Here is a 144,179-nt window from a genome sequence, read left to right on the forward strand (position 1 = left end):
ATATATATCCTACAAAAATCCATGAATTAGGAAAATCTTAGTTATTTTACAAAAGTGTTCATGTGAGATTCACTTAAAGAACGTGTTCTAGCCTCTAGTGAATTTTGAAATTGTTTACATGCCACATTTTAGGATCACACTTACTAAGCAATATTGGCTGCTATTCTTTCTAACATACAGTTTCATTCATTTATAAGCATACTTGCCATATAGAATCATTTCCAAATATGCATTGCCTATAGAGTTCTAGTACATTAAAAGCTAGAACAAAGCAGTGGTGCTCACTACTACAACCGACTCCTCCCACAACCCCTGACAGGGCAGTGAAGTGACTTGTGGGGAAAGAAAAAGAAAAGACTATCTCTAAGACAGACTCAAAAGCTCTAGATGGAGACTCCAAATCTAACAACGTAGCAGACCAGACAACCTGCAAGTCTCTGACGAATGTTAACTTCAATATAATCACACCCACTTAAATGGATTCCTAGAGAGTAAGAAGGTAAGGAAAATAATCTTCCAAGGCTAAGAAAAGAAATAAAAGCAGCTCAAGGGCACTCAAGTTTAAGCTACCATGAAGGAGAGTTGTGAGTATCTGTTTCAATAAATTAAGGTCATAAGGTTGTTTTTGTTTTTGCTTTTGTGAGACGGAGTTTCGCTCTTGTTGTCCGGGCTGAAGTACAATGGTGCGATCTTGGCTTATTGCAACCTCTGCCTCTGGGATTCAACCGATTCTCCTGCCTCAGCCTCCCAAGTAGCTGGGGTTACCAGCACACGCCACCACGGCCAGCTAATTTTTTTGTATTTTTAGTAGAAACTGGGTTTCACCAACAGGTGCTGGAGAGGATGTGGAGAAATAGGAACACTTTTACACTGTTGGTGGGACTGTAAACTAGTTCAACCGTTGTGGAAAACAGTGTGGCGATTCCTCAAGGATCTAGAACTAGAAATACCATTTGACCCAGCCATCCCATTACTGGGTGTATACCCAAAGGATTATAAATCATGCTGCTATAAAGACACATGCACACGTATGTTTATTGCAGCACTATTCACAATAGCAAAGACTTGGAATCAACCCAAATGTCTATCAGTGACAGACTGGATTAAGAAAATGTGGCACATATACACCATGGGATACTATGCAGCCATAAAAAAGGATGAGTTCATGTCCTTTATAGGGACATAGATGAAGCTGGAAACCATCATTCTCAGTAAACTATCACAAGGACAAAAAAATCAAACACTGCATGTTCACACAGAGCCAGGCCTTGCTAGTTCCTGCCTGGCCATCAGAGCAGGCTCCACACACCTAAGGCACTACTACTATGCTAACAAGTGTGCCCTACCCACCCATGTGGGAGTAGGTGACTTCAGCTGGGCCAAGCACACTACCTGGTCTCCGTGACTGGTCTGAGGGCCTGTGGCCTAAGCAAAAATATTCTCACCTGGAATTTTTTTTTTTTTTCCGATACAGTCACCCTGTGGAGACTCTGTCACCCTGGCTGGAGTGCAGTGGTGCAATCTAGGCTCACTGCAACCTCCACCTCCTGGGTTCAAGCAATTCTCCTGCCTCTACCTCCTGAGTAGCTGGGACTACAGGTGGGCGACACCGTGTCTGGCTAATTTTTTTGTATTTTTAGTAGAGACAGGGTGTCACCATGTTGGCCAAGCTGGTCTCGAACTCCTGACTTCAGGTGAGCTGCCCGCCTTGGCCTCCCAAAGTGTTGGGATTACAGGCATGAGTCACCGCGCCTGGCTTTTTTTTTTTTTTGGCACAGTTTCACTCTGTTGCCCAGGCTGGAGGGCAGTGGCACAGTCTCAGCCCACTGCAACATCTGCCTTCAGGGTTCAAGCGATCTCCTGCCTCAGCCTCTCAAGTATCTGGGACTACAGGTGCCTGCCACCACGCCCAGCTAATAGAGACAGGGTTTCACCTGGAATTTTCTAGCTGAATCCAGGATACCCTTTCCTCTTGTGAGCTATGATGCTAGAGGATCCAAGCCCAGTGTTGCCTAAGGCTAAGTGCCCTGATAGTGGAAAAAGCCCACATGAAGGAGGAGAAAGTGAAGCAAACAGGTAGAGAGGATCAAAACTCATGGATGGAAAGAGCACTTTGAAAACTTTGATTATCTTGTTCCAGTTGTCCTCAAGAAAGCTCTCCCCTACTCATCTCACTGTTGGTTCCATAAACCAATTCACTCCCCATTTTTGTTCAGGTTTGTTCAAGTTAACTTTCTGAAACTCAGAACAAAAGAGTCTAGACTAATGTTTTCTACTTTTTATGCAAAAAAGCCACAATCTTAAGTTTTCGTGTGTAAGATCATGGACTGATTTAATGCTGTTTTATTGAACTTTGCATTTGAAATGAAAATCTCACTATTTCCTTTTATCATTCTTAGTTGATGGTATATTGTTCTTTGCCTATCTTCTCATCATGAATATATAGTATCACAATTTACTACTGTAATAGACAGAACAAGTGATTTTGGAAATAAAAATGCTCAATCTCTGTGATCTGAGTGGGGCTGAGGAGTGGGGACAGATCTCCATTTTGCCCTGTTCCTCCAGAAGCGGGAGGTGGGGACTGCGTCCTGAAGTCGGCAGCCCAGTGTTTTTATTTTTTATTTTTTAATTTTTTGAGACAGAGTTTCACTCTTGTTGCCCAGGCTGAAGTGCAATGGCTCAATCGTGGCTCACTGCAACCTCCACCTCCCAGGTTCAAGAGATTCTCCTGCCTCAGCCTCCCAAGTAGCTGGGTTACAGGCATGTGCCACCATGCCCGTGGCAGCCCATTGTTTAGGATTGCCCCATAAGGGTGTTCAGATGCACGAATGACATGCAGTGCCTACGTTTGGATGTAGGGCTGGAAAAAGCTGAACTGATCTGTATATCAAGGAGACAGGAATTGGGGGCAAAGAGGCAAGAGAACAAAGGAGAAGATGGGAGGAGAAAGGAAGTCACAGGCACACTCTGGGAGATGAGCCACATTGTCCTATAACTGAAGCCACTTTTTCCTGCCAGTGCATTTAACCTCAGGCAACACTGGGCTTGGATCCTTATAACATCTCAGCTCACAAGAGGAAAGATTATCTTCTATCCTGGATTCAGTTAGACAATCCCAGATGATGATAATGGGATCCTGGCTTAGGCCACATGTCCACTCCCTCAGACCAGTCACTGAGGCCAGGTAGTGTGGTTGGCCCATCTTAAGTCACCTGCTCTGCGGGGCTGAGAAGAGCATACTTGCTAGCGTAGTAATGGTGCCACAGGTAGTGTGGAGCCTGCTCTGACAACCATAAAGCTTTTCGAAAACAGGAAAGCCAAATAAATATTCAATTAGATAAGTTACTTCCTGTCTGAAGATGTAATATAACTAGAGCAACCATTTAATTTATGACCCAAACCTGCGCCCTTTAAGAGTAAAAGGCGGCCGGGCGCGGTGGCTCAAGCCTGTAATCCCAGCACTTTGGGAGGCCGAGGCGGGCGGATCACAAGGTCAGGAGATCGAGACCACAGTGAAACCCCGTCTCTACTAAAAATACAAAAAATTAGCCGGGCGCGGTGGCGGGCGCCCGTAGTCCCAGCTACTCAGGAGGCTGAGGCAGGAGAATGGCGGGAACCCGGGAGGCGGAGCTTGCAGTGAGCCGAGATCGTGCCACTGCACTCCAGCCTGGGCAACAGCGTGAGACTCCGTCTCAAAAAAAAAAAAAAAAAAAGTAAAAGGCGACACTATTAATAATAATATCACGTATAAACCAGGGCTGTCCCAGGCAAGCCAGGCCTACGGTCCAATCAAGCATTACCTTCTTATTACTTTCATATCCAGTGAAGTGGGCCACACACAGATGCCTTGTAAAGCTTTTCAGAGGGAAATTTTTTACAAAAGAAATGAAAAGAAAAAAGTCTGCTTCAGGTTTTCAGTGGTGTGTGCTGGGCAGGAACAACTTTCACATGATTGCGACACTCCAGCCACTGTGTGGCTCCAGCAGGGAGGGGACGGGGTGCAGGTCACAGTGCCTAGGAGAGAGGCTGGGTGGGAACATGCAGCTCTCACCATGCTGGGTTTGGAATCAGCCGATCACCCGAATCTCAGCCAACAAATCGGCTCCACCACGTTCTACTCTTGCTGCACTTAATTGCTCTCCATTCATTAGATAGGAGGTATATGTAGTCTCACCCAGATAACATTGTTTTTTGTTTTTGTTTTTGTTTTTGAGACAGAGTTTCACTCTTGTTGCCCAGGCTGGAGTGCAGTGGCGCGACCTAGGTTCAGTGCAACCTCCACCTCTTGGGTTCAAGCGATTCTCCTGCCTCAGCCTCCTGAGTAGCTGGGATTGTAGGCTCACACCACGACGCCCGGCTAATTTTGGTATTTTTTTTTTAGTAGACACGGGTTTCACCATGTTGGCCAGGCTGGTCTCTAACTCCTGACCTGAAGTGATCTGCCTGCCTCAGCCTCCCAAAATGCCAGGATTACAGGCGTGAGCCACCATGCCTGGCCCCTTTAATTTTAAGATGTACCCTGCCTGTACTCCAGCACTTTGGGATGCCAAGGTGGGAGGATTGCTAGAGCGCAGGAGTTTGAGACCAGCCTGGGCAATGCAGTGAGACACTATCTCTAAAAAATAAAAATAAATTAAAATGTGCCCAGATGCCTTCTTCCCTGTGGCATCTCTGGCTAACTTCTATGGCTTCTCTCTTCACTTATCCAAGAAGGAAGAAGAAAATTTGGTGATGTTGCCAAACCCAGGTCTACCCAGGTGCCCACACAGCGTCCAGTGTGTTAGAATGTGGCGAGAGCATCACTTACGGCTGATGGGGAACATACCTCTAAACTTTAGTCTGTACAGAAGATACAAGGCAGAAAAAAAAAGGGCTCATCCTCACTCTCAAGCATGTGTGACAGAAAGAATCACGAGTTTCCATTCACAGACCCTAGTTTGAATCCTAGCTTCATCATTTACCACCAGCCTTGTAAATTAACCATCACATTAATTACCTTACCTGAATCTGTTTCTTAATCTTTTTTCATTTTTGATTTTTTAGCCACAGAGTCTCGCTCTGTCACCCAGGCTGGAGTGCAGTGGTACCATCATAGCTCACTGCAGCCTTGAACTCCTGGGCTTAAAATGATCCTCTCACCTCAGCCTCCAGAGTAGCTGGGTCTATAGGTGTACACCACCATGCCCAGCAAATTTTTTTAAATTTGTGTACAAGTGAAGTTTCACTGTGTTGCCCAGGCTGGTCTCAACCTCCTGGCCTCAAGATATTCTTCCTCCACTCTGTAGCCCAGGCTGGAGTGTAGTGGCATGATCTCCACTCACCACAACCTCCACCTCCTGGGCTCAAGCAATTCTCATGCCTCAGCTTCCACAGTAGCTGGGACTACAGATGCCCACTACATCCAGCTAATTTTTGTATTTTTAGTAGAGACGGGTTTCATCATGTTGGCCAGGCTGGTCTTGAACTCCTGTCCTCAAGTGATCCACCTACCTCGCCCTCCCAAAATGCTGGGATTATAGGTGTGAGCCGCTGTACCCAGCCTTATTTCTTCATCTTTTTTTTTTTTTCTTGAGACGGAGTCTCGCTCTGTCACCCAGCTGGAGTGTAGCAGCACAGTCTCCACTCACTGCAACCTCCATCTCCCGGGTTCAAATGATTCTCCTGCCTCAGCCTCTTGAGTAGCTAGGATTACAGGCGTGCACCACCACACGTGGCTAATTTTTCTATTTTTTGTAGAGACGGGGTTTCATCATGTTGCTCAGCCTGGTCTCAAACTGCTGGCCTCAAGTAATCCACCCACCTCAGCCTCCCAAAGTGCTGGGATTACAGGCGTGAGCCACTATGCCCAGACCCATTTCTTCATCTTTAAAATGGGGGTAACAGCACCTAACTCATAGGGATGTTATGAACGTTATATCAGTATATCAAACACCCACTGTGCCTTACCACATTCTCGTGGAACAACTATTTTACTCCAACTACTGTGTAATAACCAACTTCATGCAATATCATCTGACAGCCAAATAATTTGGAAGGACCAGTGAAAAATAAAAATGCAAAGCCACTTGTTCCAAAAATTATTAAGAATATCAAGCCAATAACATGAGTGCATTAAACCAAACCCAGACCTTGTGCGGTTGTACAGGTTACATTACCTTGGCACAGGTAACATGCCCTTGGCACAGGTGCTGTTGACAGCTCCTCCCCTCTGATGTACCAGTTATCTCTCATTTTCTGCCCCAGTGCTTCTCTGACACCATGGCGTTCATATATGTGCAATCTGGAAGCCTGGACGAATTACGATCCATGAGGCAACACTGGAGCAATAGAGGATGGGGGCCACAAGATAAATACCACCCTCCTGTGACACTCAGGTGGACAATGCCGAGACGCATTCTACATCCTGATGAGGAACCTTGAATCAGCTCCCTCTCTTTCCCTTACCTGCCCACAAGTTCTTGTCTCAGACTCTGCTCTCAGGCTTAGACAAAGGCATACTTTTGATAAAACACTTTGCATAGATCTGTTTTATCAAAGTCCTCCCTTTTTCTATCTGAGGTGCAATAAACAGTGATCAATAAAAGAGATGTGAGGATTAAATCTAATGAAGAAGAAGAAGAGGAGGAGGAGGAGGAAGGAAGGAAGGAAGGAAGGAAGGAAGGAAGGAAGGAAGGAAGGAAGGAAGGAAGGAAGGAGGGAGGGAGGGAGGGAGGGAGGGAGGGAGGGAGGGAGGGAGGGAGGGAGGAAGGAAGGAAGGAAGGAAGGAAGGAAGGAAGGAAGGAAGGAAGGAAGGAAGGAAGGAAGGAGAAGGGGAAGGGGAAGGAGGAGGAGGAGGAGGAGGAGAAAAGAGAAGTTTGTATACATTTTGCTTTTTCATGTCGGTTCACCCTTCTCCTCACCCACCCACCCTTCTCTGCCTCAGCATCATATACTCATATTTTTTAAACCCTATCTGATCACCCCTTGCTATGAGATTCTACAAATTCCATTTATTGAAGTCTTATTTCTTTCTGACATTCATTTGACCTTGATCCTGTAACCGTCTCACTGGAAGACAAAACATGATCATGATTCAGGCTCTGAATGGGGAAGGAGAGGAAAATTCTACCGAAAATACAATAAACTAATTTAAAGGAAGTAAAGTAAAGACCACTTTTAAAGTGGTCTCAAGGCCGGGTGTGGTGGCTCATGCCTGTAATCCCCACACTTTGGGAGGCTGAGGTAGGCAGATCACGAGGTCAGGAAATCGAAACAATCCTGGCCAACATAGTGAAACCCCATCTTAAAAAAAAAAATACAAAAAAATAGCCAGGCGTGGTGGCACGCACCTGTAGTCCCAGCTACTCCAGAGGCTGAGGCAGGAGAATCGCTTGAACCCAGGAGGTGGAGGCTGCACTGAGCCGAGATTGTGCCACTGTACTCCAGCCTGGACAACAGAGCAAGACTCTGTCTCCAAAAAAAATAATAAAATAAAATAAAATTATTAAGTGGTCCCAAAATACCACTTTAAAAGAAAAAAATGACAATTCGATTCTTGGCTAGCTAAAAATCACATTCTGATAACTATAAAAAATGTACATATTTCACTTGCTTTATATGTTATGTTACATATTGTACTTTACTCTCTCAAAATATTATCCTTTCTCTTGTCTCTTTTATTCATCAGCACAGTTACTCAGTAACTTCTCTAAGGAACCATATTAGAACAGGAAAACTGTATCGAACAGTACAGTGACCTTGCCTGACCAGCTTGACTCACCCAACAACGAGGGCTCTGCCACCTAACAGATGCTCACCATTTGGCAAATTTCATTAAAAGTTCAATAACCCAACAAGATCCAGACTGATTCTCTATAAGATTATAGGATTTTTCTATACTATTGGGTATTATACTATTAATACCACAAATACCAAAATATATCTCAATTTTCATCATCAATTCTGGAAGATAATATTTTGATATTTTATTACAAAAACATAATACACTGTAAATAGCCAGCACAGCAAAAGAGTATACTCTAGAAACCACTGACTACAATAGACTATCAATACATTAGTAAATCATACCTATAAATTTTACAAACAGTATTGATATTAGTTTGATTTTTTACAATGTACCTGCTAATACATTAGCAAATAATTCATTGCAGGAGATTAGAGTGCATAACATCCTCATTAAAAATACATTGATATAAACTTTTAAAAAACTATTATATCTATAACTTAAGCCATGGTTTCTTTTTTCACCAAAATTGTATCAGAGTATTTAGAGTAACTATAACTTAAATAAGTGTATTCTCACTTTTTTTATTCAACAAATATTTCTTGAAGCCTAGTTTGTACCTGGAGAAAAAATAATACACAAAAGAGAAATGGAGTCTAGCCCTGGGAATTTATAGTCCAGTAAGGCAGAGACAAGCAAGCAGACAGTTAGAATACAATGCAGAGCAGTGAGTGTCATGATGGGGAAGTCTGAGCTGTTCTGGTAGTGCTTAAGGAAGCCCTTAACCCATTCTTGAGAGGTCATGGAAGCTTCCAGAAGGAAGGGACAATTAATCTTGTAAAATTAACAATCTTGTAAAATTGAAGGGGCAATTACCTGTAAAATGAGGAGCAAGGGTTGACACAACAGAAGGAGAATGGCAGAGATGGTGAAGATTTATGGCAGGGAAACTGTACGTTCCAAAGCCTAGAAGTAAGAAACAAGGTACATTCTTTGAGGTCCTGCAATAGGTTTCCTATAGCCATATTATCCAAAGATTTAAAATGCTTTGTAGACTTCTATGTGAATAAAATTTACTTTACATAAATTAACTTAAAACTTCCTCTCATGCTGTGGCTGTTTTACTGATGGGGTGGTTGCACCTTTGATGCATAGATGCACTGATGCCACAGCTGCACTGATGCATTGATGCCATTGGTGCATGGATACTATTGATGCCTTGATGCATAGATACCATTTGTGCATTGATACATTGCTGCCATTGATGCAGTCCCTCAGGGATCTTCAGCCATTTGTCAGTAAGAGCAACTCTTTCCTTCCCTCTCTAACAACATAATCATAATTGGTTAACTGATGTTATTTAGATAGGTTCTGTGCTTTTGCCTATATAGACTATTTTGTTGTTGTTTTGAGCCAGAGTCTCCCACTGTGGCCAGGCTGGAGTGCAGTGGCATGATCTCAGCTCACTGCAACTTCTGCCTCCTGGGTTCAAGTGATTCTCCTGCCTCAGCCTCCTGAGTAGCTGGGATTACAGGCGCGCGCCTCCACACTCAGCTAATTTTTGTATTTTTAGTAGAGACAGGGTTTCACCCTGTTGGCCAGGATTGTCTCGATCTCCTGATCTCATAATCTGCCCGCCTCGGCCTCCCAAAGTGCTGGGATTACAGGCGTGAGCCACCGCGCCTGGTCACCTATACAGTATTAACTACAGTTAATATGCCCTATTAACTAGAGCCAGATATACTACTTCAGGAACATAAGTCATCAGATTTTAGAATTAGTCCATCCTGGGAAACATGGCAAAACCCAGTCTCTACAAAAAGTACAAAAATTACCCAGGCATGGTGGCATGTGCCAATAGTCCCAGCTACTCAAGAGGCTGAGGTGGGAGGACTGGTTGAGGCTAGGAGGTCGAGGTTGCAGGGAGCCACGACTGTGCCACTGCACTCCAGCCTGGATGACAGGGCAAGACCTGTCTTTAAAAAATGTAAATAAATAAATAAAGTTTTTGAGTTATTTATTCAGTGCCAAATTTATTTACTCCTGGGCATTTTCCCCTTCTTCTTCACTCATATGCTGTGGTATTTGTAGATAATAGTTTGAATAATTTTTTTATCAATACCTCTTGGACAATAATGAAAATTGATCTTTTGTCTCAATGTTGTGTATTACAGATAACACTGTAATACCAAATTTAATTTCTTCCTCGTATATGCTTTTATTATTTTCCGTTTCTGTGGTCTCATCAGAAACTCTCCCTGCTGCTCTCATTCTGTCAGTTTACTGTGGAAATCCATGACCGCAGAGGACTTGAAGAGGTAAACAGCTAATATTAGGACTCTCTAGATTATTTTCAAATAAGGAAGTATTTTTGCAAAGCCTAAACCACTCAGATCTATACACTACAAAAGGATGCCTTTTCAATTTTTATTTTATTTTATTTATTTATTTATTTTGAGACGGAGTCTCTGTCGCCCGGGCTGGAGTGCAGTGGCCAGATCTCAGCTCACTGCAAGCTCGGCCTCCCGGGTTCACGCCATTCTCCTGCCTCAGCCTCCCGTGTAGCTGGGACTAACAGGCGCCCACCACCACGCCCGGCTAGTTTTTTGTATTTTTTAGTACAGACGGGGTTTCACCGTGTTAGCCAGGATGGTCTCGATCTCCTGACCTCGTGATCTACCCGTCTCGGCCTCCCAAAGTGCTGGGATTACAGGCTTGAGCCACCGCGCCCAGCCTCAATTTTTATTTTATTTAACCTCTTTAAGCCTAGTCCCGTGGGGAGAGGAATGCCTACCTCACATGCCTAATAAATGAAGACTGCCTAGTGTTAATAAGCGGAAGGTCCCTCTTTGAGTTAGATGGTAAGGATATAACACAGAACAAAGCCGAAACCAAATATGCTCACTTTTACCGAAACAATATAAATTCCCAAAACTAAATGCAAATGTGGGTGTTTAAGAAACTAGCAGTTTCCAGGGGGAAAGGAGTTGATTTTTCCAGGTTGCTGCAGATTTCTTAGCCCTTCTGGGTTTCCATTTATTAAAACACAACTGAAGGCTTCTCCTGACATGGATCCACGGCAGCTTGGATCAGAAACGCATCTTACTGTAGTGTGTTGTTAGAAAGACTTCCTTCTGATGATTCCATAACTCCTCAGATGTAGTCAAGGAAGATTCTTCACCTCAACATATGTAAATATTCAAAACTGAGTTGCTACAATCACTCGCAATAGTGAGCAGCATGTCCTAGCCCAGTGCCGAGCACTTAGTGGGAATAGCTGGAAAAAAAAAAAAAATGTTAAGTTCATTCATGAAGAATTTCCCAAACACTGATAAAGAAAAGACCAACAAACTAGTAGAAAAATGGCCAAACATACTGACATACAGTTCACAGAAAAGGAAAGACAAAATGGCTCTGGAGCATGTGAAATGATGGTCAAAATTTCTCAACATAAGAGAAGTGCAATTTAAGGCCAGGCGTGATGGCTCACACCTGTAATCCCAGCACTTTGGGAGGCCAAGGCAAGTGGATCACCTGAGATCAGGAGTTCCAGACCAGCCTGGCCAACATAGTGAAACCCCTACAAAATTAGCCAGGCGTGGTGGCGGGGCCTATAGTCCCAGCTACTTGGGAGGCTGAAGCAGGAGAATTGCTTGAACCCAGGAGGCAGAGGTTGCAGTGAGCTGATACTGTGCCACTGCACTCCAGCCTGGGCAACAAGAGCAAAACTCAGTCTCAAAAAAAAAGTGCAACTTAAAACAACACTCAGTCATCATTTTTCAATTTCTGAAAAATGTTGATAGGTAACATTTAATAACACTCTGTTGGTAAGAATATGGGAAAATAAGCAGTATAATTGCTTATGGCAAGAACATAAGTTGATTCAACCTTTCTGAAGTACAGTTTTGCAATATATATCAGATAATCTACTCATAAACACAGAAAATTCCTTTTCTAGAAATTACATAGATATATTCAAACAAGTACAAAACAACACATGTACAAGATATGCACTGCAGCGTTACTTGTTATAGCAAAAGACTAGAAACAACCTATAAGCCTGTCAACAGGTGACGGGCTAAATAAATTATGATATATCCACTCAATGAAATATCCTATGCCGGCAGGGTGCTGGAGCTCATGCCTGTAGTCCCAGCACTTTGGGAGGCCAAGCCGGGCAGGAGTTCGAGACCAGCTTGGCCAACATGGCAAAACCCCGTCTCTACTAAAAAAATACAAAGAATTAGCTGGGCATGGCGGCAGGTACCTGTAATCCCAGCTACTCGGGAGGCTGAGGCAGGAGAATCGCTTGAACCCAGGTGGAGGAGGCTAAAGTGAGCCAAGATCGTGCCATTGCACTCCAGCCTAGGCACCAAAAGTCAAAAAGAAAAAAAGAAAAGAAAAGAAAAAAGAAAAGAAAGAGGAAGGAAAGAAGGAAGGAAGGGAGGAAGGGAGGAAGGGAGGAAGGGAGGAAGGAAGGAAGGAAGGAAGGAAGGAAGGAAGGAAGGAAGGAAGGAAGGAAGGAAGGAAGGAAGGGAGGGAGGGAGGGAGGGAGGGAGGGAGGGAGGGGAAAGAAAGATCCTACAGCCATTAAAATTAATGAGGATGCTTTTTTTGTAACAATATAAAATAATTTCAAATGTTAAGTTAAAAAAACACAAAGTATAAAACCATGTGAAGAGTATGCTACCATTTTTATGAAAAGAGAGGGGGGACTGTCTGCTTACATGTTTGTTGGCATATACATAAAGTAGTTCTGGAAGCATGTTTACAAAACTCATAGCATTGTTTCCTTACAAAGAGAGAAGACTGCTTGGCTGATGAATGGGATGGAAGGGAAATTTATAAGCCTTACTGTAATTTTGAATCGTGACTATATTTCATATGCAAAAAATAAATTTAAAAATTGAAAATAAAAGGACACTTGAACTCTGATCACTGATTCTATCTCAGCCTCTGTGATCTTGAATCACTGCATTTCTCTGTAGCTCATTTTTTCCCTTCAAAAAATAAGAAAGTTAGACTGGCAAATCTGTCCGTTTCCCTCTAATTTTAGAGTTTTAGTTAGGCATATGTAAGAAATCATGGCTTCAGGGAAAAAAATAGAATAATACTTTTACACATTGTATATATAAAGTTTAACGGTGGCTCTGGCCCATGTGATTCTATTTCTTCATAGTCGTGTAGCAAAAGCCTGGATTCAATGCAAGCAGGCCTACCCCTCCTTCTTACAAACACATGACATCAACATGGTCTTTATGAAAATTGGAGGTGTCTATGTAGAGCCTCTGTAACCACATGCCAAGCAAGCAGGTACTTGTAATTCTCCAACTCAGGACTCCTGAAGACAAGTAGTTCTCACTTTTTAACACAGTCCACTTAAGGAAAGTCAAAGACCCCAAGACCTTCTCATCCCACCCATTCTCGCTGTGGTAAGAATCTGCTTCACTCAATACAGAAACATTCTGGTTTATACCTGTGCATACACACAACTTAGTGGTTTAGAAGTTGCCACACACAGCTAAAAATCTACTTTCGATGAAAAGTAGGGCCAAGAATACAGTTGTTGCAAATATGCAACGCTCTACACTGTAACCAAACAACTCCCAACACTAACTTAAAACTACAAAGCAAAAGAGCAGCAACTAAAAATAATACCATACTCAAAAAACCGGAATGATTTAAGGATAAGAATTTCTCTTTGATATTGTAGGAATTGCATTTGTCTAAATGTGAACAAGGGCAATAAGAGTTTTGCAAACTTGTCAAAACTACATGATAGCCAGATGCTTTAGCCAAAAGATACTGAATTAGAATCCCTAGTTACCTGCTAATTTTCATTTATGAAACCAAATTTTAGTCAACTTTAATAACTCATTCAAAAGATTATTGGAACTAATTCTTACTTATAATCTGAAAATGAGAGTCTATGGAACATGTAGTTTGCCTCCATATCCCTCATTTGTAAGAGAATATTTATTCCTACATTTTAAAGATCAAATGATCAAACAAGTTGTAACAATATTTTAAAAACTGCAAAGGGATTGATATATTTCACAAATGTAAATCATTATTAGCATTTGTTATCATTATTAAATCCTGAGGTGGCTCAGGCTATAATAGTCATGCAGCATTGAGCTGCTACGGATAATAACCACTGAGTTGTTAAAGATTTCGAAGGATTCTGGTAAGACTGAGCGATTTTGGCAAATGTTAATTTCTTTTTTTTTTTTTTCACATAATAGAGACCAGGTTTCACCATGTTGGCCAGGCTGGTCTCAAAACTCCTGACCTCAGGTGATCCGCCAGCCTCCACCTCCCAAAGTGCTGGGATTACAGGCATGAGCCACCACACCTGGCTGACAAATGCTAATATTTAATTGAGTTATTGAAATTAAAGTTATTCTAAAACATTGTTTAGAAAGTTGTATATTGGGAATGAACCAATAGATGATTATATAATATGCATATATTTGATTCATATAGACAAATTTCCTAACAAGTATGTTTTGCCAGGGCACCCAATCTTTAGTTTCTAATAAGCAACTGTTGAGGAAGTGAAATGCACCAAATTTTCACATTCTGCATTTGGGAAATATGCCCTGGAGATATTTAATAACACACTCTGCTTTTTTGCAATGATTATGTTAGTATATACAAACTTACCTTCAGGATCTGTTTTAATTACAAATGTGTCATGCATAAAACATGTGGAATCATTTCAATATGTTCATTATCCTTTGCTTCATTCTTCAATTCACAAGGCAACTTTAATTGTAGTATATTCATCAACTCTTCTTTAGTCTTAAGATTTCCACAGATATTAGTTCAGCTTAAATTTATAGAAAATAGTCCTCTGGCAGGTTGCCCCTGATTGGGTTCCACATGAGAGGACAGTATTAATCAATGTACTGGAAAACATGTAAGCGCCAAAGCCATATTAAATCTAGGCTCCATCCCATAGGACCCTGATTATGGAAATAGATTCACATATTTTAGTGTTAATGTTTGCAACCACAATTCTTTCTCAAATGAAACCCGAAGCACTCATGCAGATTAGCACTGGTCTAACATTTTAAAACTTGGCTTTTAATCGAACTTCAGAGAAAATGATTGCAGCCTCACTGCGTACTTATTCTCCCTACTTTGCCAGGGTAACATGAAGCTTAATTAGTCCTCTGTTGAGGCTATTTGCTCCTCTGAAGTTTAAGTTTCTATGAAGGTTGAATCATTAAATAATTGCAGTGGAAACATTTTTTACAATTCTTTCCCCAAATCAAAAGTAATTTGAAAAAGCCCAAGGTACCTAACATTGTAGGGATTGAAATGTAATTAGTTGGTAGATATACTAGAATTTATTTGAGACAGTGGACCAGAAGTTGATGCTCAGAGGAGGAATCAAAATAAAAAGCCACCGTGAACGAAAGCAAAGAGGCAACTATGTAAAGAAAGTCAGAGAATTTCAGGAGGAAAAAAAAAAAAAAAAACAGCAAGAAGTCATTAAAAGTGGATGGCATCGTTAAACATCAAGGGCAGCTTAGGTGATTTTTTACAAGAGTTAGGTGCCCTGAGGAGAAAGGGCCTAATTGAACCAGCATTCAAGTGGCTGAAAGGAAAGCAATTTTGACCAGCCACCAAAAAGTAGATTTAAACCCAGACAAAAAAAATGGAGGGGAACTTTCTTTCCCAGTAAGTATATGGAGAGAGAAATACCTCTATCTTTATGCTAGAGCAATTGTTTTGTACCTTTTGCCCACCAAGACACATGTGGCAAATAATGTTTCCATTTAGACACACCCTTACAAGCACAAAAAACCTAGCATATTAGATAGGTGCAACTGTTCACCACATTTCATTTCTTTCTCTTCCACTCTAGAATTGTCACATGTGACTGTCATCTGTGTGGGATAGGCACTGTAATGGGTGGGAAAAGTCAATCATTAATTATTCAGAATGATTGAGACACCTCTAGTTGCTACCACTCCCGAGCAGAGGTAAGATAAACTAGAAAGGGCAACTGGAAATGCCTAGGGAAGGCCAGAGTGTCTGACTACTTGTCAATAAGCTCATGAGAGCCCCCGGGTTAAAATAATTAGCCATTCCCCAAAGGCTTTGTGGATCTCAGCCCTGTCACTCACTAACAACCTTCTAGACCAACAGCCAAGATTTCTCTATGAGCTCGCACAACCTTCTACTGTAACAGAAGAAATAGGGATAAACAAAATTCAATCCAAATTTTTAAAACTATAACCTACATATTTTAAATTTTGGACATCTAGTGAAATAATGTCAGCTCACCCCTCAATATATAACTTTCTAAGCAATGTTCTAAAAAAGGTAGATTGTGAAAACAAAAAGTTGACTAACAAGGGAACTTGCTTCTGATTTGGATCTTGTCAAAAATATGAAACTAAAAACCCACCACAGGGAATTGAAGCCTACAGAGAAAATCCAAAAAGTCTTTCTCATTTCACATCTTTTAGGAAGCTTATTTTGTACACATCTCTTATCTGAGATACTGTACTTATTGTCATTACCATTCAGACTGACATTCAATCACCTACTTCCTGTAAGTTTATTTAATTTTTCTGTTATATCTTCTCATTCCAATTAGATTATAAATTCCAGATGATCAGCATTGTATTCCTCTCAGCCTGAAGGCCATGTGGGGCACAAAGAAGGCGTGCTGGATGTTTGTTTGTGACCAAGTCCCACGCTGTTGCCCAGGCTGGAGTGCAGTGGCGTGATCATAGCTCACTGCAGCCTCGAGCTCCTAGGCTTGAGTGATCCTCCTGCCCAACCTCCTGAGTTGCTGGGACTATAGGCACACACCACAACACCTGGCTAATTTTTAAATTTTTTTGTAGAGAGGGGGCTCTTCCTATGTTGCCCAGGCTAATTTTGACCTTCTGGCCTCAAGCAATCTTCCCACATGGGCCTCCCAAAGTGCTGGGATTACGGGCATGAGCCATTGCACCCTGCCAGCATGCTGTTAAATGCTTGTATGATTAATTAAGTAAATTTAATTAATTTCTACATTTCTCTATTGTTTTCTTTCTAGCCATCATTTTCTGTGGATTTATTTAAACACTATTGCAATTAGAGTAAACAAATATATGTATGTGTATGTGTCTGTGTATATATAATACCTAAAGGCAACTGGTAGCTGTCATAAACTGGGAATTAAGAAAAATGTATCTGCCTTTGGCAGGGTGCAGTGGCTCACGTCTGTAATCCCAGCCCTTTAGGGGACCAAGGCAGTATATCACTTGAGGCAAGAGTTCAAGACCATGGCCAACATGGTGAAACCCCATCTCTACTAAAAATAAAAAAATTAGCTGGGTGTGGTGCTGGGTGCCTGTAATCCCAGCCACTAGGGAGGCTGAGGCACGAGAATCACTTGAGCCTTGGTGGCAGAATGTTGCAGTGAGCCTAGACAGTGCCACTGCACTAGAGCCTGGGTGACAGTGAGACTCCGTTTCAAAAGAAAAAAATAAATATATATATATATATATATACACACACACACACACATACACACACATATACATATCTGTCTTTAATCAGATACATCATCAAAAACTGAAATGAATATACTTTTAACCTTGGACAGAAACTGCTTTTAATATGGAAATGTTGGTGAACTCTTAGGGAAAATAGACTAAAATGTACATCTGAATCTAAGGAACATTTTTGTCCACAGATTAAACACATAATTACATAAGTTGAGTTTATTTTAGTATCATTCTAATGGTTTTCTTTTGCATCAGTTTTATTCCTGAAAGTTATCTTCTCCTTACTTCTAGTGTCACTTTTTTAAAGAAAGCTGTTACCAAGATAAATCTCAGAAAATACAAATCTAAGCAAGACAATTTAGGGTAACTTAGTTTATAGAGATTTGCATTTATAGCCACATTATTACGTTAAGAAATAAAGGTTGGCGTGCCCCATCATATGTTCCTGGCCAGTTTTGCAGAAAGTAACGTCAACCTAGAAAACAACATGAAAGCCAGCAACTGAGTTTCTAATGTTATGCTCACTATGGGGAACATTACATTGAGCAAAGGAGGCCAACAAATGCCATGTGTGAGCAACCTGAACTCCTCAAAGGAAAGAGGAAAAATGTTATGTTAGATCAGTGGTTCTCAACCCTTGTTGAAAGTAGAAACCTGAGAAGCTTAAAAAAAAAAAAAAAAAAAAAACAACAACAACAAAAAACCATTGCTTGTCTCCCATCCCTAGACATTCTATTTACTTTGTCTGGGAGAGTCACAGGCATTGCCGGGACAGTGGTGCACACTTAAAATACCAGCTACTCAGGAGGCTGAAACAGGAGGATCCCTTGAGCCCAAGAGTTGATAGATCAGCCTGGGCAACATATTGGGACATCCCTCTCAAAAAAAAAAAAAAAATTATTAGATGCATATAATGTACAGCCAGAGTTGAGAACCATTAGGCTAAATGATATAAAATTACAAATAAGCTTTCTAAAAAGACACATTTTCCCTCTTTATACTTCCAGGGCTAATTCAGGCAAAGTCTGAGCTACTCTTTAGTACAGCCCTCTTTATGTAGACTTAAAAGTTAACACATACATATACACAAGCCTCTAGGTTTCCCATGAAAACCATCTGTCAAAATTATACTAGCTAGAACCAACATGTTAAAAACTACAATTATAAAGAATGTTAATTCTTTGATTCTATTGAATTTCCACGGACTTTTTTGATCTCAAGTGATAAAAGCTAAATCATTCTAGCTGGAGTGAAAAGTGGAGGAATGGATTTAATCAGCAAATAGCTAGAAAGGACCAGAATAGGTCTCACATGAAGCACAATAGATCTAGGACCCAAATAAAGTCACCAAGACTTGGTTTCTTACTCTCATACTCCCTTGCACTAGTCCTTATCTCTGCTTCCCTCTAGACATGGATGTCATTCTTTCTGTCATGAGTACCCTACTCTGTGAGTTCCTACTCCAAGTGGTAGGAATCCCAGGTTCACATCTTTAAAATATGGCCTTTCCTGCTCCTTCAGGAGAAAAGTCCCAGATAATGCCTCTGCTGGCTCCAAGTTGGATCACAAGCCCATACTGAAAATCTCAAAAATATTACCTGCCTATAATATATCACTCAAAAATTAATTGAGTTTTAAAATGTTAATACGAGGACTGGGCACGGTGGCTCACGCCTGTTATTCCAACACTTTGGGAGGCCAAGGCGGTGGATCACTTGAGGTCAGGAGTTCAGGATCAGCCTAGCCAATATGGCAAAACTCCCTCTCTACCAAAAATACAAAAATTAGCCGGGTGTGGTGGCACATGCCTGTAATCCCAGCAACTCTGGAGGCTGAGGCATGAGAACTGCTTGAACCCGGGAGGCAGAGGTTGCAGTGAGCCGAGATCACACCACTGCACTCCAGACTGGGCAACAGGGCGAGACTCAAAAAAAAAAAACAAAAAACAAAATAAACTATTAATAGGAATAAACATAGAAAAGCAGCAAAGAGCGTAAACCACCACTTTGGAGAATTCTATATTTGTCTGGAACAAAATTCACCTAACAGGAAATACAGTAGTTGAATCATAAAAATAGTCAAAGGTCATATCAAGGTCAGACTTTTATTTAAAGGGATGAATTTTATTTTTATTCTGAGACCAAAGGGGGCCACAAAAGGATTTCAGGAAAAGAATGAGATGATCAGATTTGTTTTAGGAAGATTACTTTGGCATATGGGAATAGATTGAAGAGAATGCATTTTAAAAATAGACACAAGTTAGAAGGATATTACAGTTATCCACATGAAAAGAAATCTAAACTTGTACTAAGGCAATGGTTAAGACAAATAGAGACAAGAAATGGATTCGAGATTTTTAAGGATGTGGTATCTACAGTAACTAGATTGGGTATTAGATGCCCAGAAAGGAAGAGGATTCAGAATGACTCACTGTTTCCTGGCTTGGGAAACTTGGAGGATAGTCACACTGTTAACTAAGAATTCAGGAATAGAGGCAGGTTTGGAATGGATAGATGATAAATTCAGTTTAGTGTTAAAGTTGTCTATAGGATTGAAATGGAGGCCAACTCATACTGTAAAGCCAACTATAAGATCAACTTTAATTATAAAGTCAAATGTTAGATGATTAAGGCATAAATATATTAAAGTCACACTCAGGACAAAGATAGAACCAGAAAGGGGAGCTAGATGACATTTCTAATGAATGTGGAAGAGACAAATTAGTAAATAACCCCAACTACAATGGTATAAAGGACATTCTAGCCAGAGGGCATGAGCCTCCAGAAAGATCTAACATGAGGAGAAAACAAAGGTTTTGAAACAGAAGTAAGGACAAAATGAACGCTGACCTGACCCCTGTCCAGATCTGGTCATGGAGATTGGAGAGCAGCAGCAGTCACTTGGCCAGGATGTGAAGCGGGTGGGAGAACACTGGGTATCAGCAAGGGCAAACAAGCGCACTATGAAGTCTTCTGTTTTGACTCTCCAGCATCCAAACCCCCTTTCTACTGTGGGGGAAATCCCAGAGGAGGTGGGGGCAGGGCACACTTTTGGGAAGCCTTACAAAGAAGGCACTAGCACATGACTTAGGTTCTGCCATCTCCATGTCCCGCCCTGGACCTTGAGACAGTTGTGTAAGGGCACGGTGAACTTGAGAAATTTTTCACAGCACAAGCAGCAGTTCAACTGACGGTCCCATGACTCATTAGGACATGAGGCGTATTGTAACATTAAACATGCCATACCCAATATTGTTCGGTCTTCAGTAGGGCAAAGAAAGGACTTCCAATACTCACTTCCGCCCTAAAAGCACCACTTCCTGTCATGTGATATAGTCTATTGTCTGTTCTCATGTGATAATTTGGGGGAAGTGGGGAGAAGACAATTTGAAAACAGAGGTTAGTAGAATTTTTAATAATACAGTGTCATGGTAATTTTTAACTCTAAAATATTAATTTTTACATACATTTTATTATTAAACTACAGAACACAGATAGCCAAGGGCTCAGTGATGGCAGTGACAGAGGTGGTGACCCAACAGCAGGCCCCACAACAAACTGACCCTGTGCCGGGCCCGGGCCGTGATTCCAGCTGCAGCTGCACAGCCTCACTTGTCTCCTGCCCATCTTCCGACCCTGATTCTCAAGCCTTCTCATTATTGGGTTTCTTGGCAATCAATTCCTTTTATGTTTAAGTTAACCAAAGTTGGTTTCTGTCATTTTCAACTGAGAACTCTAATAGCTATAGATGAAAAGCACTTCCAGAGGAGGAATGGAGGGTGCCGTATGCTGGAGTCCCTGGCTGTTTTAAGAAACCCAACATTGTAGTATTTGGAGTTTCACAGAGTTTCTGTGGAAGAGAAAAATGATCTGATAAAATGAAAATGTAAGTACGTGTATGTCAGAATATACCATAACTACCACCCAGCCTGGATGCAGTGGCACGATCTCGGCTCACGGCAGCCTCCACCTCCCAGGTTCAAGCAATTCTCCTGCCTCAGCCTCCCCAGTAGCTGGGACTACAGGCAGGCTACCACACCCTGTTATCTTTTGTATTTTAGTAGAGGCGGGGTTTCACCATGTTGGCAGGCTGGTCTCCAACTCCTGACCTCAGGTGATCCACCCACCTTGGCCTCCCAAAGTGCTGGGATTACAGGTGTGAGCCATCGTGCCCGGTCCAGGAATACCTTCTTTCTCTGGCCACGATTTTGTGTCGGTTGTTTTGCTCCCAATGAAACAGAAATTATATAAGTGATCAAATTTGTCCAAAGACTTTAGTCTTTATATCCTACCAAATGCAGGGCCTAGTAGTTTCGCCTGTGCATTTCCTATACTTCCGCCTGAAAGGTGAGATTCTACAACCACCTACACGTCCCGGATTTGAGAGGCAGCGACACTCCCTCAGCAATGAGTTTCTTGGGTGAGTGATAGAGGGATGGTGCTTGACCTTGACAATTAAGCATCTGTATGTGTGACCAGACGGTCTCATGGAGGTAGGGCAGAGGTGGAAGTAGGGGTAGGAAGAGGAGAGTGTCCCCATCCCTTTAGCTGTTTCACTCAGCCAAGAAGTTAAGATTCCAACTGTAAGTCTACTTGTAATTTTCTCTTACCTTCCATGGGCTACTGAAGGAAACATATATAAAGCAAATAATCATGATTATGAAACGTAAGAGCTTTTAGCAGGAGATGAGTAGACCTTCCACATTTTCTCATGTTCCCACCTCTGGGAAGGGGCACAAAGGACCAAGTTTACATCACGTAAGCACTGCAGGTCATAGTCATCTCTAGGCATCCCATCTGCTTTCCATGAGAAGGAAACATTGTTTCCTGAGTGTCCAGTCCCACGCAGGAGATTTCCTCAAGGTCTATCTCCCTCATCTATATATAATCATTTTGCCTCTGCATCTGGCACTTCACATCTTGGTCTCAGCTTCACTTCCAGCAGCAGTAAACTTACATATGACTAATTATGAGAATTAATACATCGAACTCCAATGAGCTTGGTTTTGAACCTGTGGAATCCTTAGCCAGGATGAGCATCCCTGTTAATCTATAGAATGCATGCCTGTAGGAAGTCCAAAGCACACAGCAGAAGGCCTGGCAAAAATTTTGGACAATGAAGGGGATGGCTTGAGAAGGGCTTGCAGGCCTGAAGCCTTGCTGGAATAGCCTTGCCGGAAAGGACAGAGGCCTACAGAGACTGACACTTCAGGGGTGTGGAAGATGACAGGGCTAAGAGACAAAGTGAGATTATCTAGTCACAGCTGTGGCTGGAACACAGTCCAGGTGACTGTGCTGACACAGAGGAAAGTGTCGAGAGTTGCCCGGAACAGATTAGCCTTTGTCAGTGCAATCCAGTAAGAGCTCTCCAACCCGCAGAGGGCTGTCTGGGCTCTGACGGGAACATTGGCTTAAAGGTTTTATGCTTCAGCAAAATACAGGTGTTAGTGGACTGGGTTGCCAGGGGAGGGTGAGGCCTATATCAGAATGGAAGTAACCAACTTCCAGTGACCTTTTAAGGAGGCAGAGCAAAATGCCACCATGGCCATGCTGTCTGTCCTCACACTCAAACTCACACGACTCCTGTTGCACTTTTATCTTTTACACTTAAGTTTTCTATCATTTTGTTACTATTCTATACTCTGTAATCCAGCAATTATAAATTGTAAACCCAGGAGGCCAAGGACCATGTCTGTCTTGTTCCACACTACATCCCCTTGGACTACGTGCTAAGTAGATATATTTAAAATATTTGCTCAGCTACTGAAGAAACTAGATTGTTGACCCAAGTGCTACATACTTTATCATCATATCTTCCACTCTATCAAGATGCACTAAAAAGCTAAAAACTTCTAAAATATTCTCATGTCATATTTTGGTCCTTTTTCTTGGGTATGTACAAAACAATTATGTCATAGATTAAAAATTTAAAGTGGGCCAGGCGCGGTGGCTCACAGCTGTAATCCCAGCACTTTGGGAGGCCGAGGTAGGTGGATCATGAGGTCAGGAGTTCAAGACCAGCCTGACCAATATGGTGAAACCTCATCTCTATTAAAAATACAAAAATTAGCCAGGCGTGGTGGCACGCACCTGTAGTCCCAGCTACTCAGGAGGCTGAGGCAGGAGAATCGCTTGAACCCAGGAGGCAGAGATTGCAGTGAGTCGAGATCGTGCCACTGCACTCCAGCCTGAGTGACAGAGCAAGACCCCAGCTCAAAAAAAAAAAAAAATTTAAGTGAACTCCAACATTTGAAATTACAAGTAGAATACTGAGAATATAGTAAAAATAAAGTCTATCAATACGCAAAATCCCCTGGGTCTCAGTAAGGTGGAGACAAGCTTCAGATATGCATCCCTGTGGGCACTACATTTCTATCATGTGAATGCACTCTTCACTATATTTGTGCAGACATGGGATGGTATATGACTATCAGAACAATAGCAGTTGTATAATTTTTAACAAAATTGTCTTGGTACGGTTCGAGATCAGCCTGGGTAACATGGTGAGACTGATTCTCTACAAAAATACAGAAATTAGCCATGTGTGGTGTGTGGTGCCCTGCACCTGTAGCCCCAGCTACTTGGGAGACTGAGAGGTGGGAGGGTTCCTTAAGCCTGGGAGGTTGAGGCTGCAGTGAGCCATATCACCCCCAATGCACTCCCACTTGGGCAACAGAGCAAGACCCTGTCTCAAAAAAAAAAAAAAATCGTCTTGATATTTATAGTAGTAAGTTTTCTAAAACATTTATTTCCACAGGTATTCCATCATTAAACTATGGAACACTGAAAAAAATGACATGAAAAGCCTGAATGATATAAGAAATTCAGTAAAATCCTAATTAAAATAAATGTTGCATAATAGCAATTCTTACCAATATATGTCTTTTATAAAATGCTTATGAATACTTTAGAGAATCAGGGCACAGATTTATAGTCTTTAAACACTCCAGAAAATAATTATTTCTATGTGCAAAAGAATTGACAATGTTCTCTTAGTATTATAAGTTGTACCACTTTAGCAACTCTAAATTATTTGAAAACCATACATTTACAACTGAGCTAATATTATAGAATAGCTTGTGGAGTTATTAAAATCATTCACTTTCTCTAGTTAATAAATATGGAAGAAAATCATTCTACTTAAGAAAAGATTTCCCCCTATGAAGAAAGCATGAGTGTCTACTCTTTTAGGAACCAGCCTATCTTTAACTGTCTTCCAATCTTCCTTTTTTGTATTTTTTTTATTTTTTGAGATGGAGTCTCGCTCTGTCGCCAGGCTGGAGTGCAGTGGCGTGATCTCGGCTCACTGCAACCTCTGCCTCCCGAGTTCAAGTGACTCTCCTGCCTCAGCCTCCCGAGTAGCTGGGACTACAGGCACGCACTACCACATCTGACTAATTATTGTATTTTTATTAGAGACAGGGTTTCAGCATGTTGGCCAAGATGGTCTCGATCTCCTGATCTCATGATCCGCCTGCCTTGGCCTCCAAAAGTGCTGGGATTACAGGCGTGAGCCACCGTGTCCGGCCAACTGTCTTCCAATCTTTCTATTCCACTGACATGCCTGTTTCTTAGGAAAGTTATGAACATTATTGCAATATTACATCTTCTTAAATATTTCTACAGGTCTGAATCCTCTATTAATCCCCACCTTCTGGAAAACTCTTACTTCCATTTGGGAGAAAGGAGAAGAGGGTTTGAGACCTGTCACTGTGGGTAAAACGGTAGACAAGTCACTTAACCTCTCCGGGCCTCATTTGTAAAAGAGGGATGTATAATAATGTAAATAATGTCTGCCCCACAGAGTTGTGAGGACAAATAAGATACTGCATGTAGCAGTCCTTTGTAAACTGCACAACTTTACAAACACACTAATGCATTATGTCTGGCAACGAAAATTTCCACTCACTCCATCAAAAACCTCCCTTCCCTACATTAACCTTCAACTTTAATACAAACATTTCCAATCCAGCATGAAACACATCTTTCTCAAGCTCCTACCATGCATAAAGCAAGGTGCTAGGAGCTAAAGATCCAAAAGGGAAGAGTCAGGGAGGAGGCTGAAAACTGCATGAGCTCAGCTATCCCATTGTGTGTAACAGAATAGAACAACCTTGAGACATGTTGTGTATAAGCATAATCAAAATGCTTGACTTTGAGAGTTTTTTCTCTATGTTCTTTTACATAATAACTTTCAGAAATTTCAAGAGAGCAAACATATTTTCTGAAATTAAAAGCTTTTAGAGTACCAAGCTTACAATAGAACATGTGTCCTCAGAGACAATAAACCATCTGTCCTATCAATATGTTTAAAATCCTAGTGTGATATAATGCCAAATATAGTATATTTCTCAGTCTTAACATATGGAAAGGTTGACAGAGTCTCAAGGCCCTGATTCCTCCATGGACTGCCCACCTCCATCATAGGTCCAAGAGTGAGTTTTAGAACCTCATCTGTTGTAAGCTTGGACAGATCAAGTGTAATGCAAAGATCACTTTGTCTAGAGTTAGGCTTGGGCTGGACTGTCCATGTGTCCTCTGGGCCCTGCCATATTGCCTGCTGGGCTTTCCTAGGCACCCTCCCAAGTGAAAGAGGTACCCCTGGGCCCTTCTTTCCAGCCATTGGAGAGAAGAGACAAGAGGGGAACAGAAAGAAAGAGAAGGATAAAGAGAAAGGAAGAGATCCAAAAGTAAATGGCCACCCCCAAAAAGTAACATGTGAAGAAAAGCACTTTTAGCTTCTTCATACTTCCCCCTGAAACTTTCCCCTTTATGCCAGGCTCCACCCCATGGTCTGGATATATGGACCTGAGGATTTCATTCTAGATCAAGCTTCTTTTCTCCAGGAGGGAGGAAGGGGTAAGTATGAGTTCAGCTGGGCTCTTACTCCCGTGCCTTCTGCCATGAGAAAGTCATGTCCTATTCAAGGCTGTTCCTCTGGCCTGAGACACTGAATGAGAAGATGTACATAGTGTCTGAATCTGACCTGTGATCTGAAGCAGAACCATGCCAGCCAACCTGCAACTACAAACATATAGAGTGAGAAATAAATCATGTTAATGTAAACCACTGAGATTTTGAAGTGGTTTACTGTTACACAGTATAACGCAGCAAACACTACCGAATTAATCTCCCAAAATAAGGCATGCAACAACTGTGTTTGCCCTGTTACTCCTCAGCTGACACAATCGAGTCAATAACTTAATTGTAGCCTCTTCTGGCTTTCCATCTCCCAAAATCTTTTTAATGTCCCATAAAGCCGATTTGGACACCATTACTAATAGGTAAAAACCAATTTTACCTATTAGACGTTTACAGAACATTCCAACTAACAGCAGCAGAATACTATTTTTCTAAATACATATGAAATATTCACCAAAATAAACCATATGCTGGGTGATAAAATAAGTCTCAATGAATTTTAAAAGAGATTTAAATTTATGCTTGAAATTTAACCAAAATCTCAACTGTGGCCTTGGGCAGGTCATTTAATTTCTTGTTACCTCTGTAAAGCAGGCTAACAACATTGCTTCACAAATGTTACAAAGATTAAATTATTTCCTGAATAAAAGTTCTTAATCAGTGTGTGACACATGACAGCTGATAGTACTGACTTTGTCATTGTCATTATCCTTAACTTGCGTTAAAGACCTCCCAAACTCAGTCAAGAACTGCTTATCAGTAAATTCCAAAGAAAAGCCCTCACTGGAAGCCATTATCTTCAGCAAACCAGTGCAGGAACAGAAAAACAAACACCACATGTTCTCACTTATAAGTGGGAGCTGAACAATGAAAACACATGGACACAGGGAGGGGAACAACACACACTGGGACCTGCTATGGGAGGGAATGCAGGGGGAGAGAATTAGGGAAAAGAGCTAATGCATGCTGGGCTTCATACCTAGGTGATGGGTTAATAGGTACAGCAAACCACCATGGCACATGTTTACCTATGTGACAAACCTGGACATCCTGCACATGTACCCCAGAACTTAAAAAACTAAAATAAATATAAAAAACTAAAAAAAAAAAAAAAAGAAAGAATAGCCTTCAAATATATAGGCGTATAATCAATAATCCTGGTGATCTTAATCAAGTTGAAGACTGAAACACAGGAATTTTTTTTAATCTATCATCAATATTTTGGCCTCAAGACAATCAATTTCAATTCTCATATCAATGTAAAATTATTAATTTACATGTCATTGCAGATAATGCAAAAGCAAAGCTAATCCACTCAGGTGAATCAGAATCTCATTTTCAGCACTGAAGTTCCCTATGCTCATACGTCTGCTCCAATTTTTCAATTTAAAAGGTTTTCTTCAATTTAGAATATACTGTCTTTAAAGTTTCCATCAATCTAAGGCACTCAAAAAAGGAAAAGGTCATTGAGATGGTATGGCAAATGAGAAAGAACGAAGTGACGACAAAATGCAAGAGCTAAAGGACTCATAGAAAACAAGAAAATGAGGCTGGGCACGGTGGCTCACACCTGTAATCCCAGCACTTTGGGTGGCCAAGGCAGGCGGATCACCTGAGTTCGGGAGTTCGAGACCAGCCTTACCAACATGGAGAAACCTCATCTCTACTAAAAACACAAAATTAGCCAGGCATGGTGGTGCATGCCTGTAATCCAGCTACTCGGGAAGTTGAGGCAGGAGAATCGCTTGAACCTGGGAGGTGGAGGTTGTGGTGAGCTGAGATTGTGCCATTGCACTCCAGCCTGGGCTACAAGAGCGAAACTCCATCTCAAAACAAACAAACAAAAACAAGAAAACCTAGACTTAAACCTCACACCTCATACAAAAAAAATCAAAATTATTATGGACTTAAATACAAAACATGAAACGTTTTTATAAAATAGGAGAAAATATTCATGACCTAGGGATGGGCAAAGAGTTCTTAGACTTAACACCAAAAATATAATCAATAAAAGGAAAAATTTATGAATTGGACTTCATTGAAATTAAAATATTTATTCTGTGAATGGGTCGGGCACGGTGGTTCACGCCTGTGATCCCAGCACTGTGGGAGGCCGAGGCGGGCGGGTCACGACGTTGGGAGATGGAGACCATGCTGGCTAACATGGTGAAATCCCGTCTCTACTAAAAATAATAATACAAAAAATTAGCTGGGCGCGGTGGCGAGCGCCTGTAGTCCCAGCTACTCAGGAGTCTGAGGCAGGACAATGGCCTGAACCCGGGAGGCGGAGCTTGCAGTGAGCCGAGATCGCGCCACTGCACTCCAGCCTGGGCGACAGAGCCAGCCTCCGTCCCCCATGTGACTGTACAACCCTTCGCTGACACCTTGGAAAACCAAAGGGTCAGAGTGTTCAGCCACACAGAATATCCTTCCAAGAGATTAAAAGTGTTCCTAATAAATCTGCTCAATCAATACAGAGCACCTATAGGAAATTTAAGAGCACTGGCCCTCAGCCATCTCAGCAGAAGCCCAAAGAACAGAGGGATTATCTTGAAAAGATCTGTGGATTCGGCTCTAGTCTGATTATGTGAATCCCAATGAATTCCAAGCAAGATCCACAAGGTCCTTGAGAATTGCAGAACAGCAGAAAACTTGGCCTAAAAGGGACAGAAAGTACAAGACGAAAAGAAGGCTGTCAGATCCCCAAAACTCTACATACAGGAAGCAGGTTGAAAAAAGAACTCAGATGCAAGCACGTGCTGTCTTTCATAGAAAAGGAAGGATATCTCAGAGGATGGAACCAAACATCCAGAGGGTTGAACCAAGAGTTCAAAAGATAAAGCCAAGAGACCAAAGGGCAGAACTAAGAGTCATGGATTATTGCCAGGCCTTGAAATCTAATCAAGGAATTCTGCCTGGAGTTACCTGGCTGGATTTAAAAATTGCTTCAAACCAGTGAGGCTTTTTTCATCCATTTTCTCTTTTTTAATTGGTATGGCTGTAATTTTTATCCTATGCCTATCCTACTATTGTTATTTTAGGAATGTTGGGGGCAGGTACCACTTGCAAATGGAGAGGAATTTTTCCCAGGAGCTATACTTAATGGATTACACCAGAACCCTCTGTTCTCACCTAACTTAGGTGATTTAGATGATGATATTTGGGACTTTTGAGCTGATGAGATTCTGAATTTTGAACTGATGCTGTAATGGCAGGAATGATACCCTTGAGAACCTTGGGAAAACTGAATGTATTGCATGTGTGAGATGAACATGGATTACTGGCAGCCAGACATGAGGCAGTGGTAGGTAAAATTCTAAGAATGGCTCCCAGTGTCCTTCATGTTTGTATAATCCTCTCCCTGATAAATGTGTTTGGAACCTGTAAATATGATGAAATATCACTCCTGTGATTATGTTACATTATATTAGAAAAGAGCGATTATTCAGGTGGGCCCAATCTAATCACAAAACTCTAAAAGTAGAGAGTTTTCTCTAGATTGTTACATAAGGGGAAGTCAGAGAAATTCAAAGGATAAGGACTCGAGTAGTGCTATTGAGGCTGTGATGATGGAGAGCACCACGGGCAAGGACTGGACAGCAGCCTCTAGGAGCTGAGAGTGACTCCCAGTCAACAGCCAGAAGGAACTGGGCACCTCAGTCCTGCGACCACACAGAACTGAATTCTGCTATCAATGTGAATGAGCATGAAAACAGATTCTTCCCCAGAGCCTCCACTTAAGAGCCCAGCCCACCCAATGCCTTACCTTTGGCCTTGTGAGATCCTAAGAAGTAAAACTCAGCCCAGACTGCCCAGGACTTCTGACCTAAAAACTGTGAGCTACTAATGGGTGCTGTTTTAAGCCATTATGATTGTGGTAACTTGTTATATCAGCAGTAGAAGAGTACTACATGAATAGATTAAATGTGACACATCCATATAATTGAATAGTACTCAGCAATAAAGAGGGATGAATTACTGATACATGAAACAGAAGATCTCAAAATAATTATGCTAATTGTAAGTTAGGCCCCAAAAAACAGTGCATGCCATATAATTTCATCTATGTAAAATCCTAGAAAATGCACAAAACTCTAGTACAGAAAGCAGATCAGTAATTTCCTAGAGATGGGATGGGGAAGGGCAATTAGGGAGAGGTGGATTATAAAAGATCATCAGAAAATTTTGAGTGGTGATGTTTATTTTGTTTGTGATGGTGGTTTCACAAGGTATACACCTAAGTAAAAACTCAGTGAACTGTACATTTTAAATATGTGCAACTTCTTATATATCAATTATACCTCTGTAAAAATAATAAAAAATAAGCCTCCTAGATGACTGTAGAGAAGAAACCCAAATATCAGTTTCATTCAAAAAGTGGAGAATGCAGACAAGCAGGTTAAAAAAAAATCCTCACTTAATTTCATCCCTAGTTCTGTTATATTGACAAAATAAACTGTATGCATTAATACCTTCTAAATTTCCAGCAAACGATTTTTTTTTTTTGAGTTGGAGTCTCGCTCTGTTACCCAGACTGGAGTGCAGTGGCACAGTCTCTGCTCGCTGCAACCTCCGCCTCCCAGATTCAAGCAATCCTCCTGCCTCAGCCCCCCTAGTAGCTGGGATTACAGGCACGCACCACCATGCCCAGCTAATTTTTGTATTTTTTTTAGTAGAGACAGGGTTTCGCCATGTTGGCCGGGCTGGTCTCGAACTCCTGACCTCAGGTGATCCACCCACCTCGGCCTCCCAAAGTGCTGGGATTACAGGCGTGAGCCACCATGCCCAGCCAGGAAACAAATTTTTTACAGAACAAAATTCTTCCTTTGTAACTTTTCTGAACCAGCATATTTTAGCTGCCTACTGTCTAGTAACAACAATATGGCTACTACCTACAGTTAGGAAATAAACGAAAATTTAATCAGGACACAGTTCCCACTCTCCTTTTCTCATACTGCTTAACAATCTCTAAGTGATCTGCTTCTCTAAACTTCTGCATCGCTTTCCATCTGTTTCACAACTCTTAGTGTTTGACTGTATTCCATGGCTTGTTACTTGTTTCTTACAGGAACCTTGTATATTCAATTAAATTCTAAGATACTTGAAGGCCAAGAATCAGTTCATTCATTGATTAAATATTGGCAGTTCCAGGTATGTTGGTGTAGGGCAGGAAAATGTAATTTTCCCTCAAACTTTCTAAGTTCTTGGCTGGGACCCCGTAACGAAAGACAAAAAACAAACAGAAGCTTATTAACATGTATATATCATATACATGGGAGATACCCAGGGAATTAGTAATCCTCAAAGAGGTGGCTTAGAACCCTGGCTTATACAGCATCTGTATTAGCCCATTCTCACACTGCTAGGAAGAAATACCTGAGACTGGGAAATTTATAAAGAAAAGAGGTTTAATTGACTCATAGTTCCACATGGCTGGGGAGGCCTCTCAGTACAATCATGGTGGACAGCACCTCTTCACAGGGCAGCAGGAGAGAGAATGAGTACAAGCAGGGGAAATGCCAGGCTTATAAAACCATCAGATCGCATGAGACTCGCTCATTATCATGAGAACAGCACGGGAGATACCACCCTCATGATTCAATTACCTCCACCTGGTCCCACCCTTGACCTATGGGGATTATGGGGTTTACAATTCAAGGTGAGATTTGGATGAGGACACAGAGCCAAACCATATCAGCATCTTCAACAAAGAATAATACATTTTTAGACAAGTGAAAAGACAAAGGAAAAGGACCTTGAGACTCACAAGGCAGGAAACTTGAAAGGCAAATAAATGGGAAACTAATGGTAAAGGCAGAATGGTTAAATCTAGCTAATTTTAAAAAATGCAGTACCTCATATAGTTATCATTTTTATGGCAAAAGGATAAAAATGTACAATGTTATCTGTCAATTTAAAAAAGGAAAATTGTAAAAATAACCAGCTAGTTAGTAAAGTTTATCATAGAGATTCCTCTGTGCTGTCTCTGGGCTAAGGGTCTACAGTCTGGTGATTAACATTTGTCCTTCCTTGTAGAGAGGGAAGGGACACCCTTGTCAATTTTTGTCTTGCTTTTAGGCAAATGGGTGGTGGGGGGACAGAGAGATTTTCTTATATCTACTTCTTCTCAATTGCCTTTAGTTCAAAATAATCCTCACACCAAAGTGGCACATTTTGGGGTGCATATTCTGCTACTCTTTGTTGGAATAAAGAAAAAATAATAATTAGTCCTACCTCCAATAATTTATTAAGGGAGGAAAAAGGGAAGAAAGAAAGAAGGGAGGGATGGAGCAAGGGAGGGAGGGAGGGAAGAAGGGGGGAGAGGAGGGAGGAGAGGGAAATGAAGAGAGAGGTATAGATATAGATATCAATGATATAGATACAAATTTGTTCTACGTGTTCTAAAAGAAGCATGCAAAATGCTCACTTCGATAATAATTACCTCTGACTATAAAATAGGAGGTTTCACAGAGGTTACAGAGGTGAAAAATAATTTAGAAATGCTTTGGTACTTTTGCATATTTTCCATAAGCCTAAAACTAGTCCAAAATAAGGGTTTTTTTTTAAGTGGGTCATGAAATTAGAGGTGTTGCCAGGAAGACTGTAATTTTTTTTCAAATGAGCAAATACGGAATACCTGCTAGGTTATTAGGTCCTATGCTAATCACGTTCAGTTATTTCATTTCATCCTCAAAATAATTCTATAAGGCCCAAAGATTAGCCTTCTTATTCCTTAGAAAAAGGAAGTTCAAGATAATATAGTTTAATTGCTGAAAGTCACTCAGAAGCTAAATACATCAAGACTCAACATGTAGATCTAGCTGATCTTAAAGTCTAGCTAGTTTTTTCCTGGCAGAGAAAGTACCATGAGCAAAAGCAGAGGCCTCAATCAGGTAACAGCATATAGTCCAGTCTGATTAACATTCAGGGTACATGTGGACAGTGTTGGGAGAAGCAATTTAAAAGCAGGTGGGGAACCATGTTTTTCTTTAATGATATTGACTAAAAACAGTTTTAATACTGCAACCACTCTGTTTGCCTAACCCATCGTCCAAAAGTTTCCCATTGTCAGCTACCTGACAACCAGGCCAACATTTCATCTGAGAAAATAAATTAGTTTCCCTGATGCTCTCCACTACTAGGTATCAATGTGTTTGTATATGGCTCCAGGGACTTGGATGGATACTGAAAAATCTAAGAGGTCCCAGTCAAGTTCACAGAAGTCCCAGGAGGTCTAGGTTAACCCCCTAGGAATATTTAGGGGGAAAAAGTTGGTTGTGAAGTTATCATGGTAGTTCTGACTTACTTTCAACCTGGTGCAGACTGGTCAATAGAGCTGTGAATTTAATCAAGATCCCGTCTGGAGTTATGAGTTGGCCCATATATCCAAACACTGGTATCAGATCACCATAAATTATCTGCACTTGTACTTGCGTTACATATTCCCTTTTCTAACTACCCATACAGCCTCAAATCCAGTGGAATATTTTGCAGAAGAGCTTCCTTAAAATGTGAGCTTAAAATGGCTCATCTGATTGAGCTGTTAAAATACAATGGCATGGTTAAAATGCTTATGGCTTATGTCAAAGGGTTATGTCAGATTCTGAGTGATTCTGAGTTGACTGAGGCTGTCAGTTCAACCAATGTCACTAAAATCTCCAACAAAAAATACTATGTTAATAACACAAGAATGATGATGTGGTATATTGAGAAAGGTATGTTTGGGTGATTACATATGAACCATTCTACATTTGCCCCAGGCCATACAATGAACCTCTGATTAGTAGTTGATGGACCTACTATTAAGATCTGAAGTTCAGGCCGGGCACGGTGGCTCAAGCCTGTAATCCCAGCACTTTGGGAGGCCAAGACGGGCGGATCACGAGGTCAGGAGATCGAGACCATCCTGGCTAACACGGTGAAACCCCGTCTCTACTAAAAAATACAAAAAAAAAAAAAACTAGCCAGGCGAGATTGCGGGCGCCTGTAGTCCCAGCTACTCGGGAGGCTGAGGCAGGAGAATGGCGTAAACCCGGGAGGCGGAGCTTGCAGTGAGCTGAGATCCAGCCACTGCAGTCCAGCCTGGGCGACAGAGCGAGACTCCGTCTCAAAAAAAAAAAAAAAAAAAATCTGAAGTTCATTAGCAAACATGATGCAACAAAAAGTCCCTTAGTTTAGGAACCAGAATAGAATTCAAGTCTTGGTTATTAACCTTATGAGTAGCCTCTACGAACCTATTCCCTCATTATACCTATACCTTTGTAAGATTGTTTGGAAGATAAAGTGAAACAATTGAAGCAAAAGAACTCTAATAACCACAGAACAGTGCCAACAGTGCTGTGGTGCTTACCAAGGTATGGTAGGCCAATGGTGCAAGACATGAATCAAATGAGGTAAATCGGACAGCATCTTCAGGGAAGGGAAGGTCCTCTGAAGTGATTATAATCCTCTCAATCATATCAGGAGAAAAGCCAGCATCTGCCTGAAGCTGAATACATAAAAATGCTCAACAGATATGTGTCTCTTGGGTAGTAAGTCTGAGACGGTAAGATTTGGGAGCCAATGATTCTCTTGTGAGAATGAGTTTGCATCATAGTATTTAGAGGACTAGAACAGGACAAGGTAAAGAGAGCCTCCTGCAAGGACAGAGCAAAGGCAGAACTAAAGCTATACCCAGATCTAGATCCAGACCTATATCCCCAGTGTCATGGACTAGGCTTAAGGCCACTAGCCCATGGTGATGTTGGCCTCTCAAAGGTTGGCATTCAAGAGAAGAAACCTATCCCATTGGTGCCTTTCAGACCATCTGCAGAAATAGGCCTTCTTTACTTGGTCTGTGCCTTATCAACTGGAAAATTCCCTGGGTGGCACATAAAGATCAACTTCCTAACACCTGCAGCAAAGCGTAACACATCTATTTTGAACCAAATTTATGTGGCATGGGCCCCAAAGTCTCTGAACATGGAAGAAACATCGTCGCTAAAAGGCGACCTATTTAGCACCTGTGGAATTCAACAAAGAGCAATGTAGAGTAGCCACACAGCTTAGTCAGCATGGCAGGAGGCAATCAAAACACGAAGCCCAAAGCCACATGTGGCCCTTGTTTTAATTTGTTTCTCAGGCAGGACCACAATGGGAGAGGAGATTTCACAGCTACCTCATGTATGAAATCAGGTGCAGGTTACAAACAAGAAACAGAGTAAGAAAAAAAGGATGTTTACACAGAAAAACTGTATGGGCAGTTTAATATGCTCGGGCAAAGGGATGGAATTAACATTTAATTTCCAGTGTGTTCCCTGAATGACAGTCCAGACTGTGATAAGAACTTTTTGACCTGAAATTAAAAAAAAAAAGTGTCACATTTTTGGAGTGCTTAAAATATTCCAAGCACTATTACAAGTGCCTTGCATGTATTAACTCATTTAATCCTCATAACTCTATGAGGTAGTATTATTATTGCCTATATGCATGAATGGACACCAAGGCCTAAAGATTTAATTAACTTGCTCAAAGTCAAAAGTCAGTTGGGTTCAAACCTACACAAGTTGGCTTTAGATTACACTGACTGTGCCACACTGAACGTACTGATTTAGGTACAAAAAAGACCCTGTGTCTACAGCGGCCAAGAGAAAAGAAAAACTGGGTCATACTTTGACTAGAGGACACAAATAAAGGCTAAGGAAGAAAGGAGGACCAATGATAAAAAGGATCAAGTTTTTTAAAGAGAATCTGTTTCCAAGAGTAGTTGTGCTTTTGTGTGTTTTGTGTTGTGATTTTACTCTACTGGATCTCATGTAGAAGGGTGAAAGAGTGTCAGAGAAAGGCCAAGAATTCCAAGGATATGACGTTATGAGGCACAATTCCCCCAGTTTCTTGAGTGGTATTAGCAGTTAAGCACATAAAGGCAAAAGAGCTCGATGGGGAAAGCTAGAGTGTAATCCTATCACTTGAGAGATCCTTAGTCATTTGCTCTGTTTTCCATGTTTTTACATAAAATACAGCATGGGCTATGGAGTCAGGAAACTGCATCCTAGTTTCGAAACTTGTTGTGTGTTTACAGACAAAATAGTCCCCTGGGCTTCAGCTTTCTCAACTATTAAATGAAGGTTGTATCTATCTCTCAGGGTTATGCAAGGATTAAATGCAGTAAGTAAAAAGCATAGCACAGAGTAACATATACTACTCAACAAATGTTAGCTGCACCGCTTTGCCTAAGCATTATTACCGAGAGTCCTAAAAGACTTTAAGCCTATGAAAAGAATGTGATAGAAAAAAACCCCCACAAAATTCTTACAAGTTATAAAAATAATATAGGAAGCTCTGAATGAAAATGCTGTAAAATATGTAAGTCCAACAGGTCAGCTGGCTAAACCAACTGTAGTAATGAAGTCAAAGTTTGATGTTCATACTCCTTCATTTTTGTTCTCACAAGGTGTGTTATTGTTAAAATTTGCAGACTCATCCTTTGTTTAAAAAGGAGTCCAATAATTAAACTGGTGTTAAAACAAGGTCCAAAGGTTTTACAGCTTTGGAGCAGAGCTAAAACTATAGCTCTTGCAACGTGAATAACAGACTATTGAATTAAGACTCTCTCTTTTTCCTTTCAGTACCAGTATTTATGACGCAAAAATGAAAGTCCAAAAACTTGGTGAGGATAAAATGTTCCCACAAAGTATATAAAATCTATAAATACTAAAAGAAGCTGGAAAGAATTCAAATGAGATCGTGAGAAGTTTGCTTCACGTTTAATACCTTTTTCCTTCTAAATAACAAGTTAGAATAGCTCCATAAACACAAAATTAAGCCTCTGATACTACACTCAACGCTCAAAGGATGAACAAACTTCAAAAATAACATATTTTTCTTTGACAAAATCAGTAAAATTGGCAAGCTTGTCAAAGAATCATTTCAGTCTAACATTTTACTTAGTGGATAAATATTTGTCGACAATCTGTAAATAGTATAAATGCTTTTCTCAAAATGCTAAGTGAAAGAAGTCAGGCACAATAGATGACACATTGCAGGATGATTCCATTTATATGAAATTCTCAAACAGCAGAACTAATGATAGAAAGCAAACCACTGTTTGCTGGGGTCAAGGATAGGAGCAGGGGATTGACTGCAAAAGAAAAAATGAGACGTTTTCAGGGTGAAGAAAGTGTTCTGTATTACGATCACTGTGGCAGACACACAATTATATATATTGTTTTCAAAATTCACTGAATTCGACGCTGAAAATTGGAGAATTTTGTGAAAATTATACCTCAATTTTTTAAAATACGCATGAATCAATATGCATTTCAAAGAATAATTTCAGTCAAAATATTTTACTTGGTAGACAAATATTAATTTGTAGAAAATCTATAAATAATATTTTTTTCACAATCACAATGTTTACTTGCCGCCATGTTTATTATAAGGAATAGCTTTTCATTTTCTTCTAGAAAAGCAAAACCAAGAAGCGCTTAGAAAGTGACCTTGAATACAATTGAAAACCCTACAAAAATGCTGTATAAACTCAGAATACTAATGCAGTACTTGGCAGGTCTTTGAATATTTTTTCCAGGATGTAATAGTATACCGAGGTTGCAAATTCAGGTCATACAAGGGCCAAGTGGATGACATAAGTGAGCAGTACGGCGGCAGTGGTACTGTGGCAAAGTGGAGAGCACAGGGCTCCTTCCAAGTGAGCCACCACCACTAGGTCCTGCAGACTGATGCCAGGAAAGAAGAGAGGCCTCGGTGTAGCCAGAGTCTCTGATGTTTAAAAAAGAAGCAGAAATCTGAACTTTAATGTGAAATATCCCCATTTTTTTAGAATAATGGTTCTAAATGTTTTTTACAACACTACATGGGCCACACAAAACACATTCATAGATAGGATTATGACCTCTGGTCCACGGTGTATGTTTTCTGAACTTTTTCAATAGCATGGTCTTGCCATCTTTGTAGCTGCTTACCACTTAATTTGTATAGTCTAGAATAACATAGAATGTTAGTGCATCTCAAGTAAAATTCATCTCAAAATTGCATGAAGGCTAGTCACTTCTGGTCACTTACTGAAAAAAACAAGTCCTGTTAATATTCTAAGAATATGGGTTAGTAACAAAATTTTAAAAGTGAGTTAGAATGAAGGGAAAAGTGGTGAGGAAACAATGAAGAAACCACTACTTTAATCAAGATCATAGTCAGCTTCCAGACTCCAGAGCAATAAAATAATCCACATGCTGAAATTTGAGAACTTCATTGCCCCAACTAGTCCAACCTGGCTGTAAATTTCGAGCAAACAATTCCAAATATTCCCCATCTGGCTTGATGTAGTCTTTTAAAACCTCTGTTTAAAAAAGAGAAAAAACACAAAAATTATTATTGAGGAAGGAATCCATTTCCTTTTAGCAGTTAAGAGTAGAAAGGGAGAAATGTTTCATTTTGTTCTTAAAAGACAGCAAATTAATTTCAAGGATTTCATCACAGGCTTTACTATTTATAGTTAGCTATTTAAAATAAGTACCCTTGAGAATGGGAAAAATATCATCGGAACTTCCATAGTCCTAATTTACTGGTTTTCATTTGTCAATGAGAAATGAGGACCTTAACACCTACATAGGTGACTTTTCAGTTTTCCAATACTGCTGATATATCTCCTGAGTACTAACTTTATTTATTTATTTAATTTTTATTTTTTTGAGACAGAGTCTCACACTGTCACCCAGGCTGGAGTGCAATGGTGCAATCTCAGCTCACTGCAACCTCCACCTCCCCAGTTCAAGCAATTCTCCTATCTCAGCCTCCCAAGTAGCTGAGATTACAGGCACACGTCGCCACTCTTGGCTAATTTTTTGTATTTTAGTAGAGATGGGGTTTCACCGTGTTCCCCAGGCTGGTCTCGAACTCCTGAGCTCAGGCAATCCACTCACCTCGGCCTCCTAAAGTGCTAGGATTACAGGCGGGAGCCACCGCACCCAGCCAATTTATTTTTAATAAATATAATCCATACATGAAAAAGAGCTCTACAAAAATTCAAAAACAACCCATTTTTAAAAAATAAGATAAAATAAAACTCTCTCTGCAACATAAATTTCAATAAAATAATAATAAATGAAGAGCTGGATATAAACAGAAATACTGAGAACAAATAACTAACATTTAAATAACTAGCCCCCTCAGCAATAAGTTGGTAGCACTAAGAACATTTCTTCATTTTCAAATTATAGATCCTTCTTTACCTAAAATTTCATCATGGTATTTCCACAGTTAAGTATTCCTTGTATTATTCAATGTATTAATAACTACTGAACATTGTATTTTCTTGGGGAAAGAGCTGTAGGCTAAGGAGCTGTTGTCTACACTTAAGAGAGAAAAGAAGGACACAGAAACTTTTGAAAAGCACATGTTCACTCAATTGGATGACAAATACTTAAATCAATGTAATCTTGATCATGCTGCTGGTTAGCTATGCTAACCACCTAATACGAATTTGGTATAAAATTCAGATAAGAAAAATCACTAGAAAAGGTAAAATATGGTTCATAATTGCTACGTAAGATTGAGCTTGGAAGATATCTATCAAATTTCCTTTAGGAATGGTAAGGGTTCTTTAGGAATACTAAAGATAGGTAAGGTTTAAAAGAGAATATATTATTTTAGGTTTCATCATGTTCTTTAGTTGCTCCCCACAGCAAAACACTTGTTCATCTGTCAGAAAGTACTGGTCCTGTTTAGCAAAAATCAAAGAAGTAGTAAAAGGTTCACTGTCTATAATTCAAGTGAACTCAAATTTGGGCTTTCATGGGTTCTAGGAGATGCTGGCATGAAGGCTTCTAACCCTTTCATAAGTACATAAATTAAATGCTACTAACCTTGAAAGAGAAAGATTTCCCTAGAGTCTTAGAGGACAATAACCCTACATCACTTTTCCATTTTCTTCCCATGAATTTAATGCCTTACCAGCCTCAATTCCCTTTTAATGTGCTCTAAGGTTACAATGAAGAAAGGTTTTGTTTGTTTTTGTTTCATTTGTTCAGATTTTTGGTACGAAGAGGTTAGCAACACTATTTTAAAAATGTAAACTGGAGTCAGCCAGTCAAAAATGTTTCCTTTTTTGAGCACCCACTATAATCAGTTTTATAAAACTTAACAAAAGAAGGCCGGGCGTGGTGGCTCAAGCCTGTAATCCCAGCACTTTGGGAGGCCGAGACGGGCGGATCACGAGGTCAGGAGATCGAGACCATCCTGGCTAACATGGTGAAACCCCGTCTCTACTAAAAAATACAAAAAACTAGCCGGGCAAGGTGGCGGGCGCCTGTAGTCCCAGCTACTTGGGAGGCTGAGGCAGGGGAATGGCGTGAACCCAGGAGGCGGAGCTTGCAGTAAGCTGAGATCCGGCCACTGTACTCCAGCCTGGGCGACAGAGCGAGACTCCATCTCAAAAAAAAAACTTAACAAAAGAAGCAGAATATCCATGTTTTATGAGCATTTACAATCTAATAGAAAATGATGGTCAGGTACTTGGATGGAGTAGAAAAATATATACAACCTAAACCCATTTACTACCATCCTATTTTCTCTTTTTTTTTTTTTTTTTTTTTTTTTTTTTTTTGAGGCGGAGTCTCTGCCGCCCGGGCTGGAGTGCAGTGGCCGGATCTCAGCTCACTGCAAGCTCCGCCTCCCGGGTTCACGCCATTCTCCTGCCTCAGCCTCCCAAGTAGTTGGGACTACAGGCGCCCGCCACCTCGCCCGGCTAGTTTTTTGTATTTTTTAGTAGAGACGGGGTTTCACTGTGTTAACCAGGATGGTCTCGATCTCCTGACCTCGTGATCCGCCCGTCTCGGCCTCCCAAAGTGCTGGGATTACAGGCTTGAGCCACCGCGCCCGGCCCTATTTTCTCAATGTAATAAATTTTTGCATGGTTCTTCTCCTTTCTAGTTAAACCAGAATATTGTGTTTTTATAATGTTAACTACAATTATTTTATTTCAAAATAAGGTAGAAGAAATAAAGGCAAATTAATGAAAATGTATTATTCCGGTTTTTAAATATTAATTTAAAAATAAATGTGAATGTATAAATTTAAACATGAGTATGACACATAAACTTCGACAATTACATAACATCTGGAGTTAGTAAAACACACTTTAACCAATGGAGGGGATGCAATCCGTGCACAGCTAGTCATTTCCTTTTTGTTCTGAAAGCATGGGGCAGGAGTAAGAGAGAAGTGGCCCAAACATCAGTGCATATAATCCCGTCAACTAAACTTCACTCTTCAGATGGAAACTGTTAGTGTGTAAAGCAGTAAAAAGAAGTGGAAATTCCTCTAAGGTAAAACATGAAAGCTAAAATTTTGATTTAAATACTTCATTTCATGATTTTCCTACCTTAAATCTTCAAACAATATCACTTTATAATGTTAGGTTGTAAACCATAGCTATTGATAGCTTATCTTTCAATCTATCGGACAAAATTTCAAAACTTATGCAAATGTATCATTTTGAAATGCCATATGCTACCAATGTGGTCTCCTACATTTTGCAGCAGAAATAACCAATTAAACTTTAGAAAAAAAAATCGGGGTGTTTCTAGATACCAAAGAGAAAACATTTCATTTTATGAATTTGCATAAAACAGTTTAAGAACATTTAAATGTAAAAGTTGTAAGCATTATATACAGAATATATAACATCCCAAACTCCTAGAGTTATGATTTCAGGGTAAAATATACTGCAGAAATCTGAGAGATGCTTTCTGAAATATATAGAAAGGTGAACTATACTAAATATACATACAGTAACATGAACTCAAAAATAAAATATTACAATATTTCGTATCACTACTTAACCAAAACATAAGATTTTATATATATGGAGTTCTTCAGATGTTTCCTCCAGAATCTAACTTCTGTTTTTAAATGTTTTCAATCCTAAAAATGTGTTTGTGCTGCTCTCTACAGGGAATGAGGAAGAACTGCATCTCAAAGATACAAGCTGTAATGCTTTTAGGGCAAGACTCATTTTTATTCACTATTTTAAAACCTGTCTCCTGAGGCTCATCTTTAAATATAACTTTATTTTATTTTAAAGGAATTGATACATAGTTTACTATCATTTCAGAATGAGAAGTTTACGGTCTTAGCTTTTGAATTTTTAAAAGAAAAAAATAAGGCTTGAGATAAACACTAACTTAAGCTTTGTTACCAAATGATAAATAAAATTCAAATGAGAGGAATACATATACATATATAATCAGGTATTACTAGTGCCAAGTGTAATTTTTTTTCACAAGGAACAATGTAATCTCACTTTCCATTTGAGTTATATATTAAAGCATTAAAAGTCTATGACAGTCCAAAATGTTAGGCAATCGATTATTCACTGAGGATCCTTCTTAGTCAAAGAACAGATTATCAGGTAGACATCTGTATATGTCTCAAATGAAGTAATACTATAAACACCCTTCTAGAGGCTGGGCGCAGTGGCTCATGCCTGTAATCCCAGCACTTTGGGAGGCTGAGGCAGGTGAATCACTTGAGGTCAGGAGTTCGAGACCAGCGTGGTGAACATGGCGAAACCTCGTCTCTACTAAAAATACAAAAATCAGCCAGGCATAGTGGCACATGTCTGCAGGCCCAGCCACTCAGGAGGCTGAGGCAGGAGAATCACTTGAACCCAGGAGGCAGAGGCTGCAGTGACCCAAGATCAGGCCACTGTTTGTGACAGAGTGAGACTCTGTCTCAAAAAAAAAAAACATTAAAAGACGACCCTACTGCATAAGCCATTTAAGATAACAGAAATCCTAAGTGCTAGCAACAAAAATTCTCTGGGAATTTGTGTTCACTTTCTACACATCCCAGTTCATGAACTGCCTCATATTCTGCAAGGTAACATAAGCTCCCTGTAGCTTTCCTGAGTGGCAACTTATAGGAGTTTTGTAGTTGTTGTTGGTGGTAGAAATTACCAAACTAACAAAATATGTATTCCTAAAGAAATTCTTTGTGGTTTTTTTTTTGTTTCTTTGTTTCTTTTTTTTATTTTTATTTTTTTTTTATTATACTTTAAGTTCTAGGGTACATGTGCACAATGTGCAGGTTTGTTACATATGTATACATGTGCCATGTTGGTGTGCTGCACCCATTAACTCATCATTTACATTAGGTATATCTCCTAATGCTATCCCTCCTCCCTCCCCCGACCCCACAACAGGCCCCGGTGTGTGATGTTCCCCTTCCTGTGTCCGAGTGTTCTCACTGTTCAATTCCCACCTATGAGTGAGAAGATGTGGTGTTTGGTTTCCTGTCCTTGTGATAGTTTGCTGAGAATAATGGTTTCCAGCTTCATTCATGTCCCTACAAAGGACATGAACTCATCCTTTTTTATGGCTGCATAGTATCCCATGGTATATATGTGACACATTTTCTTAATCCAGTCTGTCATTGATGGACATTTGGGTTGGTTCCAAGTCTTTGCTATTGTGAATAGTGCTGCAATAAACAAATGTGTGCATGTGTCTTTATAACAGCATGATTTATAATCCTTTGGGTATATACCCAGTAATGGGATGCCTGGGTCAAGTGGTATTTCTAGTTCTAGATCCTTGAGGAATCACCACACTGTCTTCCACAATGGTTGAACTAGTTTAGAGTCCCACCAACAGTTTGAAAGTGTTCCTGTGTCTCCACATCCTCTCCAGCACCTGTTGCTTCCTGACTTTTTAACGATCGCCATTCTAACTGATGTGAGATGGTATCTCATTGTGGTTTTGATTTGCATTTCTTAGTGATGATGAGCATTTTTTCATGTGTCTGTTGGCTGCATAAATGTCTTCTTTTGAGAAGTATCTGTTCACATAAACTTTGAATATTAAATTCAGTATCTCTCAAGGACTTTACATTTTGATGTTTTTAAACTCCGACTTGAAAAATTTAGCATTCATTGAGCTTCTACCACATGCTACAGAACTTTCAATATAACTAATTCTCACAACTCTAGAAGACTAAATATCACTGTTCCCTCTTTAAATGAGGACTTTGATATAGAAAAATATCTGAGTGACTTGCCCAACTCGCAGAGCCAGGATTCAAACTCATGTTAGTCCATTTCTAAAGCCAAATTCCCCATTATTCCCTGCTGCTTAGTTTCATTGAATGATAAACATTATACTAAAGTATTAAGACTAGTGAGAATTTGCAGGCTGCAGCAATTACTGTCAATGTTCCAGAAAAGCAACACTACCTTTTAAAAAAAACGTAAAAGTGAGAGCCACTAACCAAATATCAAGGGACTTCTATCTCTCTGACTACTATTCTGAGTTCCTGGTTTTAGGACAAGCAAGAGATAGAGCCCCGGTAGTAAAATAAAGGGTCTATCTGAACTACATTCTCAGATGCCCATCAGCATTCATTGTGTCAGCCCAGTGATGGGAAGCAACTGATAGCAAGGGGAATCTGAAAAATGGTATAACTGGAAAAGCTGAGTAACACAAAACTAATCTATTCTCTATTTTATAGAGATAGAGAAATAGTTTTAGAATATTCATTAACCCACATCTGACTTAATTTCCGAATCTGTAGGCCATTTAAATACTAAATGTATTCTTTTTTTCAAATTTGACAAAAGTGGTAACAATTCTATTTTATAAAAACATACCAGCAAGCGGTGGCTTATGTGAGTGAAGAGTACAGGGCACGCTGACAATTAATTTGTGGTCTGGAATGGGGAGCACGTTTACATCTGCATTCCTAATTAAACAGAACAAGAAAGTAAACTATATTTTTTAAAACAATTTTTTATATAGAAGTCACAGCTGCATTGATTTTTGTTCTCTTTCTGTATCTGATTTTAAAACAAATTTTACAATCAATGAAAGAAATTAACAATTTAAGTATTGAGACATTCCTATCATTTCATTTTCCATAATAATGACAAGTACACACTAGATAAAATATAAAGTTTCCTGTGCCATACCACCCATTCTTTTCTACACTGGGCCATTTTCAGATTTTCAAAAACATAAAAATTTCAAAAAGTCAATGATTACTAAGATAATCATTTAAAGCGTAAAAATTAATACATGTATACAATTTTGAAAAATCGCCTTTCCTACCTCAATGGTAGAGCAGTTTTTTCTTGAACTCTCCCCAGTATAAGACCTTCATAAGGCTTTTTGTGTGGAGAATCTAATGGGAACACGAACTCTCCTGAATTGGTGATCTGATAGGAAGGAGCCAACAAAAGAGGGTTATTTTTTCCCATCACTATAGAGCTTCCACACACACACCAAAGAAATTAAACCTCCAGGCTAGTGCTGTTCAGTACAAATATTATGTGAGCCACATTTATCATTTTAAATTTTCTAACAGGAACACCTAAAGAAGTAAAAAAAATGCAATGAAATCAATTTTAATTACATATTTAATTCAATCTAACATACCTGAAATACTATCATTTCAATATGTAATCAATTCAGAAAACTTATTGAGATATGTTACATTCTTTCTTTTGTACTATGCCTGAAATCCAAAGTATAGTTTATACTTAACAGTACATTTCAGTTTGGATTAGCCACATTTCAAGTGCTGAAGTGTCACACGTGTTAGTGGCTATCATATTAGACATTGCTTCTATAAGAGATTTTTTAAAATATCATACAAATATTTCAAATATAACTTCATTATCATCTTGCACGTAAAACAATCTCTACTCTTAACTAAAATTGATTCCTAGAAACCACGACATCAGTAATTTATTAGTTCATGCAAATGAACTAATAAATGAATTACTAATGAATGAACTAATAAATGAATTAGCAATATGACTAAGTAGATCATAATACACAGCTCCCTTTAGTTATAGGAAATAGTATCATTAAACATTGTCAAAGCCAAAATTAGTAAGGATAGAAACTGGGTGGCTGATAGACAATACCTAGTCCAGAGACTGGCCCTGGGCATTATAAATTCAGAAATTCAGTTTCATCATTTCACCCTGGGATGATCATACTCTCAAAGATTCATTTAAGCTAATCAAACTCAAAAATAATTTAAAATATCAATTCATTAATTTACCATGGGAATATATATTTTCACTGTCAGAACACTGCTATCTGTGAAACCCTTTATCCTATATCAATGTACCTAAACAACCAAATCAGTAATCAGAAGTCTTTTATCTCCTCTAGGGCCAATCAGACACAGCATCTCCTACAAAAAGTGCTGTATAAATACTGGCACGTTGGGTAGCCTTTATATTCAATGCACATTACTCCTCCTATCATAACAATATGTATAATTACCTAATAAATGCTTCATATAACATAATAGATGATATTTATGTTTTGAATTATACCATCTCTTAGAACTGATTACTACTACAGATTAATAATCTTATTTTTATGTATTAACATTTTACTGGGTTTGATTTCAAAAGATGACCTCCTCCTGACTGTGGTCCCAGTTTCTGACTATAAAAGAACTATCATAATAGGCAAGATGGAATGGGGTAGTATACTCCTATCATGGTCCTATACCAAATTAACCAACACTAAGACCAAAGTACAGCATGAAAACAAAGATACAACTGTAAGTCTTTGTCAAGTCCCATAACATAGGTATAAATAAACAATATATACTTGTCCCTGCTTATCCACAGTTTCACTTTCCAGGGTTTCAGGTACTCATGGTCAACTGTAGCCCAGAGATAGGTAAATACAGTACAGTAAGATATTTATTTTGAAACAGAGAGAGACCACATTTATATAACATTTACAGTATATTGCTATAATATTCTATTTTATTATTAGTTATTATTGTTTATCTCTCTATTTATAAATAAACTTTCTCATAGGTATGTATTATAGAAAAAAAATCATATATGGGGTTCAGTACCATCTATGGTTTCAGGCATCCATTGGGGTCCTGGAATGTATCCCCCAAGGATAAGGAGGAACTACTGTACACAGCTTTTAGAAGATATTCCAGTAGATGAAAAAGTATACACAAAGCCATAAAAAGTACAACTCCACTGTGTTAAAAATGAATATGCTTGCAATATAAACATCAAACACTAAAATAATAGCTTGCCTTATCTTTTCAAAATTTAGGAAGGCTTTTATAGATCATCTAAATAGTCAATGTATCTTTAAAAGGAAGCCTGATGAACTCTAAATTGATGCCTTATTTTTCTGTATTTTTTTGGTAATCTTGTAGCATGCAGAGATATTAAAGATCATTCAACCAATTCTAGAGTTTGAATCATTTCTTTCAAAAATATGCACAGCAGCACAAAAGGCACTGAGGACATAAGTTAACAAGATTTAGAGCATAAAAGGTTCTTGGTTCTGGCATCTTCCCATCCCCTCTACAATGGGTTACTTTGCTATTCCTTGCCCTCATCCCCCACGAAATAAGAAAAAGAAATCACAAAGGGTGGTTGAAATTGTGAGTATATAAAGGGGAAGAAGAGGAAGGGTAAGACTATTTCTGTGTTTGGTGATATATAACCTTCCTAAGTTTTTGCTGTTTTTTAAACAAGACATAAACAGAGCTTTTAAAATTTTCATCCTGATATCTTCCTGACTGATTTCCCAAAGCCAGCAGTTTGAGGCCCCATTACAAAAAGACATACAAAAAAAAAATAGCCTTGAGAATAAAAATATAAAAGTGCTAAGCAGCAAAGCAAAAGTCTGATTTAGCCCACGTTGAAGGAGTAGAGCAGTGACATGTTGAGCATTACAAAGTAGATGCTACCTTTACGTGACTTCTATCAAGCTGTATTAACAAACAAGCTAACTTCTGAACTTACTTTTACCCAGTGCCACTCAGCAACTACCTCCACAGACCAAGAGGGATAAAGTTCTTCCTTTATAAAACGTAGGTGTTTCTGTCTATTGGTCACCCAAGTAACAAGAAGACAGTTTGGAGCAGCCAATTTAGGGATAGGTATTTGCTTTATTTGCAGGGGTGACAAATAACTGTACCTAAAAATAAACAGAAAAAAGGATGAGCAAAATTCACTACAAAAAAAGAAAAATAAGCAGGGAGAAGACATGCATAACACTGACTCCACAAATGCAAAGCTCTTACTGCTAGTTATTTGTGTAGCAAAATATAAAGCCACAGTGCCACCCAGTGGACCCATTATTACACACAAGTCAAAAATCACCTTTTTTTTTTTACTAGTTTAAAAACGTCAGACTGTATTTTTCTTTTTTTAGTCACTTCTAAATGCATTACATTTCAGTAATTTTACTATTTACAATACTTTTTCTCCAATTCAAAATTAAGCAAATATTGTTGTTTAGATCTCATAGTCTGTGTTACACAGGAGCCCCGTCACAGTGAGTCTTGAAACTAGTCTCTCAATAACCTAAGTCAAACCCTACAAGCCTTACCTGGCACCAAATCAGTGTTGCAAAATTGGTAATGCTAAAGCCAATCTATTCCAATGAAGCTTCTCCTAGCCCTAGAATCCTCAAACCCTGCACAAAATGCTGACTCCCTGTGTCATCTATCATCTCACCCATCCTCATCTCCATCCCACTGCATTTACAACCCCCAATCTATCATCTCGCTTTCTGCCTTCCCAGTCAATTCCACTGGGTTCTCTGAAGCCCTCATGTTTTCACTGTATAAAACAAAATCTATAATCTTGTACCTCCTGGCCATAGAGTATAATGTCTAGTTTGTCCTGCAAAAATACTACTTGCTCTACAATATTCAATCAAATGAATATGGCCCTTTCTCCAACATTCAGAGGGAGGGGAGAAGTCATTATTCTCCTGGCTCCCCCATTGCTGTTTCTAGGGTATAACTCATCCACCTTTGCAAAAAACCCTTTCTCTTTGAGAGGTATGCTATCCAGCTATGTTAGCCTCTACTGTTGCTTATTGAATCCATTTCATCCTCAACATATTCAATAAGGACTTAAGCTCTGAGATCCCTCTACCTCAACAACACAAAACTGGCCATTATTCTGAACAATTTCAAAGCACAATTCATATAATGTACATACTTCAACTATTTTTCACCTAAACAAATACAACTGCCTTCATCCCACTTCCATAATCCACTCCAATGCCATAACCTGGACCCTGTCATCACTCACACTTGCTCCCTCTCTGAAACCATAAACATCAATCTCTGGCAATAACTTCCTATGCCTCACCTACTCTTTAACCTTATCTAGCAGTTTATTCCTGACCACACTTACTCTTCGTGCCTGTGGACCACCAATCGCTTCACTGCCTTCTCACTAGCACTCTCAGTTCCCATCCTCCCTTTACCCTTCAACCTCACAGTTTCCGCAAACCTCCAATCTTAAATCAATATCACAGTTTTATTCAATTTGTTTGTACAGGGAAAATCAGGTGAAGAAAATGCAGACAAACTGGATATTAAAAGTTCATTAAATCCACTCTCAGGATCTCAAACTACTCAGCAATTCCTTTACTTATCCTTGGTCAAGTACCACAAACCCTCACCCCGTTCAGATCCCTTACCCAAACTCTCTCATACATCAGCACAACAAGGCCACCAACCTCCTTCAAATACCCAATCCTAACCCCTCTCCTTTATATACCTTTACTTATCTATTTCCATACATTTCCTCTTAAAGGAAATGGCATGATTTCACCTATTAAAGCTTATCCCTCCAGTTGTATTCTCTTATTCCCATATACTAGTATCTTGTAATACCAATTATCCTCTCCTTCTGTATTTTCAACTTCTCTAGTAGTTCTTTACCATCAACCTATGATTATCCTATCTCATTTGAAAAGAAGATGAGAAAAGGAGAACAGAGAAAAGGAGAAGAGAGAGTAAGGAGAGGAAAAGGTGCGGAGGGGAGGAGAGGAGAAAGAAGGGGACAGAGTATACAGAAGAGAAATTCCCTCAATTCTGTCTCCTTCCATCTACAACTAAGCTAATGACTTGCATGTAAATCCTTCTACTTTCTCTCCTTTATTTTATTCCTTAGTTGACTCCAATGAGACTTTTACCATTATGCCTACCCTGAAAAACGTAAATGACTTCCCAATGGCCAAATGCAACAAACATTGGAATCCAGCTCTAGCATGTGACAACTGTACGTCAGGAATAATCAATAAATACTTCTTAAAACAAATAGAGTAGGGCGTGGTAGCTCACGCCTGTAATCTTAACACTTTGGGAGGCTAAGGCAGGTGGATCACCTGAGATCAGAAGTTTGAGATTAGCCTGGCCAACATGGTGAAACCCCATCTCTACTAAAAAAAAGACAAAAATTAGCCGGGTGTGGTGGTGGACACCTGTAATCCCAGCTACTCAGGAGGCTAAGGCAGGAGAATCACCTGAACCCAGGAGGTGGAGGTTGCAATGAGCTGAGATCAAACCATTGCACTCCAGCCTGGGTGACAAGAGCGAAACTCTGTCTCAAAAAACAAAAAGAGCAAAAGAATTCAGATCTCAAGCACCCACGTTTCCTGCCATCTAAACAAGTACTCTTCATAATCAAAGTGATGAAAGAACTAATTTTGCTACAGTATGAAGAATGTCAGGTCAAACATCTGAAGTTACATGGTTTCAATAACTGCAGATTCCTTGATTGCCTTAATTTAACTGGGTTGATTTGTGTGGAGAAAGAGGCAATATTCATATCGCCTCTTCTAGCTCTAATTTCATGGAAATCACTGAGCAAATTCTAAAACATGCATATTAATGTGATGCAATGGAAAGTATGCAAAAAACAAAAAGAAAATGGTGAGAATGTAGAAAAACTAGACCCCTCATTGCTGGTGGGAATAAAAAATGCTGCAGGCACTGTAGAAAATAGTTTGATAGCTCCTCAAAAACTTAAAGATAGAATTACATGGTGCAGTAATTCTACTCCTAGGTACACATCCAAGAGAACTATTAATAAAAATGTATTGCCCAGAGTTAGCCAAACTGCAAAGTTTGAAGGCCCAGTCCTCAAGACACCTCACTTCAAAAACCAACTACAAGTTAAGGTAGTTTCCAAAGCAACCCACAGAATCAAAAATTTGCTAAACGAACAAAACTTACTGAAAGCTTTTATATTCAGTTACAATTTCTCAAGGGTAAGGATACAAATTAAAATCAGCCAAAGAAAGAGAGTTAAAAGATACTAAAGAAATATGACAACTGAACATGTATAATCCAGAATTTTATTTGCTACAAAGAACATTCCTGGGACAATCAGTGTAACCTGAAAAATATCTGTACATAATATTTATCAATGTTGATTACCTATTTTGATAATTACGTTATGTAAGACAATTATCTTTGTTTTTAGGAAATACATACTGAAATATTCAAGGGTACCTTTCCCTTTCTCTTAATCCATTCTCAAGTAACTCACAAAAAAATTATATAAAGATATAGATATCTACACACACAGAAAAGAGATACATGAATTCTTTGTATGATTCTTGCAACTTTAAAAGAAACAAATCTGGCCAGACATGATGGCTCACATGTGTAGTCTCAGCACTATGGGAGGCTGAGGCAGGAGGATCATTTGAGACTAGGAGTTCAAGACCAACCTGGGCAACATAGCAAGACACTGTCTTTACAAAAAAAATGTTTTAAATAGCCAAGTGTAGTAGCATGCACCTGCAGTCCCAACTACTCAGGAGGCTGAGGCAGCAGGCACATTTGAACCAGAAGTTTGAGGCTGTAGTGAGCTGTGACTGCATCACTGCATTCCAGCATGGGCAACAGAGTGAGGCCCTATCTCAAAAAAAAAAAAAAAAAAAAGAAGAAGAAGAAGAAAAAGAAAACAAAAGAAACAAATCCTACTGGCACAGTTCATAAGAAGCATAAGAAAGGTGAGGATCACTGTGGAGAAGAAGAAATTTCATATGAAGTTTAAGTCAAGGAAATTGGAATTTTTCAGTCTAGAAAACGGAAAAGTGAGAGAAAATGTAACTGAAGACATTTATTAAAATTGAAAGGAAAAGGCCAGGCGCGGTAGCTCATGCCTGTAATCCCAGTCACTTTGGGAGGCTGAGGCAGACAGGTCATGAGGTCAAGAGTTCGAGACCAGCCTGGCCAATATGGTGAAACCCCATATCTACTGAAAAAACAAAAATTAGCCAGGCATGGTGGTATGCGCCTGTAGTCCCAGCTACTCGGGAGGCTGACGCAGAAGAATGGCTTGAACTTAGGAGGTGGTGGTTCCAGTAAGCCGAGATTACACCACTGCACTCCAGCCTGGCGACAGAGTGAGACTCCATCTCAAAAAAAAAAAGAATTGAAAGGAAAAAAACGTTTAATGCTATTGAAAGGAAATATCATCTTAGTAACTAATTGAACATATCACCCTAAGATGTAACATAAACTAAAAAATTAAAAATAAAAACAAATTTAAGAATGAATTAGATAAATTCATTCATAACACATTATTAAGGAAAACTAGAAATATTTTGGCACATATTTCTAAACTTTAGAATTTGATACCAAAGAAGACAGATATGTTGTCCTTTGGTGTTAACAGAAACAGCCCTGAACTGCTTATGGTGATTAATAAATGCACTACTTTTGACATTGTTACACTTATATATAGTTACAGTTCAAGAGAATTAACTAGTTAAGGAAATTAAACTGTTAAAACTATTGAAAGCATTTTAGGAGTTTCAGATAACCTATATCATGAAGTAATACCAATAGTATATTAAACTATCACGTACAAAGCACTACAGGCTTTTTAGAAAGCATTTCTAACAGTTAATTCATTTCCACTTACCTATTACTTCTTTTAACTGATTTGTTCTGCCATGGCGGATCTATCACAATTACATCAAATGTTTTCCTATCTGAAAACAAAGATACAATTTCAGAAAATACCTTCTCTATGTGATCACTTTAAAAACTAAACATGTTCTTCAAAACTCAAGTGATTTAACTATGGAATATAATGGAATGCACTGAAAGGATCTGTATACATCGCATTTATTCAAACAGAGTAATTTATCATTAAATATTAGATGTTTCCCTTACCTCTAGCATTGTATCATAATTTTCACCTACTGCAATTTTTACAGAGACTACCTGCAGATGACCATAGCTCAGTAAGCTGAACCTAATGATCTGTGAATTACCTATGCATCTTGGCAGCCATATTAATATAGTCCTAAGAAATCTAGGTCATTTTTTTTACTTTTTATTTTAAAACAATTTCACCCTTTATAACTGACATATTGACCATAATAAAACTTCCCCAATTATTTACTAATGTACTTTTTCAGACTCAGGATCAAAGCCAGGATCAAACATTGCATTTAGCTGCCATCCCTCCTAACTCTACTCCAACCTGAAAAAGTTCCTCGGTCTTCATCTTTCATGATTTTGAAACTTTTAAATGCTACCAATTATTTTATAGGATATCCCTCAATCTGGGTCTAGTATTTTCTCATGATTAAATGTAGGTTATTTGTTTTTGGCAAGAGAACCACCAAAGTAATGCCTGCCATGCCCCTATCAGTGCAACATATCAGGAGGTAAAGGATGTTAAAAAGTCTTTGGTTAAAGTGTTATCTGCTGAGTTTCACCAGTTTTTCCCTTGTAATTAACAAGTATCTTGGGAGGAGATACTTTAAGACCATGAAAATAGCCTGTCTCATCTTTTCACCCACTATTTTGACATCCAATTTTTATGGTGTTTGTCAAATGGAAATTCTCTAGATCCATCATTCCTTTAATTTATTCATTGGAATCAATAATTCCAATTATGTAAGGAATAATTCCAATACTGTAAGGAAGAGCTGTCCCTTCTCCCCCTTTTATAAACATAGGTATGTTTTTATAAATGTGTGCAATCTCATAAGGAATCAAAAGAATGCAAATTAAAGAAGTGACATTTTGTAAGCTATTAGAGTAACAAAGATCAAAAAGAAGAGAAAAAATGTTCATGCATAGCATGGTTTTCTCATTAATTTGTTATCCTGTCATTTACTCTGAAGAATTTATGGCACTGCTACACGGATAACCACTCATGTGTAAGAAGGCTTGATAGCAATTAAAAGAAGCTTTTCATTAGTAAGTTGTGTTGTAGTTGCCGAATAACTTAAAATTTTGCTAAAAAAGTCCCAATAACAATAAACAGGAAATTCAATTCAATTTGACCAATCTACCTCAATTTGATCAATATACCTCAAAATGACCCTAAGAAGCAGGTATTATCAGGTCCATTTTATAGATTAGGAGACTAGGGCTCAGTTTTGTGAAATGAATACCCCTAAGACTCACAGTTAAATAAGTTTCAGGATCTAAAGCCAAATACAGGTCTGTGTGACTGTGGACTTCAATATGTAAATTTTTTAACTTTGTACAGGAAAATGTTTCAAGAAATTTTAGACAATGAGCTTGAACACTAGCTTAAAATGTATCCTTTATACAAGGCTAGGAATGATTCGGGAATCGATATTCATAACTGAAGCGTTTCTACTTTGCTATGAAGAAGTTAAAAAAAAGTGATTTGGTTAAACACAACTGCATACTGAATTCCTAAGTACAGAGAAATAACCATATTTGTTCTCTTCGAAATAAGCTTTTGACTCTTTATTCATAATAAAAATTTATTTTTTTAAAAAAAGGAAAAGTCAGCACCTTAAAATTAAACCTAAGAGAGAAATAACACGAGGAAAAGTGTTTACCCTATCCTCATAAATGCTGACCCATATTCAAATTTCAGACTAGCTCTTAACTTTCAGCCCACAGAAAAATTATATTTGTCTAACACCAAACAAGAATTACTTACAGTTCAGGAGTGGTTGCATACAAGAAATGTCAGATAAAAGAAAACTGCTTTTCGGTGGTAGCAGGTATTTTTGTCCCATTAAAGTAATCACTTTTGTAAAGCTAGAGTTGTTTTCAACAACTCGCAAAAATAAATCCTGTTCTGTAACAGATGTATCCTCTTCCACCAATTGCAATGTCTGATGTTCCATTTCATTCAGAGAAGGCAAATGCTTTGCCATTTCACATAATTCTGGCAAATTGCAGGTGTCAAGTGATAAAGTAATGGGCTTACTACACTTGTCCTGTTTTTCAAAAAGTGGATAAAGAAAACCACTTTTGAGACCTTCCTGGATCAATTGTAAAGATCCATCCAAAATCAGCTCCCTGATCTGAAAGAGAATTTTAAGTACATTAAAAGAACATTGACATTAAAAAAGAACATTGACTGCGCTTTGAATATCTGAGTTTATAAATTGAAATCAATATCCTTAACGCTTACAGTAAAATAATTCTGTATTACAATGAAAAGATAAGAATGTGTGAGCACACCTTTGAACTGCTGTTTTCCAACTGTAGAGTGAAACAACCCTCACAAATTCACTGACAACTAAATAACCAAACAATATATATAAGAAAATATATCCTCAAACATATATAAGGTAAATTTGATAATTTGAATGTTTCTAGAAGAAAATGGGATTTCTAATCTATAGGGATTGCATGAGGAAGTATCTGCTCTTCATTCCTTTGGGGGCAGAAATACATCTATCACATGCTAAATTACAAAAGGAGGTCTCAGGGCCGCCAACGTTTCAATAGAGGTTGAGTGGTAGTATATTACTCCTATATAAGAAAAAAAAAATAATAATAATCTATAGAGAGAAGTTTAAATCACACATTTAATCTTAGATTTTTCTGGCTATCTAATTTTAAAATAAACATATCTTTTCTTTCATAAAACATAGCTTGAATTATAAAGAAAAACATAACTTTGTAAAATAAACATATAACAAAGGTTTGTAAAAATACAACTAAAATAATTATAAAAAATAAAACCCAAGTTACCCTTCTGGACAAGAAGGAGTATCATGGATCAGATTTACCCTTTCAACTGAAATTACTTTTTTTAAAGGCACAAGATATGTTTGTTTGTTTGGTTGGTTGGTTTAAAAAAAAAAAAAAAAGGCTTTCAGACTTCGGATGCCATGCAGTGTAGAACAGTGGTCCCTACACAGCAAAAACAAAGGACTGCTCCAGCTTACTGCCTTCAGAAAGTTCCCAGGCACAGGGAAGACACATGCAGAGTCCAACAGTCTCTCTGAGTTGAGGAGATGGAGCTTGGAGTCTAGAAAGGCCAAGGAAGGTGTCAGAGAGGAGAGAGCACAGACAGAGCTCCTAAGAGCTGCAGGCGATCTGCCCAAAATTCCAGCCCACTCACGATCCACACATGCATGGGATGAAACTACCAAGCACCAAGGAAGGAAGAACCAGAAGAAATGACTAGAGGAAACAATGCCCAGGGCTCATCCAGGGCTGAGAATAGTTAGTGCTCCTCAACGTCAAAATGGAAAACCTCATAACAAACAGAACATCAGGCAGACAATTCACAAGGGTATTGCCTTGGCAATTCGAAGAAAAAAAAAAATAGCTCTAGACCAAAGTCTGCTCTGATCATAACTAAATAAATAAGCTCACAGAGAGTCTCAGAAAGATCACCCAGTTGCAAAGAAACGTTTTCTGAGAACAAAGCTGAAGAATATTTACAGGAATACAAAAATATGAACTACCCAAAAAGCTAAAGTAGAAATATCTTACAAAAAAATTAAAATTACCAGGAATGTAAAGAAGCAGAAAAATTTATTATAAACGGAAAAAAATCACCAAATGGAAACACATAGGAATGACACAGATGATAAAATTAGTAGAAAAGTTCAGGTAGGTTTACTTGCAATCCAAATAAATATATTGGGAATAAAAGTAGAAAAGGATATTAAAGTATTTATATTATATTCATATGTACAAAGATGTAAAGGAAAAAATGAGCATAGAAAGAAGTGACATAGAGACATAAAAAAAAGGACCAAATGTGTCCAAAATGAAGACAGAAAAACTGTTTGAGGAAATAATGGCTGAAAATTTCCAAATTTGCTGAAGAAGAAGAGGAGGAGGTGGCGGTAAGGGGAGGAGGAAGGAGAAAAGGAGGAGGAGGAATCTGCACTATGTAACATCCTAATCAAATTGCTAAAAGAAACAGTGATAAAGAGAAATGTTGCCAGAGACTTCCACTGGCTGGAATAACAAAGAGAAACAGTAACAAGAGCTTTCAAAACATTAGGTAAGGAAGGGCAGTAGCCCTAAGCGATGGGAAAGAAATCGATAGCCCCAGCAAATTGCCTGGAGAGAGCATCCAGGCCACAGAAAGGAAGAATCTGAGCAGAGTCTGGAAGAATCCCTCAGCTGAGGAGATGGAAATGAGAGTACAGTTACTAGTGTACAGGACAGACTATCAGAGAGGAAAGAGCTCCACAGAGAGAGAACTCGAGATCTGCAGGTAGGCACACTAGAGAAATTCACCTATGTACTGATCAGTACAAGGGTGTGAAGGAACTATCAGAAGCTGGGAAAAGGAGTACCCCAAAAATTTTAAAAATACTAACACGGTGAAACCCCGTCTCTCCTAAAAAATACAAAAAACTAGCCGGGCGAGGTGGCGGGCGCCTGTAGTCCCAGCTACTCGGGAGGCTGAGGCAGGAGAATGGCGGGAACCCGGGAGGCGGAGCTTGCAGTGAGCTGAGATCCGGCCACTGCACTCCAGCCTGGACGAGAGAGCCAGACTCCGTCTCAAAAAAAAAAAAAAAAAAAAAAAAAAAAATGTTTTTTAAAGTGTCTGATGCTCCCTAGGGCCAACAATAGTGCCCGTTTCTACCACTCAGATGGGAACACCTCATGATTCACAGGGCAATTGGGAGACAATTCATCCTGAATCTCTGAGCAGAGGCACTGACAGCTTTTGTTCCAGAAAAAATTTCCAAGGATATGTATACAACATGGAAGATGGAGTAGTGTCTCCCCAAGGCAGAGGACAGACTTGTATGCTGTCCAGGTGAATAAACTCTCCCTCTGGGGCAAAAAGTCGGACAGGTTTGTTCACAACCCACTTAAAAGACAAGAGTTCCTTAAGCTTGGGATCCCTTAGCTGTGAATCAAAGAATCGCTGCATGCATAGCAAACCAACTGCATGCACAGCATGCAACTAGGTTGACTGCCATCGTCCTCATGGGATATGGGGCGCAAAGGGAGCCTGTGAGCATAAAGCACATGCTGTGCCAGAAGCAATAAAGTCCTTTGTCCCCGACCTAGGAGTCTCCTATCTTCTGCTAGCATCCACGAAACTAAGGCAAGCTAACTTGTTAGCTTCCAAATAGGGTAAAATTTCAGACACTTCACAGTTCTTGACAGAGGTATTAGGTAATTAGATGGATCTTGCATCTGTATAGGGGCATAATTAGCCTTAAATACTATTCTAAACCAACCTTAAAAAGCTACCCAGCAAGTGAGAGATTAATTAATGCAAAAATCTCTAAAGACCCAGAAGTCCTGAAAAACACTATCAACTAACTTTATCTGACATTCATAGAACAATGCATTTAACACTGCATCTGACATTCATAGAACACTGCATCTAACAATTTTTGGAAAGAATATGTATAGACAATACATATTCTTCCCAAAAGCATATAATACAGGCACAAAGATAACTCATATGCTGGGCCATAAAACGAGGTTCGATAAATGTAAAAGGACTGAAATCCTAAAAGTATGCTCTATGCCCCATTGGATTTAAATTAGAAATCAAGAACAAGAAGACACTGAGATAAACTCATTATCTGGAAATGAAATGGAACAATTCTAAATAATTCATATAGGTCAAAGATGAAATAATAAGGATAATCAGAAAATACTTTTTATTGAATCAAAGTGAAAATACAAAATATCAAAATAGGTGGAAGGCAACCAAAGCAGTGATTTAGAGGAAAACTTACAGCTTCAAGTGCTTAAGTTAGAAAACAAAAAAATATATAAGTTAACTGACATATTCCACTTTAAGAAAATACCCAAGAAAATTAAAAATTAAAAAAGTTAGAAAAAGAAGAGCAGGCCGGGCGCGGTGGCTCAAGCCTGTAATCCCAGCACTCTGGGAGGCCGAGGCGGGCGGATCACGAGGTCAGGAGATCGAGACCATCCTGGCTAACACGGTGAAACCCCGTCTCTACTAAAAAAAATACAAAAAACTAGCCAGACGAGGTGGCGGGCGCCTGTAGTCCCAGCTATTCGGGAGGCTGAGGCAGGAGAATGGCGTAAACCCGGGAGGCGGAGCTTGCAGTGAGCTGAGATCCGGCCACTGCACTCCAGCCCGGGCGACAGAGCGAGACTCCGTCTCAAAAAAAAAAAAAAAAAAAGAAAGAAAAAGAAGAGCAAAGTAAACCAAAAGAAATAATTAAAAAACAGAAATCAATAAAATGGAAAACACAGAGATAGTAAGGAAAATTAACTAAATTAAAAGCTGGTTCTTTCAATATTTGTAAATCATATATCTGATACAGGGTTAATATCCAGAATATATAAAGAACTTCTAAAATTCAACAAGAAAAAAAACAAACAGCCCAACTGTAAAATGAACAAAGGATATGAACAGACATTTCTCTCAAGAAAATATACAAATGGCCAACAAGCACATAAAAAGATGCTCAACATTACTAACCATTAGGTAAATACAAATCAAAACCACAATGAAATACTACTCCACACCTACTAGAATAGCTATTCAGTGTTGGCAGGGATGTGGAGAAACTGGAGCCCTTGAGTATTGCTAGTAGGAATGTGAAATGATAGATCCACTGTGGAAGGCTGCGTGGTGGTTCCTCCAAAACTGAATCACAGAATTACGATAAAATCCAGCAATTCCACTTCTGGGTATATATCCAAAAGAATTAAAAGCAAGAACTGGAATAGATATCTGTACACCTATTTTCAGAGAAGCATTATTCACAATAGCCAAAGGGAGAAACTACCCAAAAGTCCATCAACAAATGGATAAACAAAATGTAATATTTACATAAAATGGAATATTTTTCAGCCTTAAAAAGGAAGGAAATTCTGATATATGCTACATGGACAAACCTTGAAGACACAGCGAAATCAGTCAGATGCAAAAGGACAAATATTATGTGATTTCACTTATATGAGGTGCAGGCAAATTCACAGAGACAGAAAGTAGAATACTAGCTACTAGGCAGCAAAGGAAGGGGGAGTGGGGAGTTACTATTTAATGTATAGTTTCAGTTTGGAATGATGAACACGTTCTGAAGATGGATGTGGTAATGATGGCATGACACTCTGAATGTACTTAGTACCACTAAATTGTACATCTAAAAATGGTTAAAACAGTAAATTTTGTATGTATATTTTACCTATTTAAAAAAAACACAGATTACCAATAAAAGCAATGAAAAAGTTATTATCACCACAGATCCTACAGACACTAAAAGCAAGCATAAGATAACACGACTTCATGCTAACAAATTTGACAACTAGGATGAAATGAGCACATTTCTGTTTTTTGTTTTTTATTTTTTTGAGAGGGAGTCTCTCTGTCAGCCAGGCTAGAATGGAGTGGCACTATCTCGGCTCACTGCAATCTCCGTCTCCCAGGTTCCAACAATTCTCCTCCCTCAGCCTCCCGAGTAGCTGGGATTATAGGAGCCCACCACTGCACCTGGCTAATTTTTTTATATTTTTAGTAGAGATGGGATTTCACCATGTTGTTCAGACTGGTCTCCAATTCCTAACATCAAGTGATCCGCCTGCCTTGGCCTCCCAAAGTGCTGCGATTACAGGCATGAACCACTATGTCTGGCCTGAAATGGACGCACTTCTTAGAAAATAAAACTTGTGAAAACTGACATCAACAGAAACAAAAAACCTGAAAATCCTGTTCTCTATTTAAAAACCTGATTTTGTTACTAAAAACCTTCCCGCATGACAATTAAAACACAACACATCAGAACTTCCAGAATGTTGCTAAAGCAGTGCCCAGAGAAAAAGCCTCCCCATTAAATTCTTCTATCAATAAAGAAAGAAAAAAGAAAAGAGAAAAAAAGGAAAGCTGCCAAAAAAGTATCCACCACAAAAAGCAACACACTGAGATGGTTACAAAGCGGGGTTCTATCAAACTTTATCAAACTTTTAAAGAATAAATTATCCCAATTCTTTTTCTATTGCTCCAGAAAATTGGAAAGTAAAAAGAAGGAAAACTCCTAGCTTTCAACACGAGAGGGCTAATAAGTTCTCCAGTGTGCAAACATCCTACATATTTACATATATAATTATATATAAGACCAAAGAAGTAAATATATCAGACCAATCTCTCTTATGACTGTCCCAAATAAAATATTAGCAAATAAAATCCAGTAGAGGCCGGGCACAGTGGCTCATGCCTGTAATCCTAGCACTTTGGGAGGCCGAGGTGGGTGGATCATGAGGCCAGCAGTTCCAGACCAGCCTGGTGCCCCACGGAAAAAAAAAAAAAAAATTAAGCTTAAAATATTTGTGTTCATTCTGTTTCTTCTCATTTCTTTAACTATCTGATCTCATTTATCGCTAAGTTCTAGAAACATATCCTTCACATTACTCATGCTCTCTTCTGCCACTATCTTAATATATGGTTTTATTATATTGTTTATATTAAATTGTTTTATTACATTGTCTATATGTTGTTTATATTATAGACAATAGGATTTTATAATATCTAAAATCTCTAAACTTAACCAATATAGCATAAGTTTACTTTGTTAAATATTTAAACTAATAGAAGTACATGAAGTTTCAATAAAAACTGGTTTAGGCTAGACACAGTCGCTCACTCCTGTAAAATCCTAGCACTTTGGGAGGCTGAGGCTGGCAGACTGCCTGAGCTCAGGAGTTCGAGACCAGCCTGGCCAACACAGTGAAACACCATCTCCACTAAAAATACAAAAAATTAGCAGGGCATGGTGGCACATGCCTATAATCCCAGCTACTCAGGAGGCCAAGGCATGAGATTGCTTGATCCCGGGAGGAGGAGGCTACAGTGAGCTGAGATTGCACCACGACCACTCCACCCCAGCCTGGGCAACAGAATGAGGCTGTCCCAAAAAAAAAAAAAAAAAAAAAACAGACAAAACTGGTTTAAACTGTTCATCACTATAAAATTAACAATAAATATATTAAGTGCCAAGCCTGATCAAAATGATTGCTTGATTTTGAAAAAAAATCCTTATTTATGTTGTTCATTTATTCTCTACTACTTCATATTAATCTTCCAATGTGATCAATGAACACTTTACACTTACCTTTGTATGGTATTCCATCGCATCCAATTCACCTTGATTGAAAACAACACATCTTTTACGCTTCTAAAGGGTAGATCAATTATAGAGGAAAAGTTATGGTGCCGTTAATATTTTGCTTTATCATTATAACATTATTTATGTCTTATATCTGTTTAATAATAATTAATAATAGTAATAATTGTCTACTGAGGTCAAAATCAATGCAAAGGGTATAGACTGAGGGGGTAAGTTTTCCCAAAGTAAACTAAAAACAACGACATAAACAAAATGGATTGTAAAATGTCACCTCAGCTTTATCTGCTATTAATAAGTAGTAGTTCCGGCCAGGCGCGGTGTCTCACACCTGTAATCCCAGCATTTTGGGAGGCCGAGGCGGGCGGATCACAAGGTCAGGAGATCAATACCATCCCAGCTAACATGGTGAAACCCCGTCTCTACTAAAAATACAAAAAAAAAATTAGCCAGGCGTGGTGTTAGGCGCCTGTAGTCCCAGCTACTTGGGAGGCTAAGGCAGGAGAATAGCGTGTGAGACTCCGTGTCAAAAAAAAAAGAACTAGTTCCACATGATAAAGTGTAGCATCAGCGCCCATGAAATACAAGGAAACTATGACACTGTATGAAGTTACTAGTGCTATCTATCACTTTATATATGGTATAATTATTCTCAATTTCCTTCATTTCTGAGGAGAGGAACTAGCCAGATGCTATCATCAAAAGAAATTCCAATGCACCTTATGACTGATCTGAGGGTTAGGTATGAATCAGATTTATATTAACACTGTTCTATATCTAACAATTCCATAGAAAAGAACACATAAGGCCATGTAATATAGAGTAAGGACTTTGTACTTTTTACTGCTGAAACCCCAGTGTTTACCTTGTGTCAAACTCTTAGCAAGCTAACAATAAATGTTGGTTGGCTACATAAATAAATTGAGTTAGTATTGTATAATTTGCTTTAGCATATCAGACAGTGTCATCAAGATTACATTTATTACATAGGCTCATCTATTCTTTTTCCATGTTATGAGAAATTTACCCAGCCTAAGAGATTAAACATTAAAAATTAATGCCCATACCCTGCAAACTATAAAGTCCTTTACAAAGGCTTGTTATTATCTGAATTACTTATATTACAACATACTATTTTACTAAGACCTCAGCCAACACTAAATATTTTCTTTTCTGTGCATGACACACAGTAGATGACCAATAAATATTTGATGGAAGAAAAAAGGGGGCTGGGCCTGGTGGCTCATGCCTATAATCTCAGCACTTTGGGAGGCCGAGGCAGGTGGATCACCAGAGATCAAGAGTTCAAGACCAGCCTGGCCAACAAGGTGTCTACTAAAAATACAAAAAATTGGCCAGGTATGGTGGTGGACGCATGTAATCCCAGCTACTCGGGAGGCTGAGAGAGGAGAATTGCTTGAACCTGGTAGGCAGAGGTTTCAGTGAACCAAGATCACACCACTGCACTCCAGCCTGGGAGCAAGACTCCATCTCAAAAAAAAAAGGGGGATCAACACATGAACACATAGAGGGGAACAACAGACACTGGGGCCTACTGGAGGGTGAAGGTCAGAGGATGGGAGGAGGGGAAGGATCAGGACAAATAACTAATGGGTACTAGGCTTAATACCTGGGTGATGAAATAATTTGTACAACAAACCCCCATGACACAAGTTTATCTATATAACAACCCTATACATGTACCTGTGAACTTAAAAGTTAAAAATTAAAATTAAAATTAAAAAAAGAAAAATATGCACAAAAGTCACAACATTAAAAAGTTCTACTTCAGAAAACGTATTTTCCTTATTACTTCCCTTATTCTAATTCTCAACAAACTTTCATATTTAATATCTTTCTTCTCCACCTATTTATAAGATCCATGAGGGAGGGATTATGTTTATCTTGTTTCATCACTCTGCATACAATGGCACATAGAAAGAGCTCAAATGTTTGGTCCGTGAGTAATGAATGTTAATCCTATCACTAAAAAAGAAAATGCACATGTACCCTAGAACATAAAGTATAATAATAAAAATTTAAAAAAAGAAAATCCTGATTATCATCTACCTAAAACGGACTTTGTAAAATCACCTCTAAACTCCTGAAAGATATAAAAAGTATTAAAGCATAATTAATTTGATCCTGTATGGCATTCTCAAAACTCTACTAAAAGACTACACCAGTGTGAATATACAAATACATACACTTTACAAACGGGTATATTTACCACAGGAGCTTTCTACTTGTATCACTAGAAACTTTTAAAACAATCACCCTTCTTACAAACTTTTATTACATTATCTCCAAGGGATAGCTCTCTAAAAACCTCCAAAAAACCACTTACGGCTTAGAAATTTTGCAGAAAAACTTTTTTTTTTAAAGCAAAAACAGTTGTGAACATATTCATTAATACAAATGCCTAATCAAGAAAAGGATTTTTTGGGAGTTTTTTGTTTGGTTTTTTTTTTTTTTTTTTTTTTTTCTGTCTGGGTTTATTTTCTTTGCTTAATTTACAGAGAATTCACTTCCCAGCCAACTTTGCTTATTTTTGAAATGCTATGCAATTTGGTCTTCTAAGAATAGTTGAAGCTAGAAAAAAGCTACAAATTATTTTGGATATGCTAAAGCCTTCTTGGGTTTTATTGATTCTTTTTCATACTTAATGAATCATCAGATATTTAAGACATTTAGATGATAAATCTCAATTATGTTTTCTGCAGAAAAATAAGTATTTCTTTAAACTTTCTACCTTCCCAATAATAGAAATGGAGATTTCTTTTTTAACACCATTCATCAGATCTTCCTTTTCATTACTTTGCTGGCATTTTTTGTGAACAGCTGGAGTTATATAAGGTTTGGTGACATCAAACAGTTCAGGTCGAAAAACAAATTTTTGTGTGAACATTTCATAATTTCCTCCATCATCATTCTCTGGCTTAGTGGTAGGGTCAGAAGCAATAAATGCAGCACAGGCTCCAGAAGAGGACACAGAATCCATTTGAAGAGACTCAAAGTGAACAGAAGTAGTGAACTCATTTTTACTGCAACAAGGTTCATGATGCTGATGAAGTTGATAGTTTATCTTATTGATAAAAGAAAGATGATCCAGTAACCACCCAGCTGACAACTGGTGAACCACAGACATTCCCTTCCTTTAAAAAAGCCTCTGGGAATTAGGAACTAGAAGTAAAATCCAACTTCCCAGATCAGCTTCTTAAATGTCTTGTATTTCAATAAACATACACTTCATATACACAGATGTGATGTACAAGTACATAAACCTGACATGCACATTGAAGAGAATTTAGCATTCATGATATGTTAATATATACAGAAATTCTAAGGAAAATTGCAATGTTTTAATATAAACTTTCTTTTTAACTTCAGAGTTGATAATTCAACATTTTCAGCCTAAATTTGGCCAAAAGGGGTTAAAACCTGATCTTATGTCTGGACTCTCAATGTGGTCCTCCTGTCTTTCTGGGCCCCCCACGACTTCTTGCTTTGGTCCTTGGGTCTAGCCACTATCCTCCAAGTCACGAAGTCACTGAATCCTTAAAAGGACAAAGTATCCTGTAAAAGCAAAGAACACTATATTAGCTACATGAATTCACCCGTTTTAATGAGATAAACCTATCTAGAGAGGGGCACAGAATTTCAGAAGGTGCTGTTAGCAGGTAATCCCTCGTTTTTTCAAACTACACTTGTCATAATAAGTCAGCTCATTCTCCAGTATCAGCTGCCCTGCTTAATCACTACTACCGATGGAGTAATAAGGTTAAAAGAAAAAATTGTTCTAGTCAGAGAAAATGCAATTTTAACAGCACATCAGAAGCATTAAACCCTACCAAAACTGCAAGGTTAAGAGTCTAGATCTGTAATAGGTTCTGAGCAATACCATTTGGGTAACTAGGTTTCTCAGAACCAACTTTTGTTCAAAAGATGGATTAGAATTCTAAATATTGCTTTCTAAATCCAGTGCGGTGGAGAACTTTAAGAGGGGACAGAATAATAAATAAATGAGTGACTAATGGCACTAATAATCATAGCATTTAGATTCAAATTTCTAACTCCATAAGTGATATTATGATGTACATTGGTATTCATCCACAGTTCCTGGCTCACAGCCCCTGCAGCCTTACCGAGTGCAGGGATGAAGGCTGAGTTGATCACCACTGACCAATGATGTAATTACTCATGTCTATACAATGAATCTGGGAGATGTGACACTATCTCGAGATATAAATAGTGTCAGAAATGAATTAGAGGGAAGAAAGGGCCAGCCTAAGAGTGACAGTGACACATGATGGCAGCCACCACAGGCTCAGGAGTAGGAGTAACTCTCAATTTCCAACTGTTGGAAGAACCTGAAGAAGGTTAGAAAGCGGTGGCCAGGCATGGTGGCTCACACCTGTAATCCCAGCACTTTGGGAGGCCGGGGCAGGCGGATGGCCTGAAGCTGGGAGTTTGAGACCAGCCTGGCCAACATGGTGAAACCCCGTCTCTACTAACAGTACAAAAATTAGCTAGGCGTGGTGGCATGCGCCTGTAATCCCAGCTACTCGGGAGGCTGAGGCATGAGAATCACTTGAACCCAGGAGAGAGAGGTTGCAGTGAGCCGAGATTGCACCACTGCACTCCAGCCAGGGCAACAAGAGTGAAACTACATCTCAAAAAAAAAAAAAAGAAAAAAGAAAGGAGTATGAGATGGCACAGTTAGCTAGAGTCTTGAAGATGATAAAGACATGACCCTTACCAAATGGACAGGGATGATAATTGGGCCTCCAAGAACAATTTACGAAAACGGAATATACAGCCTTAAAATAGAATGTGGACCTAAATACCCAGCAGCACTCCCCTCTGTAAGATGTGTAACAAAAATTAATATGGAATTAGCTGTTCTAAAGGAGTGGTGGACTCAAGAGCCATTTCAGTGCCAGCAAAATAGCAGAATTCACATAGCATCAAAGTTGTCTTACAAGAGGTTGGACACCTAATGACATCTAAAGAAAACATGAAACTCCCTCAGCAGCCTGAAAGACAGTGTTACAGCAATCAATCAAAAAGAAAAACCACAGTCCCTTTTCCCCACTCCCATTGAATTTAAGCAGTCTTCATTTTCAACAGTAAATTTTCTAGATACATCTTGTAGACCTCGAAGTACTAGAAAGGCTGCTCCTATTCAAAAGAAATGTATCTTAAGAATCTGTGAATGATACTTTTTTGTCCATTTGAAATATGTAAGTTGTGCTATAACAAATCATCCTGTCAAGCGACAGGATCAAGAAAGTATATTTAAATTGATCCCCTTCGTAACTGGTGAGGTACATCTAATTCGACTGTGGAAAGACATCACACAATCACCTTGCTGCTCTTACATGTCCTGGGGTCTCTGCCTTCTCCCCCTACCACTCTCCCTGCCTCCCACCCCCACCCCCTGCAACAGCCCTCTAGCCTGGGAGGCTCGCTAGAGTAGATGCCAAGTTCACAGCCTGTGGGACCACTGCTGAGTGTGTGGGCACTCAGTTTAAGTATTCAATGATGCTCCTTCCAAACCACTGTCCTGTCCCCACCTCTTCCACTCCCACCTTGGCCAAAGCACAGATCATAAGCCCTCCACTCTGCTCCCCTCTGAGACTGGCCTTCCATGAGGAATTCAGGGCTTTCCCCATATCTTCTCTTCCCCACCTTTATCAAGAGATGCTGCTCCCTCCCCGTCAAGTCTCTTTTTGCACTGTCACCACCCAACACTTCCTTGCTTTGACCAGAAGCCATAAGGTAAGGTTGGAAGCACGTTTATTCACTCTCCACCAGCCTAGGGAATGAATATTGGGTCCTCAGCCCTGCCACCTTCTGCTGTTATCATCAGGCTTTTAACTCAGGTTTTGATATGGTGAAAAGAAGAGTCACCAGGGTTATTCAGACACCCCGGCTCTCAGGGTCTTTGGTAGTTAAACCTGGGAAAAGGCCACATGAAGACAACTGTAGGCACACATGATCCCTCTGAATTGTTTTCTTTTCCTGCAATTGTGCTTGCTCTTAAAAATTGAAGTTTTAAACAGGGCTCTCATTTGATCATCCTTGCAATCTATTGGAGTCTAGCTTGAAATGTGACAACTGGAACCAAAAGAACCTTGAATTTGGTGCCTACTTTGGTTTTGGTGCTGCTGCTTCTCAAGATCCTCAGCAGGGATTAAGAACTTGGGGTGCACCGCAGGAGTATCAGGAAATTGTCAGGCTTGACTTCCTGGCAAATTGCTGCCAGTACCACTAAATGCTGAACTGTGGATGTATACCGAAATACAAGCAATTCTTTCTGTACTAAAGTTTTTTTAAATTTCATATTTGTGTAAAACCACCTTTTGAAGCAACAACTATCTAGTCTGAAAAGCAAACGATGTTTCCATTAATATTTTCTGGGGAAAACATTAGTGCTAAGGATTTAACAATCTGTAGGTAAAGTTTAAGCTAACAGTATTCCACAAGGAGACTTTCTATTATCGGACTGTTGTCTAATTTTAATACAATTTTTATATTAATATAATCCTTGGTTCCTCCCCATCCCCTTCATAGGCCACAGCTGAGGTCAAATGGTCCTGGAATGGCTACTGAAAGCTAGAAATTCAGAAGGGAAAATTGAAACTCAGAGCAGAAAGGCAACCTGCCCAAAAATAACAACGCTAGTTAATGGCACAATTGCTACCAGACCCAAGTATCCAGACTTCCTGGAGCTGTGAGATCTTTCATCACCACCACTCTCCAGGTACCAGGCAGTGCCTGTTTCTGGGTTCAAACTCACAGCAGTGAGGAAATCCTATTTTAGCAAAGTGATTTACTGTTACCGTTCTTAGTGTACCCCTCTCCTGCGTCTCTGCTTCACATCCACTCTCTCGCCGCCCGCCCCCAACCACTCGGATTCTTCCTAGCCTCTCACAGGTCAGCCACCACTAGAGGACTGTGAGACACCGGCAAGTGATCAAATACTGACCCCGAATTTCGGCGGCAGCCGTACCAACGCAATCCTTGGAGCCCACCGCCCCCACTCCGCAGCCCCTCTCCCACCTCACCTCTTCCCTTGTCAGAGAAGCGGACGCCGCCTTCCCAGACTCTCCTCATGAAAACAGCACCCATCTAAATACTGATCATGAAAAACGCCCCTTTCAGTCCACAGAAAAAAAAGCTTTCTTCTTTACTAAGAGTCCATGGGCGCCGCCATGTTGCTGTACGGAAAAACGTTTCCAGGGCTAGTTGGAGCGCTCAGGCTGCTCACGGGTCTTCAGACCTAACTTTAGGGGTCGTGCCCTAAAGACGGGGTCCGACCTCGAAGGGACGCTTACACTGTCCCACAGACACCAGTTTTGGGTGAGGCGGCTGGGCGCGACCAGCACACATACTTCCAGAGACCAGGCGGTCGCAGGAAAGTTACGGAGCGCGTCGTGCGTAATGACGTCAGCGCCGGCGGAGAATTTCAAATTCGAACGGCCTTGGCGGGCTGAGGAAGGAGCTGGTGTTTTGATGACTGCTGTCCTATCTAGCGGATACTTGCACGGTTTACAGAAATTTGGTCCCTGAGTCGTGTCAGGAAACTGGATAAAAGGTGACTGATGACATTGGATTAACTTTGTTTCTGCAGAACTGTTCTGGATGAAGAAAGTAATGGCGCAAATGACTTCAATTTAGAGGTCCTAAGGCAATGTTTTGGTGTGTGTGTGCTGTTGAGAGAAGCCTCGAGGCCAAAACTGTGCGAGGCGCTGGTTTCATGGGGTCCATTAAATTTCTAGTGGCAACGATTTCCCAAGGAGGAAAGAGAAGGGCCTGGGGAACACTGATGAGGAGTGGAGGCTCGGGAGAGGAAACGGGGAAGGATTGAAGGGGGCGGAAAGAGATGGACAAGAGAGGATCCGTTGGGTGGGTTGCGTCCAAATACTAGTGTAGCTTCTTAGTGGCCGTGTAGGACTGCGTAGAAGTCTTCATCTTAAATCATGAGAGTACACTGTAAGTGGAGATTAAACGTGGACACACAGGTGTGGGTGGAAAAGTTGAATAGATGAACAAGCGCACATCGAAGAAGAAATAGGCGGCCAAAACCAAGAAGAGTGTAATCAGTGTAAAAGACTAAGAAGTACCCAGAGAAGTAAAAGGATTGTCACCTTCCTGAAAGCCAGGGCAGGACCTGAGAAGTCTGGGTGCAGAGATGAGACTGGATCAAAAGTTTTGTCAATCATGTGTATCCTAGGAGACAACCTTTTTAGCAGATGTGAAGGGAGTGACCTGTTATTGTGGCTTGTAAAAGGAGGCAGCCTATAGACCATTTTATGGACCAGGTGATTTATCCTTGTTGAAGGGGAGATTGATGCCAAAAGGGCAGTAATTGAGAAACAATGGGTTAAGGGTAGAGCAGGAGAGATTGACATTAGGAAAACAGAATAGTTCCATTCTCTGAAACAAAAGAAAAGGAAACATTTTGAGATGAATAAGAGAATTTGAGGTAATTTTTTTGTCTTCCTATTGAAGTACGCACAGCCAACAGCAGTGATGTGGTCTGGGTAATAGACAGGGCTTTAGCTACCACGGATACCTTTGTGAAGGCAAAAACCGTAACTTATTCATCTTTGCATCTCCTGCATTGCCTAGCACACTCCCTTATACATAGTGGGCAGTTAATAAATGTTTATGTTGAATATTTTTAAATGGAATTAAATAGATGTTCCCTGCAAATGAGAACTTCAGTGCACATTAACAAATACAGATACCCCAGGGGAAAGATGATCCTGAAGAAACGATGAAACTTGACTGCCTTTCTGTTTAAGGATAAATAGTTGCTTAATGTACCATCTCTGTCTGGAAAGGTTTTTTTTTAATACTGAATTCGTGAATGTAGGTCATCAGCATGAAGCGCAGTTCAGTTTCCACCGGTGGTGCTGGCCGCCTCTCCATGCAGGAGCTAAGATCCCAGGATGTAAATAAACAAGGCCTCTATACCCCTCAAACGTGAGTATTTCCCTTGTGGTTCCAGCTTGCATGCCTTACCATCTTAAGCCAAGCAATCATCAAAATAGTTAATACAAATATGTAATATGAGTGATGTCTTGGTGAATCTTGTCTGTTCCCAGGGGTACCTAATTTTAGATCAATGAAATCTAAAAGTGGACATGATACTTTGCTAGGTGTTGTGTGTCTCATTTATTTCTTAAATTCGCAAAGCCAAATGCTTTACCAGGCACCCCCTAAAAAGACTGTTAATTCTTCTTCAGTACTCTGTTATTTTTCCCTTTTATGCTAGAGCTACTTGTTTAAGCGGACTCTGTGCTGTAACTTACAGTTCACTGAGGTATCTCCAATTAGCAAAGCTTCAGTCAAATCAGAGCAAAATTATTTGCTCTCATAATAAGGTATAATATAGTAACAGCCTACAAAACACCACTCCCCCAAACTCATTCCTCAAGATCTGCTGGAAAAAATATCTGAAAGAACTTGCTATCATAAAACTATAGTTTTTCATTATGAGTGATTATCTTCCAGATAAGAGAAGGCGATCTGTAAGCCATTGTAGAGCTGTGTAAATTCTTCTCTAGGACCGAGGTACGAATTACTTGCTGTTTTTAAATTAGTTGGATTTACATAGCATGAGCCTATGCTACTTTTAGAAATCTGAAATATTTATATATTTTTCCTTTTGAATACTGTAAACCAGGAAAATTTTTGTGCTGTTATACATTACTTATGCCAAAAAGACGTTATGCCTTTAATTGTATTAGAAGCTAAAAGGTCACCATTGTTTTTTGCCTGCAGTTTAGATAATGTAATAAGTGCAGCTACATTCTGATACAGAGTAGGTTCTAAAAGAAAAAAAAAAAATGTAAATGTGGTTAAGATAATGGAAATCATAATGTAGATAGGATTTTTGTTCAGGAGAGAAGCCAAAGATTTAAATCTGCATAACAAGCCTTACCTTCGACCATTTTGTCTTAACTGGACTTCCTACCTACACTTTTCTTTGTCTTGGCAAATAAGTGAAATAAGCCGGGAATAGACAATTAAACAGCACATGTTCTCATAGGTGAAAGCTGAAAAAAGTTTATCTCATAGAAGTAAAAAATAAAATGGATGCTACAGGCTGGGAAGGGTAAAGAGAAGAGGGAAATAGGGAGAGATCTGTGAAAGGACACAAAATTATAGCTAAATAGGAGGAATAAGTTCTGTTGTTCTATAGCACTGTATAACGACTATAGTTAACAATAACATATTGTATAGTTTTAAATAGCTAGGAGAATATTGACTGTTCCCAACACAAAGAAATGATAAATATTTGAGATGATGGATATGGTAATTACCCTGATCTGATCACTGTACATTATATGTATCACAGCATCACTATCTACCCCATAAATTGGTATAATTATGTGTCAATTTTTAGTTTTTTCTGTTAATTTAAAATTAGAAAGTAATAATAATAATGATATTTAGGCCTGAAAGTATGTTCTGTGTCTTTGAGTTACAAATTTTCTATCTTGTTCTTTACCTTCAGGGGTGTTTTTCACCTTGTTTTTACCCTTTGGAAATGCAAATTTAGGGTAGAAAATGTTTAGATAGTTATTAAAAATGAGATGAGTAAAACAGACCATGCTGAGGTTAAAACAAAGACTAAATCTACCAAAGGGTACATATGCCAGAGGGACCTCTGCTGGTCCCCCAACATTACAAGCATTATAACTTATAGTACCGTGTGTAGCCCATCCTGTTTGTGACAGCTTTCATGACTGCTAAACATTTTTATGATTTTTGAATTATTTTTATATGTAGTGGGGAAGAGTTGTTGGTTCTAACATATTTCTAAAAGTTTCTCAAGCTAATTTTTATTTTTATTTTAAAGAGTTGTTTTCTATTTTTCTTTAAAGCAAAGAGAGACCAACCTTTGGAAAGTTGAGTATAAACAAACCAACATCTGAAAGAAAAGTCTCACTATTTGGCAAAAGGTAATTATATTTTTTATTAGCTCTAATAAAGGGATTCTTATAGCCATACATTGTTGCCCTCAGAGAACAAATACATTAGATGACGTGGTTCCTTTCGAGAGAAAAGTTATAATCTAGTTTTCCTCTGATTTTAAATGGTTAAAATTTTAGGTTATATCTGCTTTAGACACTATAGCTAACACATTCAGACCACTTTCATTGTTACAAGTAAATAGTTGATCGAAAATTCTTTACCGCTTTCAGACACAGTGGAGTCATCGCATTTTAAAATAAGGAGTGGCCAGGCATGGTGGCATACCTGTAATCCCAGCACTGTGGGAGGCTGAGATGGGAGGATTGCTTGAGTCCAGGAGTCCAAGACCAGCCTGGGCAACACGACAAGACTCTGACTCTACATTTTTTTAATTAGCCAGGCAGGCATGTAGACCAGGTGCAGTGGCTCACACCTGTAATCCCAGCACTTTAGGAGGCTGAGATGGGGGGCTGAGATGATCTTGAGTCCAAGAGTTCAAGACCACCCTGGGCAACATTGCAAGACCCTGTCTTTACAAAAAAAAAATTGTTTTTAATTAGCCAGGTGTGGTGGCTCACACCTGTAATCCCAACACTTTGGGAGGCCAAGGCGGGCAGATCACTTGAGTTCAGGAGTTCAAGACCCAGCTGGGCAACATGGTGCAACCCCGTCTCTACAAAAAATACAATTATTAGCCGGGGGCAGTGGCACATGCCTGTAATCCCATTTACTTGGGAGGCTGAGGCAAGAGGATCACGTGAACCCAGGAGGTGGAGGGTGCAGTGAGTTGAGATCGTACCAGTGAACTCCACCCTGGGTGACAGTGAAACTGTGTCTCAAAAAAACACTTTTTTTAATTTAAAAATTAGCCAAGCATCATGGTGCACGCCTATAATCCTAGCTACTCAAGAGGCTTAGGCAGGTTTGCTTGAGCCCAGAAGGTCGAGGCTCCAGTGAGCCTTGTTAGTGCCACTGCACTCCAGCCTAGGCAACAGAGAAACACCCTGTCTCAAAAAAATAAATGTAAAATGAAAAAACATCATCTAGTCCAACATTTTAGTCTTTTTTTACAGTCTAAAAGGTTAATGAGAACTCCACAGTGCTTTTGTTTTATGGGCTATATCTGTCTAAATTAACTGTAGTAGAAAGTAAAACTGAGAAAAATTTAAAATATATATTCAATTTAAAATAACAATCCATTACATGGTAACATAAATAACATGTTTTCAACTTTTAAAAAACATATTTTCAAAAATATAACAATTTCAGTAAGAAGAGTGACATTGTTATACGTTTTTGCAAATCTCTTACGGCTTAATAGCAGACAGCTAGATTCTAATACTTGCTTCTGCATTTAATCAGTTACAGTATCATACATCATGTTACCAGCCTTTGGAAAACTCCACTGTACACTCATGAGAGATTGAAAATGAAAAGAGCAAATAACATCTTAGTTTTATCATAAAACTAGTTTTGACTTCTCAGTGATCCCTAGACAACACTTTGAGAGCAACCCTCTATCTGGAGTAGGTCAGTGGTTGTCTAGGCTGCAGGTTGCAGAAGGATTGACTGTTAATGGGCATAAGGAGACTTTGGGGGATGATAGAAATGGTCATATTTTGATTGGCAGAGGTGACACAAATGCGTATATTGTCAAACTTCATCAAACTGTATGCTTTAAACAGGTGCATTTTATTATCAACAAATTATGTCAATAAAATTGATATTTTTTTAAAGTGTTCAACCCCAAAATTAAGATGATAAATTATGTTGTTGTCTCGCCAAAACAAAACTTTCAGACAAACCTGTTTCTTCCATTGTTTTGAAAATATTTAGAGATGAAGTACTTGTCACCTTTTAAAAAATCTCTGCCGTGAAACCAATTTGGTTTTATTGGTTTAAACTTCCATTTTTGGTATTTAGTTCAGTTGATAAAAAATCTTAAGGTATTTTTGTAATGTAACTCATCTCAGAGCTAAACTTTAGAGGTGATAGTAATGAAATCTAATATTTGTGGAGCATTCCTATAGGCCAGACATTAAATCTTTCAATCAATCCTCACAACTGCCCTATGAGAAGATAGTGATATTGTCTGCATTTTTTTTTTTTTTTTTTTTGAGATGGAGTCTCGCTCTGTCGCCCAGGCTGGAATACAGTGGCACGATCTCGGCTCACTGCAACCTCCGCCTCCCCGCTTCAAGCAACTCTCCTGCCTCAACCTCCCAAGTAGCTAGGATTACAGGCACCTGCCAACACATCCAGCTAATTTTTTTGTATTTTTAGTAGAGACGAGGTTTCACCATCTTGGCCAGACTGGTCTTAAACTCCTGACCTCATGATCCACCCACGTCGGCCTCCCAAAGTGCTGGGATTACAGGCATGAGTCACTGTGCCCGGCCAAGTGTGTGTTTCTTCTTGCCTTGTTTTACATCCTTATGTTTAACTGCTGTAACCTCATATTTTACTCTTCATTATTTGCTCGTTTTCTCTGCTTTAAATGAGATAAATCTGTTTAGTTATAAGAATGTAATGTTTGATGTTGATATTAAATTGCAAAACTGCCTTGAAATAATTTAGTCATGATCACAGAAGGAAATAGTTTTAACTGGCTTTTTAAAAATATATTTCCAGAACTAGTGGACATGGATCCCGGAATAGTCAACTTGGTATATTTTCCAGTTCTGAGAAAATCAAGGACCCGAGACCACTTAATGACAAAGCATTCATTCAGCAATGTATTCGACAACTCTGTGAGGTACTTTAGGATTTTAATCTCAACTGTGATTGTCGTCATAGGTATTTTCCAATAATTTCGCATTACAAAATGTTTGGTGTTTCATAAAAATTATTGTAGTTTCTTACAGAAAATGGTTATGCACATAATGTGTCCATGAAATCTCTACAAGCTCCCTCTGTTAAAGACTTCCTGAAGATCTTCACATTTCTTTATGGCTTCCTGTGTCCCTCATATGAACTTCCTGACACAAAGTTTGAAGAAGAGGTTCCAAGAATCTTTAAAGACCTTGGGTATGTGTATTTCTCATTAGTTAGAGATGTGACTGGCACACAGAGACAAAACAAATTACATCAATTTGTAAAAAGTTTGAGTTACAGAAATAATATGTTTTAGGATGACCACTGGGAAAAATATATGTAGGATAAATTGAAGAGAAAAAAAGCAACTGCTTACAAAAAACAAATAAAAAGTGCTGGTGGTAGAAGCAGGAAGGATTAACAAATTGTTAGTAACTGATGAAGTTTGATGATGGATACAGACGGATTAAATACACTTTCTTTGTTAAGAAAAAAACTACCCGTAGGTTATTACAGAGCAACAGAAGATAGAATATAAAGCCCTGAACTGCTGAAGTGACAGAGAGTAGAAAAGACAGGCTGGATACCACAGATTTTACAGAAGCCAAAAAAAAAAAAACCAGGGTTCACGCCTGGTGAAAACAGAGTGTGATGAAATTGAAAGGGGGAAGAATGGACTTGGAGGTATACATACTTGTTGTTTATTGGGGGTATATTGAATTTGAGGGAACAAAAATCCTTTGGGAGAGTAGTCCAGCGTTTTGGTTGTATAGATCAAGTTCTGCAGCTTGAGGGATAGATGTACAAAATAATCTACAGAGAAATACACAGAGATTAAGATGACTAAGGATAGAATCCCAACATATCTTACCTCTACACAAGTCAAGACTGGGTGTATATGTGGAATTGTTTAAATGTAGCTTCTTGATTAACCATTATGTTTAGTAGATTATAGTAACATCAAATTAGCTTATGTTTTTCTGATTTCTCATAGGTATCCTTTTGCACTATCCAAAAGCTCCATGTATACAGTAGGGGCTCCTCATACGTGGCCTCACATTGTGGCAGCCTTAGTTTGGCTAATAGACTGCATCAAGGTATTTGATTTGTTCTTTTGAAATATATACATGGGAAAGGGTTTTTTTCCTCAAAAAGATATTTTTCTCTCCCAGTCTTTTGACAGTATTCTCAAAGTCTGCTTCAAAGTTTTCATTTTTCAAAGCACATTTAATTTTATGTTTTTCAAACTATTATCACGAGGTAAAAGGAAGAAAGTACCAAATTGACAAGGAGATTATTTATTATCATGAGGCTTTACAACTCAAAAAATGAATCAATAGGAAATTCATTTTTTATTTTCTCTCATGAAATTCATTTTCACCCCCTTTTTTTTTTTTTTTTTGAGACAGAGTCTTGCTCTGCCGCCCAGGCTGGAGTGCAGTGGCGCGATCTTGGCTCACTGCAACCTCCGCCTCCCGGGTTCACGCCATTCTCCTGCCTCAGCCTCCCGAGTAGCTGGGACTACAGGCGCCCGCCACCACGCCCGGCTAATTTTTTTTTTTGTATTTTTTAGTAGAGACGGGGTTTCACCGTGTTAGCCAGGATGGTCTCAATTTCCTGACCTCGTGATCCGCCTGTCTCGGCCTCCCAAAGTGCTGGGATTACAAGCGTGAACCACCGTGCCCGGCCCATTTTCACCCTTTTTAATTAAAATCCATATTCACTGCAAGAAGTTTGGAGAATGCAGTGATATACCCATAATCTCCAAACTCAGTGACAATAACATAAAACATTTCCTTGTGATAGTTTGTTTTTGTTTTGTTTTGTTTTGTTTTTGAGATGGAGTCTCGCTGTGTTGCCCAGGCTGGAGGGCAGTGGCATGATTTCAGCTCACTGCAACCTCCGCCTCCCAAGTTCAAGAAATTCTCCTGCCTCAGCCTCCTGAGTAACTGGGATTACAGGCATGCACCACCACACCCGGCTAATTTTGTATTTTTAGTGAAAACAGGGTTCCACCTCGTTAGCCAGGCTGGTCTCAAACTCCTGACCTCAGGTGATCTGCCCGCCTCAGCTTCCCAAAGTGCTGGGATTACAGGCGTGAGCCACCATGACCAGCCCCTTGTGATACAGTTTTAAAAGTGTGTGTTGCTGTGCAAAGTACTATATGTATATTTTTTAAACTTTTGATACATACCGAGAAATTTTTCTCTAGAAAACTTGTACCAATTAAAAGCTCAACAATGTTTGAGCACAGCCATTTTTCCAAACCGTAAGCATTGTTGTTTTCAATCTTTATCAATTTAGGAGGTGACAGATCGCTGTTTATATAGAAATGTATATGTATATGTATATATATGTGTGCGTGTATACATATATTTAAACAATTTATGTTGTTACCGTTATTTTTCTTTTAACTTGCTTGTACATGGTTTTTTAGGCACGTTTATATTTTACCATTTGCTTTTTGCTATGAATTTGAATCTGTATTAAACTTACTGATAGTTTTAATAGTTGGCAACACAACAAGCAAAAAAAATTGATAGCTAATTTTTTCTTATTTACATTTTTTGTTTTTAAAGGTGAACTTTTTTACATTTATTATAATATCTACTCTCTTGATATTTTTCTTTTTTTGTATTGATTTGCAAGAATGCCATTTTGTTAAGTCAAAAATGGTTGAGTCAGAGAAATTAGCTCCCGTCTCTATGGTGCAAGTAATTTTTTTCTCCCTTTCTTTGTTTTTTAATTTCATGTGCTGTTTTGTCTGTTCAGAAATGTGAGTTTTTATCTAATTTAATGCAGTCTCTCCTGTTGTAGCTTCTGAGTTTCCTGTCCTACTTAGTGCTAGAATTCCTAAAGCTAATACTGTTCCTCTGACATTGTCTTGGCCATCAGCAAGCCTTTAACTAAATGAAGTCAGGCACTGGGTATATGGATTTTGACCCAGGAGCCATGCTGATACATATAGTACCACCCATTGTCAAGAGAGCAGAATTCCAATGCCATAGCCCACTAATAAAAATCCAAGTTTCATTGGACTTTATAAAGAACATTCATGCATTCAACTTGTTTCTCTCCAGTGATGCCCATGGACATTTGATATCTACTTTTTTGCTCTCACCATCAGATATCCCCATTGTCACTAGAACACTTAACCCTTGTTTGCCTAAGCAGCTTATGATATTGTGTGGTTGGGAGATAGCATGTGGAGCTTGTGGATTACTTACAGTAGCTTCACTTGGGGAGGGGCCTCTTGCGATACCTCCAAGCCCCTCTTTTTTTTCCTTTTTCCTTTTTTTTTTTGAGACGAGTCTCACTTTTTTGCCCGGGCTGGAGTGCAGTGGTGCAATCTCAGCTCACTGCAACCTTCACCTCCCAGGTTCAAGCAATTCTCTGCCTCAGCCTCTTGAGTAGCAGGGATTATAGGCACCCGCCATCACATCCAGCTAATTTTTTGTGTTTTTAGTAGAGATGGGGTTTCACCATGTTAGCCAGGCTGGTCTCTATCTCCTGACCTCGTGATCCGCCCACCTCAGCCTCCCAAAGTGCTGGGATTACAGGCGTGAGTCACCGCGCCCGGCCCTCCAAGCCCATTATTTAAGTTGGAATCCCCTCCTTTTTATATTGCTTTGCATGATGTGATGTATTAATCCATGAGAGACTGCAGGTTTCTTTTTCTAATTTTCTCTCTCACTTAACATAAGCCTAGAAATTTAGCCACATTTAGGAAGGCTTGTTTTCCTCCCCAGTGTTTTTTAAAAAACAATTTTTCAAATTTTCTCCTAGTATTTTTATGTGTATTTAAATTTTTGTGCTGTGTTTAAATCTTAATTCATCTCCAGTTTATGTTAGTAAAAGAAAGACAAGGTCTTCTTTTTTAAATGATTCACTCATGTATCTCAGTCCCATTTATGGAATAACTGATGTTGGCCGGGTGCTGTGGCTCATGCCTGTAATCCCAGCACTTTGGGAGACTGAGGCAGGTAGATCACCTGAGGTCAGGAGTTAGAGACCAGCCTGGTCAACATGAGAAAACCCCGTCTCCACTAAAAATACAAAATTATTAGCCGGGTGTGATGGTGCATGCCTGAAGTCCCGGCTACTTGGGAAGCTGAGGCACGAGGATCATTTGAACCCAGGAGGTGGAGGTTGCAGTAAGCCAATATCACACCACTGCACTGCAGCCTAGGCAACAGAGCAAAACTCCATCTCAAAAATAAATAGCTGATATTTTCCCCACAGTTTGAACTGTCACCAGTATGTTCTTAATTAAACCTATTTCTCTGCTCTTTTTTTTCTATCCCTGCTTCATGACCATACTAATTCCTGTCACTTTCTAATATATTTTATGTAGAGGAGGAACTTCTTTTTACAATGTTAGCTATTGTCATATCCTCACTCTCTAAATTATTTTTTCAGATTTTAACAAAATCTTGTGATTTTGTTATTATTGATATAACATTGAATTCACGATATATAAGGGGAAATTTCCATCCTGTCAATGTTTAATCTTGTCATTTGGGAACGTGTTAAATCTCATTTATTCATCTCTTTTGTTCCTTCAGTAACATTTTGTTTTTGTTTTTTGTTTTTTCGTTTTATGGGGTTTTTTTGTTTGTTTTTGTTTGTTTGTTTGTTTGTTTTGAGAGAGAGTCTTGCTTTGTTGCCCAGGCGGGAATGCAGTGGCGTGATCTCAGCTCACTGCAACCTCCACCTCCCAGGTTCAAGCAATTCTCATGCTTCAGCCTCCCAAGTAGCTAGGATTACAGGTGCCCACCACAACGCCTGGCTAATTTTTGTGTTTTCAGTAGAGACAGGGTGTCACCATGTTGGCCAGGCTGGTCTTGAACTCCTGACGTAAGGTGATCCACCTGCCACAGCCTCCCAAAGTGCTGGGATTACAGGCATGAGCCACCATACCTGGCCATGTAGTTTTCTTAATATCAAACAACATATTTTTTATCAATGCCATGTGTTTTGTTACTATGATGAACAGGTTTTCTCTTTTTTTAATTCTATTTCTATGGTGATTATTACTAAAAGAGTTTTTTGTGTTTACTACCCTTATCGAATTGCTTTATTACAACTACTGTTCTCAGTTGATTTCTATTACTAACCACTGTTTTTAAATTAAATATTTTTCATTTTATCATTTAGTATGATGTATTCAATAGAAGATAATGTTTTTCATGTTGAAGTTTATTCACTTTTATCAAGAATGATCTTTGAAGGTTATCCTATGCTTTTGCAGGATGTATTGAAATTATTGTTGTTGTCTTGACCTATTGATCTAATATGTTGATTTCCTAATGACCTCTATTTGTTCATTGTTTATTATTCATTATGCTCCTGAATTGTTTGTTCATGCTTTATAAATAAACTGTAGGCCGGGCGCGGTGGCTCAAGCCTGTAATCCCAGCACTTTGGGAGGCCGAGACGGGCGGATCACAAGGTTAGGAGATCGAGACCATCCTGGCTAACACGGCGAAACCCCGTCTCTACTAAAAACACAAAAAATTAGCTGGGAGAGGTGGCGGCGCCTGTGGTCCCAGCTACTCGGGAGGCTGAGGCAGGAGAATGGCGGGAACCCGGGAGGCGGAGCTTGCAGTGAGCTGAGATCTGGCCACTGCACTCCAGCCTGGGCAACAGAGCGAGACTCCGTCTCAAAAAAAAAAAATAAATAAATAAATAAATAAATAAATAAATAAACTTTGATTTCCTATCTCACTATGCCTCCTTGCACAGAACTTGGCAGATAATCAGTCCTTATTATGGTGTCTAAGTGATAATAATTTAGCCAAAGTTACCATGTCTTCTCTACTAAGGACCATAAATAGGAGGGTTGCATACACTTCAGGAGCGTCTTGTTAGCCTTTTGGTTAGTGATCAAAGTGAACTTGGGCCTGACTTATCCCAGATCCCTCTGTGTCCTTTTCCTCCTCTGATGTCTCACAATATTAAGAAGTGGTGTTATAGTAGAAAATGCCACCTGTAGATGAAAACATGATCCAAATCTATACTTTTTATATCTACAATTACAGGTTGATACTATTTCAACCAGTCTTCCTAGTTCGTAATTCTTCAGTCCTTTCAGTAGTCTTTTCTATAGCTCTTGGGGATCTGTATGTCCCTGTGTAAGGCTCTCCTTGAATCTTGCAAAGTAGCAAGAGTTTTCATAAGGACCTTGACAAGGTGACAGAAACTGTCTTTACCCTGCTGACAAGATATAAGATTCTGTTCCTTATCTTGGGTTCTGCCCTACATGTCTTTCAGACTTTATTAAATCTATGTGTTGGCCGGGCACGGTGGCTCATGCCTGTAATCCCAGCACTTTGGGAGGCCGAGGTGGGTGGATCACCTGAGGTCAGGAGTTTGAGACTAGCCTGGCCAATATAGTGAAACGCTGTCTCTACTAAAAATGCAAAAATTAGGCATGGGGACAGGCACCTGTAATCCCAACTACTCAGGAGGCTGAGGCAAGAGAATCGCTTGAACCCAGAAGGCGGAGGTTGCAGTGAGCCAAGATCTCAGCCACTGCACTCCAGCGTGGGCGACAAAGGGAGACTCCGTCTCAAAAAAAAAAAAAAAATCTATCTGCCACCTGAGGCTTTGTCAAAAAAAAGACAAGATAAAAGACCCAGTTGTTAGAGCTCTTCTGCATCCTCCTTAGATAAACAAAGAATCTTCTGAGTGCCTTTAGAATAGGAAAGGGGTAGCAGGGCAAACAACTCTAGGGTAAGGACATTGTCTCCCTGAGAAATCCTGTATGTGAATTCCAAGATGACAAAACTTAATTGTTTTTCGAAACCCCATTCTTCTTTTATGTACTCCTAATGCATAATCCTTTTCCTAGAAGTTAGTATTCTTATACTTAGTGTTCATTATACTATTAGATACATATTTATATCTTGGCCAGGTGCAGTGTTATTCCCTGTTATTGTTATTATTGTTATTCCCTGCACTTTGGGAAGCCAAGGCGGTTGGATCACCTGAGGTCAGGAGTTCAAGACCAGCCTGGCCAACGTGGTGAAACCCCGTCTCTACTGAAAATATAAAAATGAATCAGGCATGGTGGCTCATGCCTGTAATCCCAGCTACTCCGGAGGCTGAGACAGGAGAATCACCTGAACTTGGGAGGCAGAGGTTGCAGTGAGCCGAGATTGCACTACCACACTCTATCCTGGGTGACAAAGTGAGACTCCGTCTCAAAAAAAAAAAATACATATTTATATCTAGATATCTATATATTAAGATAATAATAGATATTAATAGATATATTTATATCTAGTATATCTGTGTTTATATCTACATTTATGTATATTTATAGCAATTTCATTTAAATTTTCTATTTTTTCATGTTTTAAATGTTATATTTTTAAAAGAAGATATAAAAACAGGCATTCCAAAATAGAATTTCTATGCCTTAAAAACCTTTAACTATTTTCCTTTTAGCTTGTCAATTTTAAACATCTGAATGTTTTGCTATAATTTATGTTACACTTTCAATTGAAACTATTGTATTTCTAAAGATTTTCTATTGTAAAATTTCGTCTAAAGTTCATATTGTACATACTGAAAAATTATTATTGACTCACCTTTTATGTGGCAATTCTGTTTTGGATTCTTAAAGTTGCATTAAAATGTGTATGTTTGCTCTCAGTGGGTTAATAACAGCATAAAGGTCAACATTTTTCCCTGTAGGACGGAAGTAAATATAGAGTCCGTCCTTTCTAGATCCTGAAGAGTTTAGTTACTAAACGAAAGGGTTTTGAAATTATCAAAAGGATACCTTCAAATTGTTTTATTCAAAAGAAAGTCAAAAGTGTTAATGTGTTCAATGTAATGACCTATGAAAAGAGACTTTTAGTTACACAATAATGTAAATGCTTCTAAAATTGACACTAAAAACAGAATTTGCCAAAATATGAAAGTTGCATTTTTCAAATCAACTTGCTTTTCTTGCTTGTGTACTAATTAGATACATACTGCCATGAAAGAAAGTTCACCTTTATTTGATGATGGGCAGCCTTGGGGAGAAGAAACTGAAGATGGAATTATGCATAATAAGGTACCATGTATTATCATAAACTGTAATGATGAATTGCCTTGGTATTATTGTGTCACTATTGGATTTAATACAGATGCCCCTCGACTTATGATAAACCGACTCTAAGGTGAAAATATCGTGTCAAAAATGCACTTAATACACCTAACCTGCCAAACGTCATAGTTTAGCCTAGCCTACCTTAAACATTCTCAGAACAATTAAACTAGCTTACAGTTGGGCAAAATTATCTAACACAAAGCGTATTTTTATAATAAAGTATTGAATAGCTCTTGTAATTTATTGAATACTATACTAACAGTGAAAAGCAAAAAGGTTGTATGGATACTTAAAGGATGGTTGCTACTCCATTGCTTTCGAACCATCAGAAAGCTGAAAAATCTGAAGTCTAACCATCGTTAAGTCAGGGATTGTCTGTATATTCTTTTGTAGAGTTGTCTTTTTGCTTCCTGAAAATATTCTAAATTTGATTTTTTAAATATTAATGGATCTGTTTGAATCACATTATAATTTCTTAGAATTAACTAGTCACAAAAATTTGAAAATGTTAACTAAGTAAAAAATGGAAGGAGATTGAATTAAATCATAACACGTTATATGTTATAGACGTAATGTTTATTTTCCTCCTTTCTGTTGTAGACTGAAGATATCAATATTGGCAACATTATTTTAATATAATTCTTTGTCAATACAAAACATAATAGGTTGAGTCTTAAGATATTGCATGTGGGTGGGTTGTTTATTTTGTTTTGACCTTTTTCATTAGTCATATTGCCACTTAGCTCAGAGTCACCACTTCCAAAAGTGGTTGGGATAAAAGAAACATTAAGATTATACATTAATATTTCCTAACATACATAAAAAACCAGTCATCACACAGGCCACTTAGAAGAAAAACTATTCTCTGTTCTAATTCTAACCTTCATTCTTTGAAACTTTTGTCACAAAAGAAAAGTGGGAATAATTTCAGTCCCATCTTTTATGACTGCCTGGGATGTAGTTCAAAGATACATCAACCGACTAGTGTTGGCATCATTGTCTTTTTCTTTTTAACAAAAAATAAACACACACCTTTACTACTTCAACAATGATCCCAGCTGGAAAGGCTCCTAGAAAACCTTTGATCCTCCCCTTGAGAAAATTATCCTCACACATTGCAATATGTATATTGGGCTGCCTCTAATTGCACCTCAGTTTTCACCCAAGTACATTACAACATCTATTAAATATTAAATGTCTTACCAGACACAGTGGCTCACACCTGTAATTCTAGCACTTTGGGAGGCCGAGGTGGGCAGATTGCTTGAGCTCCGGAGTTCAAGACCAGCCTAGGCAACATGGCGAAACCCCATCTCTACAAAAAGTACAAAAATTAACTGGGTATAGTGGTGAATGCCTGTGGTCCCAGCTACTCGGGAGACTGAGGCTACAGGATCACTTGAGCCCAGGAGGTCAAGGCTACAGTGAGCCAAGATCATGTCACTGTACTCCAGCCTGAGGGACAAAGTGAGACCCTATCTCAAAAAAAAAAAAAAAAGTGTTAAATGTCTTGACATCCATCCTAAAGGTTAAAAATTATTCTTGCTATCTGAGCTATTATAGCTATTATTTCAAATGACAATATATAAAGAAGCACATGGGAAACTATAAAGTACTGTTTGTAATTAAAGTTGTCAGAGTATCTGTCTTCACAAGATTCTGATACTCAGTTTTGTGAGTCCACAGACTCAATATTTTTAAACCTATAAGATCAAAATTGACCAAGCTTAAGGAAACTGATTCAGTCTTACCAAATTCACAGCAACTGATTTGAAGGAGAATGAAAATGTATTAATTTACCATCAGTGATATACTTTTCCAGTTACAGGAATATTCAGACTACCTATTCAGAGTACTCACTTCAAAGTCACCTTAATAAGCAACAAATTAGCACAAAGGGAATTGGTCTGTCTTGAGGGATATTTACTTCATCTAGGCTATGGAAAATGCTGATCATCCATTCTTGCCTTCTCATAAAATCTACATTCTCAGTGACCAAAACATCTCATGAATGCAAAATATAGTGTTATTTTCTCTTGGATAAATGTTAAGAATTCTAGTATTGTGCTGTTTGGATTGCTACTCATCATGCAACTCATTTTGTAGACTGAAGTTACAATGTAATTGTAGCCTTCATTAATTACATTTGGGTTTTTGCAATTAGACCTTCTCAATTCAATTGGACTTAGATGATCAGCAGTTTATTTAAATTTTTCATCACGTGCTTTATTCCTAAAGATGATTAAGTTTGTATATTTCATGTTGAATTACATGTATTAATAAGCTTCCTTGTTTGTTTGACCTTCTCAAAATTCTGAAGGTATGGCTTACTGTTTTTAAATATTGCCTTTATCCAAATTTAAGTGTTATTTTATCCTCATTATTCATATTTAGAAGTATCAGACTAAATACATCTGTATAGCATAATTATATAGCCTAGGTTTTTGTCTCTTACTTATAGGTTCATCTGACTACTTAGTGTTTCTGACTATTTTTTAAATTCAAATTTAAATTTCCACCTAGAAAAGTGAAACAAACCAAATAGAGAATCATGACTTTGTTTTCATAATCTGCTTAACCCCATAGTTGTTTTTGGACTACACCATAAAATGCTATGAGAGTTTTATGAGTGGTGCCGACAGCTTTGATGAGATGAATGCAGAGTTGCAGTCAAAACTGAGTAAGTGATCTCGTTCTTAGGGTGCTTGCTTTTGGTCATTTAACTCAGCTCATGGAGTGGTAATTTATGTACCATATCCAATGTTCATATGAGTTACTTACTTTAAATGTATCTGGATGCCTACTGATTTTTATCTTTGTGGTTTCTTTGGTGTAGAGTAGTTAAGCTAAAAGAATACTAGTGTTGGAGCCAGACCTGTGGCAGAACCTCTTACAGTCTGTGAGGCCTTAATAAAATGTTTGACCTATCTGACAAAGTTTAACAGCAGTAGATGTCAATGTAATAAAGTACCAAACATGCTACCAGAAGCACAGACAATAATTAGCAAATGTTATTCCTCTTGGGGAATAATATCCCTATGTTGTCCTTGCTTACTATTTGAGAAATTAAAGCACCAATTAGTCAAAAGACCTAAGATCTCTTTCAAAATTTGTGGCAAAAGTTAACAAGACATTATACTTCCAAATATGTAAGGAAAATCTTTTCTTTTTTTTTTTTTACTCATTTACAACCTAGTGACATACAGTATTTACTAGCTGACTCTAAAACATTCCAGAGGTATTATTTTACATTTTCGTTCTTTCTATTGAAATAGTCTTGTATATAAAATGCCAAAATGGAAGGTAAAGTAGATAAATGGAGGTGAAGCTATTCCTCCGAAGACAATGGAATCAATCACCTTGCACAGTATTAGCACAAAAGGTGAAAGCATTCCCTTATAGTCCTCTGGATCTGTATCTTCCTAAAGAGTAAACAGGACAATTTTAGCTTGTTCACATGGGAAAGGGAGCAAAATAAATGGCTTTAAGAGAGGAAAATTTAGAGTGATCCAAGCATCTAGTGAGTAATTTGATAGCTCTATATATAATTAACCTAGCATAAAAACTGCATTCATTCATTCAAATAAATATTTATTGTATACCTACTATGCGCCAGCCACCATTTAGGCACTAAGGATACAGTAATGAATAGGATAAAAACCTCTGCCCTTATGAGCTTACATTTTAGTAGACAGAAAGAGGAAAACAATGAAGTGAGCAACTTTAAGTCAAATGGTGATAAGTGCTTTGGAGAAAAATCAAGCAGGACAAGGAGAGTCGAAGTACAGTGGAGTAATGGAAAGCGTTTGCTATTTTACAAGGATGGGATGTACTTCACTAATAGTGTTTTGTGCAGAGACCAGAAGGAAGTGAGGGAGGGACTAATGGTGAAAACTTGGGACAGAATGTTCTAGGCAAATTTGAGATCTTAAAAAGCTTTTGGATTTTGTCTCCAGAGGATTTATTTAACGTGGATGCTTTTAAGCTGGAATCATTAGAAGCAAAAAACAGAGCATTGAATGAACAGATTGCAAGATTGGGACAAGAAAGAGAAAAAGAACCGGTTAGTAAACATGTTTACACACTTACTTGAGAGCTCCTTTAGACTTTTGGGTGTCCTTGGATATTAGCTGTCTTTATCAAAATTTTTTACAAATAGGTTAACAAATTAAGCCTCTTAAAAGTTAAATTTTCACATAGTGAACTCCCAATGAAAACATGTTTGGTATCTGTGGAGCCTTGTTTTCCCTTGTGGTCTATCAGTCTTAGACTAATGGTGCTCTGAATATGATGAAAGATTCTTACCTGCTTACATAAGACCAAAAGTACTTTTGAATAAAGGCCCTGTATTATATACCTCTAGGGAGCATTAGTCACAAGAAGCCCTGAGTTTTGGAGATAGTGCAAAAGGAATGGTTAATAAATGGGTTTATATAGTATATTGTATCCTGAGTTTTTCAGATATCTAACTTTATTTTCTGCATTATTAGTGAAGCACTCAAACTGTTGTTGTAAAATACCAGATTTTAAATGTTTGTGCTTTTTCAACTCTAGCCATTGTTTTTTTTCCTATTTCAAACTGACAGTGTAGTCCCCTTTTAGTTATTTTGACTCCCTCTAAAAGTGAAAGGAAAACTCAGATCTACCTTTCTCTAAAATAAATTTAAATAATATTGCTTTACTTTAAAATAAAATATGGAATGATTATTGAAAATAACTGAAGTCATATTCTTTTCTCTTAAAGAATCGTCTAGAGTCGTTGAGAAAACTGAAGGCTTCCTTACAAGGAGATGTTCAAAAGTATCAGGCATACATGAGCAATTTGGAGTCTCATTCAGCCATTCTTGACCAGAAATTAAATGGTCTCAATGAGGAAATTGCTAGAGTAGGTAAGCAGAGCTAATGCTGAAAGACTGGGATGCGAACCCATGTGGGATTTATCACGTGTCAAAACAGCTTTGTTATCCATATCTTTTGTTCTTCTGTGATACATGCCTAGAGCAGGCTACCAAGTTTTCAGTGTGTTTCGTATTTGTTTCCTAAGGCTGCTGTAACAAATGACCACAAGTTTGGATGGCTTAAAACCACAGAAATGGGCCGGGCGCGGTGGCTCACGCCTGTAATCCCAGCACTTTGGGAGGCCGAGACGGGCGGATCACGAGGTCAGGAGATCGAGACCATCCTGGCTAACACGGTGAAACCCCGTCTCTACTAAAAATGCAAAAAAATTAGCCGGGCGCCGTGGCGGGCGCCTGTAGTCCCAGCTACTCGGGAGGCTGAGGCAGGAGAATGGCGTGAACTCGGGAGGCGGAGCTTGCAGCGAGCTGAGATCGCGCCACCGCAGTCCAGCCTGGGCGACTGAGCAAGACTCCGTCTCAAAAAAAAAAAAAAAAAATCCCACAGAAATGTATTCTCGCAGAGTTCTAGAGGCTATTCCAGCAGATCTGCATCCCTCCAATGACTCAGGATCTATTCCTTGCCTCTTGCAGCTTTTAGTGGCTGACAGCATTACTGGACTATGTTCACATCACTCCGATCTCTGCCTCCATCTTCACATTGCCTTCTCCTCTGTGTGTTTGTATTCTACTACCTGTGTGAAATATCTACCTCTGCCTCTGTCTTATAAGGACATTTAGGATGAGATTCAGGGCCCACCTGGATAATAATACAGGGCTATCTCTTTATCTCAAGATACTTAATCACATCTGCAAAGACCCTTTTCCCAAATAAGGTAATTTCACAGTTGCCAGAGACAGAATTTTATATATTTAGGTGGCCATTGTTCAGCCTACTACTCCTTACATGTTTTCAAGCATTTGGCTTTTTGAAGCCAAGAAGGGCCTAACCTAAGAAAACATGCTGCCTGAATATAGAAATATAAAAAATATTCTATACAAATATGTACTCTATTCCACTTTGTAATTAATAAACCAGATAAACCAGATTCTTTTGTTTTTTTGAGATGAAGTCTTGTTATTTTGCCTAGGCTGATCTTGAACTCCTGGGTTCAAATAATCTCCCCACTTCAGCCTCCTACATAGCTGGGACTATAGGTGGGCTCCACCGTGCTTGGCTCTAATAAGCCAGATTCTTGATCTCTGCCTGTCTCAGTCGGCTGTAACTGGCTATCCTCCATCACTACCGCCTAAGCAGCTGGGCAGCTGAAACTGATTTAAAGCTGCAGGTACTGCAGTTCTTGGGGAAAAGAGCAACTATAGAAAGCTCTTTTATGTCTTGTAAGCTTACTTTCATAAACACAGCAATCTTAATCATAAAATTCTGTAAAACACTGTGGCACATGCAGTTGTTTGATTCTTCTGCAGTGCCTGAAGGAGAGTAAAGAAAGGTATCTATAAGTCACAGAGCCACTGGGCTATAGTTTTAAAAATAAATTTATTGACAACTGTACTATTCTCCCAGGACTTTGCCTACTTCTGTTTGTTTCTTTTGGGATTTTGCAGGCTGTGTCTGTCCCATGAGGAAGTTGTATACATGGCCCTTAGGATATTTGATTTAACTGTTAGTCTATGGAGTATTGATTGTCAACTCAAGACTAGTAATTACCAGGGTTATTTGCTGAATCTGTTTTTTTTTTTTTTTCCCCAAATAACTCTGATTTATATATATATATATATATATATATATATATATATATATATATATAGGATTTGCTCTAAACCAACTCTTTAAATATATTAACTACTTTACACTTCACCCCTAATCATGTCCTTTGTTTATTCTCCATGATGACAAAGAAACTTGGACTAAATTATTATTATAACAATTTTTATAATGCAATTAATCAATACTTTTTCTTTTTTTTTTTTTTTGAGATGTAGTCATGCTCTGCCACCCAGGCTGCAGTACAGTGGCACCATCTCGGCTCACTGTAACCTCTGCCTCCCGGGTTCAAATAATTCTCCTGCCTCAGTCTCCCAAGTAGCTGGGATTACAGGCACGTGCCACCATGCCCGGCTAATTTTTTGTATTTTTAGTAGAGACGGTGTTTCACCATGCTGGCCAGGCTGGTCTCAAACTCCTGACCTCGTGATCCGCCCGCCTCAGCCTCCCAAAGTGCTGGGATTGCAGGCGTGAGCCACAGCACCTGGCCTTTAATCAATACTTTCTAATGCTAATACTTTATCTTTCTTGTCAGCGTATGATCAAGAGAACTGTCATACATCCTTCTTGTTCTTGTGAGAACTTTTTCTGACAGCTGCAAACTCAGTAGGTGAGAGAGAAACAATCATTTGCCATTCCAGAGTGATTTAGTTTGAGACATTAATTTTATAACTGTTAATCTAAGATGTTTTTATCCTATGAGTGTTTTAACTTTTTTGATTATGTAAAGCCATTCATGGCTTGAGTGAATGCGACGTATTTAAATTTTATTTTGTTTTTGTTTTGTTTTGTTTGAGAGACAGAGTGTCACTTTGTCACCCAGGCTGGAGTAGAGTGGCTCAATCTTGGCCCACTGCAACCCCTGCCTCCTGGGTTCAAGCGAGTCTCCCCCCTCAATTTCCCAGGTAGCTGGGACTACAGGCATGCACCACCAGGCCCAGCTAATTTTCATCTTTTTTAGTAGAGACAGGGTTTCACTATATGTTGACCAAGCTGGTCTCAAACTCCTGATTTCAGGTGATCCGCCCGCCTCAGCCTCCCAAAGTGCTGGGGTTACAGGCATGAGCCACTATGCCCAACCATAAATTTTATAGATATTATATGTTGTGGATTTTTTTGTGCGGATGCCGGTGATAAATGCATAAAGTTTGACTTTAACCATGAATTTGCTTTAAGCTCACTGTGCTGCAAATAGGTTGTAACAAACCAATATACCAAAATACCAATCCTCTCCACCTTCAGGATGACTTTCTTGACCCCTTGGTCATCTTCATCCTTTCGTCCCAGCCTGCTATAAAAATGCTATCATATTCTATATAGGTCATGAGTCACAGAAGGTTGGAAAACACTATTGGTAAACAGACAAAGCAAAAACCTAACCAGTTTGGTATAGTTATCACTGAAAATGTCAGTAAAATATGAATAAACTCTGGTGTGTGTGTGTGTGTGTGTGTTTTTGAGCTGGAGTCTCACTCTGTCACCCAGCCTGGAGTGCAATGGCACCATCTCAGCTCACTGCAACCTCTGTCTCCTGGGTTCAAGCAATTCTCCTGCTTCAGCCTCCGAAGTAGCTGGGACCACAGATATGTGCCACCATACCTGGCTAATTTTGTATTTTTAGTAGAGACAGGGTTTCATCATGTTGGCCAGACTGGTCTCGAACTCCTGACCTCAGGTGATCCACCTGCCTCGGCCATAATAAGTCTTATCTCATTTTTTCACATAGTATAAATCATATTCTTATGCAGGACGACATTAAGACCCAGTAGTTCTTAAACAATTTTACCAAATAACCACATGTCCCAAAGGCAGACAGTCTTCACAGTGCACTTTTATCTCATTGAAGTTGAAGCTGTTCCTTTACTATATTTTTCCACTTCAATGTGAAGTAGACTGTTAAGGTTTCATTAGGGGTTTAATTATGTGTCCTTTTAAAGAAAAAATGGTTTTGACAATTCTTCTACAATTCACAGTTCTCAGACAGTAACCTTTTTTGTAAATCATATAGTCCAACTACGTTTTGAATAACCAGATGCTCTTTAGTAGATGAAATCTCTCAATGTGACTGTAATAAATAAGCATCTGTATCCTGATTCTTATTTATGGCGTCTCATCATACACATATATCCTGGAACCAAAGTAAGATGATTTTCCTATGGATTTCCTACAATCCACTTAATTGTTTTAAAATCAGAACATTTCTGTCATTTATAATTTCTGTTTGGATGATAATTCTGACCACCACCTTTTTATGACTGCTTGAAGCTAGTTTATTTTATTTTATTTTACTTTATTTTCCCAAGACAGAGTCTCACTCTGTCCCCCAGGCTGGCGTGCAGTGGCGCGATCTCGGCTCACAGCAGCCTCCGCCTCCCAGATGCAAGTGATTCACGTGCCTCAACCACCCAAGTAGCTGGGATTACAGGCATGCGCCACCATGCCCAGCTGATTTAGTAGAGACAGGGTTTCGCCATGTTGGCCAGGCTGGTCTCGAACTCCTGACCTCAGGTGATCCAACTGCCTCGGGGCTTCCCAAAGCACTGGGATTACTGGCATGAGCCACCGCACCTGGCCACTGAAGCCAGTTTAATCTACTATTACATACTTTTCAAATTTGCTTTAAAGCAGTGACTTAAGTAGAAATAACAAATGTACTGGCTTTCTTCTGTAAACTGTTGGTAAGCCCAGGAAGGCAATCCACTACAACTCCAAGCTCTTCACTTATACTTTTCTTTCTCCAGAAAGTTAAAACTACATTCAATGAGCCTTTTCAAAAAAAATCAAAAGTTTTCCTGCTGAACAAAATTTTGGCCATTGTTTCAAGGTCCTGAGAAACCTTAGAAAAAAAAAACACTATATTTTGATGATGGGTTTTCTGTTTGGGAAGAACCAGAATCACTGGGATTACCCAAATATGTGTGACTCAACTGTCATGGCTTAGTTTTTCAGGCAGGTAGCCTGCGCAAGTCACTTCATTTATTATTTGCCATGGCACAATCCCCACTTCTAGGGGACTGCTTTTTCTGTAACAGGAATTTAGAAAGCGATGTTTAACTTTCTGAAATAGACTGCCTTATGTGGTTTAATCTGGGCTTTTCACCTTGTCCAACTGTTTTCTTTATGTAAGCAGCCAGCTGTTTTGGATATTTCTTAACCTTCTTCATGTTTTGTTAGTGAAATTAGAGATCCTTTTTCTAGGAAGGTCAATGGAGTGATCCTCGATATGACAAAAGTTTCATTTTGTTCACATTGTGAGTTTTAAGTGTCATATTCTCTTAAATATTGACACCTTGTGGTATCATGGAGCCTCAGCCTAGAATGTCCTTTGGTCCCGTGCAGGGCCATTCAAATGTAGATGCATGCATGAACCCAGAATTCTTAATGACAGTCATTATTTATGAAGCCACATTTTTTTTCATGTAGTACTTTTTGAAAACCATTGCAAGCTAATAGGGAAATAAGTTTCTTAACATAAAACTTTAATTTTACTATCTTCCAGAATGTTATAAACAAATAACATTTGTTTATAACAAATCTTTTATGAAATATTTTATGAAAGATCAAAAAGAATTATCCCAAAAAAAGAGAATATACATATATATGTATATATATGACTTGGAAATTTATATATATATATGTAAATGAGACTTGGAAATTTATATATATATGAAGTATATATAAAAACATATGTATATTATATATACACACATATATATGATTTGGAAATTTAGCTATCTTAGCTCTATTACATGATGGCATCTGTTTCTTTGTAGTAATTGAAGATACATTAAAAATTTGTTTTTTTCCAACACAGAACTAGAATGTGAAACAATAAAACAGGAGAACACTCGACTACAGAATATTATTGACAACCAGAAGTACTCAGTTGCAGACATTGAGCGAATAAATCATGAAAGAAATGAATTGCAGCAGACTATTAATAAATTAACTAAGGACCTGGAAGCTGAACAACAGAAGTTGTGGAATGAGGAGTTAAAATATGCCAGAGGCAAAGAAGCGGTAGGTCATTACCATTTCCAAAGTGGCAAGTCATCATAGCTGACCTTTCTAAAGGTCTGTCCCAATTAAGAAGAAGTCAGTGGGTAAATTGGCTTAAGAGGTAAAACATTAGCATTGGCATTTTAATGAAACACTCATCCCTTTATGTCAATTCAGTAACGTCCCAATTTCTCTCAAATTTAAGATAACTTATATTTCATAACTCAACCAAAAAGTAAGCAAAAAAGTCTAAAACTATGAAAATAATGTTCTTAGGTCCCGCTCCTTTTCCTCTGTAGAAGAGGAAATGAGTCCTTCATTCACTACTTAAACATTAAGATTGCACATCTGCTGTGTGTCACGTACACTGGGCATAGAGGAAATAAAGATAAAACATTGGCTTTCCCCTCAAAAACTTCCAGCTGAGTTTGCATTTACTCCCATGAAATGAGACCTTTAATAGATGTTTGGTGCACAGGGTACCAAATTTAGTGTACATGGTGTGGGGAGATGGCTGAGAGGTTTTTAGAAGAGAATTTCTTAAAGAGGGAAAAACAACTGAATTGGGAAGTATAGGGAAGGGTTAGCATGGCACAGGTAGGGGATTTGCCAAAGAACTGTGTATGGGAAAGTTCAGAGATAAAACAGTCTGATGTATAAGTTTTTCATACAGCTGGAGCTTCATAGCAAGTGGGACAGAGCAAGAGATGAGAATCAAGAGATAAGAATAGACCAGAGGATGAGGAGTCTTTTCTTGTTTAGAAGATTGGACTTTATCCAGAAAGCTCTAAGAAGGCCTTAACATTTTTAAACAGATGTGGTTACGTCTTAGAAAGATCTTATTTCTGATAATGTGAAAATCTGTGGCAGCAATCTAATAAGAAATTACTATCATTCTCTAAAAGATAGTAAGGATCCGGGCTGGGTGCAGTGGCACACGCCTGTAATCCCAGCACTTTAGGAGGCCGAGGCAGGTGGATTATCAGAAGTTATGAGTTCGAGACCAGCCTGGCCAACATGGCAAAGCCCCATCTTTACTAAAAATACAAAAAGAAACCAGGTGTGGTGGCACGTGCCTGTAATCCCAGCTACTTGGGAGGCTGAGGCAGAGAATCACTTGAACCCAGAAGGTGGAAGTTGCAGTGAGCCAAGATCGTACTATTGCACTCCAGCCTGGGCAAAAATAGCAAAACTCTGTCTCAAAAAAAAAAAAAAAAGTTAAAGATAGTAAAAATTCAAAGAAGTAAGTAGATTCTGACAACTTAGGAGGTGGAGTGAATGAGACTTGATGAAAGAGGGAGGAAGTGGTTGCCCTGTCTGGCTTGGGTAATTGGGCAGGTGCCACTCACTTGGGGAGAGAAGAGAAGGAAGAAGTTGTGAGACAGGAATGGAGATGGATGTATTATATCCATGTCTAAGTGAAAATAGGTAATAGGCTGTTATATATTTGGATCTGGGCCTTGGCATGAGAGAAGCCAATTATTCAACTTAATTTCAATGTTATGGGTAATACATTACCAATTTGGCCAACATTTAATGTATAAGTAATAAGCCCAAATTTTAATGTATAAGTAATATTGCTTTTGAGATCTAATGCATTTTTGGAAACTGCAAATTGGTTAAGCAAGTTCCAATGTGTCCTCTTACCGTTGCATTCCTTCACTCAAATTGATTTTTATGGATGAGTAATAACAATGAGAAACGAAGTATGCGTTTAATGGAGGAAGCAGATTAAAAACAAATTGCCTAGACTCTGCAAATTCATTTATTCAATCAAATATTAAGTATCTACTATATGCCAAGCACTGTTCTAGGTGCTGAGGATAGAGCTGCTTTCATGGAACTTATATTCAGGAAGTGGAGATGAACCAATATATGTCAGGTAGTGATGATTGCTATGAAGAAAAATAGAACAAAATAAGCATTTAGAAGAATTAGGGGGCTATATTAGGAGACAGCCTTTCTGATGACCTTATTTGAACAGAGCCCTGAAGGAAGAAGGAAGGAGAGCAGGAAATGTGAAATATGTTACTAAAATATTTTTATCAATAGAGTTAAAATAACATTTTCAGACATAAATGATTACCTTCTACTTATTTTGGATACATGAAATGTTTTAATTTGTACATTGACAAAACTAAGGTTGTTTGTTTTACATGTTTCATAATTTCTTTATCTGGCACTTCAAAAAGTAAATTTTAGTTAATACCTAAATATGGACTCTTATTCCAAGCTGTCAGGTAAATGGAAGATACTAGTACATTACACACCAATTGATAGTCTTAATTATTCTGTAAATTTAAGTGTTACTAAAACCTTATCTTCTTTGTATATTTTAAAACTGCTAGTTTTACTACTAAAGATTACTGAATTACTAAACTACTAAAAATAGGTGTAATATGTTTTGTATAAAATTGCAGAAATGCCAATTGAGGCCAGGCGCGGTGGCTCAAGCCTGTAATCCCAGCACTTTGGGAGGCTGAGGCAGGCGGATCACGAGGTCAGGAGATGGAGACCATCCTGGCTAACCTGGTGAAACCCCGTCTCTACTAAAAAATACAAAAAAAAAACTAGCCAAGCGAGGTGGCGGGCACCTGTAGTCCCAGCTACTCGAGAGGCTGAGGCAGAGAATGGCCTAAACCCGGGAGGCGGAGCTTGCAGTGAGCTGAGATCCGGCCACTGCTCTCCAGCCTAGGCGACAGAGCGAGACTCCGTCTCAAAAAAAAAAAAAATTGCAGAAATGCCAACTGAAAAAAACATATGGAATGGGGCTGCTTTAACATTTCTTTTTGTGTTCTCTTCTTACAGATTGAAACACAATTAGCAGAGTATCACAAATTGGCTAGAAAATTAAAACTTATTCCTAAAGGTGCTGAGAATTCCAAAGGTTATGATTTTGAAATTAAGTTTAATCCCGAGGCTGGTGCCAACTGCCTTGTCAAATACAGGGCTCAAGTTTATGTAAGTAATGATGACTACTTTTAAGATTTTTTAATTCTATGATTGATATCTCTAGAGTTTGAACTTTGGCATGTTCATAACCCAGTGCTAAACAAAGGAATAAAACACTGAAGCTGTATCTTCTTTCTTCTTGATCATAGAAATCTTCAACTATCCAGTAAAAAAAAATTGATTACGTGTAAAATAGATACCAGTACTATAAAGACAGAGGGCCTAACCCTTATTGTCAAGTTGCTAATGATCCCCCCAGAGGAGAAAGACGTCAAATGCTATATATGTGCTTCATTAGAAATCTTTACAAGTGGTAACGAAAAGATCATTTCTTCCCATGTAGCAAAAAAGACTTTGGAGATGGTAACCGTGGAATGAAATCTTGAAAGATGAGACATTTATGGGAATAGTCTGTAGAAAGAATTCCAGGCACAAGGGCACACATGAAGGCATAAAATGTGTTAGAGTACTAAGAACACTGGTAATTGACAAGGAGAAATTCGTGCCTAATTTTAAAATATGGCCAAGGCAGTAATTTGGGGAAGAAAATTTTTAAATAGCTCTATTGTAACTTGTCAGTTATTTATAGATTTTAGTATTTGAGTTGCCCCTAAAAATGCCAATTTTCAAAATACTTCAGTTTTTAATAGAAGAATATTAAAGTCAAAAGCTATACATTTTTCCCTTGAGAATTATTCATTTAACAAGTATTTATTAAGTGCATAATATGTTCCAGACCAGGTATGTGTTAGAGATAAACTATCAAGAAACATACATCCCTCCTTTCCCAGAGATAACAATTTGTGAATGGACAGACACTGATTAAATCAAGCTATATTCATTTTCAATAGAAAAAATACATCCAGTAAACATTTAGTCTATTAGTAATCTATCTATAGATAGGCAGGCATAGTTTGCTCAACACTGTTTTGAGTAGTTTGACATGGCTGATGCAAGAAAATAATTACATGAATCACATTCTTGTAGAAAAGATTACACAATGCAAAAAGAAGAATGAATATGCTCAAGGAGAAATTTTGCTTTCATCTCTAGAAATAGTTTTACATAATAATAGAAAAATAAAATAGAATCAATAAGGTACAAAGCCAAGTGTTATAAGTAGTATTTGGTGAAAAGTTCTTTAACAGATTAAAGAGGCCAGGCACGGTGGCTCAGGCCTATAATCCCAGCGCTTTAGGAGGCCAAGGTGGGCAGATCATGAGGTCAGGAGTTCAAGAGCAGCCTGGCCAATATGGTGAAACCCCATCTCTACTAAAAAATACAAAAATTAGCCATGCGTGGTGGCACGCACGTGTAGTCCCAGCTACTTGGGAGGCTGAGGCAGAGGAATTGCTTGAACTCGAAGGCAGAGGTTACAGTGAGCCAAGATCGCGCCACTACACTCCAGCCCGGGCAGCAGAGTGAGATTCCATCTCAAAAAAAAAAAACAGAGAGAAAGAGAGAGATTAAAGAGGCCATTGCATCTTTTGAAAGGAGCAGGCCAAAATTAAAACTCAGCAGTAACTTCAAAAGACCTACTTAAAACATAATGGTATATGGGATTTTCTTTCAGCATAATGAAATGTTTTGGAACTAGAGGTGATGTGATGGTTACTGTATTAAATGCCACTGAATTACACACTATAATTTTATGTTAAACATTATGTTTATTTTATGTTGTATGTTTAATTTTATGTTAACATCATTTTAACCTAAATATTTCAGTTTAACCATTTTAAAGTGTGAATTTCACCTCAATTTTAAAAAATGACAAGCAATGAAGTGCTGTGTTAAAGTCAGTAGAACAGAATAAACATAAGAAATACAAGCAGAGAATCCTAAAACTAAACAGTTGAAAAGGATTAAGAGAAATTGATACTTCTGGATAACATAGCATAAAAATACAACCTACATATAAATTCTTTTCAAAAAAAATACTGCAGTAAACTAAGTGTACTTGTAAAATGTTTAAATAATAGCAATGAATTTCCAGGATAGATGAGCAAATCTTGAATTTTGCAAGTATTCAAAACAAAAGCAGGTTATAGTCTACACTTAACAGAAATTTGATTAAAAACTAGCTTTGTTTTCTATTTGACAGTATATTAGATTTTAAATGTTATAGCTTCACTTTTTCTCCAAAAGTGACTCCTCCTATCACAGTGTGTGGATGCCTCAAGACAGATATTTTGTAATTAAATGTTATATGTCACCCACATTCCTATGTATTTTATAGGTACCTCTTAAGGAACTCCTGAACGAAACTGAAGAAGAAATTAATAAAGCTCGAAATAAAAAAATGGGTTTGGAGGATACTTTAGAACAAGTAAGTAATAAAACATAAAAAGTCATAAAAAGCAAAAATTAGATTTTAAAACCTAAAATTAAATGTTATTTGTGGTTTCTGATTGCTAAGGAAGTAATTTTTTAATAAAACTATGAAAAAATGAGAATTGGGTATACCCTCGACAGAAATATTTGAAGTAATTTATTAAGACATTTAAACATCCTAGCCTTCACATATCACATATGACGGAGTGAGATGGAACTAAGTAAATTTTCCTTTTTTTAATAGAAAAGTGCCTCTAACTTGAGATAATTTAGTATTTTTATACTAAAAGAGGTTTCAGATGGCTACCTTGAAAGTAGGCAAGTATAATTACGGGGTTAGAGGCTAATTAGCTGTGATAGATTAAGAGGTTTCTTTTTACCAAGTTTTTGCATTCTGGATCATGGAATTTCAGGAGAACTCAAATTCCTTTCGAAGTCTATTTCCAAAAGTGAATTTCAGGTAGTCTCTGCTTCTGAGATCCTGAATATCACCTATGTCCCTGAAAAGGAAAATTCTATTATTGTATTTAGTAACCTTTAAAGTAAACATTGTTAGTTAAGAAAATTTAAGCTACTTCTCAAATGCACACACAAAGGGTTTCATTTATAAGACACCAAGCAGTTAAAGGAAACCCCTTGTTAATTCAGCTCTTCAGGAACTACTATGATCTGGCTAATAGACTTCAAGATATAAAATGAAATTTTACGTTTTCTCAGAAGAGAAGTTTATTTTTTCTCATCTGGAAACAAAACCTATAGCATTTCACAAATAATTATGCTGGTAACTCACAGAAAGACATTTTTCCAATGTTAATAAATTCTATCAAGACTTCGTTTGTATTAGAATTTTTACATTCTCAGAAAAATAGAAAAATTTGTAACATTAGGTAAGTGAAGAGTTTCATCACCTCATACTATGACTGTAATTTGAGGTTTCTAAAATATCTATGGAGAAAAGATGAGGAATTTGGACTGCTCCCTGGGAATGATGATGATTTGCAGTGAAGTCTTCCTTTAGCCTGCTTCATTTTGATTTCTGGTTTTTGTTGGAATGGGTGCTAAAACCTGGAGATTCTCAAAAGGTATGAATTCCAAACAACAGGAACTTCATGTCCAAAACATCTTTCAGACTGACTTGAAGTTTTTAAAGGCTATAGATAGGGGAAAGTTATAAAATGCCTACTATAGACTAGGCCCCATGTTAGTGTCCTAAAGATAAATACATCCTTCAGGCACTCCCATTTAGAGAAAAAGGCTGACATAGATACAGTTATGCTCATCCGATTTTTAGGTTTACAAAACCCTTTGGGCTACAGGAAAACATAGCTTAGAGGGGATGCACATACCCATCTGCCAAAGATAAGACACCTGGGCGTTCTTGATTTCTTTCCTGAAAATGTTGGGAGACTTAAACCAATGTATAGTAGAACTAGAGGGAAGGAAACAGGTTTAGGAAATGTTAAGGAGGTAGAACCCAAGGATTTCGTGGCTGAATGTGCAAGCTTGAGGAGAAAGAAATATCAACATGACTTCCATATTTTTGATGTGGGCAACTGAGTGGATCATAGTGCTATTAACCTAGAGGAGGAAAACTGAGAGCAGGGTGTGGTGGAGACAGTGTTGGAGATGTTGAGCTTGCTGTCTGTGGGATATCCAGGAGGAAGCAGAAGCTATAGATACAGAGTGTAAGAAGGAGATCAGGGCTGAAAATACAGATTTGAGGGTCATTAGAGCATATGTAATAGTTGAAGCCATATATGTGGATGAATGTGGAGGGGAAAGTGACAGAGGATTGAATCCTAAACAGTAACAACATTTAAGAGACTGGCAAAGGAAGGAAATTCTGGGAAAAACTCTTAGAAAAAGTAGACAAAGTTAGTTAGAAAACAACAGAAGAGAATACGCTTATATGTATATGTAATATATATAAGCCAAAGTAGGGAAAACTTTTCAAGAAGGGAGAGATCAGTAATGTCATACAGAGACTAACAACTAAAATTGTTTTTCCTATTGGACAAATAGTTTAACTAAGTTAAGGTGGGATGGGGTAAAACGCAACTGGAAATAATAAAGGTTATAGAGAAATTAATAAATTAGAGTAACAAAACATTTAACCTGAAAAGTATTTTAAAATAATTACCAAAACCATTTAAGAAAAAGCAGGAAAATATAAAATGAGAAATGGCTTATAGCAATGGTGGAAATCTATTTGAATTATGAAGTAATATAGTATAAACAGAAATTTATATTTAAAATTTTTTGATGAAATGGATTATAACCTGAACAATAGAAATCCCAAGAAAGTCAAAATATGTAAGTAACCAGAAACTAAAGTAAAAAAAATAAAAATTTGCTCTTCAAAAGACTCCAATAATGGATAATTTCACAGGTCAGTGTTTTCAAATACTGAAGACTGGATGATTTCTGTGACATGTAAATTATCATAGAGCATAAAGAGACCGAATTCATGTAGGCCTCATGCCACAACATGACAAAGATATCACAAAAAGAAGAAATTAATCTAATCACACTTGTGAATATGAATGTAAATAAAGGTTAAAGTTAAATATTTGGAACTGAAATTTATGCAGCAAATATTTTTTGAGTGCTTATGTGCCTAGTACCGTAATAGATGGTGATACTAGTACAGTGTGGCATCTGCCTTTGTGAACTTCATTTTAAGTGGGAAGATGGGCATGAAAACAATTTCTTCTCTCATAACTTTTTGTAATGTGAATACAGCGCACTATGGATTCTCATAATATACTTAAGTACAGGCTCCTTCTGAGCGAAGTGATAGCTGAGCTGAGTTGTGAATAAAAGTAGGAGTTGACCAACGGATACACCAAAGGATGCTCGTGCTTATCCACATGCATGCACACACACATTCTACAGCATGGACCGGGCGTGGTGGCTCACGTCTGTAATCCTAGCACTTTGGGAGGCCAAGGTGGGTGGATTGCTTGAGCTCAGGAGGTCAAGACCAGCCGGGCAACATGGCAAAACCCAGCCGCTACAAAAAAATATAAAAATTAGCTGGGTGTAGTGGCGTGCACCTGTAGTCCCAACTACTCTGGAGGCTGAGGTGGGAGGATTGCTTGAGCCCTGGAGGTGGAGGCTGCAGTGAGCTGAGATTGTGCCACTGCACTCCAGCCTAGGTGACAAAGTGAGACCCCTTCTCCAAACAGAAAAAACAAAGAGCACAGCATATTAATAAATTACCATGAGTGTAAGTGAGATAAGGGAGAAGCCTGGAGAGACAAGAACCTAATTATGAAGGGGCTTGCTTACTGGTTGAATTTTTTTTATTCTATAGGCAGTAGAGATCATTGAAGATTTTTAAGTAAGGAAATAACAATAATTATTGTTATTTTAGTAATTTCACACTGTTGGCCTTTTGAAGAATAGATTAGAGGTGCATGAGACTAGACCATGCAATTAAGAGACCTATCAATATCCTGTACAGTGAATAATAAATGGTAGGGACCCAAAGCAAGGCTATTACAGTGAAGATGGAGAAAGGAGATTTAAAGATGGAAACAACAGTTTGGTTGTCCATTTGTATGTGAAGGTCAAGAAAGAAATTGAGAATGCCCAGGTGTCTTATCTTTGGCAAATGGGTATGTGGTGATTGATAAAGAATGTAAAAGAGAAGGGTATAGAAGAGAGAATTGTAGGTTGGCATATGCTGAGTTTCAGGTCTCTGGGGCATCAAAGTGGAGAATGTCCAGTAGGTAACTGGAGCTGGGCTGTGTGTGTGTGTGTGTGTGTGTGTACATGTGTGTGTGTGTGTGTGTGTGTGTGTGTGTGTGTGTGTATATATATATATATATATATATATATATGAAATGTGTACTTTGGGAATCAGAAAAACAGGTTTAAGTAATTGATGCAGCTTTAGTACTGCTGACATGGAAAGTGGAAGCTGCTCAGAGATGAGTAAACATGGTTTTGACCAACCATGAGGATCAGTGGAAGTTCTGGTTGCTTGAGTATCTGTTGGTGTTATTACAGGTGAATTTAAAACAACTTGTTTAACTTGTTAGTTACTGCAGATAAAACATACCTTTAGAAAAAGTTCTTGGTGTTAGATCTGGTTTTGAGTTCTGGGCGTATGCTAGTTGTATGTGTCACTAACCTGTGTTTTAGCAAATAACAATAGCTTCACTAAATTTTAACCCCTAGATTTTTTTTTAATTTCATATGTGTGTAGAATTATCCTTTTTAAAAAAAGTCAGCTATTATACATTTTACTATTTTATGTTTCCTGCAGGAAACAGTTTCCTCTTGGTATAGCTGAAGAACATTCTCTATTAATTGCTGACATCAACTGGTATCAGCACTTGCCAACAGGAAATGAACTTGAAAAACACTTTTTTCTTTCAGTTTTGGTTTCAACTGATCTTAAAGTTCAAGCTTTAACAAGATTAAATGTGGTTACCTTATTACTTTTTGAAGGAAAGCATGACTATAACTAATAGCAAACATCTAATAAAATTAATACAAACAATTCTTTTTTAACATTTTAGAAAATGAACATAAAAATGAAAAGCTAAATAACTATAGTAGATGTAGTCTAAATAAAGCTAGATTTCAAATCCAGAGGCAAAAATTATTTATATATGAATAAAGTAATATGGCAATATTAATAATATATGTAATATATATGAGAGCTTAAAAAGCACTCACACAACAACTAGTGGAAAAACAGATATTAACCTCCTTAACTTTGAGGTTTCTTTGAAATTAATTTCTCTTTGGAGAATAATAAAATTTTTGGACAAATGATAAGTGAGAGTCCAAAAGGACTAGAAGAAATAACATTGTTCGGTTAGTTGATGGATAATATAAAAACTCTATAACTTGTTAAAATAACTTTGATGTATAGTTATGATTTCTCAACCAAGGTTTTATTTCCCCAGTTGAATGCAATGATAACAGAAAGTAAGAGAAGTGTGAGAACTCTGAAAGAAGAAGTTCAAAAGCTGGATGATCTTTACCAACAAAAAATTAAGGTAAGAACTTTGCTACTGTTTGTGTAGGTTATCCAAAGCTATGTCATGATTGCTTGATGAGTCATATATTCTGACATCAAAACCAAAATCTTTAAGCTATATACATCCTATAACTTGTATCTTAGGTTAGTTTTCTCTGCCAAAGTTTATGGTAAGGAGTCGTTTTATTTTGTTCTTTAAAGGACATTTTTCTGGATTAGAGCTATTTTACCATAGAACACATTTACTGTTCCTTTATCTGATATTTTATACTTGCATATGTGACTCAATATCCTTGCAAAACTAAACAGAATCTCTCCTACCTTTTTATAGAGATTTAGTGTTATGTACTGCTAAAGCCTGAACCCCAATAAGGTCTTTTGAATATGTAGTTGCCTGCCAAGAGTTATTGTAAATTGACTATCCTGGTCACATTCCAAAGACCGTTTACATGCAGTCTAGAAGGTAGGTAAAATAAAAAGACTGACTCTCCACCATTCTACTGTCTGACCAGCATTTTAAAATATTCAGATGACTCTATTTATTACCACTTACACAATTCATGTGAAAATTTTAACTATGCCAATATTTTTTACTTATGTCAACGAAGTATTAGGAACTGAAAACTTTTCTCTTGGCTTGTATTATATTTAGGACCTATTTGTTTTCTTAAATAGTGTGAAATGTTTAGAAAATACGCCACATAATATGATCTAAATGTGAAATGTAAGACATTGGTGGGCCGGGCGCGGTGGCTCAAGCCTGTAATCCCAGCGCTTTGGGAGGCCGAGACGGGCGGATCACGAGGTCAGCAGATCGAGACCATCCTGGCTAACACAATGAAACCCCGTCTCTACTAAAAATACAAAAAAAAATTAGCCGGGCGAGGTGGCGGGCGCCTGTAGTCCCAGCTACTCGGGAGGCTGAGGCAGGAGAATGGCGTAAACCCGGGAGGCGGAGCTTGCAGTGAGCCGAGATAGCGCCACTGCACTCCAGCCTGGGCGACAGAGCGAGACTCCGTCTCAAAAAAAAAAAAAAAAAGACATTGGTAATCATTTTTATTTTTTCACACATCCTCTATGACAATGCTTGAGTTTACTCTCTGATGCACTTAAATGAAAGGCTTTATGTTACTTCATCTTCACAAACCTTAGAAATGATGAATTTGGGCTACTTTGCCTATGCATAGTTAATACATCTGTGAAATAAGGACCTACATAAGGCCTCCTTGAAGCTCCTGAGAAAAAATCTTAATTAAAATATTATAAAATTTCCTGTTGTTCAAACTGGAAAATACTGCTGAATGAATCCTATGCAAGCTTTTTGAAAAGGTCACATTTGGTAAATACTTCCAACTCACCAAAAAACTAAAAAACTTCACTTCCTAAATTCTAGCCAGTTGACCTTGGCACCCTAAAAACTGAACCAATTTTATTTAGTTTCTGCATCTTTGAGAATAAAATGACTTTTAATTTTTTAAAGGAAAAAGTATTTTTTGTTCATAATATAAATGCTCATTACAAACAATAGAGACTCAAGAGAGAAAAGTATAAAATGGGAACTGAAATGTACCTTATAGTCTACCATAATGCCATCACTAGAAACAATGGTTAAAGTTTAGGGAATGTCTTCCAGATATACAAACATATATTTTTTTAATGGTACCAAATTATGCAGTTTTTCATAATCTGTCTTTCTCAGGAAAAGATATCATAGATATCATAGATATCTTTTCATATAAACGTAGAGAGAGCAATCCTTCTATTGTGTTTTTATTTTACATATATACATAAGTATGTATATAACTTATTTAGCTAGCCCCTTATTAATTTTTTCCCTAAATTTTCAACTGACAAATAATGTTGCTGTGAATATCTTTGTATATCTTTACGTATTTTTCCATTCCTTCCCTTTGATAAATTTCTGAAGCAGAACCATTGAATTAAAGGTTTTATATGTATTTTAAATTTTAATAAATATTTTCAAATTAAAAAATAATAAAATCACTTTTTTTTTTTTTTTTTTTTTTTTGAGACAGTGTCTCTCTCTGTCGCCCAGGCTGGAATGCAGTGGCACAGTCTGAGCTCACTGCAACCTCCATCTCCTGGGTTCAAGCGATTCTCATGCCTCAGCTTCCTGATTAACTAGGATTACAGGCGCATGCCACCATGCCCAACTAATTTTTGTATTTTTACTAGAGATGGCGTCTCACCCTGCTGGCCAGGCTGGTCTCAAACTCTTGACCTCAAGTGGTCTTCCCACCTCGACCTCCCAAAGTGCTGGGATGACAGGCATGAGCCACCACGCCCAGCCGCATTTGTTTTTATAATACAGAATTCCCAAAGGAGCGCTTTAAAGTCTCTTGCATGTAAAATAGTAAGCATCTTGAGAATACAAATGATGCAACCTGATTTTACTTAAGTGCTTTTTATAATTGTTTTAAATCCACCTAGAGTATACAGAATGTGAATATCAAGAAACCCATAACCATGACTTTATCCTGATAGGAAGCAGAGGAAGAGGATGAAAAATGTGCCAGTGAGCTTGAGTCCTTGGAGAAACACAAGCACCTGCTAGAAAGTACTGTTAACCAGGGGCTCAGTGAAGCTATGAATGAATTAGATGCTGTTCAGCGGGAGTAAGTTTATATCACCAAGATTTATACGTTTCTTTTCAGATTATTAATTTAACAGTTCTGTAAAATTCGATCTATTTTTATTTGCTTTAATTTATAGTATACACGTATTTAGGATGGAAAGAATGGTATGTAGAACTTAAGTACAACTGCTTATAACCTGAGAACTTTCTCTATCAACAGATACATTCTGTTAGTATTACAGTTACTGTCTACCAAGAAATCATTAATCTTTAGATCTAGTTAATACATGGCTTTTAATCCCTGAAAACAACATAAAAAATTTTAAATCAATTCAAATAAATTTGGCTATTTGTTAGTGAATTTTAATAAAATTCCACTAAGCTTTAATAAACTCCACTGAGCTCATGTTTTTATTTCCTAGAAATTATGTATATTATATAATAAAATGTAATTATACTATAAATTATAGTCAGTCTACTATAACACAACATATGCCTTCTAAATAGTTACCATGCTATGCAAAATCATGCCATAAAAATCACAGGATCTATGGGAAAACTGATATTGAGGCACAGCATTAAAAAATTTCATCAGTAGTCAGGCTCAGTGGCACACACCTGTAGTCCCAGCTACTCGTGAGACCGAGACAGGAGAATCACTTGAGCATAGAAGTTCAAGGCCATCCTGGGCAACAGAGCAAGACTCCATCTCTAAAAAAAATTAAAAACCCCATCAGTGACACATGTAAACAAAAGATAAGAATCAAACAAAAATGTTAGCACAATGATACACATATTTAATGGTTAGGAAATACATAATGCTACGATCAATATGGGACCCTTCGTATTAAAAAGACCTCTAGTTTGATTTGAGAAACGGGCATTCAGAAGGCGACAGACTGAGTTACTGTAAAGGGTAGAAAGTGGGTTATCTGAAGTGGGATGGAAATTGCACCATCAGTAGTGGATGCATGTGGCTCATTACATATGCAGTGCCCTGAGTGGCTAGTGTACATTTGATGTGTGTGCTTACGTTTGTGTATTCCTTTGCATCCGGATTCAGCTGGGTGCAGTTTTCTGCATTCACCAAGTATTTCTCAGGGAAGAAATTGGCATAAGCAAACATGAAATTTGCCAGATTATGCTCATATTTCCAAAAACATAACAGAACTGCCTACCTATATATTTTGTTGTATTTCTTAGAAGTATTTTATAATCAAATTGTACATTGTCAGGATCTCCTCCTTCTCAGTTTCCCTTACAATTTTTAAAACTTACATAGGAAAAATTTTAGCCACACTATATAACTACAACTACAAACAGTGGCATCCTTTCTTTAAATAATATTCTGTCTCTATGTATATAATGCTCTTGTGCAACTTATATAAAATCAATATACTGAACAGTTAATCCATAGGCTTTGTGTACATTTATGTAAAATATACATTTTTTAAGTCTTAAGTTGCCCTCAAATAACTGAAAAATTTCCTACTTTGAGACTGCAAGTACAAGCCTTGTGAAAGTCATTTCTCTTCACTTCTTTATTTGTAGGCCAAGGGTGGAAAACTCAGTTGAGGTTTATTTGGCCTGCAATTTTATTGGTTTGAATTTGAATTTGAATTCCTACAAGTGAGACTTCCAGTCCCCCATTTGCAAATTTTTGTCTTGCTCAGAAAGCATTTGAGTTTACAGTCCCTTTGGAGACTCACTTGCAAAGCTTTAGACGCTAAAACATGAAGTTTTGGCACTCTTTTGTTTTGTTGCTTGCAAAGAATCTTTGAAAATGTTTATATTTCTCTTTTAATGATTGATAGTAGGACCTCTACAGATTATACATATAGCATGCAGCACACAGATCCATCACAGTTTGGTTTTATTGAATGTGGAAATGGGAAGTGAGCTAACTAGAACTGATGTATTCATTTTTTTCCTGGACAACTTAAACAAGAGTTTTTGTTCTGCAGATACCAACTAGTTGTGCAAACCACGACTGAAGAAAGACGAAAAGTGGGAAATAACTTACAACGTCTGTTAGAGATGGTTGCTACACATGTCGGGTCTGTAGAGGTAAGTGTGTGATGGTCTTTCCTACATTCCAAGAAAGGTTTTTAAAAGTTTGATATATTTCTGCTTTCTTCCATAGAAATTGAATGATGAATTTTATTTCTATTTAAAGTATGATCTAGCAAAAATTTATCAGAATAATCTTGTCTAGTAGTATGGCAACATGATGCAGGGGAACATTTGTGCATTTTATTTTATTTATTTTTTAATTTATTTTATTTATTTTTTGAGACAGAGTTTCACTCTCATCTCCCAGGCTAGAGTCCAATGGCATGGTCTTGACTCACTCCAACCTCCACCTCCCAGGTTCAAGTGATTCTCCTGTCTCAGCCTCCCAAGTAGCTGGGATTACAGGATCCCGTCACCACGCCCAGCTAAGTTTTGTATTTTTAGTAGAGACAGGGTTTCACCATCTTGGCCAGGCTGGTCTCAAATTCCTGACCTCAGGCGATTCACCCTTCTCCGCCTCCCAAAGTGCTAGGATTACAGACTTGAGCCACTGCGCCCAGCCCACTTGTGCATTTTATAAAGTAATCTATTGTATTTGCATAAACAACATATCATGTTATGTATTATATCGACAATGTATGATGATGCTATGCCAGGCCATTTTCTACATACTGGAAACATATTAGTACATTTACATTCATACATTTAGGATTTCATTAAGTTTAAGATGAAAGGGCATATCTTATGATGATTGTTATTCCTTTCTGTGATTTTTTATAAGCACAAAGCGAAGTGTTTCAGAAGGATGAGGTTTATTTACCTTATCCCCACTCTTCACACAGCTAAAGTTCACCGATAAAACTATCCCTCCAACCTGCTGCACGGAGCCCCAGAAGCTAAGATAAATTTCTGAGCTATAAAATTCCTGGTTAATGTATTAGATGATAATATATTTCCAGTTTAAGAAAAAAATTCGCTTTGTCATATTAATGGACTTCCATTTATTGAAAACATGAGCATGTGATACGCTACTACCCATCCTTTCTCCTGAAAGACATTGAACTGCTGCTTTCTTCGTGTCAATGGTCTTCACTTTTTAGTGTGAAGAACTAAGAAAAGCATCCTAGATACTATGTCAGAAAATGTGGGTTCTACCCACTTTCTAATTCAAGCACTTAGTGGTTCTATAACTTTGCCTGATCCTTTTCAACCAGTGTTATTCATCTGAACCATATGACAAAAAATTATCTGAGTGTGTTTTCATTTTCCCAAGGATGGTATACAATAATTCTATTCTAGATGCATAAGAGAAAAGTTTATTCATAGCATACAATTGATGGCTTAGGTTGACAGAGCCTGTTTGTATATATCATTTTACATCTTTGGGTCTTTAGTTTCTTCATCTGTAAAAATGAAGCATTTGTGCTAAACAGTTGTGAACATCCTTAGCACCTCTGACTTTCTTTTCTTTCTTTCTTTTTTTTTTTTTTTTTGAGACAGAGCCTCATTCTGTCGCCTAGGTAGGAGTGCAATGGCGCGATCTCGGCTCACTGCAACTTCGCCTCCCAGGTTCAAGGGATTCTCCTGCCTCAGCCTCCCAAGTAGCTGGGATCACAGGCATGCGCCACCATGCCCAGCTAATATTTGTATTTTTAGTGGAGACAGGGTTTCACCATGTTGGCCAGGCTGGTCTCAAACTCCTGACCTCAAGTGATCTGCCTGCCTTGACCTCCCAAAGTGCTGGGATTGCAGACGTGAGCCACTGCACTGGGCCGTGATTTTCTGTTATCTGCAGCTCTACTGTCTGTCCTCTGTGTTAATTCAGTAGTAACTTATCACTAGGGATTTGTGTAAAGTAATCACAGTTATCAATGTTTTAATCAGTTAAAGTTAGAATTGAAAACCTAACGGTAAGTTACTATTATTTTTTAGTTTCTGTACAGTTTGGTGTTATTGGAAAAATTAGGCCAAATTCAGCAAACACTAAGCACTTACTTTGCACTATGCAAAATTTATGATTAATCAGTATAAATTTTTAATAGCTTTTGTAAAATATGGAAGAACCATAGAAAGTCAAACCACACTAGTTTGGTTGTCCAGTGAACAATACTGGTTGAACAAGATCAGGCACAATGAGGAAATTCTACAGTGAGTAATGAAGTTGGACTAAAGAAAACAGAGGGGTTTAGATCTAAAGGTACCTTTAGATGGAATATTGTTCTTGTGGGACAAAGTGTTTATTTGAGCAGTTCCTGGTTGGAGCCCCATAAAGGTCTCACGTGTGGCTTGATGTTCTAGAACAGGGGTCAGCAAACTGCAACCTGCAGGCCCAATTGGGCCTACAGCCTGCTTTTGTAAATAAAGTTTTATTGCAACACAGCCACCTCATTTGTTTTAGTATATCTTTGGCTGGTTTTGCGCTACAATGGCAGGATTGAGCAATTATTAAGAAAACCGGCCGGGCGCGGTGGCTCAAGCCTGTAATCCCAGCACTTTGGGAGGCCGAGGCGGGCGGATCACAAGGTCGGGAGATCGAGACCACAGTGAAACCCCGTCTCTACTAAAAATACAAAAAAAATTAGCCGGGCGCGGTGGCGGGCGCCTGTAGTCCCAGCTACTCAGGAGGCTGAGGCAGGAGAATGGCGGGAACCCTGGAGGCGGAGCTTGCAGTGAGCCGAGATCGCGCCACTGCACTCCAGCCTGGGCAACAGCGTGAGACTCCGTCTCAAAAAAAAAAAAAAAAGAAAAGAAAACCATCTGGACTGCCAAGGCTAAAGTAGTTATTATTTGGTTCTTTACAGAAAAACTTTGCTTTTCCTGCGGGACACAAAATCACCTTTTTTTTTTGTCGGGGGGAAGGGGTCTGTTTAGGCATACCAAGAATTATTATAAAGCTGTAGTAACTAGCACATTGTAGTATTGATGCAGAAAGACCAGTCTCTGTGATTAAGAGTGCAGACATAGATGCATGAGCATAGACAGGAAATATATGTCTATGAGAGAGGCAGTATTTCAGAATAGTCGGATAAAATGAATTGTTCAATTAATGAAGTTGGAACCCTACCTTAAACTCTACAAAGAAATCAGTTCCAGATGAATTCAGAAATTAACGTGAGGCTCACTTTTTTAACTTTTACAAGAATTATAAGAGACTATCTTTATGCTTTAGGGGTTGTAAATGAGTTCTTAAATAGACACAAAAAGTATAAACCACAAAAGAAAATTATTTACAAATTTACCTTTATTAAAATTAAAATCTTCTCTACATCAAAGTACATGGAAAGAGAGTGGAAAGACAAGCCACAAACTGATATAAGATGTTTTTTAAAACACAACTGGTAAAGGATTACCATCCAGATATACAATGGCCTCTGAAAAATAAATAAATGGACCAAAGATTTGAAGGGGCCCCGAAAATATGTATATCTAATATGTATCAATAAAAGTAATTTTTCTACTTGAATGAGAATTTATTACAGAAGAACCAAGGTGGCCAATAAACATATGAAAGTATACGTCATATTCTACACTTAAGAAATTGGCAAAAATTTAGTTTGATCATTACCAAATGCCAGCAAGGATGTGGAGAAATGGGAGTTCTAATTTACTGTTAGCAATTATGTAAATTGATAAAATAATTTTAGAAAATAATTTGGCAGCCAGGCACGGTGGGTCATGTCTAATCCTAGCACTTTGGGAGGCCAAGGCAGGCAGATCACAAGGTCAGGAGATCGAGACTATCCTGGCCAACATGGTGAAACCTCATCTCTACTAAAAATACAAAAATTAGCTGGGTGTGGTGGCACGTGCCTGTAATCCCAGCTACTCAGGAGGCTGAGGCACGAGAATCGCTTGAACCCAGGGGGCGGAGCTTGCAGTGAGCTGAGATCACGCCACTGCACTCCAGCCTGGTGACAGAGCAAGACTCTGTCTCAAAAAAAAAAAAAGAAAAGAAAGAAAGAAAGTAATTTGTCAATCCCCAAAGCCAACTTTCACTCTAGGTATATTTGCCCTAAAAAAATATTTACACTGTATGCTAGAGGGCTGTACTAGGTTGAATAGTGCCCCCTGCAAAAGTCACATCTATCCTAAATCACAGAAACTGACCTTATTTGGAAGTAGGATCTTTGCAAATGTAATTGGTTAAGATGAGGTCATACTGGATTAGGGTAGGCCCTAAATCCAGTGACTGGTATCCTTATATGAAGGTCATGTGAAGACAGAGGCAGATATTGGAGTGAAGCAGCCATGCTAAGGAACACCAAGGACTGCCAGGAGCCACCAGAAGCTGGGAAGAGGCAAAGAAGGATTCTTCCCTAGACCCTTCAGAGAGACCATGGCCCTGCTGACATCTTGATTTCAAACTTCTGGCCTCTAGAACTAAAAGATTACATTTCTGTTGTTTTAAGCAACCTAGTTTGTGGTAATTTGTAACAGTATCAGTATTTGAAATAGCAAAAAAAAAAAAAACAAATAATGTGGCATGTTAGTTTCCCATTGCTAATGTAACAAATTACCACCAACCTAATGGCTTAAAAGCAACACAAATTTATCATCTTAGAGTTATTAAGGTTAGTCTAAAATGGGTCCAAAGGGCTATAATATTTCTGGGGCCTTTGCCAGCTTCTAAAGGCCACCTACAGTCCTTGGCTTGTAGCTCCTTCCTTTATCATTAAAGCCAGTGCATGGCATCTTCTCTCCTCTCTGCCCTCTGCTGCTGTCCTTAAAGTCCTTCTCTGACTCTGACGCTGGTGATTTCCTCTTCTAAGGACCCACCTGGATACTGCAGAATAATCTCCTTTTCTCAAGATCCTTAACTTAGTTACATCTACAGTTTATTTTGCTATGTAAGCTAACAGTCACAGGTTCCTTTCTGGAATTAGGTCATGGACATTTTTGGAAAGGCTGTTACTCAGCCTACCACACCTGGGAACAAACAAAACTTCATTACCAGCAAAATAAGTAAATGTTGATATATTCATTCTAGAATACTATGCAGCAGTACATTGGATAAACTGCAGCCATATGTAGTAACATGAATGAATTTTAAAATACTGGATGAAAAAGTCATAGAACATTATATTTAATATCATTTGATAAATATGAAGGTTAAAACCAGGTACTATTAAATCAATATATTATTTAGAGATACATTCATCTGTGTGTGTGTGTGTGTGTGTGTGTGTGTGTGTGTGTGTGTAATAAAGGTATAAGGTAAAGAAAAGCAAAACACCATTCAGGCAAGAGGTTATATCTTGGGGAGAAAAAAGAAGACAATTAGGAAAGGGCACAAAAAGAGCCTACATGGTGAATACAAATATATTCTTTTTACTTTTTTTTTTTTTTTTTTGCTAGCATCTTGGTCTGTGACCCAGGTTGGAGTGCAGTGGTCCAATCTTGACCCACTGCAACCTCCACCTCCCAATCTCAGGTGATCCTCCTGTCTCAGCTTCTTGCAGAGTTGGAATTACAGGCACACACCACCACACCTGGCTAATTTTTTTATTTTTAGTAGAGAGTGTGTTTCACCATGTTGGTCAGGCTGGTCTCAAACTCCTGACCTCAAGTGATCCGCCCACCTCAGCCTCATAAAGTGTTGGGGTTACAGGAGTGAACCACCACGCCGAGCCCTTTTTATTCTTAACTTTAAAATGTTATCCTCTTGTTTGTAAATTTTACAATTAAACATTTTTAAAGAAATTAATATTTTTTTACTTTGACAATTGTTAATTAATTATCTTCACTAGAAACATCTTGAGGAGCAGATTGCTAAAGCTGATAGAGAATATGAAGAATGCATGTCAGAAGATCTCTCAGAAAATATTAAAGAGATTAGAGATAAGTATGAGAAGAAAGCTGCTCTAATTAAGTCTTCTGAAGAATGAAGATAAAATGTTGATCATGTATATATATCCATAGTGAATAAAATTGTCTCAGTAAAGTGTATTTTTCTCTCTCATTTCTTAATAACTTCAAATGGTGAGAAGACAAGGTAGTATGATTTAAACTAGAAGTTGGCAAAATACAGGTTGAGGATCCCTTGCCCAAAATGCTTGGGCCCAGAATTGTTTTGGAATTGGATTTTGGGGGGTTGGGTGCTTTGTTTTGTTTTCAGATTTTCAAATTTTTGTGATATCTTGAGGACAGGACTCTTGTCTAAACATGAGATTTATTTATACACCTTATACACATAGGCTGAAGGTTATTTTATACAATATTGTTAATAAATTTGTGCATGAAACAATTTTGACTACAATCCTTCATGGGGTCAAGTGTGGCATTTTCCAATTGGCATTATGTCAGAGCTCAAAAAGTTCAGATTTTAGACTGTTTGCAGTGGCTCATGCATGTAATCCAAGCACTTTGGGAGGCCAAGGTGTGAGACCCCACAAAAAGTTTAAAAATAAGCCAGGCGTGGTGGCACACACCTGCAGTCCCAGCTCCTCAGGAGACTGAGGTAGGAGTCTACCTTGAGCCCAGGAGGTTGGGGCTGCGGTGAACTGTGATCATGCCACAGTTCTGCACACCAGCCTGGGTGGCAGAGCAAGACCGTATCTCCAAAAAAGAAAAAAGTTTCAGATTTTGAAACATTTTGGATTAGAGATGTTCTCAACCTACATCATGTGGGCCAAATCCAGTTGCACCCATTTATCTTCGTATTGTCTATAACTGCTTTCTTACTACAATGGCAGAGTTGAGTATATTCCAGAGACTGTGTGGCCTGCAAAGCCAGAAATGTTTAGAAATGTTTACTGTCTGACCTTTTACAGAAAGTTTGCTGATGGCTTGTACAAATTATACAAAGGTTGGTACTAACTAAACTTTTCAATGACTCTAGGCGTATAGTACAACCCGCTTCTAATCCAGAGCCCTAAGGTTTTCCAAGAAGATACAGTTCTTTCTGGCTTCATGCCGTCTTTACCCTGAAACAGAAGAATATAGAATGTGAGAAACATAAGAAATAATAAAAGAGTTCAACCCCCTCATTTTAGAGATGGGAGTTTATTTCTAGAGCAGCTCTGATTTCCCTCAGATTACACCTCTTAGTAGTGCTGGAAGCCACAATGGAACTTACTCAAGCTGGTACACAATCCTGGGTACAGCCGCAGGAGCCATGACAAATGAATATTCAGGATGTTAGAATGTGAGGTTTAAATTTCTGTTCTTTCAAATGTGAGTCAGAATGAAGAACATAAAAAGAAATGTAAGTAATATATGATAAACCTTGGAATGGAATTACAGCAAGGCTTTATGAAGAGAAGAGCATTTAGAGTGGAATGAAAAGAGGTTACAGTTTAGGGATAACTAATAATGATAAGAATAGGCCGGGCACGGTGGCTCACGCCTGTAATCCCAACACTTTGGGAGGCCAAGGCGAGTGGATCACGAGATCAGGAGATCGAGACCATCCTGGCTAACACGCTGAAACCCCATCTTCACTAAAAAATACAAAAAAAAAAAAAATTAGCCGGGCATGGTGGCAGGCTCCTGTAGTCCCAGCTACTCGGGAGGCTGAGGCAGGAGGATGGCATGAATCTTGGGAGGCAAGATTGCGACACTGCACTCCAGGCTGGGTGACAGAGCAAGACTCAGTCTCAAAAAAAAAAAAAAAAAGACAAGATTAATAGTTACCAATGTATTGAAAAATCTTGACTTCTGACATCTAATAAAACTTTCTTCGATAGAAATGTTCTATCTGCACTATCCAGTGTGGTACCAGCCACATGTAGTTACTGTGCACTCAAGTGACACATGAAGAAAGAGACTCAAAGATCTGAATGGACATTTCTCAAAATCAAACATACAAATGACCAATGGGTATGTGAAAAAATGCTGAACATCACTATTCAGAGAAATGCAAATCAAAACCACAGTGACATACCTCACACCAGTTAAAATGGCTTTTATCAAAAAGGGAATAGGGTTCCTGGCAAGGATGTGGACAAAAGGGAACCCTCCTCCACTGTTGATGGGAATGTAAATTAGTGCAGCCACTGTGGAAAACTGGAGGTTCCTGAAAAAATTAAAAATAGAACTATCATATGATCCAGCAATCCCACTGCTGGGTATATATCCAAAAGAAAAGAAATCAATATATTGAAGAGATATCTGCACTTCCATGTTTATTGCTGCACTGCTCACAATAGCCAAAATATGGAATCAACCCAAGTGCCCATCAGTGGATAAGTGGATAAAGAAAATGTGATATAGGCCGGGCGCGGTGGCTCAAGCCTGTAATCCCAGCACTTTGGGAGGCCGAGGCGGGTGGATCACGAGGTCAGGAGATCGAGACCATCCTGGCTAACATGGTGAAACCCCGTCTCTACTAAAAATACAAAAAACTAGCCGGGCGTGGTGGCGGGCGCCTGTAGTCCCAGCTACTCGGAGGCTGAGGCAGGAGAATGGCGTGAACCTGGGAGGCGGAGCTTGCAGTGAGCCGAGATCGCGCCACTGCACTCCAGCCTGGGTGACACAGCGCGAGACTCCGTCTCAAAAAAAAAAAAAAAAAAAAAAAGAAAATGTGATATATATACTCAATGGACTATTCCATCATTTAAAAAAATGAAATCCTATCGTTTGCAGCAACATGGATGGAACTGAAGGTCACTGTTAAGTGAAATAAGCCAAGCACAGAAACACAGATATCACATGTCCTCGCTCATAAGTAGGAGTTATGAATGTGGATCTCATACAGATTTGTGGTTACCAGAGGAAGGGATGGGTAGGGGCAGGGAGGGATGAAGAGAGGTCAATAAATGGGTACAAAAAATACAGGTAGATAGAAAAATAGACCTAGTGTTCGATAAGTCAGTAGAGTGGCCATAGTAAACAAACATCTATTGTATATTTCAAAATAGTTGAGAATAATTCAAATGTTTCCAGCATAAAGAAAAGATAAATGTTTAAGGTGGTGGATGTTCCATTTACCCTGATTTGGTTATTATACATTATATTAATATATTAACATCAAAATATCACATGTACTCCAGAAATAATGCACATCTATTATGTATCAATAAAAAATAAAACTGCCACAGTCATAAATGAAATCATATCCTTTGCAACAATATTGATAGAGCTGGAGGCCATTATCCTAAGTTAACTGACTCAGAAATAAGAAACCACATACCATATTTTCTCATTTATAATTGGGAGTTAAACATGCAAGTGAATTGACTCAGAAATAAGAAACCACACACCATATTTCTCATTTATAACTGGGAGTTAAATGTACACATGGACTTAAAGATGGAAATAATAGACACTGGGGACTCTAAAAGTGGGGGAGGGTGGAAAGGAGCCTAGGGTTGGAAAATTACCTATTTTACCTAGAAGCCCCACCAATATGCAATATACCTATGTAACATACAAGTAACCCTTGAATCTAAAATAAAATTGTTTAAAAAATAAAAAGACTCAAGATCTTTGCCACTCAAAACCTGCTACGGAAACAGCAGCATCGCCATCACCTGTGAGCTTGTTAGAAATGCAGACTGTTTTAAGAGACGGAGTCTCGCTCTGTAGCCCAGTCTGGAGGGCAGTGGTGTGATCATAGCTCAATACAGTTTCAAACTCCTGGTCTCAAGCAATTCCACCATCTCAGCCTCCCAAGTAGCTAGGACCACAGGCTCATGCCACCACTTCTAATTTGGTTGTGTTTTTTGTTTGTTTTTGTTTTTGTTTTTGTTTTGACACAGAGTCTCGCTCTATCACCCAGGCTAGAGTGCAGTGGTACCATATTGGCTCACCTTAACCTCTGCCTTCCAGGTTCAAGCAATTCTCATGCCTCAGCCTCCCAAGTAGCTGGAATTACAGGCACGCGCCACCATGCCCAGCTAATTTGTGTATTTTAGTAGAGATGGGATTTCACCATGTTGGCTAGGTTGGTTTCGAACTCCTGACCTGAAGTAATCTGCCCACCTCAGCCACCCAAAGTGCTGGGATTACAGGCATGAGCCACCACACACCTGGCCTAATTTTTTTTTTTTTTTTTTTTTTTAGAGACAGGGTCTCACTATGTTGTCCAGGTTGGTCTCAAACTCCTGGAGTCAAGCAATCCTCCCAGCTTGGCCTCCCAAACTCTAGGACTGCAGGTGTGAGCCACTGTGCCTGGTCCAGAAATGCATACTCTTGATCCCACCGCAAACCTACTGAATCAGAATCCATACTTTTTATAGTATATTAACATAAACTACATATTTAAAGTTTTCGTAAGTGTTGACATCTATATCTGTAAAACTATCATCACAATCAAGCTAATGAATATATCCATCACCACCAAGAGCTGCCTTATAGCCCTTTGCCATCCATTCTCTCACCCCCCACATCACACCAATCTCCAGGAAAGCACTGATCAGTCACCTTTCTGTTACTACAGACCAATTAGTAAATTGGTAACAAAAACAGTAAGTTGATAACAAAGAAATTTACAATTTTCTAGAATTTTACATAAATATATGATGTAGTATACTTCTGCATGGCTTCTTTCACTCAGAATAATTCTTTTGAGACTCACACATGTTCTGTGTATCAATAGTTTATTCCTTTTTATTGTCAAGTAATATTCCACTATGTGAACACGCTGAGTGTGTTCATCCATTCACCTGTTGATGATCATTGGGTTGTTTATAGTTTTTGACTATTCCAAATAAAAAGCAATTATTAATATTCATGAATAAATGTTCATATGGACACATGCTTTTTCATTACTCTTAGTTAGAAAGCTTGGAGTGGAATAGCTAGTCCATATAGCATAGACGCAAATTTAACTTTTAAGAAACTCACTGGTGGCTGGGCATGGTGGCTCACGCCTGTACGTAATTCCAGCACTTTGGGAGGCCAAGGTCGGTAGATCATCTGAGGTAAGGAGTTCAAGACCAGCCTGGCCAGCATGGTGAAACCCCGTCTTTACAGAAAAACAAAAATTAGCCAGGCATGATGGTGGGTGCCTGTAATCCCAGCCACTGGGAGAGTGAGGCGGGAGAGTTGCTTGAACCCAGGAGATAGAGGTTGCAGTGAGCCAAGATCACACCATTACACTCCAGCCTGTGTGACAGAGTGAGACTCCATCTCAAAAAAAAAAAAAAAAAAAAAATCACCGGCTTGTCCAAAGGTAGTACGTTACCTCAATTGATTGTTCATATTCAGTTACAGATCAAACTCCTTGTTCTACTCTTTCCCTCTTCTCACTACTACACTTGACTAGTCTTAAAAAAAAGAAAAAGAAGATATGAAACAAAAAAGAAAGAAAGAGAAGGAAAGAAAGAAAGAAAGGAAGGAAGGAAGGAAGGAAGGAAGGAAGGAAGGAAGGAAGGAAGAGAAGACAACTCACAAAATATTTGTTTTCTAAATAGTTATACTATATTAAGTTCCTGCCCGCAGTGAGGGTTCCAGCTGGTCCAAATCCTGACTGATGCTTGGTATGACAGGACTTCTTCCAAACTGCTCATCACTTTAAAACATTTGATGTTTGAGCATGCTGCTTGTCATCAAGTTCGGTCTTCTCCTGGACCAAAATCTGTCTCTTTGTAACTTCTCTAGTTCCATGTTTTTACCACTGAGTAGTTGGGTTATCAGAGTTTCTAATTCCATTGAGGAACATCAATTATCTTTATTTTTTATTATCCATCTTATGTTTGATTAAATCAGTTTTTTCCCAATTGGTTCCATCTCTTTGTCGTTTTTCCTCACTTTCAGTGTTGTTATTTAAGTCTTTCTTCTACGGGAAGTGTTTTTTTAAAATTTTATTTAATTTTAAATTTTGGAAGAATTTGACTTTTTAAAAAGATTGCAAGAGTAATTCAAATAGTCCCCCTCATACAAATTCCTTAGCTAATATTTCACTACAAACATTTATTTATCACTCTCGCTCCTCTCCTTTCTATTTATTTATTAATATGTTTCAGAGATAGGGTCTTGCTCTATCGCCCTGGCTGGAATGCAATGGTGTGATCGTGGCTCACTGCAGCCTCAAACTCCTGGGCTCATGTAGTCCTCCTGCCTCAGCCTTTTGGGTAGCTGGAACTAGAGGTGTACACCACCACATGCAGCTAATTTTTGTATTATTTTTTGCAGAGGCAGAGTCTAGCTATGCTGCCTGGGCTGGTCTCAAACTCCTAGACTCAAGTGATCCTTCAGCCTTGACCTCTCAAAGAGATAGGATTAAAGGCATCATCACTGCGCGTAGCCTTTTTTCTTATCTTGACTCACCTGTAAGTTGCAGACATGATACCTTTTTAACTTTAAATAAATCAGTATATATTTCCTTAAAACAATGTCAGTCTCATATAATCATAATACAATTATCGAAATCAGGAAATTAATTTTGGTACATTACTACTTAACCTACAGAAAGCACTCAAATGTTGCCAGTTGACCCGAAAATGTTCTTTATTAGGATTTTTTTTTTCCTGGCGCAGGATCCAACCCAGTACACACATTGCATTTAGTTGTCAAATCTTTTCTTTTATTTATTTATTCATTTATTTATTTATTGGAGATGGTCTCACTTTCACCCAGGCTGGAGTGCAATGGCGCAATCTCGGCTCACTGCAACCTCCGCCTCCTGGGTTCAAGCAATTCTCCTGCCTCAGCCTCCCAAGTAGTGGGGATTACAGATGCATGCCATGACACCTGACTGATTTTTGTGTTTTTAATAGAGATGGGGCTTCACCATGTTGGCCAGGCTGGTCTTGAATTTCTGCCCTCAAGTGACCCGCCCACCTCAGCCTCCCAAAGTGCTGGGATTACAGTCATGAGCCACTGCACCTGGCCCAAATCTATTTAATCTCCTTTACATTGGATGAATTTCTTATTCTGACTTTGACTTTTATGACCTTGGTATTTTTGAATAGTAATTTATAGAGTATTTCTCCATTTTTGCCTAATGGATCTCATGATTCGATAGGATATCCACAGAAGTCGTGTCACATTCTTTTCAGTGCATCCTACCAGAAGGTACATGGTGTTGTTAATTTTAATCAGCTGATTGTGGTGGTGTCTGTAAGGTTAATATCTTCACCTTTGTAATTAATAAGTATCTCACAGGGAGGATACTTTGAGACCATGTAAATATAATATTTCTCATCAAGCTTTTACTTAACATCTGTGTCTCTTGAATGAATTATTACTGCGTTGGTTGCCAAAAAACGATTTTTTTAATTCCTATATTCTTTCTATAATTCTTTCTATTAGTTGGCATTCTACTTAAGGGAGAACTTTCCCTTCCCCACCATTTATTCATTTATGTCAGTATGGACCCATGGATTCTTATTTCAATCAATGGGTTGTAATCTGTAACTATTACTATTTATTTTTATGTTTAAATCGTCCCAGATTTGGCCAGCGGGAGCCCATCAGGCTGGCTCTTGTGTCCTTTTCTGACATTTTGCCATCATTCTTTGAGCATTTCCTTACTTTCTGACACAATATGATGTTCCAGTCCCATCCTGTACTGTCCATGACCAACCCCTGGAATCAGCCAATCCTCCAACAATCCCTGGTTCCTTTCAGCGGACAATAATGTTTAGAAACCAAAATTTGGATCAAGCAGAGTGGCTCATGCCTGTAATCCCAGCATTTTGGGAGGCTGAGGCAGGAGAACTGCCTGAGCCCAGGAGTTCGAGAGTAGCCCGGGCAACAGAGACCTCATCTGTACTTAAAAAAGGAGGAAAGAAAGAAAGAAAGAAAGAAAGAAAGAAAGAAAGAAAGAAAGAAAGAAAGAAAGAGAGAGAGAGAGAGAGAGAGAGAGAGAGAGAGAGAGAGAGAGAGAGAGAGAGAGAGAGAGAGAAAGAAAGAAAGAAAGAAAGAAAGAAAGAAAGAAAGAAAGAAAGAAAGAGGAAGGAAGGAAGGAAGGAAGGAAGGAAGGAAGGAAGGAAGGAAGGAAGAAAGAGAGAGAAAGAAGGAAAGAAAGAAAGAGAAAGAAAGAAAGAAGAAAGAAGGGAGGGAGGGAGGGAGGGAGGGAAGGAAGGAAGGAAGGAAGGAAGGAGAAAGAAAGAAAGGAAGAGAAAGAAAGAGAGAAAGAGAAAGAGAGAGAGAGAGAAAGAGAAAGAGAGAGAGAGAAAGAGGGAGGGAGGGAGGAAGGAAGGAAGGAAGGAAGGAAGGAAGGAAGGAAGGAAGGAAGGAAGAAAGGAAGGAAAGGAAAGGAAGGAAGGAGAGAGAGAGAGAAGAGGAGAGGAGAGGGGAGGGGAGGGGAGGGAAGGGAAGGGAAGGGAAAGGAAGGGAAGGGAAGGGAAGGGAAGGAAGAAGGAATATCTGGGGTAGAGCCATGTGGATGAACACATGGGAGTGGGCACAAAGTGTGAAGAATTTTGTATCACCTGTTAGCACCCACCAGAAAACATCTACAATGGAAGAGGCACTGACAAAAACACTCAGCAGTTGACATGGATAGAACTGACAGGCACCTGGGCGGAATGGCTATGCTACCAGAGATGGAAGCCATGTGTAGGTCCTGTAGCAAGAACTTCCACACACCAAAACTGATCTAGTTACTGCTACTTGTAAATGTCCATATTCCCCAGCAGTAGGGACCAACACTGAACCCCAGACACAGCACTGTCCTTTGAGGAAACCAACTGGCTGTTGGTGGCAGGTTGACTCATGAGGCCTCTTCCACTCTCGAAGGAGCAGCACTTCATCCTCACAAGGATAGATTCCTATTCTGAGTAAGGGTTTGCCTTTTCTGTCTGTAGAGCCCCAACCCTCACCATTACCTGGGGTTCATGGTATGCCTGGTCCACAAACATGGAATTCCATACACATAGCATCTGATTAGTGAAAGAAATACAGGAGTGGACCTATGACCATGGGCTCTACTGGTCACATCATGTACTTGCCTTCTAGAATGTTGGAACAGACATCCGAAGGTGCCACTGAAATGCCAGCTTCCAGGAAACTCTCTGAAGGAATCATTCCGTAGGCTGCCACACATTTATTAAATCAGAGACTCTTTACGGAGCTGTGTCCCCAGTAGGAAGGATATTTGGGAATGGGAATTGAGGAGGAGAACCAAAGTGGCTCCATTAGCATCACTCTGAATGACCCCCTGGGGGTTTTGTGCTTCCCATCCCCAAACATTGCCTTTTTTTTGGCTGGGCACGGTGGCTCACACCTGTAATCCCAGCGCTTTGGGAGGCCGAGGTGGGAGGATCGTTTGAGCCCAGGAGTTCAGGACCAACCTGGGCAACATAGTGATATCTTGTCTCTACAAAAATTTTTTTAAAAATTATCACACCTGTAATCCCAGCACTTTGGGAGGCTGAGGCGGGAGGATCACAAGGTCGGGAGATCAAGACCATCCTGGCCAACGTGGTGAAACCCCGTCTCTACTAAAATTACAAAAATTACTTGGGCATGGTGGTGCGCACCTATAGTCCCAGCTATTCGGGAGGCTGAGGCAGGAGAATGGCTTGAATCTGGGAGGCAGAGGTTGCAGTGACCCAAGATCGCACCACTGCACTCCAGCCTGGTGACAGAGCACGACTCTGTCTCAAAATAAATACATAAATAAATAAAAATTAGCCAGGCATGATGGCACATGCCTAAGGTCTCATCTACTCCAGAGGATGAGGTGGGAGGATCGCTTGAGCCCAGGAGATTGAGGCTTTGAGGCTGCAGTGAGCCATGATCACAACACTGCACTCCAGCCTGGGTGACACAGTGAGACCCTGTCTCAAAAAAAAAAAAATTGTTTTAACTTAACGCTTCTGTCTTTCTGTTCTCTAACTTATAAATTTTTGCTTTTTTCTTTACTAACCTATTCCTTCTGCTTTGCTTCCATTTATTTTGTTATTTTTTTCTCCTAAATTTTTATTAGATTCTTAATTCTTTTTAAAAAAATAAGTATTTAAACCTATAAATTTTCCTCTGGTTTCTACCGTAGTAGTATATCACTTTTTTATGTGTTGTGTATTCATTTTCTACAGTTTCAGTTAGTGGTTTCTCTTTGCTGTAAGAACTGTTTAAAATAGTTTTGAATTTCCACATAGAAGGAATTCCCACCCCCCACAACCTCCAAACTTTATGAATTCCTAGTTGTATTGCATTGTAATCACAGAATGCTGTCTTCACTATTCTTCTGTTTGGACCTGGTTAAAGTTTTTCTTTATGGCCTAATAGTTTTAGTGAGTGTTTGTGGGCAATGGAAAGGAAAGTATATTCACTTTTTTTTTTTTTTTTTTTTTTTTTTTTTGAGACGGGGTCTCGCTCTGTCACCCAGCTGGAGTGCAGTGGCCGGATCTCAGCTCACTGCAAGCTCCGCCTCCCGGGTTCACGCCATTCTCCTGCCTCAGCCTCCCGAGTAGCTGGGACTACAGGCGCCCGCCACCTCGCCCGGCTAGTTTTTTTTTTGTATTTTTTAGTAGAGACGGGGTTTCACCGTGTTAGCCAGGATGGTCTCGATCTCCTGACCTTGTGATCCACCTGTCTCGGCCTCCCAAAATGCTGGGATTACAGGCTTGAGCCACCGCGCCCGGCAGTATATTCACTTTTAACGAGGTATACATTGGCATGTTATCAACCAGCTCTATCTTATCAATTACTAAGTTCTTCTGTGATTATTTTTTATCTACTTGATCACTGATAGTCTGAGAAACAGAAAGGTTAAATATATCTACCCAGTTCTCTTAGCAAATGGCAAACTTCTCTAGTAAATGGCAAAATCCGAATTCAGGCAATCTGACTTCAGTTCTTAACTATTACACCACGCTAGCTTTCGTGGGTATTTGTTAGATTTTTCTTCATATGTTGTCACTTGGGGTCAAACCATTCAAGAGAAAGAGAGATCTCCCAGGGAAATAACTTGAAATCAATAAAAGGGATTGTGAGGGCATAGGAGTTAGCAGGATAGTCAGGAAGTCAGTGATATGGTTTGGCTGTGTCCCCACTCCAATCTCAACTTGAATTGTATCTCCCAGAATTCCCATGTGTTGTGGGAGGGACCCAGGGGGAGGTTAATTGAATCATGGGGGCGGGTCTTTCCCATGCTATTCTCCTGATAGTTAATAAGTCTCACGAGATCTGATGGGTTTATCAGGGGGTTCTGCTTTTGCTTGTTCCTCATTTTCTCTTGCCATCACCATGTAAGAAGTGCTTTTCACCTCCCGCCATGATCCTGAGGCCTCCCCAGTCAAGTGGAAATGTAAGTCCAATTAAACCTCTTTTTCTTCCCAGTCTCTGGAATGTCTTTATCAGCAGCATGAAAATGGACTATTATAGTAAATTGGTAACAATGGAGTAGGCCAGTACTGAAAAGATACCCCAAAATGTGGAAGCAACTTTGGAACTGGGTAACAGACAGAAGTTGGAATCATTTAGAGGGCTCAGAAGAAGACAGAAAAATGTGGGAAAGTTTGGAACCTCCTAGAGACTTGTTGAATGGCTTTGGCCAAAATGCTGACAGCGATATGGACAATAAGGTCCAGGCTGAGGTGGTCTCAGGTGGAGATGAGGAACTTGTTCAGAAGTGGAGTAAAGGTGACTCTTGTTATGTTTTAGCAAAGAGACTGGCAGCATTTTGCCCCTGCCCCAGAGATTTGTGGAGCTTTGAACTTAAGAAAGATGATTTATGGTATCTGGCTGAAGAAATGTCTAAGCAGCAAAGCATTCAAGAGGTGATTTGGGTTCTGTTAAAGGCATTCAGTTTTATAAGGGAAGCAGAGCATAAAAGTTGGGAAAATTTGCAGCCTGACTATGCAATAGAAAAGCAAAACCCATTTTCTGGGGAAAAATGCAAGCCGGCTGCAGAAATATGCACAGTAGTAAGGAGCCTAATGTTAATCCCCAAGACCAGGGGAAAATATCTCCAGGCCATGTCAGAGACCTTCATGGCAGCCTCTCCCATCACAGTCCCAGAGGCCCAAGAGGAAAAAGTGGTTTCATGGGCTGGACCCAGGGCCCACCTGCAGTGTGCAGTCCAGGGACTTGGTGCCCTGTCCCCAGCCACTCTGGCCATGGCTGAAAGGGGCCAATGTACTGCTTGGGCTGTGGCTTCAGAGGGCAGAAGCCCCACACCTTGGCAGCTTCTGCATGGTGTTGAGCCTGTGGGTACACGGAAGTCAGGAATTGAGATTTGGGAACCTCTGCCTAGATTATAGAAGATTTATGGAAATGCCTGGATGCCCAGGCAGAAGTTTGCTACAGGGGTGGGGCCTTCATGGAGAACCTCTGCTAGGGCAGTGCAGAAGGGAAATGTGGGGTTGGAGCCCCACACAGAGTCCCTACTGGAGAACTGCCTAGTGGAGCCGTGAGAAGAGGGCCACCGTCCTCCAGACCCAGAATGGTAGATCCACTGACAGCTTACACCATGCACCTGGAAAAGCCATAGGCACTCAACACCAGCCCACGAAAGCAGGTGGAAGGGAGGCTGCACCCTGCAAAGCCACAGGGGCAGAGCTGCCTAAGAGCGTGGGAACCCACCTCTTGCATCTGGACATGAGACCTGGAGTCAAAGGAGATCATTTTGGAGCTTTAAAATTTGACTGCCCCCTGGATTTTGGACTTGCATGGGCCCTGTAACCCCTTTGTTTTGGCCAATTTCTTCCATTTGGAATGCCTGTATTTACCCAATGCCTGTATCCCCATTGTATCTAGAAAGTAACTACCTTGCTTTTCATTTTACAGGCTCATAGGCAGAAGGGACTTGCCTTGTCTTAGATGAGACTCTCAACTGTGGACTTCTGGGTTAATGCTGAAATTAGTTAAGACTGTGGGGGACTCTTGGAAAGGAATGATTGTTTTTGAAATGGGAGAACATGAGATTTGGAAGGGCCAGGGGCAAATGATATGGTTTGTCTGTGTCCCCACCCAAATCTCATCTTGAATTTTATCTCTCAGAATCCCCATGTGTTGTGGGAGGGACCCAGGGGGAGGTGATTGAATCATGGGGAGGGGGTCTTTCCCGTGCTATTCTTCTGATAGTTAATAAGTCCCACGAGATCTGATGGGTTTATCAAGGGTTTCTGCTTTTACTTCTTCCTCATTTTCTCTTGCCACTGCCATGTAAGAAGTGCCTTTCTCCTCCTGCCATGATTCTGAGGCCTCCCCAGCCGTGTGGGACTGTAAGTTCAACTAAACCTCTTTTTTTCCCAGTCTTAGATATGTCTTTATCAGCAGTGTGAAAATGGACTAATGCAGTCAGGCAATTCTCTGAGAAGCTGAGGAATGATGCAAAAGGTAACGTGACTAGAGCAAAAGGAGCTGCAAACTACATGGAATTTTGGTCAGTGAAGTTGCCAAAGGTTGGTACAGTAAGTAAGGGTGTGGTGTGGTGGGGCAGGGGATATGTGGGTAAAGGTGGGATGGTAAAATGCCTCATATCAAGCAACTGAGTGAGTGGGGGACCAGTCCCATCAACATTCTCTAAGAGGGTTATGATAGTGGAATCATTTCTCCTCTGCAGACCTTGAGACCTCTGACTTGGGAGAAAGATATCATCTGTTCTGAAGCAGGAGACTCCACCCACCAGAAACTTACAGGTTTAAGAAACAAATGGGGATGGCCCCTGAGTTGTTTGCCTATTAAGGGGAGGTGACACCTCCTTTGTGGAGGAGGGGAGGGTAATGAGTAGCTCTCCATCGACAAATCTTTCCACTCCTAAGAAAAGGGGAAAACATCAGCGCTGAAGAAGCCAGTCTGTTTGCTGGAAGATGTGGGTCCACCCTAGGGAACTCGAAGAGGAAACAAACTAGGCCAGTGTCCCAGCACAGGGATGGAATGGTGGGGAAAACTACTCCCTGTTTATCTTTCGGCCTTAGAAGTGGGAAGAGGATCTTCGCTCTACAGATTAAAGGCTAAGTTAGTTGCCCAGGCACTTAAAAGACGTATATTGTTCACAAAGATAAAGAATGCAAAATTCCACCAATATGCTGAGAGACAAATGGAATGGTTGTAAAACGGATTCCCTAGGTATCTGACAGCTTTGGAGTAGGGAAGATGAGAGTAGGTCTATTGGAGAGAGTTGATTTTCTAGGCACCAGGAGGATCAAGGGCCAAGTTATTTGGATCCTTGAAAAGGAGTTTTAGATCTTCTCTCACACCCACGTATTCATGCCTCACATACTGGAAGAGGGATGCGGAGAAGTGAAACAGTTGGTTACTCAAAATTGTCCATTTTCAGGAGAGGGAGGAGAGATGTGGAATTAAGTCAGGCTAGAAACAGAACTGGCTGTATAGGCCTGGGAAGGGCTGGGAAAGGCTTGACACTTCCAGCAAAAACCCCTGAAGGAGGGTGATGAGCAGGACAAAAAAGTTGCCTGATGGTGGATGCTGTCAATCCGTGCTCGGAAAGAGAGGAGTAACTGGGTAACCGGGAGACAAGAACACCATTATCTTGATGTCTTTCCTTAAGGCAACCTCTATCCTGGGGTAAAGAAAAGGAACTTGGGGAATTCCATCAAGTAGGTATAGTAAGCAAGGGTATGGTGTGGTGGGGCAGTGGATGCTATACTATAGTACAGCATTAATTATGTTTAGTTAGAAACGTTGTTCTGTTGGCCTTTCTGTGTCCTATTGAAAACATTGTTTATCACAGCCTGACTGCTGGCAGAGTTTCTCAAGCCCTGATTAGAATGTGGCTTTTAGGGGAAGGGACGGTTAGGAGACTTCAATTCTGTGGGACAACCGAGAATTGAAAATGCCACCCAGAGCTAATAAAAGTCAGTTAAAGCTCACCAACCAAAGAAAAGACCTCAGGCCTCACCTACAGAAAATAGTTGTGTGATTGTGCTTGCTGGGGTGAGGAGGAACTGGTCATGGCATATCTCAGAAACATGGAGCAAGGAGCGGCGTTTTATTTTTTTATTTTTTATTTTTTATTTATTTATTTTTTCCCCCAGACGGAGTCACTGTGTCGCCCAGGCTGGAGTGCAGTGGCACAATCTCAGTTCACTGCAACCTCCACCTCCCAGGTTCAAGCCATTCTCCTGCCTCAGCCTCCTGAGTAGCTGGGATTACAGGTGCCTGCCACCACGCCCAGCTAATGTTTGTATTTTTATTAGTGACTGGATTTCACCATGGTGGTCAGGCTGGTCTCAAACTCCTGACCTCAAGGGATCTGCCCGCCTTGGCCTCCCAAAGTGCTGAGATTACAGGCGTGAGCCACTGTGCCCAGCCGGGGAGGGGCTTTTTATAGGGGTTGGCCTTTGTTTGGTGATTCTAAGAAGGAATGGTTAGTCTTTTTTTTTTTTTTTTTTTCCAACTACAGTATAGCATTCATTATGTTTGGTTAGAAACATTGTTCTGTTGGCCTTTCTGCGTCCTGTTGAGAACATTGTTTATCACAGCCTGACTGCCGGCAGAGTTTCTCAAGCTCTGATTAGAATTAACAGTCCTGTTTGGGGAAAGTAACTTGTCTACGTAGAAGGCCACAGGAAAGGCTCAGTAGGACTGTAGCTCCAGAGGAGCACTCCGAGAAAATTGCAACCACAGCAGAGGAAGATGGGGACTTGGATTTGTATGGAGATAGGAGCTGCTCGGCCACTGTGAAAAATCTAAGGGGAGCCCTACCTCGGATATCCAGAAGCTGTTTCCTGCATTTCCAAGGATGCTCTACCCTGTAAGAAGATTTAAAGATGTGTGAGAGACGTAGGGACATGAGGAGAGAACAGCAAAATTATATGAAGTATTAGATAATGTGTACTTCCCCTTCCTGTTGTGGTTGGCTTTGAGCTAGAACACCTTGAGGATCTGGCTTTGAGTTACAAGCAGTTTTTCTCTTAGGCTAGCAAAGTTGGAGACAATACACAAGTGTATACTTCCTTTTCTTCTGAAAAAGCAACAAAGTTGGACAGGTTTAGTTTTGCACATGAAAGGCAAAAACATTCTCTAAAATGAAAAGTGTTGACATAACGGGGAATCTAAAATGTTCAGTGTGTGTGTGTGTGTGTGTGTGTGTGTGTGTGTGTGTGTGTGTGTTTACTTCTTTATTCTTTTTTAAGAAGCCTTTTTTTTTTTTTTTTGGTTTACATCACCGGAACAGGAGGAGGGACACACCCAACAGCTGTAGAAGCAGGAAACATCTAATACAAAACTAAAGTACAAAAACCTGAAAACAGAGTCTTTGAGCATATTTTGTTCCTGCTAACCGCCTTGAAAAAGCCTACACTTCCTATGTACATGATTGGGAATAGGGAGGGCTTGTTTCTCTTTGTGCGGTGTATTCAGCATGATTCAGGCAGTTTTATCTCTGCAAATTTATTGTTTCCTTTGGAGAAGTATTCGTTTTCTAAATCACATCTCAGAAGTATCAGGAGTTATGTCCCACAGGACAGCACGGGGCAATTATAGGAGTCAGATTCACATCAAGCCAGAGTACAGTCTGTGAGGAGGAACTGACCCAGGCTTGGCAAATGTCAGCTTGAATTAACGGGTTTTTTTTGGGGTTTTTTTTTTTTTTGGTTTTTTTTTTTTTTGAGACAAGAGTCTCACTCTGTCACCCAGGCTGGAGTGTAATGGCACAATCTCAGCTCACTGCAACCTCCACTTCCCGGGTCCAAGTGATTCTCCTGCCTCAGCCTCCCAAGTAGCTGGCATTACAGGTGTGTACCACCACACCCAGCTAATTTTTGTATTTTTAGTTGAAACGGGGTTTCACCATGTTGGCCATACTGGTCTCAAATTCCTGACCTCAAGTGATCTGCCCGCCTCAGCCTCCCAAAGTGCTGAGATTACAGGCGTGAGCCATCGTGCCCGGACTTAAATTAACTATTAATAGCGATATTTAGAACTGAAAAATATACATTTTGAGGAATGTGACAAATAAAAAGTGTCCTTATTTTTCATAATTTATATGGTTGTGGATGGCTAATGACCTGTGTGCTATATGATCTGTGTATCTTGTGTGGGGATGCTGCATTCTAACTCCAGAACAGGCCAACTTCCTTGTAAGGGGAGGATGAGTAATACACAGTTTTAGAGAAGAGATTTTTTTCTCTCTAAAGAAAGTGAAACTTAGATAAGAAATGTAAATTTAGGCCGGGCGCGGTGGCTCATGCCTGTAATACCAGCACTTTGGGAGGCCGAGGCGGGCGGATCACGAGATCAGGAGATCGAGACCATCCTGGCTAACATGGTGAAACCCCGCCGGGCGTGGTGGCGGCGCCTGCAGTCCCAGCTACTCGGGAGCCTGAGGCAGGAGAATGGCGTGAACCCGGGAGGCGGAGCTTGCAGTGAGCTGTGATCGTGCCACTGCACTCCAGCCTGGGTGACAGAACGAGGCTCGTCTCAAAAAAAAAAAAAAAAAAAAGAGAGAGAGAGATGGAAATTTAGTCCATAGGAAGAACTTCTGTTTCTCTCTGGGCTCTGTCTTGGGACCATATTTGAAATAAAGTGGAGACATTTGAGGGTACTAGTCACTGTTAGGGAAGGTGATCTCTGCCCACCCAACAAGGACTACGACATACAAACAAGTCCGATCTGTGTTGTAAATCAGACCATCTATATATTTTCTTTACAAAAGGAGACTGTGGGCCAGACACAGTGGCTCATGCCTAACACTTTGGGAGGCCGAGGTGGGCGGATCACTTGAGGTCAGGAGTTCGAAACTAGCCTGGCCAACAGAGTGAAACCCCGTCTCTACCAATAATACAAAAAATTTGCTGGGCACAGTAGCGTGTGCCTGTAATCCCAGCTACTCTGGAGGCTGAGGCAGGAGACTCACAGGAGATTCGGGAGACAGAGGTTGCAGTGAGCCAAGATCGCACCACTGCACTCCAGCCTGGACGACAGAAGGAGACTCTGTCTCAAAAACAAACAAAGGCCGGGCGTGGTGGCTCACGCCTGTAATCCCAGCACTTTGGGAGGCGGAGGCTGGCGGATCATGAGATCAGGAGATGGAGACCATCCTGGCTAACACGGTGAAACCCCGCCTCTACTAAAAATACAAAAAAAAAAATTAGCCGGGCGAGGTGGCGGGCGCCTGTAGTCCCAGCTACTCAGGAGACTGAGGCAGGAGAATGGCGTGAACCCGGGAGGGCGGCGGAGCTTGCAGTGAGCTGAGATTGCGCCACACCACAGTACTCCAGCCTGGGCCACAAAGGGAGACTCCCTCTCAAAAAAAAAAAAAGAGAGAGAGAGAGAGAGATAGACTATGTTTTTAGAACAGTTTTAGGTTCACAGCAAAATGGAAAGAAAGGTACCTCCTGCCCCCACACGTGCCAGCTCCCTGGTTTTCAACATAGCCCACCAGAGCAGTGCATGTGTTACAATGAGGGAATCTGTGCAGATACATCACAACCACCGGATGTCCGGATGTCTGTAGTTTACATAAGGGTTCATTCTTCATGTTGCACATTCTGTGGGTTTGGACAAAGGTATAAGTGACATGTATTCACCACTATGGTATCAGACAGAATAATTTCACTGCCCTAAAAATCCTCTGTGCTTTGCCTGCTCATCCCTCCCTCTTCACAGCCGTTGGCAACCACTGATCATTTTCCTGTCTCCATAGTCTTGCTTTTTCCAGAAATGTCATATACTTGACATCATTCAGTATGTAGCCTTTTCAGATTGACTTCAATGTATTCTTTTCTATATCCATCATCTTTTTTGTCCCATTTGGTTCAGTGTTTCTCAAAATGTGGTGTTTGAACTATCTCTGTTAGAACCACATGGAAGCTGTTAAAAATATACATTCTCAGTCTCATATTTGACTGATTCAAAATATTACTATCTAGGTGTGGAACCTAGGAATTTGTATTTGAAACACACAGTACGGGTTATTCTTACACATACCATAGTCTGAACACCCAGAAAGTCTCAATTATGCTGCCAGGAATTAAGGTGGGAACTTGTGTTCATAAAAGGTGATAATGGCTGGGCTCAGTGGCTCACGCCTGTAATCCCAGCACTTTGGGAGGCTGAGGCGAGTGCATCGCCTGAGGTCAGGAATTCAAGACTAGCCTGGGCAACATGGCAAAACCCCGTCTCTACAAAAAATACAAAAATTAGCCAGGCATAGTGGCGGACACCTGTAGTTCCATCTACTAGGGAGGCTGAGGTGAGAGGCTCTCCTGAGCCCAGGGAGGTCGAGGCTGCAGTGAGCTGTGATTACACCATTGAACTCCAGCCTGGGTGACAGAGTGAGATCCTCTCCCCACCACAAAAAAAAAAAAAAAAAAAGTAGTAGAATTTACAAAAAAGGAAGTGGCAGTGATAGCAATACAAAGGGACCCCAAAGGGAAGATTGGGGCTTCAAAGTCTAGCTATTCTACAGAGCCCATGTGTAAATTCCCTATCTCTTGCCAATTGTGGGGTTTTAATTTGATTGATATTCCAGGAGCTAGTGATTTCCTGCAGACTTTGACTCTTTCTCTCTGGAGAAGCCCAGAAATACCTTATGTATTATTTGCCAACACATGAAGCCTGAGGTTTTCAACTTGGACTACTGTTAAATCCTTTCAAAAGTGATCTTGTTTGAACTAGACAATACCTCTGTAACCATTTTAGTAGGATCTCCCTTCAGTTTCAGTTCTACCTTCTCCAAGTACTACAAAGACTCCTCATCACTATTTGATCTGGAGCCCAAATGAAAGGTTGGAAATTATTGATCAGTCGGCTGTGTGGCCTAATGAGTCCTGGACACCTGAGTGATGACACAGACTCACAGGAGCCCCAATCATAGTTTATATTGCTCTTTGTCACACATGCGTGCCATGCACACCAACTCTATGTCTCTGTGTGGTCAGCCCCTCCTTCTCGCTCTCCTTTCCTCCCCTCCACATGCCCTATGCCCTGCTAATCTCCTATAGAAGCAAAACTCACGCTTTGTTCTGCTTCCAGTGTGGTTAAGCACATCACATACTATAGATAGGAACAAAATCAAACCACTTCACACTCTTAAGAAAAACTTAAAAAATAGGGTCATCCTGACTGGTTCTGGTCTCCAAAATAATAAACTCTAAAAAATTTGCAGTGAGCCTGGATTCTCTAAATAATGCTGTCCCTGACTTTTGCTATGCTGATGTCTAAAGACATGAATGATCTTTTTCTTTTTTTTTTGTTTTAATTTTTTGGAGACAGGATCTCACTCTGTCACTCAGGCTGGAGTGCGGTGGCACAATCATGGCTCACTGTAGCCTCGACCTCCTAGGCTCAAGCGATCCTCCCACCTCAGTAACTGAGACTACAGGTGTGTGCCACCATACCTCCCTAATGTTTGTACTTTGTTATAGAGATGGAGTTTTGCCATGTTGCCCAGGCTGGTCTCGAACTCCTAGGCTCAAGCGATCCACCCACTTTAGACTTCCAAAGTGCCAGGATTATAGTTGTGAGCCACTGTGTCTGGCCAACATGAATGATTTTTGCATATATGATACCTGTATGAGTAAGTGGCTTTTTTCCCCACCTTCAACAGGCTGATACAAACTTAGTGTCCTGATAATTTTGTCTTTCTTTCCCTTTAAATACTTGTGTTTTGAATTTGCTGAGCCACTCTTTCTGGCTTTCTCAGAAAGAAGTCTGACACCCTTATACTGACAGCAGGTAAAGTTTCTCTTTCCTTGTCTCTTTTTCTTCTGTTTTTAATTTTCAGAGTGGAATTAGGCTTTTAAAAATAATCCATATTTTTAAACTGAGAAATAAAAATTGTACATAGTTATTGTGTACAATAGAATGTTTCAAAATATATATACATACCATACTGGAGTGGGTAAATCAAGCTAATTACTATATGCATTACCTTATATACTTACTATTTTCATTATGAGAATCTCTTTCCTCTTCTAAATGCAGAAGCCTCCTGAGGATCCCTGTGACACTCTCTTCCATCCCTTTGTACTGTGCTCTTGGGAATCCCTTCTATTGCAGTCATAGCACTTCTCTCCCCCAGCTCAATGAAAGCATCATCATCTACCCAGTGGCCTAAATCCTAAACTTGGGAGTCATCTGTGATTCCTACCTCTCCTCACCTTTTTTATTTTTAGACAGAGTCTTGTTTTGTTGCCCAGGCTGGAGTGCAGTAGCACGATCTCGGCTCACTGCAACCTCCATCTCCCGGGTTCAAACAATTCTCTGCCTTAGCCACCCAAGTAGCTGAGATTACAGGCACCCGCCACCATGCCCGGTTAATTTTTGTATTCTTAGTAGAGATGGGGTTTCACCATCTTGGCCAGCCTGATCTTGGACCCCAGACCTTGTGATCCACCTGCCTCGGCCTCCCAAAGTGCTAGGATTACAGGCGTGAACCACCGTGCCCAGCCCTCTCCTCACTTTTTTATCCAGGATCTGTCAATTTCATTTCCTAAAAGTCTTTCACATCTGTCCATAATACAGTCATAACCCCTCCTATTTTTTATGCTATTATTTTTATTTTCTATTATTTTTACTTAAAATATATTTTGTATTTATAATATTTTCTTTTCTTGTTACTTTAAGTGACAAATAAAAATTGTACATATTTATTGTATACAACTTAAATATATATAATTGTAAACATTCAGTGTATAACATGTTGTTTTGAAGTATATATACATTATGGAATGGCTAAGTCAAGCTAATAAATTATCATATGTATTACCTCACATACTCTCATTTTTTGTGGAGAGAACACTTAAAATCTATTCTCTTAGCAATTTTCAAGAATACAATACATTGTTATTAACTATAGTCACCGTGTTGTACGATAAATCTCTCTTTTTTTAGAAACAGGGTCTCACTCTGTCTCCCAGGCTGCGGTGCAGTGACGTGATCACAGCTCACTACAGCCTCAATCTCCTGGACTCAAGCAATCCTTCTGCCTCAGCCTCTTGAGTTCCAACAAAGTACAAAATCTTTAAGATGACTCCAGGGCCTTCAGAGATCTGTCTCCTTAGTTCAGAGATAAATGGAATTTTAGAATCAGGGCTCTTGATCTGGGGATCATGGGACTTCAGGGACTTCAGAAAATCAATGCAAACTATGAATGTGGATGCAAAAGTTGATAGGTACACAGATATGTCCCATAAAGATGATAAATTACATTAGATTATCCGGGTTTAGAATATCTGGAGAGCAGGCTATATAGAGTTTTACTGATTTTATACTTTTTTTTTTTATACAGAGTCTTGCTCCATTGCCCAGGCTAGAGTGTATAGGCACGATCTTGGCTCACTGCAACTTCCACCTACCAGGCTCAAGTGATTTTCCTGCCTCAGCCTCCCGAGCAGCTGAGATTACAGGCACATGCCACCATGCCTGGCTAAGTTTTGTATTTTTAGTAGAGATGGAGTTTCATTATGTTGGCCGGGCTGGTCTTGGACTCCTGACCTCAAGTGATTCTCCCACCTCAGCCTCCCAAAGTGCTGGGATTACACAGGCGTGAGCCACCACACCCAGCCTATTTTATACTTTTGTATTGTTTTTATGTTTACTTTATTTACAGAATGGGGAACACTATACCATTTTTAGGGTCTGAGGCTTCTGAAGATCATTCTGGCCCAGAGGTGTAGGTAAAGATAGGGTGGAGAAGGCAGTGTAGGACAGGAAGGTCTTATTTGGGGAAATAATGTTTAAATTGAGCCAGTTACTCTAAAGGTGTAGGGAGGTGGTTGGCAGAGGAGGAAAGAGCTGGACAGGGCCAAAGAAAGGGGAGATGCAATCCTGTTGAAGGGAGGTGACGATGTCAGCCCTGCAGGGAGGCTGAAGACCAGAGCAGAGTCTCCAGTCATTATTCCCTGGGCAGTTTGCTCTTTGGTGGGGGCCCCTTTTTCTTGTTCATCTTTGAAGCCCCAGTGCCTGGCTCACAATAAGTTTTTGACTGACAAGTGCTGAATTAGTTAATAAATAAATAAATGCTTTTTTTTTTTTTTTTTTTTTTTTTTTTTTTGAGATGGAGTCCTGCTCTGTCACCCAGGCTGAAGTGCAGTGGCGTGATCTTGGCTCCCGGGTTCAAGCAATTCTCTGCTTCAGCCTCCTGAGTAGCTGGGATTATAGGTGCCTGCCACCACACCTGGCTAATTTTTGTAGTTTTAGTAGAGACAGGGTTTCACCATGTTGGCCAGGCTGGTCTTGAACTCCTGACCTCGTGATCCACCCACCTCAGCCTCCCAAAGTGCTGGGATTACAGGCGTGAGCCCCCACGCCCGGCCAGTGAATGAATACTTGCAATAAAGTGTCACAGTTTTTTCTGTTTTTGTGCCTGTTTTCTTTTGTTTGTTTTAATCTGTCTTTCTAATCTTGTGTTCAGTGCTCATTGAATTGCCCTTTGTTGCATAGCTAGCTAGAAAGAGAGTAGGTTTGGCACCTGGGAGCACATGTCCTCACTCCCAGCTCAATTTACTTGTCCCTAACACCATGTTGCCTCTTTAATGCTGTGCAAATAAAAATATTATAACGTACCCCTCCTGTGAGTACTTCTTCTCTAGGCTCACAAACCACAGTTTCAGTTTCTTTTCTGATAATCAGTTTCATTTCTTCATAGTCATACCTCTTGTTGGCAAGCACCATGTTATTTTCCAGCAGCGTGTTTCAAATATTGAAATCCCTCATCCTTGGGGAACTATAGCTGTTTAATTATTTAAAATAGCATAAGTTTCAATCAACCACAGTATTTAATGTTTCTGGTAACTGATACCATCTGAGAAGGAGCTCAGTGTATTTATTGATAAAGCACTTTGCCTCCAACTTCTAATTGACCAAAACAAGGTCTTTTAAAAGTGAAACTCAGAAAAAACTTAACTAATTTTGCCCAAATTTCAAACAATACTAACAAACATTAGAATTTATTTTGAACTTGATTTATGACCCTCACCAGACTATGATAATGTTTTCAAAACAATGATACATCTTAATATTTCAGCATTAAATCCTATACGTAGTTTCAGAGGATTTAAAGGAAAGTTGAGAATTTGTTGTGAATACATATATAAGTCCTGGAGAAAGCTGAATTAATGTAAAAATGGCTCAGTTCATATTTTATGAACCTCAAATGAGGTTATTTGTAGTGTCCAGGTTTTGGAGCCAAATAAACTTAGATTTTTTTTTTTTTTTTTTTTTTTTGAGATGGAGTCTCGCTCTGTCACCCAGGCTGGAGTGCGGTGGCGCGATCCCAGCTCACTGCAACCTCCATCTCCCAGGCTCAAGTGATGCTCCTGCCTCAGCCCCCAAAGTAGATGGGGTTACAGGCATGCACCACCATGCCCAGCTAATTTTTGTATTTTTAGTAGAGATGAGATTTTGCCATGTTGGCCAGGCTGGTCTCGAACTCCTGAGATTAAGTGATCTGCCCACCTCAGCTTCCAAAGTGCTGGGATTCTAGGCATGAACCGCTGTGCCTGGCCTGATGGTTTGTCCTTTACATCTCAGCATCCTCACTTCTCAAACAGGAATATTCATCTAACAGAATTCGTTGAAATAAGTGCCTCGCTCACTCAATGAATGACAGTTATTATTATGACAATATTCACAGTAGAATATCAGTTCTTGGTGGATAAATCAGGGTTTTCAGTTACACGGAAAAGAAACCACCTCTGATTCATTTAAAAGTAGAAATATTATTTGTGGCTAGGAAATTGGGTAGCTTGTGGCTTTGCTGGGAGTTTGGCCAATCTGACTTGAAAGCTACATAGTCAGAAGCATAGCTAAAATCATGAACTGGTTCCATGAAGATACCACTGCTACCTGTCCCTTGCACAGCTAACATTATTCCACCCTAAGGTATGCATGCCTCTGTTGCCTCCACAAACTGGATACTGGTGCGGCTGCCCCATTAATCTCTAATAGACTGAGGCCTATTCATGTGCTTGCATCTCGGCTGCAGAGGAGACTGGAAAAAGGAGCATCTGGCCTCTTTCAGTGGGAGGTGGGCTCTGTCTGTCCCTTAGATTTATATGATGGGGAATCCCCCAAACATTGGCAGGGACTGAGATGCTGGATAGCCAAAAATATGCAAGTATGCACGATACTTCCCCGGGAGCCAGAGATTTTGGAGATTGACTTAACCACTCTCTTTTTCATATACCCCGCATTTGATCTCTGAGTGCATCTGTCAGTTGCCCCTTAAAAATCTGACCCCTTCTGCTCAGCTCCACCACTGCCAGCCCAGCTCATGTCCTCACTATCTTGTACCCGGATTATTGAATCATCTTCTGAACAGGTAGGCTGGCTTCTGCATTTGGCCCCTGGCAGTGTATCTTCAACAGAGCAGTCAGAGTAGTTCTCTGTAAAAATATGTCAGACCATACCACACCTCTACTTCAAGTCTTCCAACACATCCTATGTCATTCGAGGTGAATGCCAAAATTATCACAATGGCCTCCGAGGCTCTGCATGATCTTTTCTTCACATAATTCCCGCTCTTCCCCATTGATCTCTCTGATTGTCTGCTCTGTAACTGTATCACACCATCCTGCCAAAACTCTGATCTTTGCACTGGTTTTCCCCCTGCCAGGAACACCTGTCTCCTAGATTGTTACACAACTTGCTCCTTTACTTCCTTTAGCTTTCTGCTCAACTTAAGAAAGGTGTCTTAACAATGCCACCTTATCAGAGAGATCTTCTCTGACTTTATATCAAAGTGTGACCATCCAGTTCCTAGCACTCTGCATCCTTTCTTTTTCTCCACAGCATGTTGATCTCCACCTGACATTCTGTATATTTGTTAATTCTTTCTGTCTCCCCCTATAGAATGCGAGCAGCATGAAGACGGACTTTGATTTGTTATCTCACTTTCCACACAATATGTGTTTGCTGAATGGATGAATGATGATAGATCTTTAATAACTGTCACTTTATCATCTAACTAAGGTTTAAAGCATGCACAAAATGGTGTCCCTCCTTTCCACTCTTGCCAGAGTTTTATTTTTAGGATAGATCTTATTATGCCATACCCACTTTAAAAAATTTTTTATTGTTTCTGACTGCCAAGAGCCATGCTTCTCAATTTGGGATACAAGGGGGTGAGGAAGTCACAGGATAAAGCCATACATTATTCTAGTCCAGAGGGTCAATTTTACTTTTAGAATTTGGGGCCAGGGGAGAAGTTCCCTATTTTATTTGTCTTGAAAATTTCTGCCACGTGTGTATATATGCAAGTGAAATTAGCAGAATCATGTTTTCCTATTTAATTCAGTTGGGTGAAACCCATGAAAAGCCAAGAAGGAGAAAATTTTATACAAGCAGTGAGTGATTTAAAAACTTGGTCTTTCTGTGTTGTTAGTGAACCTGGTCTATTAGTGCTGTAATTGAATCAGAATGCACAGGGTAATTATGAACACGATGAAATATCAAAGGTTGTGGGATCTGATAATGAGCTTGATGTGGAAATAAACAGCAGCTTTCCAACCACAACTAAGCATTCGGTAAGCAATTTACAAAGCAATACTAGTCAATTTAGAAAGCTTATGATGTACTCAGGTTTTTATTGAACCTCAGGTATTACTATTATGGAAACACAGTTGACCATAATTCTAAGTGTCTCTTGTGTGAGAAAACACTGAGCAAAAAGAGGAAGAAATTATCACAAGTGATACCTAAAAAAAAACCACATATCTTTAAGGCAGCAATGGCATAAAAACAAAGCAAAACCAACTACATGACACTCCCGAAAAGGAGTAAGATGAGGTGGTTTGCACCAGCGGACATCAAAATATAATACAGCTAGAGTAATTAAGGAAGTGTAGTATTAGTAGAGAGGATTAAAAAATTAACCAACCAAACAGGCTAGACAATCCAGGAACAGAGGTATGCATTTATGGAAACTTGGTATGTAACAATAAGTCACACATAATACAGCAGGGGAAACAGACTATTCAATAAAGGATCAGACAATATGAAAAAAAAAAAGAGTTGGAGCCCCTTTTGATGTAATACATAAAAATCAACTTTGTACAACTTAAGGAATAATTTTTTTTTTTTTTTTTTTTTTTTAGGCAGAGTCTGTCTCTGTCACCCAGGCTAGAGTGCAGTGGCATGATCTCGGCTCACTGCAACTTCCGCCTCCCAGGTTCAAGTGATTCTCCTGCCTCAACCTCTTGACTAGCTGGGACTACAGGCGTACGCCAATGCAACCAGCTATTTCTGTATTTTTAGTAGAGATGGGGTTTCTCCATGTTGGCCAGGCTGGTCTCGAATTCCTGATCTCAGGTGATCTGCCCTCCTTGGCCTACCAAAGTGCTGGGATGGATTACAGGCGTGAGCCACCATGCCTGGCCATTAAGTGTTTTTAATAGAAAAATTTTAAACTTCAAAAATAAAATTTGAGGCCAGGCACGGTGGCTCATGACTGTAATCCCAGCACCTTGGGAGGCCGAGGTGGGTGGATCACCTGAGGTCAGGAGTTCCAGACCAGCCTGGTCAACATGGTGAAACCCCATCTCTACTAAAAATATAAGAATTAGCTGGGTGTGGTGGCAGGTGCCTGTAATCCCAGCTACTTGGGAGGCTGAGGCAGGAGAATTGCTTGAACCCGGGAAGCAGAGGTTGCAGTGAGCCGAGATTCGAGCCACTGCACTCCAGCCTGGGCAACAAGAGTGAAACCCCATCTCAAAATAGATATATAAATAAATTAATTAATTTAATTAAATTAAATTTGAAAATGCCTTGGTATTAGAGGAATTTTTAGAGACCAAAAAGTACAAATCATAATGGAAATAATTTGGTAAGTTCAAACATACTAAGAGCAAGAACTACCATTCATTAAAAGGTCTCACAAAGAAAGGGAAATTATAAATCACAAACTGGGAAAAGATGTTATATAGACATAACCAACAAAATTTGAGTATCCACAATATGTAGAGAACTTTAAAAAAATCAATAGGAAAAAATCAAGTAATTTCATCAAAAAAACGGCACATTCAGCCAGGTGTGGTGGCCCGCACCTGTAGCCCCAGTTACTTGGGAGGTTAAGGTGGGAGAATACCTTGAGCCAGGAGGCTGAGGCTGCAGTGAGCCTGATTGTGCCACTGCACTCCAGCCCAGGCAACACAGCAAGACCCTGTGTAAAAAGAAAAAAAAACAACGAGGCCAGGCGCGGTGGCTCATGCCTGTTATCCCAGCACTTTGGGAGGCTGAGGCAGGTGGATCACGAGGTCAAGAGATTGAAACCATCCTGGCCAAAATGGTGAAACTCTGTCTCTACTAAAAATACAAAAATCAGCTGGGCGTGGTGGCGCGTGCCTGTAGTCCCAGCTCCTCAGGAGGTTGAGGCAGGAGAATCGCTGGAACCAGGAAGGTGGAGGTTGCAGTGAGCCGAGATCGTGCCATTGCACTTCTGCCTGGGCACAGAGCCAGACTCTGTCTCAAAAAACAAACAAACAAAAAAAGGCACAAGCCATGAATAAGCATTTCATAGAAGAGGAAACACAATTAGGAAATAAACATATGAAAAGGTGCTTAATCTCTTTTTTTTTTTTTTTTTTGAGACGGAGTCTCACACTGTCGCCCAGGCTGGAGTGCAGTGGCGCGATCTCGGCTCACTGCAAGCTCCGCCTCCCGGGTTCCCGCCATTCTCCTGCCTCAGCCTCCTGAGTAGCTGGGACTACAGGCGCCCGCCACCGCGCCC

The 144,179-nt window shown here is 39.3% G+C and overlaps 2 protein-coding genes, 1 non-coding gene and 2 pseudogenes across 10 annotated transcripts; 3 read left to right on the forward strand and 2 right to left on the reverse strand.

Annotated features, from left to right (window-relative positions):
- Positions 1-6,158: 6,158 nt before the first annotated feature.
- On the reverse strand, positions 6,159-69,719 carry METTL4 (methyltransferase 4, N6-adenosine). 7 transcript variants are annotated; one of them, XR_010582914.2, is made up of 12 exons: positions 69,361-69,719; positions 65,043-65,866; positions 62,279-62,341; positions 54,907-55,276; positions 52,894-52,963; positions 47,956-48,130; positions 45,260-45,366; positions 44,803-44,894; positions 14,393-14,596; positions 10,833-11,003; positions 8,603-8,692; positions 6,159-6,320 (listed from the first exon to the last, which is right to left on the reverse strand). XR_010582914.2 is itself a non-coding variant. In XM_045378250.2 (9 exons), the coding sequence occupies exons 2-9, from the start codon at positions 65,436-65,438 to the stop codon at positions 10,972-10,974; spliced, it is 1,305 nt and encodes a 434-aa protein (XP_045234185.2). In that variant the 5' UTR covers positions 65,439-65,866; positions 69,361-69,719; the 3' UTR covers positions 10,466-10,971. The 7 variants fall into 7 exon arrangements, 4 of the variants coding, with proteins under 4 accessions (XP_045234185.2, XP_073878857.1, XP_005587140.3 ...); XR_012427281.1 differs by lacking the exon at positions 14,393-14,596 and having other exon boundaries at positions 65,732-65,866; XR_012427280.1 differs by lacking the exons at positions 6,159-6,320; positions 8,603-8,692 and having other exon boundaries at positions 10,632-11,003.
- LOC123570130 (small nucleolar RNA U109) lies at positions 55,604-55,738 on the forward strand. The gene has a single exon (XR_006694132.1). It is a non-coding gene; the product is annotated as a small nucleolar RNA U109 (small nucleolar RNA).
- Positions 67,009-67,394, forward strand: LOC102117809 (ubiquitin-conjugating enzyme E2 variant 1 pseudogene; annotated as a pseudogene).
- A 50-nt stretch (positions 69,720-69,769) lies between the features above and the next one.
- NDC80 (NDC80 kinetochore complex component) lies at positions 69,770-115,654 on the forward strand. 2 transcript variants are annotated; one of them, XM_045378246.2, is made up of 18 exons: positions 69,770-69,890; positions 71,175-71,284; positions 71,816-71,875; positions 73,192-73,269; positions 75,914-76,037; positions 76,137-76,309; positions 77,091-77,193; positions 84,075-84,164; positions 86,787-86,880; positions 88,157-88,263; positions 88,945-89,089; positions 94,636-94,841; positions 97,629-97,781; positions 100,009-100,098; positions 105,026-105,118; positions 107,605-107,735; positions 109,660-109,762; positions 115,456-115,654. In XM_045378246.2, exons 6-18 carry the CDS (start codon positions 76,173-76,175, stop codon positions 115,591-115,593), a joined length of 1,590 nt encoding a protein of 529 aa, XP_045234181.2. In that variant the 5' UTR covers positions 69,770-69,890; positions 71,175-71,284; positions 71,816-71,875; positions 73,192-73,269; positions 75,914-76,037; positions 76,137-76,172; the 3' UTR covers positions 115,594-115,654. The 2 variants fall into 2 exon arrangements, with proteins under 2 accessions (XP_045234181.2, XP_045234180.2); XM_045378245.2 differs by lacking the exon at positions 71,816-71,875.
- LOC135968304 (KATNB1-like protein 1 pseudogene) lies at positions 93,408-94,219 on the reverse strand (annotated as a pseudogene).
- Positions 115,655-144,179: the final 28,525 nt, after the last annotated feature.

The sequence above is a fragment of the Macaca fascicularis genome, chromosome 18, assembly GCF_037993035.2.
Source record: "Macaca fascicularis isolate 582-1 chromosome 18, T2T-MFA8v1.1".
Taxonomy (NCBI): domain Eukaryota; kingdom Metazoa; phylum Chordata; class Mammalia; order Primates; family Cercopithecidae; genus Macaca; species Macaca fascicularis.

Bases quoted from the DNA above. Each gene is read 5' to 3' on its own strand.
- METTL4 (XM_005587083.5), bottom strand. From the start codon at position 65,438: ATGTCTGTGGTTCACCAGTTGTCAGCTGGGTGGTTACTGGATCATCTT. The intron at 55,277-62,278 runs GTAAGTGTAAAG...ATTCTCTTTCAG, and splicing joins CGATGGAATACCATACAAAG to ATCAGGGAGCTGATTTTGGA. The intron at 38,497-44,802 runs GTATGTTTTTAT...TTTTTTAAACAG, and splicing joins ACATAAGCCACCGCTTGCTG to AGGTTTTAAAAGACTACATC.
- NDC80 (XM_045378245.2), top strand. From the start codon at position 71,184: ATGAAGCGCAGTTCAGTTTCCACCGGTGGTGCTGGCCGCCTCTCCATG. The intron at 105,119-107,604 runs GTAAGAACTTTG...TTATCCTGATAG, and splicing joins TTTACCAACAAAAAATTAAG to GAAGCAGAGGAAGAGGATGA. The intron at 109,763-115,455 runs GTAAGTGTGTGA...TATCTTCACTAG, and splicing joins CACATGTCGGGTCTGTAGAG to AAACATCTTGAGGAGCAGAT.